General features: G+C 40.5%; 2 protein-coding genes across 8 annotated transcripts in view; both read left to right on the forward strand.

The window, feature by feature from the left end:
- LOC101010337 (cytochrome b5 reductase 4) overlaps nt 1-22,734 on the forward strand; it is a 130,037-nt gene extending 107,303 nt beyond the window's left edge. Inside the window, exons 17-18 of one of the 4 annotated variants that reach the window (XR_001901950.3) lie at nt 20,012-20,147; nt 20,786-22,734. Coding sequence is in view for 3 of the 4 variants with exons in the window: in XM_017958078.3 (XP_017813567.2) it covers nt 20,012-20,027 (16 nt within the window). In the remaining variant the exon portion in view is untranslated. Of the gene's footprint in view, nt 1-13,813; nt 15,047-20,011; nt 20,764-20,785 lie in introns of those variants that run through there. The other 3 variants (XM_017958080.3, XM_017958078.3, XM_017958079.3) reach the window with 3 other exon arrangements.
- Nucleotides 22,735-56,678: 33,944 nt separating this feature from the next.
- Nucleotides 56,679-121,485, forward strand: MRAP2 (melanocortin 2 receptor accessory protein 2). 4 transcript variants are annotated; one of them, XM_017958085.3, is made up of 5 exons: nt 56,679-56,775; nt 70,089-70,283; nt 91,960-92,093; nt 98,969-99,068; nt 119,671-121,485. In XM_017958085.3, exons 3-5 carry the CDS (start codon nt 91,967-91,969, stop codon nt 120,059-120,061), a joined length of 618 nt encoding a protein of 205 aa, XP_017813574.1. In that variant the 5' UTR covers nt 56,679-56,775; nt 70,089-70,283; nt 91,960-91,966; the 3' UTR covers nt 120,062-121,485. The 4 variants fall into 4 exon arrangements, with proteins under 4 accessions (XP_017813574.1, XP_009203863.1, XP_003897906.1 ...); XM_009205599.4 differs by lacking the exon at nt 56,679-56,775 and having other exon boundaries at nt 69,935-70,283; XM_003897857.3 differs by lacking the exons at nt 56,679-56,775; nt 70,089-70,283 and adding an exon at nt 70,560-70,772.
- The last annotated feature ends 2,332 nt before the right edge of the window (nt 121,486-123,817 follow it).

Genomic DNA, 123,817 nt, shown 5'->3' on the forward strand with positions numbered 1-123,817 from the left:
GTAGGACTGAGTTCCCCATTTCCTTGCTGGCTGTTAGCTGTGGGCTAGTCTTTGTTTCTAGAATCTGCTCACATTCCTTCTCATACTTTCTGTGTGGCCCTCTTCAGCATTAGTAGATGAATCTCATGCTTTCAATCTCTCTGAATTCCCCTGTGGGCCTCTTCAGCATTGGTAGATGAATCTCATGCTTTCAATCTCTCTGAATTCCCCTTCTGCCATATCTTTCTTGCCCTAGCGAGAGTTCACTGCTTTTAAGATCTCATGTGGTTAGATCGGACCCACCCAGATATCCAGGGTAATCTTCCTATTTTAAAAATCTATAATCTTAATTATAGCTGTAAAGTCCCTTTTCCTATATAATATATTCAAAGGTTGCAGGTATTTGGGTGTTGACATCTTTGATGGGCACATTTTGTCTACCACAAGCTATAGAAAGAACAGAGAAATTTGTCCAAGATAAGATGATCAGGTTTTGTCTAGATAGGGGCCCTTGCTATGGTCTCTCAGTTTTTACCTTAATGTGACAGAACATGAGAGGAGCCTTGATACCCCCAAAGAGTCAACTTCTTTATGCTGGCAAAGGCATGGGTGCAACCTGCTCTGTGATCTACTTCTGAACGATGCAAGCTTGTCCTGAACGAGGTTGGGACTGAGTCTGTTAACAGACCCCCATTTTTGGGCAGAAAAAACATTCTGTATGGTCTACAGTATTTAAAATTGTGGCAAATAAATTATAAAGGAAAAATGAAATTTCAACTAGTTACAGTCTCTTGGTGTCTTTCAACATTGGTTTTATTGTGAAGTCATCTTCACCCAGCATTGCAAATTTAGCAGACCTCAAAACAGAATGCCAGAGTGATCTTAAAATTCAAAAATGAGTTTGCTTTCTTTGTTAAAGTTCTCTTGATGCATAGCCCCCATTCATGGAATGGAGGAGTTATCTTGGGTGCAGCATTATACATAGAGTTAAAATGTGGAAACCCAAACAACCTGATATGGTTTGGCTCTGTGTCCCCACCCAAATCTCATCTTGAATTGTACTCTCATAATTCCCACATGTTGTGGGAGGGACCCAGTGGGAGATAATCTGAATCATGGGGGCAGTTTCCCTCATACTGTTCTCATGGTAGTGAATAACTCTCACGAGACCTGGTGGTTTTATCAGAGGTTTCTGCTTTTGCGTCTTACTCATTTTCTCTTGCGGCCAGCATGTAAGATGTGCCTTTCACCTCCTGCCATGTTTCTGAGGCCTCCCCAGCCATGTGGAACTGTAAGTCCAATTAAACCTCTTTTTCTTCCCAGTCTCAGGTAAGTCTTTATCAGCAGCGTGAAAATGAACTAATACAGTAAATTGGTACCAGTAGAGTAGGGTGTTGCTGAAAAGATACTGGGAAATGTGGAAGCAACTTTGGAACTTGGTAACAGGCAGAGATTGAAACAGTTTGGAGGGCTCAGAAGAAGACAGGAAAATAGGAAAGTTTGCAACTTCCTCAAGACTTGTTGAATGGCTTTGACAAAAATACTGATAATTATATGGACAATGAAATCTAGGCTGAGGTGGTCTCAGGTGGAGATGAGGAACCTATTGAGAACTGGAGCAAAGGTGACTCTTGTTATGTTTTAGCAAAGAGACTGGTGGCATTTTGCCCCTGCCCTGGAGATTTGTGGAACTTTGAACTTGAGAGAGATGATTTAGGGTATCTGGTGGAAGAAATTTCTAAGCAGCAAAGCATTCAAGAGGTGACTCAAGTGTTATTAAAGGCTTTAAGTTTTAAAAGAGAAGCAGAGCATTAAAGTTCAGAAAATTAGCAGCTTGACAATGCGATAAAAAAGAAAATCCCATTTTCTGAGGAGAAATTCAAGCTGGCTATAGATATTTGTGTAAGTCACAAGAAGCTGAATGTTAATTTCCAAAACAATGGGAAAAATGTGTCCAGGGCATGTCAGAGATGTTTGTGGCAGCCTCTCCTATGGCAGACCTGGAGATCTAGGAGGAAAAAATGATTTCGTGTGCAGGGCCCAGGGTCCTTGTGCTGTGTGCAGTCTAAGGACTTGGTGCCCTGTTTCCTAGCCACTCCAGCCATGACTGAAAGAGGCCAACATAAAGCTCGGGCCATGGCTTCAGAGGGTGAAAGCCTTAAGCCTTGGCAACTTCCATGTGATGCTGAGCGTCCAGGTGCACAAAAGTCAAGAATTGGGGTTTGGGAACCTCTGCCTAGATTTCAGAAGACACATGGAAATGTCCGGATGTCCAGGCAGAAGTTTGCTGCAGGGGCAGGGCTGTCATGGAGAACCTCTTCTAGGGCAGTGCAGAAGGGAAATGTGGGGTTGGAGCCCCCACACAGAGTCCCTACTGGGACACCGCCTAGTGGAGCTGTGAGAAGAGGACCACCATCCTCCAGATCCCAGAATGGCAGATCAACTTACAGCTTGTACCAGGTGACTGGAAAAGCTGCAGACACTCAACACTAGCCCATGAAAGCAGCCAGGACGGAGGCTGTACCCTGAAAGCCACAGGGCCAGAGCTGCCCAAGACCATGGGAACCCACCTCTTGCATCAGTGTGACCTGAATGTGAGACCTGGAGTCAAAGGAGATCATTTTGGAGCTTTAAAATGTTACTGCCCTGCTGGATTTTGGACTTGCATGGGCCCTGTAACCCCTTTGTTTTGGCCAATTTCTCCCATTTGGAATGGCTGTATTTACCCGATACCTGTACCCTCATTGTATGTAGGAAGTAACTAGCTTGCCTTTGATTTCACAGGCTCATAGGTGGAAGGGACTTGCCTTGTCTCAGATGATACTTTTGAACTATGGACTTTTGGATTAAAGGTGAAATGAGTTAAGACTTTGGAGTACTGTTGGGAATGCATGATTGATTTTGAAATGTGAGGACATAAGATTTGGAGGGGCCAGGAGTAGGATGATATGGTTTGGCTCTGAGTACCCACCCAAATTTCATTTTGTATTGTATTCCCATAATTCCCATGTGTTATAGGAGGGACCTGGTGGGAAATAATTTGAATCATGGGAGTGGTTTCCCCTCTACTGTTCTCATGGTAGAGAATAAGCCTCATGAGATCTGATGGTTTTATCAGGGGGTTCCGATTTTGCATCTTACTCATTTTCTCTTGCTGCCACCCTGTAAGAAGTATCTTTAACCTACCGCCATGATTCTGAGGCCTCCCCAGCCATGTGGAACTGTAAGTCCAATTAAACCTCTTTTTCTTCCCAGTCTTGGGTATGTCTTTATCAGTAGTGATTCTGTTCCTATGAAATATCTAGAACAGGCAAATCTATGAGACATAAAGTAATTAAGTGGTTGCTCAGGGGATACAGCAGTAGGGGATGATAACTAAAGGGTTGGGAGGGTGTTTTTGAAATGCTAAAATATTCTAAAGTTGATTGTGGTTATGGTTGCACATACTTATGAATATATCTAAAAACATTGAATTGTACATTTTAAGTAGGGGAATTGTATCTAATTTGAACCATATCTCAGTAATGATATAAAAATGTTTTTGGATACTAAGACCAAACTAGAAAGAACACAAGAGCAAATACATATTAGATAAGAAGAAAAGAGTAAGAAGAATGTAAATATTTTAAAAAATAAAAAGGAGGCCTGTGTGCTGTGGCTCATGCCTGTAATCCCAGCACTTTCGGAGGCTGAGGCGGGTGGATCACCTGAGGTCGGGAGTTTGAGACCAGCGTGACCAACATGGAGAAACCCCATCTCTACTAAAAATACAAAATTATCCAGGCGTGGTGGCATATGCCTGTAATCCCTGCTACTTGGGAGGCTGAGGCAAGATAATTGCCTGAACCTGGGAGGCAGAGGTTGCAGTGAGCCGAGATTGCACCGTTGCACTCCCGCCTGGGCAACAAGAGCAAAACTACATCTTAAAAAATAAAACAAATAAAAAGGATTCTAGACGAAGTGGTAAATAGTGAAGATAAGAATATCCAACATATGAATAATAGTAGTCCTTGAAGACAAAAATCAAAGGAAAAGAATACTAAAAACTCTACTTAATGAAAAATCCTGAAATTAACAAAAAAAAATTGAAATTAATGTTGAAAGAGCACCAGAGAGTATTCATCCAAAAAGACCAACGTTAATACAAATTTTAGTAAAATTACTGAACCATAAAAAGCAAATGCCTTTAGTTATCTAAACAAAAACTACTCAAAAAGGGAAAGAAAATTAGATAATCACCAGACTTTTCAACAGCATTCCCTTATGCCTTAAGAAAGTGTTATACCACATTTGATATCCTGATGGAAAAAAAATGTGAGCCAAGGATTTTACACCCAACAAAACTTAATTGTGAATATAAAGGCATAAACCAGTATAGAATGTGAAAACTTGGGAAATAATTGTTTTCCAAAGCCTTTCCTAAGGAGTCTACAAAAGAACAAGCTTTAAACAACCAGAAAGACTAGAGAGTCATCAATAAAAGGATTGGTGGAGAACATTTAAACTTGTAGAACTAAAACAAAATAAGGGTTAAAAAAGAAAGTATAGATATATGCTAAACTATTTCAGTAGTTTTAGCAGTGGTTGTATTAGTATTGTTATACTGAAGATGTGAAATAATGCGAACACATAATAAAAAATGTCATCTAGTCTTCAATCTCTCTGTATTTTCCATTTAAATATTTCTGGGGTGAAGTGGATTAAAATTAGCTCTGCTGATCAAACTATTATTAAGCTTTGAGAAGAATTTTCACTAAGTTCCTAGAGAACTGGGCTGTGAGATGGAATCAAAGGTTCACAATACTACCTCCCTCATGGTTTAGTCAGACCACACAAGATCTTTCCTATTTTTTTGTTTTTCTTAGAGTTTCACCCTTTCTGCCCAGGCTGGAGTGCAATGGCATAATCTCGGTTCACTGCAACCTCTGCCTCCTGGGTTCAAGTGATTCTCCTGCCTCAGTTTCCTGAGTAGCTGGGATTACAGGCATGCACCATGATGCCCAGCTAATTTTATATTTTCGTAGAGACAGGATTTCACCATGTTGGCCAGGCTGATCTCGAACTCCTGACCTCAGGTGATCCATCCACCTCAGCTTCCCAAAGTGCTGGGATTATGGGCATGAGCCACCACGCCAGGCCACAAGATCTTTCCAAAGGAGAAAATGGCAATTTCACTCTTCTTTGTAAGACTGATTTTTAAGGCAATCACAGTTTCTGTCCTATCCACTAGTACGTCACTCTACACCTAAAGATTGTTAACTCCCCAAAATAATTATATATGAACCAGGTGGTAGACTATCAGAAGCAACATGAGTCCTGGAAGGTGTCGTTTCCTTAAGTAAAGTTCTATGAGGGGAAACCGGAACAAGAGGGTTATTAGCAGTTTATGCTAAGGGTTTATAACATTCATGCTTTCAGGGTTTTTTTAGAATGTGAGAAAACCAGGCTTGAGAAAATCATATCTTAGATAATCCATGCTAGGAAAAAAACAAGTAAACACTGGGAATTTAATTACGAGTTGTACACATGACCCATCTAGGTATACATCTGAAAAGGAATTAGAACAGCACCCAAACAGGCAAAGAATAGGGCCAAAGACAGTTTATATACCTGTCTGTTGAGAAGATCAGGGCGAGGTTACTCCTCATTCAAAACAGCAAATTTTAAAAATCCAAAATAAGATTTATTCTAGCATAATACAAACATATAAGGAAAGGAGGAATATCATTCCAAGGATCCTAGAGGAAGAGCAAAGCTGTTCTCATTGGTTTTAATTTGACTTGTCTGATGTCTAACCAAGTTGAACATGTTAACACTTGTTCATTGGCTATTGGTATATTGTCTTCTGTAGGATAGCTGTTTGATATTTTGCCCATTTTTAATTGGGTTGTTTTTATATTGAGTTGTAAGCTTTATGTATTCTGGATACAAGACCTTGGTCAGATATGTTTTGTGAACATTTTATTCGAATTTGTGATAAATCTTACATGCATTTTTGCAGTTGTTATTGCTTAGTTCAAGAATAAGCTTAGAGAAATATGTCAATTTAAGTTTGACCAAAATAAAAATGTAAAATAAGTAATAGTACATGCAACAACTGTGAAGTTGATGTGTGAATAACTGAAACAAGGAAGAACTCCAATGGCAGAATGGGGAGAACTTTTGGAGCAGGTAGACCTGAAAGGTAAGCAATTAATGACAAACAGGGCCATAATGAGACACCTTCAAGTTTCGTCCAATAATATACACATTAAATCATGCAAGTCATAATTCTAGCCATGAAGGCAAAGAACATACAGACATTGCATAAGCTTGGCTAGGTTAGGAGAAACAAACCACTTACATGTTGTAGTACATTTTGTTCATTGCTTTATAAACCAAAAAGTATCTGAGACAGGTCTCAATCAATTTATAAGTTTATTTTGCCAAGGTTAAGGACATGCCCAGAAGAAAAAAAACACAAAGTCACAGAAACAGTCTGTGGTCTGTGCCTTTCTCCAAAGATAAATTTAAAAGCTTAAATATTTAAAGGGGGAAAGTGGGCTGCAGGGGAAAAAGGGAAGGGATAGTAATCCCCTTGTTGCAAGAGAAAAGGAACAGGTAGGGGAATAGTCAATTATGTATTCATCTCATGCTCAGTAAATCAGCACTTTACCTAAGATAAGGTGAACACAGAGTAGCTATTTGGAGATATTTATCCTTTTATATGTAGCTATTTGCTTAGGAACAAAAGGAAAGGTAGCATCTTGCATGACACAGCTTTCAGCTTAATTTTTTCCTTTTGGCATAGTGAATTGGGGTCCAAGTTTTTCTTTTCCTTTCACATTTATCCCCCTTTTCATTTTAAAATCTTTCAGAGAAGGCATTTTAAAAGAACTGATTCAGCCGGGCGCGGTGGCTCACGCCTGTAATCCCAGCACTTTGGGAGGCCGAGGCGGGCGGATCACAAGGTCAGGAAATCGAGACCACAGTGAAACCCCGTCTCTACTAAAAATACAAAAAATTAGCCGGGCGCGGTGGTGGGCGCCTGTAGTCCCAGCTACTCAGGAGGCTGAGGCAGGAGAATGGCGTGAACCCGGGAGGCGGAGCTTGCAGTGAGCCGAGATCGCGCCACTGCACTCCAGCCTGGGCCACAGCGCGAGACTCCGTCTCAAAAAAAAAAAAAAAAAAAAAAAAAAAAAAAAGAACTGATTCTCTGGTCTTGGCTTTTGCCTGATCTTTTATGACGATGACAGTTTATTCCTAGATGGATAGGTCCCATGTTGTTAGGCAAGCTCATTTTTAGTAGGTTGTGAAATCCCACATCCCATGAAGTAGAATTAGGGGGAGTAAGGGAGAAAGAGAACAGAGAAAAAAGGAGGAAATGAGAAACAAAAAAGGGAGAACAATCCTAGAAAACTGATATAGGCATATTACCCTGAAGTCCATATATCAGTAGGCAGGTATGAAAATGGTTTATGTATATAAATACGTTGCTGTTATTTTCCATTGAAGTTTAAGTTGTCTAGCTTCAGTTCACAGGGCTTTAAGAAAAGTGCAGCTTAATTTTTTTTTATCTGTGCCCACAGATACCTGAATGAATTTGGTTAATTCCTCCCTTTTTGAGGTCCCAAGAAAACTTGGGGTTCCTGGACCTGCCAGAAAGTGACATTCCTTACTTATCAGAAGTTAGAACCCCATAAAGGACAAGATATGAGGCCAGCTTTTCCAAGGGGCTTTTATCAGTTCCATAAGTCAGCCTCATTTTCTCAAGGCCATCTGAAACTATGTCATTCCAGTCAAAATCTCCATAAAATAACCATGTGTCCCATTGTGTCTGGTTATGAAATAAATTCTTATTGAACTTATGCAAATAACTATATTGCCATAAGTTAAGAATACTCACAAATAGTTTCCAAATGTTTGAGGAATTAGGTAGAAATTATGTTTTAAATCTTGCTTATTAGAGTATACTTTACTCAATTTTTGAAAGCTATAAATAGCTTAAAAGAAGAGAAAGTTTTCTTGACTCTGACAAAACAAAAAGAATCTGCAAATGTTTTAAACAAGTTATAAAATAGTATTTCAGTATCTATTCAGTTCTGTTCTGCTTGATATTGGATCAGTAAACTTCTTGAATACATTCAGCTCTCCATAAAAGTTCTGGAAGTTTTTCACTCTATTCCAATGGCACAATTTCTTTTTTTATCTTTTTTTTTAAGACAGAATTTCACTTGTTGCCCAGATGGGAGTGCAATGGCATGATCTCAACTCACTGCAACCTCCACCTCCTGGGTTCAAGTGATTCTCCTGCCTCAGCCTCCTTAGTAGCTGGGATTACAGGGGCCCACCACCATGCATGGCTAATTTTTTGTATATTTAGTAGAGACAAGATTTCACCATGTTGGCCAGGCTGGTCTTGAACTCCTAACCTCAGGTGATCCACCCGCCTTGGCCTCCCAAAGTGCTGGGATTACAGGCATGACCCACCATTCCTGGCCCAATGGCACAATTTCTAAATTTATCAGAAACCTATATTTAAGAATACTCCTTAAATACACCATTTCATATCTGGCAATACTTCCTGTATGATTTTATTATACCAAGTAAGCCAAATATGTCTCTTTTGGACTTCAGGGGACCTAATATCAAAAAAGTAATGAGGTCAAAAAGATTGAATTTAGAATTTGATTTTGGAATGTTTTTCAAAAAACAAAAGTTTAAAACACTTGATATCACAAAATAGGATCACAGGTCATTGTAAAATAAGTCATTCATTTAGCCAAAGTGATAATTGAAAGATTTGGAAAAAAAAAAAGAAGCAAAAACTTTTAGAGAGAGGAGACTTACTTTCCCAAATTATAAGCCATAAGAAAGACAGCATGAGGCCAATTAAATCTGTCTGTCAAATCTTATAAAAAAATCTATGAAGCTTTAATCATCTTGACCATAATATATAATTTCTATAAACATTTTTTAACCTTTGTTTTTTATTAAAAAGTCAGTTGTCAGTTAATGCTCCAAGAAAACCCTGTTAATCTGACACAGGTGCCCAGATGCTGATCTTTCATCAGTGTGCCTTTGATATTAATGTTTAATTCATAGAGAAACTCTGAACTAATGTTATCTCTCAAAATTGGCCCTTACAATCTCACACACCCACCACTTCTGTGATAGTCCCTGGGCCTAGAGGGGTTGAATAGTTTTCATTTATGGCGCTGTATATCACGAATGTACTTTATTTGATTGCCATCTTCTCTCAAGTCTGAAGATGATAATTTAACAGCTGTCACTGTTTAAGATTTAGCAGGACTTGGTGTCCTTTTTAGATCTGGGAGTCAAAGCCCTATAACTTAACAGCATGAGGACTTTAAAAGCAATACAGAAAGTTATATGGATGTAATAAACTTATTTTTTAATCTCAATTTTCTAGGCAAATAAAAAATTTACTAACAATGACATAGGAATTATTTCAATAAAACATGAAATCTGTTAGGTTGGTTACCAAAAGGAAAAAAAAAAAAAAAAAGAACTTCTGCAGTGTGATTGCTTCTCATTATGGGGAGTCCATTTGGATAATCTGCAAGTCAAAATGAATGAAGATGGTACTTGAATTAGTTAGACATAGGAAGAGTGTATCCTGGGTCATAAGTGAAAGTTTTTGATTTCATAAAGTCAAGAGCCCAGAATGTTATGTTGGAAGAAAACATTTCCTTTAGAACTTTAAGATAAAATGTTTTTAGCATCAGGCCACAACATCAGTTAGAACCTAAGGAAAAAAGGTTACAGGAGCTGATGAAAGAGTTGAAAAAGAAAGTTATTATCTCAGGCCTTCTCAAAGGGTAAACAAAGCTAAACACTGTGAGATGCAATAAAAGTTTAACTTTGGGGTTTAAAAAATTAAAATCTCTTGTAATTTTATTAAAAATAAATCAGTACTTTTTAATATCTTTTATTAAGAGTAAATCAATTTCCTTTTAATTATAGCCAACTTGATCACATAGGTTTTTTTCATAAATTCTGTTTTTACAAACCCTATTACAATTTACACAAACCATTTATGACATGCTTGGACTGCCTATATTATCCTAAGCATTTTTTTTTTCTTAAATAACCAGGCATTTTATTTTAGGGCAAAAAATTTATAATACGAAATTGTTTCTCATGTAAAATTATATTCCTTTTAATATTCCTTACCAAAAATACCTCTTTATATTTACAACTTTCTTGACATCTCTCTTAATGATTTCTTTTACGTTGTTTTATAAATAATCTTTAAATAACCTTTGAAGTAGACAAAAATTATTTTTTAATAAGAACACGTTATTTTTTAGAAAAATGTTTTCCTATAATTTTTAAAAAATATTGGAAATGACCCATTTAATATTTATTGTTAATTTAACTTCAAATTCTAAACTATATGTTTTTTGTAAGCATTTATTCCATTATACTTACCTAATCAATTAATTTTTTAATAGTTTACCTGGGTTCGTTATGAACACTATGATAATCATCATTTAAAGTTATTTCCCTTATCCATTTTTGTAGCCTATGGATTTCAGGTGTTTACCTAAGTAAGAACCTTAAGGTTAAATAAATGGGTGGTGCAGGAGTTGCCAATAATTCAAGATTTAACTGTTTTAGTTAAACCAATTGAAACCAGCCTTGTTGTCTGGGGTGTCACCCAAAGTTCTTGGTCTCATGTCTGAGGAAATCAAAGACCCGGACACTCCAAAGGTGAAGTTAGAGCAGAATTTTAATAAGCAAAAGGAAGAAAGCTCTCTGGTACCAAGAGGGGTCCTAGAAAAATGGGTTGCCATTTTACGGTGAAATGCAAAGGTTTGTATAGACAAACTGGTGGGGAGGTGTGTTTCATTTATATAGTGCACAAAAAAAAAACAGTCAGGAGTAGGTGTATCATTTGCATAAGGCACACATTTCTGACAGTCTTCACCCCAACCTTTCTAGTGCACATGTGGGCTCCTTAGCCTGAGTTACTCCATGTCGTTTATCTCTTCCTACTGTGTATGTTTGAAAAAAAAAAAAAAAAAGAGAGAGGGTCATAACCCTCCATGGTGGATGTGCCTGGTCCAGGGTTGCTCTTCTTATCAGTGCTGCTGCAGGCACTCCCCCTGTGCAAGCCGCCTTGTCTAGAGTATTTCAAAGAAGGGAGAGGAATGTGCTCTACTGGGGCTCAATATGTATCAGCAAAACTTGCAGATCACACACAAGGTCCCATTCTGTGTTAGAACTTGCCTGCCTTATCTGTATTTGCAGCCTGATCTTTCAGGCTGCTCTTTGCTAAAAGAGAAATGACTTATTGGGCTGCTTTTTGTTAGAAGAGAAGCTGCTTTTTGTTAGAAGGGAATTCTACTGAGGACTCTTGTCCTAACTATCTGCCTAGTTGATTTCTTTCTCTCTTCTCTCACAGTAATATTAAATTTCTTATTTATCATAAAATTACACAAGATAAAATTCTCTTTTGGGCTGCATTTACAGCTTTATAACTCATGCCAAATCTTGACACCTCATAATATTTAGCAGAGATAAATAGAACACTTCCTAGCCAATAAATCTAAACAATAATGTAGGCTGACAATTCTGAAGACATTTCTAATTTGATTTTACCAATAACTTTAAAGCCAGCTTCTTTATTAACAATTTACTTATGTCACGTGAACTTGCAAAGCATTTTGGCTCATTCACTTAATTCCTGAGTAGTCCTTTATTTCTAATCCAATTTACTACCTTGTGGCCATAACACGTAACAAAACACATGTATGTACACCTTAACTCACCTAAGCACACATACACATATGTACAGATAAACACATCCAAGCACATATACGTACTCATACAAATAAACATCCTATAGCTTTTACTTCAGAACTCTACCCATGAGATATTAATACAGACTTACCAGTTTACCACAAAATGGCTGGATGCAAATAGTGGTTTTTGTCTCAACACCAGTAGAAAGGTCCTTTAAACTGGAAAAAAAAAAAAAAAGTACCGTTTCTTAAGCAAAAATCACATCCTTGTTGTTTTTTTACAAACTTCACCAAAACCACATCTTATTCTCCTACTGTTCTAACTCTCAGTAACCCTAATTCCCAGGGAAAACATAGGATTACTTAATTTGACATAACATGACCTTAAGATTTTAAATTGCTGGAGAAAATTTTGAGACTAAATTAACCAAATTAATCTTACCAAAGATTACTAAAGTCATGTGAACTGAAAAGCCTCTGAGCTAGCTTCTATTAGTACAACAAATGTTTACTTTTCTTTAAACCAACTAATTAAATGTCTTTCATATAATTGGTACTGAAATATTATTTTCACATGACACATATGAACATATAGACATAACAGACTCAGAGGCAGATCTTATAGATTTAAAATTTTTCATTTGCCTGTATTCAAAAATTTTCTCTTCCCTACTTTAGACTATTAACCTCTTCATTATCTGTTCCATGTCCTAAATAATTGTTAACTAGGTAACTCTAAATTTACATCTCCAAAGATGTGAATTAGGTGAAACAAGGTAGAAAATGTACATCTCAAAGACACAGAATTAGATCTAAACAAAGACCAGTTTCGTTATGGAAAGTTTAAGCTATTGTCTTACCCCTAGTTAAAGTTCCTAATGGCTTAGGTGCAGAGACAGAGATGCCCTTACAAAATGGAAATTTCCTTTAAAGATACAAATTTCCATTACAAAGAATTTTATTAAAGTGATTTGGTTTGATAGGTAGTATTTCCAACTTAGCTGCTTAATTAGATTACTGGCTTTAGGGTGGAGGCCTTTAAGAAATGGGGTGAAGAAAGTATACAGGATTTTCTTATCTAAACATTAAAAACAGAAAGAGTAGTCGTCCCCTGTAGTAATGACCATTTCCTGTAAACTGCCCTCAGCCACCCCTAACATTGTAGCTCTCATGCGGCATTATACACACCAAAGGCAAATACTCTCACAGTACAAGGCAATCTCTGGTACTCCCAAAAGACAAAGAAACCAGGTTATGCAATACAAGAAAGAAGAGCTTTAGACCTGAGAAGAATCAGCACATGACTCTTGAAACTCCACAGTGAAAGCAAACAGCTCAAAAAGGGGTGATTGGTACCTTAATTCTGAGTTCTTTAAGGGGTCTGAGTCATTAGAAGTCTTCTCTTTTTTTTTTCACTTGGCACTGAAGATGGCAAAAGGAGGAGATGTTAGATATGAGTTCTAAATTTCTTTTCAAATAATCAATATGTCAGTATGTTCAATTATTTGCCTTCAACTTTTAAACTTCCTCCTAAAGCAATCTTTTTCGATTACCTGCTCTACCCTGACTCATTTCAATCACCTGCTCCATCCTGACTCATTACGTTTACCTGCTCCACCCTGACTCATTCTGATTACCTGCTACCTGTTCCATCCTGACTCATTGTCCACCCTGCAGAACCACTTTTCCCGCCAAACCACTCCCCCCCCCCCCCACCCACCCCGCCCCGTCAAGCTCTTTAAATTAGCCAATTGGAATTAGTTTATCCTGTGCAGTCTAACCCTAGCCAATAGGGGAACGACAGAGCAGCAGGGGCTACGTGCATCAGGGATAAGAACCCCTTCCTCTCCCTTGTCCAACTGTGCCTCACCATTGCTCCATCCGTAAGGGCACACTCTTCTATAGGAGTACCTTGTCTTGCTGAGAATTAAAAAGAAAATGTTATATTCGAGTGCTATTTCTTTTGTGGCACCAAAACTTTATTTATAACAACAAATAGAGTAGAAGATAAGTAAATGAGAGGACAATTTTTAAAGAAAGGAAGTTAACAGAGAAACCGCGTGCCTCTTTTTTCTTTTTTGCAGCTGCATGGAATTTTAGTGAATCCAGAGGCCTTGTTCCCCATAATTTGGAATTCTCATTCAAATGTGACCAAGTCAGGTAGAGTTAATCAAATCTGATGGAAGAAGACCAAAATAATAAAACAAATATGATTACTGAGGACTTTTAATGGTAAGGAGAAATTAAGACCAGTTACTTGTTAATCTTAACTTTCAGTCACTAAAGAGAATTTTCAAGACAAAAATCCAATTGAGCTACTTACCTAGGAATAAGCGCAGGTTGAACACGGCTCTCCACCATCTACGAAGCAGGAAAAAACTCGTTCTCTGTTGGAATGGAGCAGAAACTCCAGAAAGGAGGTGCTGGCCCTCCATCATCATGGAAACAGGAAAACTAGCCTTCCTTGTTGGAAGTGAGTAAAACTCCAGGAAAGGAATTATAAAGCAAAATGAACCTTAGACCTCAGCCAAATTTGGGGAGAGGAATGATTCTCTGAAGGGATCTCCCAGACCTCAGCAAATTGTATTATGGTTTGAGCAATAAAGATAGACCAAGCTGGTACTAAGCAAGGATAGATTTGGCAACGATCAGGCCACCTCGTCTCTTCCACTGGCCACCAGTTTATAAACCAAAGAATATCCTGACAGGTCTCAATCAATTCAGAAGTTTATTTTGCCAAGGTTAAAGACATGCCTGGAAGAAAATAACATGGACCCACAGGAACAGTCTGTGGTCTGAGTCTTTCTCCAAAGATAAATTTGAGGGCTTCAATATTTAAAGGGAAAATGTAGGCTGGAGGGGAGAGAGGTAGGGCATAGTAATCCCCAAGTTATAAGAGAAAAGGAGCAGGTACAGGAATAGTCAATTATGTATTCATCTCTTGCTCAATAAATTGGCACTTTATGTAAGATAAGCAACCTCTGGAGATATTTAACTTTTTCTCTCTAGCTATCTGCTTAGGAACAAAAGGAAAGGCAGCTTCTTGCATGACTCAGCTTTCAGCTTCATTTGTTCCTTTTGGCATAATGAATTGGGGTCCCAAGTTATTTTTCTTTCACATCTTTATATCAACTGGGAACTTGGAAGTAAAGCTAAAAATGTGTTGGCAACTTTTTCAAATTCAGAGTTTATGTTCTGACACAGGATTTTCTGATTAGCCCTCTTAAGCCATGGTGATTGGAACAGCAAGGGGACTGTTTTTATTGTAGTGTCTACATCTACACAGTCAGCCTGTGTAGATGTCCTTAAAATAAGCAAGAAAAGCAGACGGAGATGAAATTGGAGAGAGAGAGAGAGAGGGACGGGGCGGGGAGAGAGAGAGAGAGAGAGAGAGAATGCTGCATTACAATTCTATTTCCTCATTTAAAACATGCTGAGAAAAGCAGTTATTTGTGCTCTGCAGTTGCTCTTTAAACATGTGTAAAGGAAAATCCTGAAATTTTTAGTAAAATACATCCAAGTGTTTGTTATGCTGAGGGTTTCCACATTCTGAGCAAGTTATTTTATTTATACAAGAATTGTCACAGGCAATTCTCAGAATAGCCACCTACTTGAGGAAAAAAATCACAGAAAATCATTACACAACATCTAGGTTTTGTTACATTTCATATATTTTGTGGTATTTTTAAATATACATACTTGTCATATTTTAAAATATTGAATTTATTATTCTAAACTGAGGTGGAAATTCTGCACAATAAACCATTAGAAGAAAGTACGCTCTCCCTCAACTAGTTAGGAAATGGCAAAGGAAACCAAAGACAGGGTTTCCTGCACTCAAGGTAGTTTCAGGAAGAGTACAGATTCAAAAGTACTACGAGAAAGTGCCACCTGTGCACTCAGTAATGTAACCCTGGAGCTCTGTCCTATTGTGCCAGAATGACTCTCTCAGATAACTACCAGTTCCCTCAAGCCCCAACATACAAGCTTGGGCTGCAGAGGAAGGCCTTACATTTGCGCAAGAGGTGTTCTGTGAGATGTAGAGCAACATTCTTGGAGGTGTGGTCACACCTAAATATTCTATTTTTTGTTCTCTTGGCCAATAATAATGGCTCATGTTTCTATAGTGCTTTTCTTTTTCTAATTTTTAATTTTTATGGGTACATAGTAGGTATACATATTTATGGGATATATGGAATATTTTGATACAGGCATACAATATGTAACCATCCCCTCAGGGTAAATGGAATACCTGTCACTTCCAGCATTTATCCTTTGTGTTACAAACAATTTCATTACACTCTTATTTTTAAATGTACAATTATTATTGACTGTAGTAACCCTGTTGTGCTATAAAACACTAGGTCTTATTCATTTTTTTCTACTTTTTTGTATCCATCAACCATCCTCACTTCCTTCCAATCTTCTCACTACCCTTCCCAACCTGTGGTAACCATCCTTCTCTCTATCTCCAGGAGTCAATTGTTTTAATTTTTAGCTCTCACAAATAAGTGAGAACGTGCAAAGTTGGTCTTTCTGTGTCTAGCTTATTTCACTTAACGTAATAACCTCCAGTTCCATCTATGTTGTTGCAAATGACAGGGTCTTCTTTTCTTATGGCTGAATATACTCCATCATGTACATGTACCACATTTTCTTTGTCCATTTGTCTGCTGATGGACACTTAAGTTGGTTCCAAATCTTAGCTATTGAAAATAGTGCTTTAATAAACATGGGAGTGCAGATATCTCTTTAATATCCTGATTTCATTTTTGGGGGGTATTACCCAACAGTGGGATTGTTGGATCATATGGTAGCTCTATTTTTAGTTGTGTGAGGAACCTTTAAACTATTTTCTAGTGGTTGTAGTAATTTACATTCCCACCAATTACCAATGTAGTAATTTACATTCCCAATGTACAAGGGTTCCCTTTTCTCCATGTCTTCAACAGCATTCGTTATCATCTATCTTTTGGATAAAAGCCATTTTAACTGAGGTGAGATGATATCTCACTGCAGCTTTGATTTGCATTTCTCTGATGACCAGTGATGTTGAGCACCATTTCATATAACTGTTTGCTATTAGCATGTTGTCTTTTGAAAAACGTCTATTCTAGTATTTTGCCTATTATTAGATTCTTTTTCTATTGAGTTGTTTCTGCTTGTTATATATTCTGGTTTTTACTCCCTTGTCAAATGGGCAATTTGCGAATATTTTCTCCCATTGTGTGGGTTGTCTCTTTATTGTTTCCGTCACTCTGCAGAAGCTTTTTAAGTTGATGTGATTCCATTTATCCATTTTTGCTTTTGTTGTCTGTGCTTGTGGGCATTACTTAAGAAAATTTTTCCCCAGATCAATGTCCTGGAGATTTTCCCCAGTGTTTTCTTGTAGGAATTTCTTTGTGTAAGGTTTTATATTTAAATCTTTAATCCATTTTATTTTTGTATATGGCAAGAGATAAGTGTTTACTTTCATTCTTCCACATATGGATATCTAGTTTCCCCAGCACCATTTATTGAGACTGTCCTGTCCCCAATGTATGTTTTTGGAGCCTTTGTCAAAAATGAGTTCACTGAAGATGTATAGATTTGTTTTAGCATTATCTATTCTGTTTCATTGGTTTATGTGTCTGTTTTTATGCCAGTACCATGCTGTTTTGGTTAATGTAGCTCTGTAATATGATTTGAAGCGGTAATGTGATTCCTATAGTTTTGTTCTTTTTGCTCAGAATAGCTTTGATATCCTGGATCTTTTGTGGTTCCTTAAAAATGTTCAGATTGTTTATTTTCTTCTTTTTTTTTCTGTCCTATATTTATTAATACAATTTCATCAGCATCATCATCATCATCATCATCATATTTTCTTTTTTTTTGTAGTTTTGTATTACATTTTATTTCTTAAAATTTAAAAACTGTATGTTTACTTTTAAAAGTAAAAAATAACAGCTAGCAATACTAATATCACTTTCTGTTTGTCTCTTTGAAAATATGCTGAATCATCATATCGATGAATGCAGAATGCATATCCCATACAGAGATTATTTTGTTCGCAAATTTTCTTTTTTTTCTTTTTTTATTTTTATTTTTTATTTTTATTATTATTATTATACTTTAAGTTCTAGGGTACACGTGCATAACATGCAGGTTTGTTACATATGTATACTTGTGCCATGTTGGTGTGCTGCACCCATCAACTCGTCAGCACCCATCAACTCGTCATTTACATCAAGTATAACTCCCTACAGAATGGGAGAAAATTTTTGCAATCTACTCATCTGACAAAGGGCTAATATCCAGAACCTACAAAGAACTCAAACAAATTTACAAGAAAAAAACAAACAATCCCATCAAAAAATGGGCAAGGGATATGAACAGACATTTCTCAAAAGAAGACATTCATATAGCCAGCAAACACATGAAAAAATGCTCGTCATCACTGGCCGTCCGAGAAATGCAAATCAAAACCACAATGAGATACCATCTCACACCAGTTAGAATGGCGATCATTAAAAAGTCAGGAAACAACAGGTGCTGGAGAGGATGTGGAGAAATAGGAACACTTTTACACTGTTGGTGGGATTGTAAGCTAGTTCAACCATTATGGAAAACAGTATGGTGATTCCTCAAGGATCTAGAACTAGAAGTACCATATGACCCAGCCATCCCATTACTGGGTATATACCCAAAGGATTATAAATCATGCTGCTATAAAGACACATGCACACGTATGTTTATTGCGGCACTATTCACAATAGCAAAGACTTGGAATCAACCCAAATGTCCATCAGTGACAGACTGGATTAAGAAAATGTGGCACATATACACCATGGAATACTATGCAGCCATAAAAAAAGGATGAGTTTGTGTCCTTTGTAGGGACATGGATGCAGCTGGAAACCATCATTCTCAGCAAACTATTGCAAGAACAGAAAACCAAACACCGCATTGTTTATTTTCTTTTGTGAGGAATGTCATTGATATTTTGATAAGGATTGCATTGAATCTCTAGACCGGTTTGGGTAGTATGGACACTTAAATATAATTGGTTCTTTCAATCTATTAATGTGGAATCTCTCCATTTTTGTGTGTGTCCTCTTCAATTTCTTTCACCTGTGTTTTATAATTTTTATTGTGGAAATATTTCACTTGTTTGGTTAAATTAGTTCCTAGGTATTTAATTTTCTTTGTAGCTGTTGTAAAAAAAAAAACAAAAACTGATTAAGATTGGATAGATTTGTCTGTAAAGTTTTATTGAAGATTGGGGTTGACATTAATAGTACACTAATGCAAGGGTGAAATTTGGCTTTCTCTCTTGAACAAGATTTTCATCTAATATTAAAGGATAATGAAAGATTTTTGCCTACCTTTTAAATAAACTACAGGAAAAAGAAGGGAAAGACAAGAGACAGATTGGAAAGCAATGTTCCTCTATCAATAAATAAAGGTTATTGCCTTTTTCAAATTTTTGAGTCATTATTTTGGCAAAATAGATGACTTATGGTGACCTGGAATTCTATTTTATAATATCAAGTGTTTGAAATCTTTAACATATTTGACAGGTTTCCCAAAATCAAATTTCAGCTTCAAAATTGTCTTTTCTAACCTCTAACTTTGGGATGCTATAGAGGGTCCCTGAAGCGTCCAAAAGAGAGGTAAACAGGATTATTTGACATGTTAAGTTACGTGGGAAGTATTGTCAAAATAAAAAGTAATGCTTAATTTTCTTCAGGTTATATTTTAGTGAATGTTAATATATGTTCCAAAATTGTATGGGATTCCTAAAATTCTAATGTGACTAAATATATACTATCAATCATAATTACAGTTATTGTATTAGTCCATTTTCATGCTGCTGATAAAGACATACCTGAGACTGAGCAATTTACAAAAGAAAGAGGTTTCACTGGACTTACAGCTCCACATGGCTTGGGGACGCCTCACAATCATAGTGGAAGGCAAGAAGGAGCAAGTCCTGTCTTACATGGATGGCAGCAGGCAAACAGAGAATGAGGAAGATGCAAAAGCAGAAACCCCAGATAAAACCATCAGATCTTGGGAGACGTATTCACTACCATGACAATAGTATAGGGGAAACCACCCCCATGACTCAATTATCTCCCACTGGTACCCTCCCACAACACATGGGAATTATCGGAGTACAATTCAAGATGAGATTACGGTGGGGACACAGAGCCAAACCATATCAGGTATTATGTCAGTTATTGTAGATCACAGAAATAACCAAATTCCCATGTCAATTGTGTCTTTATGACTGTTTAAAGTCATTTCCACAGTTAATTGCTTAATTCTGATGCAACTTCTGAAAACTTCGCAAGCACTCAAAATCCTAGAATATAATATCTTTTAGGAAGTTTATGAAAGGATGGAAAGGACCCTGAAAAGCACTCTTGAATACAGGTAAGAATTCCTAGAACTTTAATGAAAAGACTGACTGGTTTATAAAACTACTAACCCAAGTAGAACAAAAATTAATTGAATACCAAGAAAATACTTTGCCAGATTGTCATGCTCAATCAACCAATACTGAAATTGTTTAGATATACAATTTGAATGAACTCCATGGTCTAAATCAAGTTACCTATGATAACCCATTAGTTCTCAGTGCTATGCACCTAAATTGGATAAACAACTGGTATTCAAGAGAACATAAGTCCAACATTAAGCATGGACTCATGGAGAACCAGAAGGGCTGCCTTGTCCTTTCCGAGTCCTCAAAACTTTTGTTACTAAAAGTTCTGCATGTTGTGACTCATCATGGAAAAGATAAAATGATCCAAATTAAATATATATTGGTGTGGTGATTTCTAAATTGCTAAAATAGTTTATGGCCAATGTTTGGATTGTTAAACCCATATTCCCTGGAAGACAAAGCTTTAGGTACATTTGGCAACTTGATGGGCCATTCAGACATTTATAGAGGGATTTTATTCAGTTGTCATTTTCAATGCATGTTTTCTGGTTGTATAAAAGCTTTCCCATGCAAGAGGTATGACATTATAACAGTAGATTATTATACCACCATGTATTTTCACCAGGTAAAGAAAGCATTTCATGGTTCACTTACTGAGGACCACCAACCCCTTCATAATTTAGAACCTGAAGATCGGATCTTCCGAGAACATCAGAGAAAGGCTGCCGTTGGCATCCACACTGCAGCAAAACTTCAGGACCTTGAATCTTGGGCTCATAATTTCACAACTGAGAAGGGTTCATCCACACTCTTGGAACTATATCCATTGGAACCCTTAAGGTAAAGCTAACCAGGGAAGTTTCTCCCCAGAAGAAGATTGCAGCCTTGATATGAACAGCTTTTTCCCAAGATCATGGATCAAGACTTCTCTACTATCATGAGACTCTTATCTTTGAATATTTTTCCCTTGCTTATGCCTCTGTGAACAATAGAAGTGAAAAGGGGGTCTGTTGTGTGCACTCATTGTGTATACTTTATTTGTGAAGGATTTTGAAGCCAGCTTTTATACATGGATGAGCTTATACCTTGATAGATGGAAGATGAGGCCCAATGAAGGTGAGAAATTTTAAAGACACATATGTGGCCTCATAATCAGTCAGAAACAACACATTGGTTCACTCTTCTTGACCCACATCATGGGTTAAAGAGAACATTGCCAGGAGACCTTCACTCTTCTAGAAGGGCATTATTTATCTGGTCCTTTTCCCTCATTGTTTGAAGCAAAAGAGACAATGATTAGAAATGTATCCCTCATGATAAGCTCTATGGCAGATTCTACTGTAAAGGCTATGGTTGCAAAGCAGACTTTAAATTATCTTATGAGAGTTATGCTAAATAATAGAATTGCTCTAGAGTACTTACTGGCTAAACAGAGAAGTATCTGTGCAGCTGCTGGCACTTGGGGCCTATGGAGAAATACATCACACCAGGTATTAAAGAGATGCAGTTGTAGGGGATTAATGAAGAGACGGCTTAGTTAAGCAGGCAGAATGTTTATCTAGCTTATTCTTTTATCATTTAATTTTAGGTGGTTTGGTTTATGGGGATCTTGGATAACTCTTGGTGTTATGTTCCTAATATTCATAATAGTAGTCTCCCTGGTATGCTGTATTCTCTCAAAAGATTTAAATGTTTGCATTTAGCCATCTCTAGAATGTCAAATAGTCTCTCCAACTGGAATGACAAGAGCTGAAAGAAATGTGTGACCATGAGGGCACTGTAACCTATGGATGACATGCTGAGACCAGAAACCCAAAATGATGGTAACTAAGAGTGACACAAAAGCCTTAAGTTTTGGTCACACTCTCACCTAAGTGAGAACCTGACCAAAAAGGAGGAATTTTTTAACAAAATTATGGGAGGCTATTGTTTTCGACTGAACTCATGCACAAGGCCCCAACAGAGTCGACCAAACCAAAATGGAGTCACTCATACTACCTGTGACATAATCAAACTAAGACTTTAAGGAAACACATGGATCTTAGAACAGACCAGGGTTTGGGGTTTTTTCCTCCTGTTTCTCCTTTTTTGTTTGTTTGTTAGTTTTTTAACAGAGGGAAAAAAAAACTCAAACCTGGTCTCTTCTAGGATCTAGGTGTTCCACCATAGGGTATAAGGTCCTTCCTTGTCCTAGAGAAGATCTAGAACACATTTCTAGGAAAGAATGTATAAGCCAGCCTTATACATGGATAAACTTATACCTTGATAGATGGAAGATGAGGCCCAGTGAAGGTGAGAAACACATATCTATGACATTCCAGCATAACAATCTAAGGTATAATTCCTACATGACAGGAATCTGCTCCATTAACAGTTGGTAGATCTCACTTGTAAAATTGTTTCAGCACTCTTCCCCGAACCCATGGGCAGAGTTTTTAAAATTCCTTATAGATTATCTTTAATATTTTTAAGTCTATTTTGTTCTGTGATTTTTTTCTTTGAATCATTTTTGCTAGCATGTTACCTAGAAAATGGTTTATTTCATCTAACTTTTCTAATTTACTGGCAAAAAATTTGTTCAAATTATTTTCTTATTTTTACTATTCTTTCTATATCTGCAGTTAAAGCCATTTTTTATTTCTACTATTTACCTGCTCTCTCTCTCTCTCCTCTCATTCATCAGTGTTTTCAAAGTTTTAGTTATTAGCATTTTTTAAATAATGAGTCTCTGGTTTTGTCAGTTCTCTCTAATGTACTTTTGTCTTCAATATCATTACTTTTGCTGTTACCTTTATTATCTATGAAATGCAGCTGCTTTGCTGTGACTCCTTTTATTGCTGGGATTAGGGAGGAAGAACAGAGTGTACTATTTTTGAAATGAAATTGAGCCAAGAAAAATTGAGGCTGGCATTTCCTCTGAGAAGTGCTAGACTCAAGTTATTCTTTAAAGGAAACATTTTGAAACCCTTCTTTGGAGCTTTTGGAGAGCCCTAGAAGGTATGTTCCAAGGGAATATTTTCAGAGAACATTAATGTTGTTTTTATTGCATAACAAATTTCTGTGTAACCTTAGAGTAAAGAGGAAAAGGATCTTCTATTTTCTTAAAAATACTGTGATTCACTGCAGAGCTCATAAATGCTAAATCACAGCATGGCAGGCAAGTGAAAAGAAAATAAGAAAGCAATGACTATCTACATAATTTATTTCCAAGTCATAGTCCATGGGCTGACTTTTAGCATTTGGCTCTTTGCCAAGCTGATGAACCCCTACCCACATGTAGTCAAAACCCACAGATAATATGGATTTCCCTTTCTCCAGCATTGGCAAGCACCTAAGTGATATGGAAGTATTTGGAAGAGCTTGTTTATATATATCTGTATTGTCACCCATCAATTTATTCTCTTTGGTGTCTTAGAATTTCTGATGTCCTCTGAGTCTACTCTGGGGTGATAGTTCCATCCTTCAGTGTAATTTAATTTTTTACATTAATGAAAAAGTTCTTAGTTAATTAGGCATGCAAATAAATACATATTTATTATTTATTATTTATTTTATTGCAGCAATTATGGTGCATCATAATAAATGCTACATCAGAAATATGCAAAAAGTGATACGAGAGGTAGAGACAGAATCCCTCACTCCATATTAAGAAATCATAACAGGATTCCTGGAGGAGGAACTGAAGCTTAAGTTATAAAGTTTAGCTTTACCTTGAGGCAAGGTTATCTGAAAGCTCTTTCAGACTGGTAAATGGGTGTATTAATCTGTTCTCATGCTGCTATAAGGGCATACCTGAGACTGGGTAATTTATAAGGGAAAGAGGTTTAATTGACTCACAATTCCACATGGCTGAGGAGGCCTCAGGAAACTCACAACCATGGCAGAGGCACATCCTCACAGGGTGGCAGGAGAGAGAATGAGTGTCGAGCAAAGGGGGAAGCCCCTTATAAAACCATTGTATCTTGTGAGAACTCACTATCACAAGAATAGCACAGGATTCATGACTCAATTATCTCCACCTGGTCCTGCCTTTGACATGGGGATTATTACAATTCAAGGTGAAATTTAGGTGGAGACACAGAGCCAAACCATATCAAAGGGTAAGAGGAGTTAAGGCCGTAGGAGTGAAGGGATTGGTGGAGCTCTATAAAGGCAGTAAGGCCAGGTACATGGAGGATCCAGTGTTCTCATCTGCTAAAATGCTCCAGTCGTGAGAAAGGAGGCAGGAGAGGAAAGGAAGGGTAAGTAGCACAGCATAACTTTTCTGAATTGGAATAGCTGGTCGTGCCTTCTGGCACAGAAGATGCATATCAAACTCTCAGATCTCACCTAGAGAAAACAGTTCTACCTCACTCAACCAGAGTCACTCCAAGTATGAGCCATCTGCTCTCATTTCACCTGACTGGCTTGCCCTGTCTCAAATGACTGATGTCAAGGTAAGAACTCTTCCCATCTATAAGAACTCTCTTCCCATCTAAACCTTGCCATTTGCTGATCTTTTCTCCTACCTCATCATTTCTAGAACAAGTGAGTCAGATCACGGTGGTCAGGGATGGGGGCTTCAGCTGATCTAGTCAGGAGAAAGCCAGGCCTCAGGTCATGAAAGCCAGAGTGGGGCCATGCTGGCTCACCACTAGGCTGATCCCACAATGTGCTCGGGGCAGCAAAGCTGGGACCATGAGCATCCTATTGAAAGAACGTTCTATTTCAAAAATAGCTTCAAAGCTATTGTCCTAGGAAATACAAGAATGTTGTGTTATAATTCCTTACACTTACATTAGTTTATATAAAGATCTTAATCTGGCCCTAGTTGAAAGGCTGGTGTATTGGGACCAGGCCCCTCATTTAAAGTGTTTTTGGGGCAGAAGGGCTGGAGTGAGAAGTCCATGGGGGACCTGATCTCAAGAATAACTGAGATCTGTAGCAATGTTGTAAAGCGCTTTCACAAGCTGCATCTCATGTCTTCCTCACTAAACCTTACGAGCTGCATTGTATTAATAATTCTTACTTTGCAGATGGGGAAATAGATGCTAGGGGAAGTTGCATAATTAACTAAGTTCCTTAGCTGGTGGGAGAAACATTTAGAACTCACATCCAGATCTTTTGACTCCTGAGCCCACAGCTTCATTCACAAGAGTCTTGTGAAACTCTCATAAGCTCATAATTGTTTCACCTTGGCTATGAGGGCATGGGCTGAAGGGCAGAAAATCTAGCCCTTCAAGGTCTGAACTTACAAGTCCAAGGCAAGAGCAAAGTTAGCTGAACTCAGGCTGAGCTAATACATTGATTTTGCACCCCTTATATTCATTCAGCTAAGGCCGGAATCAGGGCAGCCTAGATGTACAGGTGGGGATGAGGTGATCTCAGATGGCAGAGTGCAGGAGTAGGTGGGGGGCAGATAATTACAACAAGACTTTGCCTTATCTCTAAGTATTCTTGTCCTGTGGGGTCACCTTGAGAAATTGTTCTAATTCCCTATTTCTTTAGCTCTGCAATGAATTGAATATGTGAGTGCCTGTGCTGTGAGGATGTAGGGACGGTCCCGGTCCTCAGGATGCTTACATCCAGAAGAATGCATTTTAAAAGGTCTATGTATAAGGGAGAATGTTTTTCGTTTTTGTTTTTTAGAATCATTAAGAAACCTATTCTTCTGGGAAACACAGAGGAATAACATGTGATTTTAGATTTCAAAATTTGTAGAAGATTTTGAATGGATTTGGTATTTGAACTGCTTTGTCAGGAAGTAGAATTTTGATGGTCAGGGCTGAGGACAGACTGGGGAGCAAATACAAGAACGTGAAAAAGCCAGGTGTGCAGTCTCTCTCGCTCTCTCCTCTTCTCTCCACCCCCCTAGTAGTTCTGTTTCTCTGAAGAATCCTAATGTGTACCCCAACTGTTTCCAAAACGATTTTGAGATTGCTAAGCAGCCACATTCAGTTCAGTCTGGCTTTACATTTTGTAGGTTTAAGCAATTTTGGGGGCAATGAATGTACCTTCAATAGACTTTTGAGTGTCAACCTTTATTTTCTCCCATCTATTGCCTACAGTCCCCAGGCTACTGCTGCTCCATCTAATGATCCTTACAGTAAATACACTAAAAGAATAGACAATGGATTCAACAGAGACTGATCCCTGTAGTCTGCACATAAGATTTAGTCTGCGGTTGATACTAATACGCATGAACACAGCGTACATTGCTGTTCCCTCTGCCTTAAGGTTTAGGTAACATGTGTGAGAATGAAGTGGCCCCTCTGAAGGAAACAGGAAACTTACATAGTAAAATGTAATGAAACAAGGATAAGCAGCTATCTTGGAAACTATGACAAGAAGCTTACAGAAAATTTTGGAGATGTCGATAAGGGAGACATGGAGAGTAAGGGGTGGGTCACTGTTTCTCCAGGGCTGATAAATTCATGGCTCCAATGTGGACTTGGTGCCAGGTCTCCCAAATGATGCTGCTCCTCAACACACGCGCGCACACACACACACACACAGAGTTTTAAATTTCCATGTGACCTGGAAGACATACTTTTTCCTGGGGCCCAGTTTTCTCGTCTGTAATATGACAGGAGTAAGCCAGACGATCTCTAAGTTCCTCTCCAATTCTGGTATTCTATAACTCTAAAATTTCTTTTCTCTAATCAGTTCTGTGATTTGGAAGAGAATGAGTTGATAATCCAGTGGGCTATGACAGTTATAGTTCTCTTAATAAATTAAATTAGAATATTCATGTTTTGGCATTCACATCCACATTTGCAGACTCTGATTAGCATGGACAATTCTCTCTCCCAAATCACTTCCACACAAACTTATCAAATCATCTGACTAGTCCCACTCATCCTGACCACATCACATCACAAGGCGGCATGCATTAGGGCAGTTATAACATTCCCTAGGGTATTTGCACAATGACTGCTTACCATAGGGAACAGGCTTCCCTCCCTGCAACAAACAAAGAAAATGTCTTTTAAAATACTCTAAATAATACATGTGAAAACTTAGGCAATACTCAAGGTATAAAGGAAAAAAGCAAAAATGGCTAAATTCCCACCACACAGAGATTATCACCATGAACATGTCAGTGAACATTCTAACATATATTTTCTATGTTTATATATACACACACAAATAATTTTGCATAAATGGGATCATATTATGCATGCAATTTTATAATAATTTTTAAATCTTATTAAAACTTTTATATTTTAAATTGTATCTAAAACTTACTTTAGAGTCCAATAATAGTTTAATACAGAATTTTAAAATTATAGTATATTTTTCTTGTATTTAAGGAAAGATTATCGGTCTACAAAGGGGAGATTAGAAGACTTGCTTTCTCACCACAGTTGTACCATCTATGCCTAAAGATACTGAAAAATGTGAAAAGTGACGTAACAGAAAATTCTGACTTTCTAAAGAAATCATGCAAAACTTTAAATGAAACAAACAAATGATGAAACCCATGTTTCCCTCACTTTTTAGATGTTAATAATTTGCCATAGTGGGTCTTATGAGAAAGAAGAATTTCAGATGATACAGCGTGTCAATTAAGTTGTGGTCCATTTTGAGGGCAATGACTCATAGTTTAAAGAAGAAAAATTGAGGCCATGAGCGGTGGCTCACGCCTGTAATCCCAGCACTTTGGGAGGCCGAGGCGGGCGGATCACGAAGTCAGGAGATGGAGACCATTCTGGCTAACATGGTGAAACCCTGTCTCTACTAAAAACACAAAAAAATTAGCCGGGCATGGTGGTGGGCACCCGTAGTCCCAGCTACTCGGGGCTGAGGCAGGAGAATGGCATGAACTCGGGAGGCAGCTTGCAGCGAGCCGAGATTGTGCCACTGCACTCCAGCGTGGGCGGCAGAGCGAGACTCTGTCTAAAAAAAGAAAAGAAAAGAAAAATAAAAATTGAGTATTTTAATTGTAGACTTGATGAGCTCTTTAAGTGCCAAAAATGATTTGTTACACATTTTTAAACTAGAAACGAAAACTCTCTGAAGCATCTTGTAGGAATAAGTAGTCATATTGCATTAACCATAAGAGCATAACCAATAACTGAGAGACCTTTTACAATTTTAATGTCAAATATTGCTGAATGCCTGCTGGATGAAAAGTAAATAAAAGACATTACAGCAGGAACACTTTCCAATATTACAGCAACTCAGTGAAAATCACTTCTGCTGCATCCTGAAGGAAGATGGTTGTCTCAGGAAAATCAATTGGAGTTGCAAGCTGAGCTAGCTGCTTTATTTACAGAACACCATTTTTACTTGAATGAACAAGGAAAATACAAACTATGTTTATTCAGTCGTGTATTTTGGCAGATATTTTCTGGAAAATTAACAAAGTAGACTGTCACTGCCAGAACTAACATTTTTTGCTAATTTTGCTGATTTTGTGTTTTGTGCTAATGATAAAGTTTCAACTTTTTAGAGATTAGAATTTTTGGAAAAACTGTCGGGCCAAAAGCTTGTTTGTATCCTTAGACCTGAGGAGGCCGAGACGGGCGAATTAGCAGGCTCAGAGGTCGAGACCTGAGCACACGGGGAAACCCCGCCTCTTCGTAATAAAAATTACAGGCCAGGCGTAGGGTGGCGGACGCCAGTCCCAGTTGCTGGAAGCTGAGGCAGAGAATGAATGGGAGGGTGAGCTTGCAGTAGTTGAGATCCGGCCACTGCCTCCAGTTTGGCGAGCAGAGCGAGACTCATCTCAAAAAGAGAATTTTGGAAAACTTTGATCCTCCACTGTGAATTGCCAGCTTCACAACGCTTAAAGACATTTTTTATAGATTTTATAGGTATTCATAAATGTGATTTTTTTTTTTTTTTTTAGAGGAGTCTCACTCTGTCACCCAGGCTGGATGCAGTGGCTGCATTCTTCTGCCCACCGCAAGCCCCTCCCGGTTCGCCAAGCCATTCTCCTGCCTCAGCCTCCTGGTAGCTGGGATATAGGCCACACAATGGGCTAATTTTTGTATTTTTAGTAGAGACAGGGAGTTTCACCATGTTAGTCAGATGGTCTCAGCTTCTCCTGACTCTGGGTGATCTGCCTCCTCGGCCTCCCAAAGTGCTGGGACACGCTACCAGGCTGAATTTTTTTTTTTTTTTTTTGATACAGAGTCTCGCTCTGGCTCTGTCACCCAGACTGGAGTGCAGTGGAGTGATCTCAGCTCACTGCAACCTCCGTCTCCCAGGTTCAAGCAATTCCTCCTGCCTCAGCCTCCCCAGTAGCTGGGATTACAGGTTTCCCCACCACCACACCCTGCCAATTTTATATTTTTAGTAGAGACGGGTTTCTCGCATGTTGGCCTGGCTGGTCTGAACTCAAATGATTCAGATGGCCTGCCTCGGCCTCCAAAGTGCTGGGATTACAGGTGTGAGCCACTGTGCACTGCTGTACCGATTTGTTTCCATATCATTTACTTTTGATATCAATATTTGAACTGATATTTTACCAATATGTAATCTTGTAAAATATGCATAGGTAAAGATCCATTCATTCAAAAGTGTAAGATAGACCAGTGGATTTTAATGTTACAGAGTACAAAAAGTTCATTGTTACTTTCACATCCCACAATGAAGCTTACCTTCAGAAACTACTGCTTGTTGAAATTGATGTTACACAAAGAAGACTATCCACAGTTATAAAAGGCTACCTTAAATGCTTCTCCTTTCTCAACTATATATCTCTGTGTTTGAATTTTTTTCAACCAAATAGCATATTGCAACAGATTGAATGCAAGTAAACAATGAGAATCCAGCAGACAGTAGCGACATGTGCAAAGATGAACAATGCCACTTTGTCACTAAATGCTTTTGTTGTAGAAACTCATTTGTCATAAACATGTTTAATCATGTCAACATGCAATTGGCTTATTGTTATTTAAATCCAATCAAATATTTTTATTAGTTTTATATCTGATATGATAACTGATAAACAAGAAATAAAAAACTCTTTAGGGTCCTCAATGATTTTTAAGAGTTGTAAAATGGTGTTGTGACCGTAAAATATTTGAGAACCACGGATCTAAAGTAAATCCTAATTCTACCCAATTTGTTTAATGGATGCCTTGATTTAAATTGCCTATTGATTTGCCTTGTCTATTAAAAATCATACCCTACTAATGAAATAAAAATCAATGTATCCTTTTTCATAAAGAACAATTGCTTAAGCAATAATGTTGATTTGAGTTCTGAATGTATGGTTCAAATAGTACCTACAGTTTTTTTTTTTTTAATTTTCTTTTTAAGGAATTTGAAGTCAAAATTTATAATTTTGCTTCCTGTTTTTATTTTTAATATCAGTTTAGCAATAGGAAAACATTGACTTATTCATGTTCAAGCAGATCCGCCGCGTGTAGGTCAAGCCTGTAATCCCAGCACTTTGGAGGCCGAGACTCATGGATCATGAGGTCAGAGATCGAGACCATCCTGGCTAACACGGTGAAACCTCGCCTCTACTAAGAAATACAAAAAAACCCAGTCGGGCGGTGGCGGCTCGTAGTCCCAGCTACTCGGGAGGCTGAGGCCGGAGAATGGCGTGAACTCCGGGAGGCGGAGCTTGCAGTGAGCTGAGATCCGCCACTGCACTCCAGCCTGCTACAGAGCGACCAGCCTCAAAAAAATAATAAATAAAAATAAAAAATAAAATAAAATGGTTAAGATCCACACTGAATGTGCATTACTACTAGATCATGGACAAACTTATTCTTTTCTAACTTACAATTTAGCATTCATTCACTTTTAAACAAGTTTGAATGTAAATTATTCACTGGGCTTCTCAGAACGAACTTTGTACTTTCAGTTAGGGATATTAATAAATCTTAAACTAGTAGTATATCATCTGTGGTTTATTATTTTCTCCCCTGGCATTCAGCAAAATGCATATGACATTCTCAGTAAATGTTTCTTGGATGACTGACTGATAAATGATGCGTACGTGAGAAATGAGTAAATGGGTGAATGAATGGATTTTTTTAATCAAAAGAGTATGTTGAGCCGCATGCATATTTTATGACAAATTAGAAACAAGAATGATCCTTTGAATATGTGGTTCTGGCAGCAGCCACCCTGGTTCAGACTGTGAACCCCAGGCTATTCTGACCCTGGTTATTCTAATCTTCCTGATCCTTTTCTTTTCTTCTCTCTTTTCTTTCTCTTTTCTTTTCTTTTCTTTCTTCTTCTTCTTTCTTTCTTTCTTTCTTCTATCTCTTTCTCTGTCTGTCTTTTCTTTTTCTGTCTGTCTTTTCTTTTTTTTAAGATCTGAGTTTCAGTCTTGTTGTCTATGCTGGAGTAGTGATGATTTATTCACTGCAACCTCTGCCTTACTGTCTGTTGGCTTTCTCCTGTCTTGTTTCCCAAGTAGCAGGGATTACAGGCACCCGCCACCATGCCCAGCTAATTTTTGTATTTTTTGGTAGAGACAGGGTTTCACCATGTTAGCCAGGCTGGTCTCAAACTCCTGACCTCGGGTGATCTGCCCGCCTCGGCCTCCCAATGTGCTGGGATTACAGGCATGAGCCACCAAGCCCGGCCACCTTTCCTTAGACGTTCTTTATGCCCCATTTAGCCTGGACTGCTGAGTGCCACTTGCTCCTATCTGACTCTTCACTGATGTGACATAACCCATTATCTCATGTTGGACTTTTCTTGGAAGCAGCACAATATAAGGATAAAGAAGAGAGTGGACTCCAGAACCTACCTCCTAACCTGACTCTACCACTTCCTGGAGGGCTGATTTTGGGCAAATGCCTTTGTTCCCCTCCTCTGTATGGTGGGGATCATAAGAGCATTACCCTCATGGGATTGTCATGAGAATTCCATAAGTGAGTCTTTGTGAAGTGATTAGAATGGTGCCTTGCACACAGTAAGCTCTTTATAGATGTTTATTAAATAAATGTAAAAGTATATAAGGACAGCATGGCTTGGCTGGCCTTTAGAAGCCTGTTAGACTCCAGTTTGAGTGGAAGTGGGGAAGCCTCTTTCCCCAGACCTGCCTGCCGCATTGTACAGCTCTTTGGACCCAAGTCCTGGCTCTTCACAGATGGGCTTCATTCTCCACATTGGGTCACATCTGGCTGTATCTTGAGACAGACCATCCTACCTGGGGAACAGAAATTTCCACATCTAGGACAAGTAGAACAACTGCCATTCAAATGTAACTTTCATGAGGTATCCTTCCACCCATATAGAAATATCAAAGGTTATCAGAAAAAAGATGAGAAGAGCAGTCTCTAAGAGCAGAAATTACTCACAAGAGCAAAACAGAGGAAGGTAAGAAAAATAAATTCAGACTGGGAATAAACATTAGGTTATTATGATTATGTTACAAATCTTAAGAATCTACAGTTAAGAATAGTCACCTGCCTAAAAGGATTAATCAATCTTCCTTTCTGGTTAGTGTATATTCTGTTCAGACACTACAAGGGTTATTTGAGAGGGCTTGTCCCCCGAATGCCCATAACCTTTGGCTGCAGCTTGTTCAATAGACATGTGTAATTATTATACATTTGAGTTAGTCACATCATGTCATGTTGGCTGAGACATGAAATAATTTCTAATTGGATCAGTTACAAACCTTTCTTTTTCCTGCTTAAACCATAATACCTGCAGTTTATATATGTTTTATTTCCTATGAGCTGTTAATGAGGATGGTGTTCTTCTTCAGAGTTGAAATAAAGGAAAAGTTGTCTTAAATAAGCATCTGGAGTCCTAAGCAATCTCATGGAACTGTTAGGGCCTAGAGATAGGGCCTAATCACTGTAGAAGAAGTATCTTAAAATAGTTAAGTTTCACACACCCTAACCACCATGTTTTGTGTAAGTAGGAAAATGCCAGTAACTAAACTAAAATGTAACATTGAGAAGATCCTAGGATTGCTGCATTTGTCAATGGATAAGGTAAGTAGCAGTTCATCAACCTGCAAACACTGTACCACACTCACTGATACACAGTTACAACCTAGAAACCATTAGCAATCTAGTGTGCAGACCAAGAGACTGTCCTTTCTTTCAGTCATTACTCCCCTCTCTGATTTCTAACAGCATAGGTTAGTTTTGCCTGCTTTTGTTTTTAAGTAAATGGAACCATTTTCTATGTACTCTTTTGACTCTGACTTCATTATTGGTTGTGAGATTCACCCATTACACAGTTTGATTTTAAATCTTGCTCCTTTCAGGCTCTGTGACTTAGGGAAGTTGCTGTGGAATCAAGGTAACAATGGCTAATTCTTAGGAGTGAGTGCAAGAATGAAATAAGATAACAGGAGAAGGCCTCTCAGCCACTGCCCATTTCTAACAGATGCCCTTGCCATCTCTCCTCCGACAGCCTCTTCTGTCCCATCCTACTCCTTGACCTTGATACCACGCTGCAGCTTCCTCTGGCTCTTCTCACATGGGGCTGGGCATCTGCAGCAGTGGGCAGGCAACACCCAGGCTCCTGGCAGATCTGCTTTCCCTAGTTAATAGGCTTCATAAAGAACTCTGAGGATAAAAATAAAAGCCATAGTCTGAAAGAAACTACTTGCTGCAAATCACATAATTGGCGAAGAACTTGTATCCAGAATGTAAAAAGAGACCTCTCAAAACTCAAAAAGAAGAGAATAAATACACAACTCAAAACTTGGGCAAAGAATTTGAACAAACATTTCACCAAAGGAGGTATGTGGATGACAAACACATGAAAATATGCTCAACATCGTAAGTCATTAAGCAAATGCAAATTAAAACTACAGTGAGATGCCACTGCACATCTATTAGAAGGGCTAAAATTACAAAAAAACAAAAAACAAAAAAAAAACTGACCATACGAGGTGTTGGTTAGGATGTGGAGGAACCAGAACTCTTATGCATGGCTTGTAGGGATGTAAACTGATACCAACACTTTAGAGAACAGTTGGAAGTTTTTAAAAAATAACAATATACACCATAGGACCCACCATTACTCTTCTAGATATTTACCTAAGAGAAATGAAAGCATGTCTACACAATGACATGTAAACAAATAGGAACTTTATTCATAAACTGAAAACAACCAAAATATCTATCAACAGATGAATGGATAAACAGTTTTGATATATCCTTACAATGGAATACTACTCAACAATAAAAAGGAATTAACTATGAATAAACACAAATGGATTGAATTGCAAACTTGAGAGAAAGAATCTAGGCAAAGAGTACATACTCTATGATTCCATTTATGTATGTTAGTAAATGCAAAATAATCTGTAGTGACAGAGAGTAGCAAATCAGTGGTTGCCAAGGAGTGAAGGGGATGGGCTGGGAGGTACCACAAGGGATCATGAGGAAACTTTTGCTAGTGATGCATAGTTTACTATCTTGATGTTAGTCATAGTTTCATGATTGTATACATATGTCAAAACTTATGAACTTCTGTACGTTAAATATGTGCTCTTTACTCTATGTCAGTTATGCCTCAATAAAGCTATTACAATTTTTTTTTTAAGGAAAAAAGAGGACTGTGAAGCTTTCAGGTCTGAGTGGTACATTAAGTATTTTCAATGCTTAAACAGAACACTGTTTCATTTGATTACCAAAATGCAATTACTTTTTAAGAACAATTACTAACGTCTTTCCTGCCCATTTGGACTGTTCATGATCCATTGCTTGGTTGCTTAGGGACTGCCAACCAATAAATAACCCTTCAGGAAGATGACCACTCTCCAAATCAGGCTTAGCATGCCCATTAATTTTAGCCACCATCAAGTTCCTCTTCCTACCTTTGAATATGAATATGGAAAAAAAAGTCTCATCATGTCCATTAATTTGGTATAAAACTAACTTTTGCCCTGTCCCCACTCCCTTCCTCTCCCACCGAGACCTCACTATGTCCCTCTCTAACCCTGACACAACCCATTCATTGAAGTACCACAGTCCCGGGCAATGTGTGTACACAGAAAGTTGATTTCTGAGAATTGTCTTTTTAAAAACATCAACAGATTTGAAAATTAGTTCATGGCTCAAGAGCTCAGTCTGACTCAGAATTTATGTGCAAACAATAGACATAGTTAAAAAAAAAAATCATCAGGAACACCTAAGATCAAAGCTTTTTTGTTCCAGCTGCTAAGAGGGAGATTTTGGGACATCCATTTTAGTCCCTTGGCAGTAATAATCCTGAGTTCTATGCTGTGACATAGAAGCAGAGTGAACAAGGTCACCGAAGGAGAAGCTAATAGTACAGAAACTTCCAGTGTTCCCACAAAGAAGTGAATTTGGTATTATATTGTAAACAGAAAGACATTTTTAATAAAAATTGAACAGTAAGGCTTTGGTTAGAAAAACACTTCATAAAACAAAGAGGAATAGGCTTTATGACCCAGATTATTAAGCCTTGTTTTAAAAAAATTGCAAAAACCAAGAAAATGAAAATTGACAGGTATAAATACAGTAGAAAAACTAAGGTAGAGTGACTCAGTTCTAGGATTGTCTGATACATAAAGAGACACAGGATACTCCCACGGGAATGAACAGGAATCCAAGATTCCTTGAGTTCAAATTCTGTCTTCACTACTTACTAGATATGTGACCTTGAGTTACTTTTGCCAAGTTTTATCTTCCTACTCTAAAAACTAAGGATCATAAAACTACCTACCTCATAAGATTGGTTTGAGGTGAGCTAACACAGTAAAACATTCAAGAGTGTTTAGTGGTAAGGACTCAATAAATGTCAGCTTTATTTTTATGAAGTATAACTGAGATATGCTCTAAGCAATCATCTTGTATCAGAATTACCCAAACTTGCCCATCATAACAATCACCTGGGGCTTTTATGGAATATACAGATTCTAGGGCCCTGACTCAGACCTACTGAAACTGCATCTCCAGAGGAGGGGCCCAGGGCTCTAGACACATTTGGGAAATGGAGATGATGTTAGTAAAATTTCATTTCCCTATATCTGTAGGTCTCAAATTTGAGGACACATAACAATCATCTGGGGTCTGGTTAAAATACACACTCCTAGCATTCCTATCCCCCAGAGAATCTGATTAAGGTCTAGGATGGTGTCAGAACAATTGGGTTTTAAATAAGCACTTCCCTGGTGATTCTGGGCAAAGGGCTGTCATCCTACGTTTTGGAAAACACTGCCCAACATTGTGTTACCCTTATTTAGACTAAAAAGAGAACTCTAGGAATAGTCCCTAATCTAGTAGAAAATGTTCAATAGCTTTGTTTCTGCTACCAATTCATGCAATGTATCAATTAGAGGGAATAATTTAATCTCTCTACCAAGTATTTTTTTTCTTATCCATTAAAATTGGTCCTTTCTATGCCAATTTCTTTGGCTTGAGGTTAAAAAGTAACTCCCCAGTCCATTATACATTTGATGCATCTGTTCAGGGTTTCATGATTGTGCTATGTCAGCCTTTTTGCCACCTCTGATCACGTAGTCCGATTTAGGGCCCTGTAGGCTCCCTGAAGCTAAGGACTTTGCTTGCTTAAGTTGTGTTTCATGCTGGGTATTTCTGAGTCATTTCTGATGAGCAGAGGCCTTGAGGGAAGCGTGAACAAAAGAAGTGAGAGCTGGTTGGGCACAGAGGCACTTGGTTCCTATGGAGGCTTTGTGGCACCTGACTTGCCAGCTGCTTCGGTGCCTGCCCTCACAGTTCACGATTCACTGAATGTGCTGAGATAAAGCAGCAAACAGATCCTAAGAGTAGAGACAGGCTACACAGGCATTATATGCATGGGTTTTTGCATGACTTTTGATGGGTCAAAGATAAATGCTCAAGCTTGTGAGCAGCCCAGAGAGGTCTGGAAAGATATGCCAGTGTGTCAGAGCTGGAAAGTGTGATCTGGAAGAGAAGCACAACTCCAGCAGAGAACGGCAGGAAGCTTTTCTGTTAGTCCTGTGGAATTCAACCATGAACTGAGAAATCATCTCGCTGGGACACATATGCAGTCGTCCACTTAAAGTTAAGAGCCATAACAGAATAGAATTTAGGGTATAAGTAAATAAAAAATGTGACACCAATTTGGGGAAATATCTTGCTAAATAATTGCCATCTTCCCTATGTATATTAGTGCCCGTGATCAATAGACCTGGGCGTGGATCATTTTATCCATCTCTTTTGGAACAGATTCACCTTATTCTTCAAAGCCAACTCAGACACTCAGTCTCATTTTTCATAGTGTTCCAATTCAAAACTTGACAGTTCTTAAAACTCCTCCAAAATAGTAATTCAGGAAATTATTTCTGTAGCTTTTTAAATATATGAGGTGGACAATATAAAAATTTGAAATTTACCTTGGATAAGCAGCATCACTTAGACAGTGAGGGTGAAGAATAAAAATTTGGGAAATACTAAAGTCTACTCTTTTCTCCACTTCACATTTATTGGGAATATTCTGGAAAGTGACTTTTGCCCGTGGTTCCTAAATGTCTTTCTCCTGTGAGCTATACCAGTCACCAGGTGTGTCATGTCCATACAGCTTTCCTAAGAAATGGAAATTAAAGTGTCTTTCCAACTCCACAGGCATCATACCTGCTGAATAATAAAGAGGATAAATGGCTCATATTTAGGAACTACTTACTATAGGTACGATTGGGAATTGTCAGGACGCAGGTCTTTTTACAAAAGTTCTAGCAGCTGCATTTTGCCAAATGAAGGTTGTTTTGTTGTTGTTATTGTTATTGGCCACACTGGCATATACCAATAAACAGAAAATCTCATTAGCATCCTTTCTTTTTCCCCACACACCTGCTCTATATGGCTTAGAGGCAAAGTGGGGATTAATTTGTTTTGTATCATGGAAAGGGAGGTATTCAGAAAATTAAATCATGAATAAACTTGAAACAGACACAGTCAGAAGTAACCTTATCATTAAGTGATGTTTATTATGTTTCCATATTCACACAATTCTAGTACTTTACAGAGTTCATGCCAGCTTATAAATTTTATGCATTTATTTCCTCCCAATCTTTCATATATTTCTATTTTCCTACATATTAGTTAGGAATGTTTTTAGCTTTAAGTAACAAAGCCCAACTAAGAGTAGCTTAACTCATAAGGATATTTATTATTTATTTAATGAGCAGTCTAGAATGATATAGATGGCATCATGGTTGTTTGGTACCTCCAAGATGCCAATCATAGATCTTTATTTCTTTGCTTCACCATTCTCAGTGTTGGCCTATTGTCCCCTTGGTTGTTATTGTATGTTCACAAGATAGCACAATTCCTACATTACATCCTTGCATCATTTTCAATGCCAGGAAGCAGAAATATAAGGGGCAGGTGCCAAAAAAAAAAAAAAAACAACAACACCACAGTGATTTGGCACTGACTAGTTACAAGAAGAGCACTAACTCTTCAGGGTAGTATAACTTGGCAAATGTTAAAACAATGAACAGCAATAATATTGTGCACTTTGTGTCAAGCATTGTGCTTTACAATTGTCATCTTCTTAATCTTCACAACAGTGCTATGAGAGTAATACTATGAAAATCCTCTTTTTTTTTTTTTTTTTTTTTTTTTTTTTTGAGACGGAATCTTGCTCTGTTGTCAGGCTGGAGTGCAGAAGCACCATCTCAACTCACTGCAACCTCCGCCTCCCGGGTTCAAGCAATTCACCTGCCTCAGTCAAAAATCCTCATTTTATAGCTATAAAAAGATGACATAGCAATATTAAAAATGATTTTTACAAAAAAAATATATTTTGAATGACATTTTAGCCTACCAGTCTATACAAAATGTTTTTATTTTGTCCTGAATATGGACGTGTGTGGCTCAGTTCGACCTTCAGGGAAGGACCTGTTGCCTTAGCTCCTAAGAGTGTTGTTATCAGACACCCTTCAGCTGGCAGCCCCTGGAGGGACAGAACTGACTCTCCCAAGCTCACCTTCTCCCTCGGTGATCAACATCCAATGACTAATTGGGAGTATACAGACCAGGTATTCTGGCCCAATGTGGGACAACTCTAATGGGCCAGTTCATCTAGACTTCTCCCTCTGCCCATTCCTGATTCCTCTTCCTTCTTTCTACAGGTCTTGATCCTAAGGGTATTTCCTGATAAACATCCCAAATCCAACTGTCTTAGAATCTGTCTCCTAGAAAAAAATCAAACTGTGACAACTTTTAAGATCTCTTCCACCTCCCATCTATATGTAATTTTATTTTACATTATTGCAGACATACTGAAGTACTTTTGTTCTAATTTTTAATCTTAACATTCTGTCATGAACAACTCCTCATTTTGTTAAATAGCCTTCATAGTTACCTTTTTAAAATTTAAAACCAAAGTAATTTAACCATATTACAGAATGTTTGAAAAAAAAGTTACTCATAACCCCACTACCAAACATAGTTGATTATTTTGACATATTTCCTTTTAAGTTATTTTTCCCCAAAGAATAGTTTTGATAACGTTATAATCGCAACTTATAAGCAGCACCCTTTTCCACATCATTTTAGAATTCTTTATTTGCTTACTTTTAGGACCTCACTTGGGCCAGAAAGGATTAAAAGCAGCCTATAAAATTACATGAATTCAGTAAAAAGGGAAGCTAGACATCAGCAGGGGTCTTCTATTCCTCAGGGATTTATGTAAACCTACATAAACTACTTGAACACATGGCAGATGAGAATCCAGAGCCCTTCTAAGATTTTGAGAATATCTGACTTCTTCACATATTTTTCTTAACTCCTTTGTCTGCCTGACAGTGAGAACTGGCTGCCCAAGTCTTGCCCATATCAATCCAGGTGATAAGCACGGCACTTTTACTAGTTGCCACACATTCACACACTCAAAACCTACAAAATACACTAAAGAAAAAAAATAAAACCCACTTTAACCAGACATTTTGTGACTCTGCTCACTTCACTAAAGGTTTGGAGTTCCCATCTTTCTGTCTCCCACTTCCTTCCTCATTTGCTGTTGTAACAGACAAATTCTTCCCCTCTCCTACTGCAGCATCAGTTCCTCCTAAATTCTTCCCCTCCCCTACTGCAGCATCAGTTCAACCTAATTTCAGGCCCTTCAAACCGAACTTTTGCCCCAAAGCAGCTTACATGACCATTCATTTCCTCAATACGGGCAGGTTTTGTCCTACAAGGAATGCTCTCTTTTTAAACATTGAGAAAAGAAAAATATTTTTGGATCTCAACATTAAAATAAGAGAGTGAAGGAAAATGAGAGAGTATGATGCAAACAAAGAGGTTGGTCACAAAGTATAGGTCAAGCAGTTTCTGAATTTGAAAAGCTGCTAGGGAGGGCAGAGGAAGAATTGAAATCAAGCAACATGACAGAAGTATCTGAATAACTTAGCAGCTGGTGGGACCTGTGGAACAGAAGAGATGGGGAAGTAAAAAGTTACACCAGGATTATGAATCAAGGATATTTAGGAAAGTAGCCCCATCATGCGATGAAATAAGAAACTTAGAAAGGAGAGTCAGTTTGGAGGAGATGATGGCACATTTACCTTCTCAGGTAAAGATCCTGTAGAAAGTGTTTGTAATTGGAGTGTGGATGAATGGGACCCTGGGAGGGATATTGAGACTGATCTGACTCCTGACTGCCTGTGAACATCTGTGGAGGACTACAGAATGACACTGTCACTATAAAAACCAGTCCAAAGGGAAGGGAGATTTGTAGTAGGGTGCAGGGCAGGATGAATTAAAACAATTTTCTGGGTAAGCATCAAGTGATAGGGTGATGTGGGGAGATGGATTAGTGGAGCAAGTAAGAGGTTGTGACTTCTACAGTGTCCACAATTAGGGTTTTTCTTTTCTGTTATTTTGCCTGTCTGAGTGTCGGCATTATTTTGTGAAAGGGAGAGGCATCATGCTGGGGATGAAAAATGATTTTCTGGTACTTGCTGCGGCTAACTCTGTTACCATAGCAACCGACTTAGGAGGGAGGATTTTACTAGAGATAGTCTATACTGGACTGTTGTGATATCAAAGGGAAATATTTACAACTCTGTCAGTATAGCTGTTCCAGTTTAGATTGTGACAGCATGGCAGGTTAAACTCTATTTCAAAGATTTCTAAAGAGTTTAATCATTATTAACTCAAATTAACCCTCTTTTTGACCAGTTGCCAAAAGCAAAACCTTGCAGTATGTACAGCCCATGGTGGTTGGGGTTAGTTTGTCTGTTTTTTGTTTGTTTGTTTGTTTTTTAGCTCTGTTGAATAGTGAAGTTTGTCTACATTGGGGTTTAAACTAAACCAAAATATTAAAATTATTGTGTGAGACCGATGCGGGGCGCTATGGACAGTTTTTGTCTTATCTCATTCAGAACTCAGAGGGGCTCCTTATTCCTCTCACAAAAAGCCTCTCCATCAAGCATTACAAGAAATGGATATTTCACTGGAGGCTTGGTGGGAGGAGTTGGTTTATTTCACAGAGCTCAGAGCCTTTTACCTCCTCCCCATGTGAAGACAATATATTCTCTTGTCTTTCATTACAGCAGGGGGCTGCTCTGCTTCACTTCCACCTCCTTTCTCCAGCCTCTCCTCCTTCTATATCTCCATTTTTAGATAGAACTATAGGATGTGGTACAGACTCCTCCAGCTGGGGCTCCCCACATTCATTTCTTAAAACCTTCTGTAAAAGACAGCCAGTTAGTGACTTCATTTGTTCACGGCAAATCAAGTCTTTCATTCGCTAGAATCTTCCTTCCTTAGATAATAGAGAGTAATTATAAATAAAAATGTTTTCTCTGTGTACTTGCTGTTAAAAAATATGTATATATATATATAATGTTCTTTTAGGCTTCTGTATGCCTTTGGCTTGAAAGCCAGATTTTCCTGACTTTTGAAGTGAAGCACCTCTCCAGATTCTGGCAATTACAAAATCTGGAGATAGCATTTTGCACCAAAAGTGTAAAGAGTGAGTGTACCGGTCTGAGTCTTTCAGTCTCAGATTTTCTCCCCTCTATTCTAGTGTAAGATTGACTCTGACCTTAGCTAAGTGTGACAATTACTACAGGTTTTAAATTATTGTTTTACTTCTCCCTTCATCCCCCAGTGGTATTTCCCATTTTGAAAGATGATTTTGTTAATTAATCTTAAATGGTGATACATTTGCGCGTGAAGAGAGATTTGAAAGGGGTGATATTGAGAATTCTTGCATATTCCCAGCCCCATTTCCGGAATCAGTACTACTCCACTCTCAAACATAGTTCATCAGAGAATTACACAGAATCAGCTTAGAAACACTCATCACTGAACTTTTCAAAACTTTCTCCCAAATTTTCACCTAAAACTAAAGATCTCTTTATCTATTCATTTGTAATATCTATTCCTTTGTAATAAATAAAGATCCATTATTTATTCATTCGTGTATTTGTTGAGACATTGTTATGGACTTTGGACATCATGGATACACGTTATGGGCATTGTTCGTGTTATACTTGAATTTGCTTCTGGCAGAGTTGCCATTTTATTTTACTTACATGACAGTCAAGGAAAACACTACACCCAGAATCTGAGGTTCTTGGGATTAACAAAAAAGCATGACCCTTTTCTTTTTTGAGAAAGGTTATGACTAACTCAGGACTTTAAAAATATAAAATATTTGGAATGTTAGAAATTTTTTCTCTGTTTTTTTGAGTTACTATTGACATACAAAAAGCTATACACATTTAATATATACAACTTGATGAGTTTGGAGATAAGCCTATACCCATGACTACAATCTATGCCATAAATCTATACCCAAAAGTGTCCTCCCATTATTTTTATTTATAATTATTTGTGATGAGTGACATGAACACTTAACATAGATCTAGTCTTTTAGCAAATTTTTAAGCATAAAACACAGTATTGTTAACTATTGGCACTGTGCTGTATAGTAGATCTCTAGGATTTCTTCATGTTATGTAAACAAAACTGTACCCTCTAACCAATACCTCCCTGTTTCCCCTCCCCTCTCAGCGACAAACAACCACCATTCTTGGATCCAGTGCCTTGATCTTGGACTTCCCATCGTCCCAAACTGTGAAAAATAAATTTCTATTGTTTACAAATTGCCCAGGCCATGATATTTTATTATAGGAGCACAAATGGACTAAGACAACACAAAAGCAACCTAATGTCCATTGACAGATGAATGAATAAAGAGCTCAACTTCTATGAGTTTTACTATTTTAGATTCATTAGCTAGTGATATGATGTAGTATTTGACCTTCTGTATCTGCCTTATTTCACTTAGCATAATGTCCTTCAGGTTCATTCATGTTTTCACAAATGGTAGGATTTTCTTATTTTTTAAGCCTGAATAATATTTCATTTATCACATTTTCTTTACCCATTTATCTATCAATGGACATTTAGGTTACTTCCATGTTTTCTTAGTCCATTTTTGCTGCTATAATAAAATGCCAAAAGTCCAAGATCAAGACGCTTGTGATGGCTGCTCTCTGCTTCCAAGATGGTGCGTTGTTGCTGCATCCTCCAGAGGGGATGAATGCTGAAAAGGACATGAGGGCAAAAGAGAGGAAGGCAGCTCTGTAGCACCTCTTTTATGAAGTCATTAATCCCATTCGTGAGAGCTCTGCCGTCTTGACTTCTTAATCACTTCTTAAAGGCCTCACCTCTTAATACTATCACATTGGAGATTATATTTCAACATACAGATTTTAAACATTGAAACTATAGCATGTGTCTTGGCTATTGTGAATAATGTTATAATGAACATGGGTCTGCAGGTATCTCTTTAACACCTATAGTGTCTTTTAATTTTAATTGTCTGGATTAAAGTATTTTAGGAGCCCTTATATTTATTTCCCTTTTAAATGCAGTATGGTGCTAGAAATAAAGCTACAAAAATAACACAGATCAAGACACAAGCTCTCTTTACAAGAAACTTACACCAAAGTAGGGGAGACAGATAAGTAAATAATCAACTTGATGCAGTGTAAGAGGCGCAATGACAGCAGTAACCCCAGAATGTTAAGTGAAACATGCAAGGGTGACTACCTGGCCTGAAGAGGTAGGAGGGAATCAGGAAGTTTTCTCAGGGGAGTTAACACTAGTTTATAAGTACCCAGATGAGTTTGCCTGGTCAGGTTAGGGTAGGGATGTGTAAGGGTGATCCAGACTGAAGAAATAGCAATAGGGCAAAGAAAATATTAATTGGCAGATGGAACCATGATATAAATAAATAAAACTTACTGAGAACCTATTATGTGCCAGGTACTGTATGCTACCAATTTCTATGTTATTCGTAATTCAAAACTCTGTAGGGCACATCATTGTTATTCCTCTTTTATAGGTGAGAAAACAAAGGTTTAGCAAGGATGAGTACTTACTGCAGGTCCAACAGTTATGATGAACTGGAACTTCATCCCATCTTGGCCTAACTTCAGAGGAGTTTCATTCAACTTATATAGATTCGATATGAAATGGGAATGCAAGAAGGCATTTCTGGTTGATTCGATTTCCTGATAATTCCCAATTACAATAAAAGAAATGATTGCATAAAGACTCAGATGTTTGAACAAGTCTTTGGATATAAAATATAAACCTGAGATTAAATTTGATAATAGAAAATTTTTGATGAAGCATAAATATAAAAATATTTTTCTGGCATTTTTTTTTCTAAAAAAAAAAAAATCCTGTTCCAAAACCAGGACTTCATAAAGAGGTCCTATTCCTATGTATTTTATGATTGAAGATGTAGACGTCACGGTTGATGTGGTCAAAGTAGAAACATTTGTGGGTTTTTTCTTCTTTAAGAAATAAACCAAAATGCTAAAATAAATGAGTAGTGAATTAAGTTTGGAAGTTTTAAATATATGTGTAATCAGGAATACACACCCAAATTATCATCTTTAAGTATGATAGAGAATTGATGGTGCTTCACTTTCAAAGCATGCTTTTTCATATTAATATTCCCCACTCTACAGTTATTATACAATTGTTAGCAGGGTCACTATGCATCTTTTGAAATTGAATATATTCTTATGTACTTAGTATCTATTCAGTACACTCCAGAGATTGCCTTGGATCCTGTCTCTGAAGATATAAACATAGGAGAACAGACTAGTAATCATTTTATTTTCTGAATGTGTTTGAAATACATAAGCACAAAGTAAGAGTCTGGATTTTCTCATTCCCAATTATGTTGCTTACACCTCATTCTTCACGCAGTCACCATAACTTGAGGCCTGGTACTATGTTAGCTGTGGGCCACCATATTGATTTCTAAAGATAAGAAAATAATTAACACCTGGCATCTGTGAAAATTTAATGGAGTACCAAGCCTCTATTCCAACAGTACAGAGATATGGGCAGATGGCATGAGAAAATATACGAGGGCACAACAAACTATGCGGCAATTAGGAAGGGTTCCAAAAATGTTTCACAGAGATGTTCCTTGCTGGGTCTCGAGAGCGAGGGGGACTCTCTAGGAAGGTAAGTAGAAGGATATTCTAGGGAGTGAGACCAGCACCAGCGAAGGCACAGAGACATGAAAATGCACAGTAGGTTTTGAAAACGGGAAGTTATGCCAGCCCAAAGTGAGTCTGCATTGTGTGAAAAGAAGAAAGCAAAAAGAGCCTATCAATATCCCTGAGTTAAAAGACAGGCAGGTGCAGATTTTAAAGGACTTTGTACTCTGTGCTAAAACAACTGGACTCTGTCAAAAGTCAGTGCAGGATATTAAAGCAAGGGAACTTGGAGTTCTATAATTCATGGCAATAGGTGTTGTCAAATATCCCACAGAGTAAGGAGAAATGGCTGGATTCAGAGAAGGCAAGTCCTATACATTCTTTTGCTAACCTAGTTCCACATTTACAATATTAAATAAATATTCAAGCTCAACCGTTCTTATTTTATCTCTTCTGCCTTCTGTTTTCAGGGAAGATGGCACATGGCTAGCACTTATCTTGTATATCGAAGTTCTATTCTATCAGCTCTCAACTTTCCCTTTTCTGACCTGAATAACACAGACTCCTCACTCCTCATAAGGTTGATTCTCAAGCCTTTGATCTGCCTTTGTAGGATTTCACCAAACTTCTGTCAAGTTCTCTTCCTCCTCCAGTCTTCTTCTTAGATAAAATTATTTATTTTTGACTAGGCAATATATTCATATAATTCAACCATAAAATATCCTTTCTACCAATAATAATAATATATAATATTCTTTCAACCCTGTCCTCCATCTGCCCCTTTCTTTAAAGAGGCATTAAAAAGGCATCCTTTTCTATAAATCATACCTGTGCCTATTTTTCTGTGAACTATTTATATCCGTTGCCCATTTTTCTATATCTTTTTGGCATCTTATGAGCTTTTTGTATATTTTACATTCATGCTGAACACTTTTTTTTGGGGCGAGGGGAGGGACATAGTCTCGCTATGTCGCCCAGGCTGGAGTGCGATGGTACAGTCTCAGCTCACTGCAACCTCTGCCTCCTGGGTTCAAGCGATTCTCTTGCCTCAGCCTCCTGAGTAGCTGGGATTACAGGCGCCCGCCATCGTGCCCAGCTAATTTTTGTATTTTTAGTAGGGACGGGGTTTCACCATGTTGGCCAGGCTGGTCTAGAATTCCTGACCTCATGATTCACCCACCTTGGCCTCCCAAAGTGCTGGGATTACAGGTGTGAGCCACCGCGCCCAGCAGAACACTTTTTTTGTTTTTGAAACCAGCATTCATCCCTGCTCCCTAATTAAGTCCTCTTTTACATTATGAAAGTTGGAAGCTGGAAATTACGATTTAATAGACTTCCTTTCTTCCCTCTGGATGCAATTTACATTGTATGAGTAAAAGGCATGCCTGCAAGATTTTGGAAGGTGTTGAATTTCCTTTGCCTGTTTCTTTATTATTTTCTCCTGAATTCTTTTCAACTTTTAACAGAAATGAATTTCTCTTTCATTGTAATATTTCACTGTAATCTTTTGATCACAGTGTCTATTCTATTTCATTTATGCTCCTTCCAGTATGCCTTATTTCTTTCTCTTTTTTGTTTTGTTTTGTTTTGTTTTATTTTGTTTTGTTTTTGAGACTTTGAGACAGAGTCTCACTCTGTCACCCAAGCTGGAGTGCAGTGGTGCAATCTTGGCTCACGGCAACCTCCGCCTCCCAGGTTCAAGCGATTCTCTCCTGCCTTAGCCTCCCGAGTAGCTGGGATTACAGGCATACGCCACCATGCCTGTGTAACTTTTTGTATTTTTAGTAGAGACGGGGCTTCTCCATGTTGGTTAGGCTGGTCTTGAACTCCCGACCTCAGGTGATCCTCCCGCTTCAGCTTCCCAAAGTGCTGGGATTACAGGCGTGAGCCACTGCGCCCGGCCAATTATGCCTCATTTTTACAATTTTTTTTTTCTTCTAATACTCTGCTGGTTTCGGCAGCTCACCAGTTTTTATCTCTTTCTGTTGCTTTGCCATCTCGTCCGTGAGTTCTTGCATTTTTGTTTCCTGGCCGTCATTTTGAGTGACAATTACTTATGAATTTTTTTAAGTCCATGAATAGCTTCCTCTCCTTGTTATTTCTCTTCATGTAATCAATGAAATGTCATGTTTCACTTATGTATTTTTCTGTAACAACAGAGCTTTATTATGCAGGGAATCCCTGCAACACACAGCAGTACATGAAAATAGATGGGACAACGGGCTAGGCATGGTGGCTCACGCCTGTAATCCCACCACTTTGGGAGGCCAATGCGGGCGGATCAAGAGGTCAGGAGATCGAGACCATCCTGACTAACACGGTGACACCCGTCTCTACTAAAAATACAAAAAATTAGCCGGGTGTGGTGGCGGGCGCCTGTAGTCCCAGCTACTCGGGAGTCTGAGGCAGGAGAATGGTGTGAACCTGGGAGGCGGAGGTTGCAGTGAGCGGAGATCCTGCCACTGTGCTCCAGCCTGGGTGACAGAGCAAGACTCCTCCGTCTCGGGAAAAAAAAAAAAAAAGAAAGAAAAAATGATGGGACAAGAAGGATTATTTTTCTTTCTTTGTTTTTTCTTTTCTTTTCTTTTTTTTTTTTTTAAACAGGAACTTGCTCCACTGCCCAGGTTTGGAGTACAGTGATGTGATTTCGGCTCACCACAGCTTCCCTCCTGGGCTCAAGCGATCTTCCCATCTCAGCCTCCTGAGTTGCTGATACTATGGGCATGTGACACCACACTTAGCTAATTTAAAAAAAATTATTGGTAGAGACAGACTCTCTATGTTGCTCAGGCTGGTCTTGAACTCCTGAGCTCAAATCATCCTTCCGCCTTGGCCTCCCAAAAGTGCTGGGATTACAGGCGTGAACAACCGCACCTGGCCAAGAAGTCGTCCTTGTTAATGGAAAGATAGGATTTGACAAATATTAATAAAAAATAAGCTTATGCTTTATGGGATTTTTATTATTGAGAACTTGTATATGAAAGAGGATTGTAATATATGAAAGCAATGTGAAAGATGTCCTTGTAGTGAGGTAAGATTGTAGCCTTTGCAGAGAACTTGCATCAACACATTCAGTGTGGTTATAGGATAGCTGGGGACATGTGAGGCCTGAATTCTGAGGTCATATCAACCCAAGTTCCTGTATATATGCCCAGGGAAAGATGCAGTGACATTTATAGATAAAATGACTCAATGAATTCTTGATAGCCTTTTTAAAAACAAATCTTAACATAAACTTTATAAGCATACTTAGCTCATATTTTAGTTATTCACTGAAATGCTTGGGAAAGGAATATGTTACCTCGACACCTACCATGAAAGGAAGTGTCCTCATGGAGGTGCCAGGTATTCCTCCACAGATATCTCATAGTTTATGTGATCTGCTCAACAGCTTAAAAAGCTGTGGACATCTCCAGTTAATGATACCCATGTATTTTGGGGGATGTGTACTCATGTCTGTAATTTACTTTGAAGTACGTAAAAATAAGATGGGTTGATAGGTGAATAGATGGTTGAATCAATGGATAGATATAAGAGAGAGCAAGTATACTGAAATGTTAATGGCAGAACCTAGGTGATAGTCACTCTAAAATTCTTCCAACTTTGCTGTATGCTTAAAACATTTCATTATCAAGTATTGAGGAAAATTATAGAAGTGAAAGCAATTGCTATGTAGTTGTTGATTTCATGGCATTTACAATACTCCCAGATTAAGGGCTTAGTATATTTAATTCCAGAAGGTAAAAATGGAGGGGTCAGTCACAACAGCTGGATGATTTCTCTCTTCCCTGTCTTTTTCTCAAACCTGCCTGATTGACTTGCTTAGTTAAAAGGTTGGAGTCTTCTAACATGAATGTCTAAGGTAAGGTGCTCCTAGCCAGGACCCCTTTCAGGATGATGGGAACAATACCAAAGAGAGCCATTCTCAGCAGAAATGCTGTTAAGACCATTCTCCTATTACTATATTGAAATCCAAAAAACTATCTTCCAAGCAATCTTCTTGTGAAATTCCCCAGGGAGTGGTCCAAGTTTGAGTCATATACAAAACCTCCAAAGTGGGTATGCAGCATTGGATCCCCTGCTTGGGCATCCAATACTTGAGTTGCATAAACTCCAACACCCTAAATTTTGGTCTCTTATCATACATAGTAAGTCTGGATGCTAGAAGTTGACTTCAAATAGGAGATTTCTAGAGACTGTTCAAGTGTAGCAACTCAAATGCAATGCTTTAATGAGGCCAAGTGGCACTGTCCTGATGGGTCTCTTTTAAAAGCCACTTGCTCCATTTTGGTTTCTTGTGTAACACAATCTTGAGTTCATCTACCCTGAGGTAGGGTAGACTGCTTATCCAATACGAGTAACATCCTTATAAGGATAGAGAACAGAGACACAGACACACAGCGAAGAACACCATGTAACAAGGGAGGTAGATACTAGAATGATGCATCTACAAACCAGAGGATGCCAAGGGTTCCTGGCAACCACTGAACGTTTGGAGACAGGCATGGAACAGACTCTCCCTCAGAGAGACAATTTAATTTTGGACTTCTAGCTTCCAGAAATGTAACAGAATACATTTCTGTTGTTTTAAGCCACCAAGTTTGCCGGACTTTGTTATGGCAGCCGTAGGAAATCAATGCACTGATCACAATTATGAAGTCTCATAGACAGGACTTCAAAAGTCAGAATTATAAGTAATCTCTTCCTCTTCTCTGTATCAGCACCACTCATTTCTTCATGCTCTTAGAGCCATACCATGCCGTCAATCATGCTTTCAACTTCAGTTAGAAAAGACTGTAAAATGAATATACAAGTGAAGATTCACCAGTAAAAGCAGAAAGTAATACATTTAGGTGGCAACTCCAGCAAGACATTCTGGGTTGGATTTTGGTTTTGCTCAGAGACGGGAGCTTGTAACTCCTTTGGTAAAAGTCATGCTTTCCTTGTTAACAGGCTTTCTCTAGCTGTTTAAGTCAGCTTCTGGCTTATTTGAAATGAGGTGAGTTTTTTTCTACTGTTGTCCTAAATTTTCTCACTAAACTCATATTTCCCAAGTCTTAGGCTTAGAGAGGGAGCACAAATACACAAAACTTTGATATCATGTTCTCTTCAGAAACAAAAAAACGAGTTTTTTTTTTAATCACTTATAACCGTGGACAGAATTTCCTTCAATCTGTTGTGATTTTTGTGGCAAAGTCTTTAAAATTTGATCTGGCAAAAGAATGAAAATAAGAATAAAAAACAAAACAAAATGAAACAAGCAAAAAACACTTCTATTGTTATTCCCTTTTCCTTTGTTCATTTGGAGAGCCACAGAGCTGGGAACTTGTATTTCTGGGCATCGGGAAATAAGGCAGTGAACTTTGAATTTTCCCAGACTTCAGAATCACTTGCTACTTATCAGGTTAAATACAATTGCCAATTGGCTTAGAAGGAAATAATTTATATTACCTCGGCATGGCAAGTTGTGCGGTTTAGAACAAACAAGGTTATCCTCTGCAATGATAGGAGTCAAAAATTACATGACAAAGAGCTTTACAACAATGTTTTTTCAAGTTTTTATCATTTATATAACGTGTTCCCTTGTGAATCCCTACTCCCTTATATCCTTGTAGCTCTTTTCGAAAGACATACTACTACTTTGAATAACAGCATCAAAAATCATTATTGAAATTTTTTTCATTTTGTTGTTGTTGTTGTTGTTCTAAGGGCCTCACATTCAGATTTAAAGAGACATATGGAGCTCTGGGTGTAATGCACTGGCTGCTTAGGAATAGGCAGGTTAGTAAAAACAAGTATGAGCTCAGAAATGCACTTTTCTGCTAGGATATAAAAGTGTCATGTTACAGATAAAGTGTAATCTAATGCAACTATCACATTGTGAGATGCTGGGAGAGCCGTGGACATTGTTTAGTTGGAGTCCAAGTAAACTATCTGATCTTCCAAATCCCAAGACCTAAATTATTCAAAGCCTATGTCATCAATTGCATGATTTTAGATTTTTCCTTCCCAAATCCTTATCTGTGTGTCCACTGGGGTTGGAAAGGAAATATTGATTGAGTGTTAAATTAAAGTCCTTATACATCTGTGAGAATGGATTTTAAAAATACTTCCTCTGGCTGGGAGCGGTGGTTCACGCCTGTAATCCCGGCACTTTGGGAGGCTGAGGAGGATGGATCACTTGAGCTCAGGAGTTTGGGACCAGTCTGGGCAACATGATGAAACCCTGTCTCTACAAAAAATACAAAACTTAGCAGGGCACAGTGTCATGTGCCTGTAGTCCCAGTTACTTAAGTGGCTGGGGTGGGTCACTTGAACCTAAATATATATATTTAGAATTGTGGGCAGAATTTGCTTCAGTTTGTTATGATTTTTCTGATAAAAATCTTTAAAATTTGACTTGGCAAAAGGATGAAAGTAAGAATAAAAAACAAAATGAACAAAAAACCCTTCTATTGTTACTTCCTTTTCTTTTGGAAATATTCTTTAAGTCTTGCTTCTTAAATGGGAATGACATAAAATAATTTCTTTTTCTTTTTCTTTTTTTTTTTTTGAGATGGAGTTTCACTCTTGTTGCCCAGGCTGCAGTGCAGTGGCCCGATCTTGACTCACTGCAACCTCCACCTCCCAGGTTCAAGTGATTCTCCTGCCTCAGCCTCCCAAATAGCTGGGATTACAGACTCCTGCCACCATGCCCGATTAATTCTTGTGTTTTTAGTAGAGATGAGGTTTCACCATGTTAGCCAGGCTGGTCTCAACCTCCTGACCTCAGGTGATCTGCCCACCTAGGCCTCTTAAAGTGCTGGGATTACAGACGTGAGCCACCGCGCCCGACTGACATAAAACAATTTCTGAGCCCACAAATGCTTTTTCTTTCAAGGTCTTTTTGTCTCTTAACACATCCCATTTACCAACACATTTTACCTATGTGTAATTCTAAATCCCCATACTGCTCACAAAACACTGATAATTTAATCAGATTTTGTTATGGACAACTGATTTTTCTAGGGGCGGAAAACCTTGGCCTATTTAGAAAGTAAATTGGTCAGCTCTATCAGCATGAAGCCTGGGGCTTTCTTCACATACTTCATTGCCCTTTAGTACTGGTTTTGACCAGCCTTACTTTGCTTTCCTGAAGGCAGCATCTCAGAATGTTGTCTTGGCACATAACTCTGGCTGCTGCTTTATGATGACCCCAGAACACTGTTCACATCTCCCTTCCGACCTCCCTTTCTAATCTCCTGCTATTACCCCAGAGTAGCAAACCCTAATGGCTCACACTGCCCTGCGACTTGTTTAATTGAATCCTGAAAGTGTGCCAGGGTCACTGAACACAGAGGCCCCTACAGCTTTTCCTTAAACAGACTTTTTCGTTAAACAGGCCTTTGTAGTCATCCATCGGTAGCAGTGCCAAGAGCTTCCTTTGACACATTTTGGGACACCAAGATCTTCCATGGGGATAGATCCTTTGGATAAGAGGGCCTTAGCACACTGGTTGGCACATTCTTCATTTGCTGTACATACTGGATATATTTCAGTAAATGTTATTAAATAGATTGTCTTATAAAAAATATTGGGGCTCTGCTTGGAGAATATGAAAAGGAAATGATAACCATAAGCAATACTCAGGGCTGTAGCATTGACCCTTTTGGTTGGAGCTCAGGTGTTCTTCTGAGAGGCAATAACAGAGCTTACAGTCAACAGAAAGATGTTTGGTGAAATGTTCACTCTCCAAAACACTCACCCCTTGTGGCTGAATGAAGGTAAGTGCAGAGAGCAGAGCCCTGGTAAAGAAGGTGTGAGCATCTCTTCAGGGGTCTGCTTACCTAGCTGGCTCATTCCGATCAGGAAGTTCCCACCTTCTCCAGATGTGTACCTAGAAATGTATGAAGATGACAGAAAGAAATGATAGTCCATTCTTCCTGAGAAGAATGTGTAAGTCCTTTAGAAATACAGACTTCAAAGACTGCAAGCTGGGTCCTGGTACCAATTGCCACTTCGTCTTCACTAAATGGATGATTACAAAGGAAGTTGTCTTGGTTACAGACCAGCCTGGATTCACATATGTGTCTCTGTGGCTCTTGTCCTCACAATCTGTACTGAATTAATTTCTGCCTTTTGCTCAAGGCCTTTGTCACTGAGACACTGTCCTTTTTAAAAAAAATCTTCTCCAATTATAGAGTTTATGTACTAAATCTTTGTCAGTTGATTTTCAAGGGAGGGTTCCCCTCCAGGGTGCTATGAATGTTGCCAACTTTGTCTCTTTAGGATCTTTGGAGGAAAGAATTCTTCCCCAGTGAGAATCCTCCAGTGCACCCCACCATGACATACTACCTATGTAACTGCTGAATCTCTCTCTGCCACCCAGCAATAGCAATGCTGATTGAATTACAATTCAATTACTTAGTGGCCAATATATGTGTATTACAAAAGTTCTAAAAGGAGGAATTGGCAGACTGGATAAGAAGCTCCTGAGAATATAACTGCTGCATCAGGGAATCTCAGTATTTCACAAAGTCAAATCTAGAAATATAATTTATAATTTTGAATAATTTATTGTTGCACTTGTAATTACTTTTTAAATGGTAGCCTTTTGCAAAGTGTGTATGCTCTGTGAAGCAGGGGCTGAGTTTATCTTATTTACTGATATAGCCCCAGAACTTAGTACAGAACCAGAACCATAAAGACACTTAATACTGTTTGTTTTAATTCATTCTATCGTATAGTCTAGCACTGGTGCTCACTAAAACAGGGATGAATCACTCACTGTTCTTTGATCTGTCTGAGATATTCTGTATTAACATCAATGTCAGGGTTTTCTAGTCTGATTTTTATTATATTTGCAATCATCTAGAAGATATTCTCCATGCCAAGGACAGACTTGGCACATGGAAGGAGTCTATGGAGTGAATGAATACATGATCTTGAGAGGGTTATTTGGCAACCAATGGGCAACAATAATTTAGGAGCCTGGGAATATAACAGGGAATGGAGAAACAGGTGGAACCCTCCATTCAGACCCAATTGATGAGAGCAAAACTGGGACAGGAAGGAACTTTCCAGGCCTTAGCAAGATGGTTGAATCAAAGCAGCAGGTGCCTACTTTGTCCACCATCTTGAATTAAATACTTTAAAATTTTGTGATTAAAATATTTAATAAGGCAGCATAACCAGGTGGATAAGAGCATGGATTCTGGAGCAGACTCTAGGTTTTAATCAGGCAGGCTGGGTGACCTTGAGCAAGTTATTAGAGCTCTCTAAACCTGTTTTCTCATCAGCAAAATGGAGATAAAGATATTAATAGTACCTACCTAATCATATGGTTGTTATGGGGATGAAATGAGTTAATCTTTACAAGATACTCCTACCATGCATGGCAAATAATAAATGCCATATAAATGTATGTTAAATATAAACAAATAATTGTCTTTTGGGGAAGGAAGATAAGAATGTTACTGTGTATATTAGCATCTCTTATCCTGTAGCAAATATTCTATATTTTATGTCTTTAGAGTATGCAGAAATCCACAACCTCTACCTGAGATTTAAGGAAGCATGAGTTATTGATTTAAACCTTGCATCTGGTGTAGAATTAAACCTCTCCTGCCCGATGAGACATCTGAAATGTAGCCCACAGTCGATAGCTCTTTGATAACTTGTTTTTATTCTGCTTCCAAAATCTGGTGGAACATCCATTAGAGTTTGGCAGAAACTCTGTTCTCTAATCAGCACTATGAGTTGAGTTTGCCTCAGAAACTGGAAGGAAGAACTGGTTTTCAAACAATTTAATTGCCATCCAAAGACATGAATGGCTTGATTTGTCTGATTTATGAGTTAAATGACTTCACCTGGTCCTGCGAGGGAACTGACGGTGCATTCAGTTTCTCATCCCCACTCCACAAATAACTGTTACTGGTGACTACAGCAACCACATGCACTTTCATCTTCTGAATTTAATCAGGCAACATGCTGTTTACTGATTCATTTGAGTTGTACAGCAGAATACTCAAAAGAGGAAAAAATAAAGCTGATTCTTCCTCCATCATGAGGAAGTGTCTTGCGAACTGTTTTTTCTGATCAAGCAGGGATCTTACCAAGGTTGAGCCCAAAGGGAATTAAAATAAAATAAGAGGAAATGGGTAGAAAAATCAAAATGATAAGTCTGAGGACAAAGGTAGACTTTATAGACCAAACGGTGAGATTATTAAGAGGCAGAGCTGGATATAGAATGGAAAAATGTGTGTATGCCCAGAAACCCACTGATCCACATCCCATCTGGAAAAAAATCAGCATTCCTGCTTTGCGTGGCTGCCTTGCTTGATTAACTACTTTTACATTCCATCTATCTGGCAAGATTTGACAATGTTTGGTATAGCCATTCCTGCTCTAAAGACATAGGCTTAGCTATGTTCTTAGAGGAAATTCAAAGATCAATATTTAATGAAACCGCTTTATTTTGAATTTGAGAGAAATCTGTCCAATTAGAATGACATCACCACTTGAGGTTCTGAATTCTATCTCTTTATCCTTATTAAGTATTCCTTAATACTCATCTAGACTAATTTTTCTTTGAGGACCAAGTCCCAAGTCCTTACATATGGCAGGCAAACCTCAAAGGAGATTTAAAAGGGGCACCTGTCTTCAAGAAGGCAGGAAGTTTGGCTCCCAACTTGGTGCCTGCTGCTTGACTTGAACACACCTCTCCCTCTTCCTCCACCAGACTTCTGACTGGTCACCAGGTGGGAATGCCAAATCTGACTCACATGAATCAGAAGTCTTCCCTAACGACAAGCTTTACTACTAATTTCCAGGAGACAAGGAAATCAAGAAGCATAGGCTGAGCAGGGACCAGAGTGGGACTTTCAGTGCAGGTGTCCAGGCCCTTTCTTGAAGTTTTGGTTCCACTGTGGCTCAGGAGAACACATGAGGTATCAAAGGGATGTATACAGGTCAAATTACTTATACAAAGGAGAGCCATTTCAGTCTTGAAACCTCTCCATTTTATACTCAGCTAGTTATATAGCTTACTTAATTGTGACAAGGAGCCACGCCCCAGAAATTTACAGATGCCAGATTTGTTTGCCAGAAGCAATCCTAGGCGATCTGGTATACATGACTAAATCTCTCCTTACAGGATTCTTCCCCTAGCAATTTCATCACTTTACTTGGCAGGAGAATCATCATTACAAGGAGATTAGAGAAGGTCACTGACTTTTTTTATTTCTTTCCGGCCGGCACGGGGATTCTCTGCCTTCTTAAAGGTGAGCATGTGCTGTAGACCTCCTGCTTAATCGTGTCGTTCCCGAAGATAAAGCAGCTGCTCACCTGAAAAGCTTTGCGGGGCGAGGCGGTGGGGAGGGGGGCGAGGCGGTGGGGAGTGGGGCGAGGCGGTGGGGAGGGGGACGAGGCGGTGGGGTGGGGGACGAGGCGGTGGGGTGGGGGACGAGGCGGTGGGGTGGGGGGCCGGAGCACTGCTCTAGGGAATGCATGTTTAAAGCAAATATTGCCGAGTCCATTCTCATCAAAGGAAAGCAGAGCCATGTTGTAAGATCTACCAAAACCGCAGACAGTGAACAACTTCTTTTCTAAGTTGGGAATGCTTCTGCCCAGAGATTTATTGTCCTCATTAGGTTTTGCTTGAATTTCTTTAAAAAAAAAAAAAAAAAAAAAGGAGCTCGAGTTACCCACGCAGCCACAGTTTCTTGTGAAAAGGAAGCAGCCCAGCTCCAGAAAATGCTCTCAGGCCCAGAGAAAAACAACCCTGGCGACACATGAACCACAGACAGCAGCTGCAGCGTCTCTTGGGAGATATTTTAGTTTCATGTAAAGCCTAATTGAGGCCAAACTCATTCACATCCCATTTGAGGTGGGCCATTCTTGATACCACTTAAAAAAAAAAAAATTATGGCCGGGCACCGTGGCTCACGCCTGTAATCTCAACACTTTGGGAGGCCCAGGCGGGTGGATCACCTGAGGTCAGGAGATCAAGACCAGCCTGGCCAACATGGTGAAACCCCATCTCTACTAAAAATACAAAAAAATTAGCTGGCCATGGTGGCGGGCGCCTGTAATCCCAGCTACTTCGGGAGGCTGAGGCAGGAGAATCACTTGAACCTGGGAGGCAGACGTTGCAGTGAGCCGAGATGGTGCCATTGCACTCCGGCCTGGGTGACAAGATTGAAACTCTGTCTTAAAAAAATATATATATATGATTTTATTTTATTATGTTCCTGGGTACATGTGCAGGATGTGCAGGTTTCCTACATAGGAAAACATTTGCCATGGGATACCACTTTTTATGTGACCCTGGAATTGAAGCAAAATTACTTGTGAGGATTGGATAACTGATGCTTTGTCACAAAAAAAGAGCATAAACAGATTCACTGACTTGCCCAGAGTACCAAAATTATTTACTTTTGGACTCAAACTCAAAAGTCCAGATTGGAACATTTTTTTCACCACAAGATGGAAACTGTGGCCATGCGATTGTTGTTCACATCATGCATAACCAAGAATAACAGCTGCTGCCCTGTGGTGAGTATTTACTCCAGGACAGACACCGTCCCAAGCTCTCCATGTATGTGATTTCATTTCATCATTGCAAAAAACCTGGAGGCCATGTTTATCTCTACTTTACAGATGAAAAAACTGAGGCACAGAACAAGTTAATGGCAGAACAGAGATTCCAATGAAGACCTCTTTGACTCTTATCCTGTGCTCTCACTACCTCTTGTACTGCCTCTCCATAAGTACATTGATCTTGCCAAAGAGCTTCATTCCATTAATTGGTTTTTTAAATTTATTTTTCAGAAGTGAACAATGGTGAGCAATTGTTTTTCCAGAGCACAGACGCCCATGAGTTTATACCTATCTTCAGTAATTAGCTTTTCCAAATATTACCATCTACTTAGGTAGATGCGTGTTTTAAATCATTTTCACCTGATGCTCTTTCTCTTCCACTGAATATCCTTCCTTCATAAATTACATATATTAACGTATCACGTATATTTGTAAATACATTTATGTTATATATGTGCTATGGTCCGAATGTTTATGTCCTCCCAACATTCATATGTTGAGATCCTAACCCCTTCGGTGATGGTGTTAAGAGGAGAAGCCTTTTGGGGGTGAATAGGTTCTAAAGGTAGAGCCCTCAAGAATGAAATCAATGAGCCCAAGGGAGTTCATTCATCCCTTCCACCGTGTGAGGACACAGCGAGAAGCTGCCATCTTACGAACCAGGAAGCAGGCCCTCATCAGACACTGATTCTCCCCGCACCTTGGTCTTAGACTTCACAGCCTATAGAACCATGAGAAACAGATTTTTATTGTTTATAAGCCATCCAGTTTATCGTATTTTCTTACAGCCGCAAATGGACTAAAACAATACATATGTATGTATATGTATAGATATATCCCCCTTCTACTTTAGGTTTAACATGGCTTTGTCCTCAATTAATGAGACCATGAGAAGGGATTATGTGGCCATTTTTTCATTAACTTTTCCCTTTAAATAGAGGGAAACCTGCTAGAAACCTGCCATGGAAAGATATGTTTATCTTTCTCAATTTCCAACTGCAGAGGACATCTATGATGTCACACGATTACTTTACTTCTGGGTAAATACAATCCAGTGATTGTAATGGAGAACTTGGTAAAGTAAAGGCCAGAATTTAATTAAGCGGAACATACTGAAGTGCACTCAAATAATCATGCAGCTCTCAGAATAAGTGATGCTTTAAAATATAGATTAAACCAGATTCTTATTTCCCTAAGACATCAGTCCTACACATTTTTATTATTTTTATTTTAAAGATGAGGTGTCACTCTGTCACCTAGGCTGAAGTGTAGTGGCACAATCATGGCTCACTGCAGCCTTGAACTCCTGGGCTCAAACAATCCTCCCACCTCAGCCTCTTAAGTAGCTGGGACTAGAGGTCTGTGCCCCCAGGTTCGGCTAATTAAAAAATTTTTTTTTGTTTGTTTGTTTGGTAGAGACAGGGTCTTGCTGTGTTATTCAGGCTGGGCTCGAACTCCTGGCCTCCAGCGATTCTCCCACCTCAGCCTCCCAAAGTTCTGGGATTATAGGTGTGAGTCACCACGCTCTGCCAGTCCTACACATTTTGCCAAGCATTTCTGTTATCAATACACAGATCTGTACCTTACTCTTTCAGTTTCTTGGACATTGTATGAAACACCAGAACTTCCCATTTCTAAGGTACTGTAACTTCACAAGAACAACATACTTTAAAAACACAATCTAAGAATAGTGTTTGTTTTTTGTGAGTTGTGGTTATCCATTAATAAACACTGATAAAGCATGTGTTATGTGCCCCAGACATGAGGTTTTCAAAAATGAGTAAGAGGTAATGTCAGCCTTTGGAGAACTTCATGGCTTAAAAATTAAAATATATTAGGCTTGTAAAGAATACTGCTTCCTTCTGCGGCTTCGTCTCTTTGTAACATAAAATATGTGGTAATTTTTAGGAAACTCAGGATATGTTGTCCACTCCAGAAGTCTGAGGTGGGACTGCAGGAATATGAGCTCCTCTCCATATGCAGGGACCCCAGGTGAGGTAACGTGGCAGGTGCAGAGCACCAGAACAGCAGTGACCAGGGCTGAGTTTTCATATTTATTTATTTATTTGTTTTTGAGACAGAGTCTTGCTCTGTTGCCCAGGCTGGAGTACGTGGAGCAATCACAGCTCACTGCAGCCTCGAATTCCTGGGCTCAAACAGTCCTCCTACCTCATCCTCTGGAGTAGCTGGGACTACAGGTGTGTGCCACCATGCCCTGCTAATTTTTAAATTTTTTGGAGTCAAGATCTTACTATGTTGTCCAGGCTGATCTTGAACTCTTGAGCCCAAGTGATCCTCCAGCCTCAGCCCAGATGGGATGAGTTTTCATTCTTCCTCCACAATTCTCTGTGTGCTCCTGGGGAGGTCACTGAACCTTTCTAAGCCTTAGTTTCTTCATTCATAGCAGGGAAAATAGCTGCTCTACAAACCTCAGGCAATCATCATGGGGTCAAATAAGAAAACACGTGGAACATTTTGAAAACTGTGGTAGGCATTTGTAAGCTCTAAAGAGGCATAGAATTTTGTCTGTTTGTTCACTGTTGGAGCCCTAGCATCTAAAACAATGCCTGAATCACAATGAATTCACAATACAAATTTACTGAATGAATGCACATCATAATAAAGGAACTCACCTTTTCACTTTAAACTATTCAAGATTATGGTAATCAATTATATTCTATTTTACAAAAGGAGAACACTAATTTTTTTTTCTGAGATGGAGTTTTGCTCTTGTTGCCCAGGCTGGAGTGCAATGGCGCGATCTTGGCTCACCGCAACCTCTGCCTCCTGGGTTCAAGTGATTCTCCTGCCTCGGCCTCCCGAGTAGTTGGGATTACAGCCATGCACCACCAAGCCTGGCTAATTGTATTTTTCGTAGAGATGGGGTTTCTCCATGTTGGTCAGGCTGGTCCCGAACTCAAGTGATCCACCTGCCTCAGCCTCCCAAAGTGCTCGCATTACAGGCATGAGCCACCATGCCCGGCCAGAGAATATTCATTTTATATAATTTCTAGAGTCACTGTTTTTCTCAGGGCTGGAAGGGATCTTAATGAGTACATAATCCAGCCTTGCAGGTTGATGAACGCCTTGACTCTGTCCTTGTCAGGTGCTTATCCAGCGTGTTCCAGATCATAGCCACCAAGGGGGAACTCTCTGGGCCAGCTGGCAGAAGTTCCCCTCACTCAGCTGAAACCTGCCTCCACCTGAGGCCACAGAGCAAGTCTCCCTCAGCTTCTGGGCCTTCAGACATTTGGAGACAGTTATCACCTCTCCCTGCCCTCAGGTTTATCATATCCAGGCTAAATGGATGATTTCTCACTTATAAACGTAAGACATTTAATAATTACATTTCTTGATAATAAGATAAGGAGAAATTTAGGGTTTTTAAACAAAAACTTTTATTGGTATATGTCTGCTGTTACCCACAGGGGGCCCTTGTTTGCAAAGCTAGATATTGCTGGACCCACCTGTGGTAGACATCTGAAAAATTTCTGCAAATGTGAAATGAATATTAAGGTACAGAGAGAATAACTGTATTTTGTAATATCTGTCATATAGCTGTGTGTTTTATCATATCTGCCTTTATATAAGATAAATATAAATATCATTGCAGCAATAGTTGTAGTAGAAAATAATCTGGAGTCCACCTAAATGTCTACTAATAATGAGATAGTTACATAAATTATGGTGTCTACTCAGCCATTAACAGTTGATGTTTGGATTTAGGTGCAGTGGTGCCTGCCTGTAGTACTGGCTACTCAGGAGGCTGAGGTGGGAGGATCACTTGCACCCAGGAATTTAAGGTCAACTTAGGTCATATAGCAAGACCCCCCCTCTCAAAAAAGAGTCGATGCTTATAATATAATTATATAACATAGAAAATGCCTACAATATAATGGAATTATGTGGGAAAATCAATATACTCATTTAAAGGTACCATATGATATGATTTGGCTCTGTGTCCCCACCCAAATTTCATGTTAAACTGTAATTACCAGTGGGAGGTGGGAGGCAATTGAATCATAGGGGTGAATTTCCCCCTTGACTTTCTTGTGATAGAGTTCTCACAAGATCTGGTTGTTTGAAAGTATGTAGTACCCCGCCCCTTCTCTCTCTCTCTCCTGATGGCCATATGAAGATGTGGTTGCTTCCTTTTCACCTTCCACCATGATTGTAAATTTCCTGAGGCTTCCCTAGAAGCAGAAGCCTGTACAGAACCATGAGCCAATTAAAACTCTTTTCTTTACAGATTACCCAGCCTCAGGTATGTCTTTATAGCAGTTTAAGAATGGACTAATTCACCATACGGTTACTATGTAAACAGCTATGTTTTACAACAGTCCAAAAGTAAATGCAATATGTTAAGTAAAATAAGCCTGACACAGAAAGACAAATATCTCATTCTCTCACTCATATATAGGAGCTAAAAAAAATTGAACTCATGGAGATAGAAAGCAAAATGATGGTTACCAGACACTGGGAAGGGTAGTGGGGAGAGAGGATGAAGAGGAATTGGTTAATGGGCACAAAAATACAGTTAGATTTAAAAAAAAAAAAATAAGATCTAGTGCTCAGTAACCCAACAGGGCAGCTATAGTTTACAATAGCTTATTGTATATTTCAAAATAACTAAAGAGTAGAACTAGAATATTCCTAACACAAAGAAATGTTAAATGTTTTAGGTGATGGATATTCCAATTACCCTGCTTTGATTATTACATTTTGACACACTGGTACCAAATATCACATGTACCCCATAAATATTTACAACCTTATGTATCCATAAAAATTAAAAATAAAAAAATTTAAAAATAAATAAAAGTACAAAAAGCTATCATTTGTGGTTTTACGGTAGTGAAGTTATAGATGATTTCATCTTCTATTTCATTTTCCAAAAAGTGCTGATATTACCTTTAAAATAATAAAAAATTTAAATATTTCATATTTATTTCAACATTTCTTTCTGAGATTTTGTACACAGACACACATACCCAGATACACACACACACGCACATGCACATGTGTGCATGCGTGCACACACACACACCCCTCCTTCTTTTTATTATTCATCTTCTTCACATTGGGTCAGTTTCTACAAAATGGGCATGAATTTTGGTGGGACCAGAAATGTTAAGAATAGTATTAAAGATAATTTGAGCAGAGGCAGAAGAATGCTGAATGCTTTCAGCACATAGTGATCACAGAATATCTTTGAGGTAAAAGAACCAAGAAGAGAAAAGTGACCCTCACAGGCAGACGAAACCACCCAGGGCTGCAAGACCTCATCTTCCCCTCACTGCATAGACAGGTGTGCATGAGTATGTGTGGACTCCACCCACACCGCTGTAACAGTCAATGTCTAGGCTCAATGTGTTTCTCTATTTCGGAATAATTCTGTCGTGCCTTATACTGGCTGTGACACAATTGAAGGAATAACAAGGAGCGAGGCACCAGAACAAGCTAGTCTCTCTTTTCCATTTGCTCTGTGAGAGTGGCTGAGCTCCGCGCCAATAAACCAAATCTTCCTCATTATTGTGTGATAGTAAACAAGAAGCCATCAGGCTTTCACTTCAAAATGCACCAATTCAATTTTGAGGGGAAGAAATTTGCTAGTGTTAGAGCCTAGGGTTACACGTGATTGCCACGAGGCTACAGTTTCTCCTCGGTGCGCCATCTCTCTCTCTCTCTCTCTCTGGTAGTGCAAAATGAATTTTAGCTGGCATTTCAGCATGGCTCACAGCTTTGTCTTCTTGATTGAATGCCAAGCATGAACTAAAATATATCAGATGTTTTGTCTGCCTAGTGCCACGTTATGTGGGTGGAAGTCTGTGCAGTTCTACTGGAGGAACAAAACAATAGGATTAGCAGCAAGAGGGAAGCTTTGAGTAAATGATTAAACATTGGAAGGGAAAGAAAAAATGAATATTACCAGGAGGTAGGGGCTGAGGTCCTGTATGTATGCGCCTGCAGGGGTGTGCGGTGCCCTGGCATGTGTTTCCTGGAATAAAAAGGAATGATTGGCAAGTAAAAGCAGTGCACATATATTCATGAATAATTGTGCTAATTTGAAAAGAACAACTGTATAAAAGCAAGACAAAGCAAATGAAATCCAATTTATGCCAAAGAGTAAGAAAGTTTATAATATACAATAAACCCTCAAATCACCTAAGAAAGAAATGGGCAGATAATTATTGCCATTAATGAGATGGGAGCAATTCATAATGAGAACATGACCATCTGCAGCATGCCCTCCTCACATCTTGGAAGCCTCTAGGTTTCTGAACACTCATTCTTTTTTATTTTCTGAAACTTCATTGAGGAAAAGGAGGAAACTGTATCCTTGATATGAGTTGTACTTGCTGCTCCCTGGGATGGCTTTAGCTAGTAGAATTCCTGGGTTCCAGTGTGTGTGTGTGGTTTTGCCTTTGATTTGACTGGATGATAGATTATCCTAGTCTCTAAAGGAAACAATCAAGTTAGAGAGGTAACTGTGTCATAGTATGTACTTTAACATCTGAAAACAATGTCAATTTTTCTTTCTCATCAGTTTCTTCAGTTGGTCCTGCCTCGTTGTTGGACTCATTATAAAAAAAGCCAGGTTTTCCATGCCCAGACACATTAACTATCAGGGATGTGTCCTTCTCTAAGACAAATCCTGATTTTACTGCTTCCTGCTGAGCCTGACTGCTGGCATTGGTCCTAATCAATTGGAAAATACATGAAGTTTCCCAGGTCTTGAGTCAACACTGAGCCCCTGTTTTCCTGATGCTGAGAGCTGCCAGACGGCCAATTGCCAAGAGACCATGCCAGAGCTCATGTTCCCTTATTTTCTCTCTATTTCCTTTTCCCTATCTCCTCTCCACCTCTGCTGTAATGCCTCCGGGCATTTTCTCAGTTCACTCTGTTTTCAAATCTTTCTTTATTACTCAGACTTCTGGGAATATTCTTGTTGTGTTTCATTGCTGTGTATTTTTTCCATAAAATACTTCTTAACTAGATGGTGTCACCTGGAACAAATGGAAGGGAATATATCTTACGTTTTCTTTTGTATCCACCCTGACCCTCCAACCCTTCAGTACCCCGACCCCAGAAGGGCTCAGGACAATGCAAGATACTCATCATTGAGTGACTAAATGATTAAATTTCCTGAAGGATAATTCAGGTTATTTTCCCCCTCCAGAAATTCTCTTGATTTATTCTCTTACTCTTTATTATCTTATTTCATCAATTATTTCCTTTCTCAACTCTTATCTTCAACTTCTCTCTTCCTTTAGGGTCCTTGTTCTCAATCTAGAAACATGTTTATGTCTCTCATCTGAAACAAATGAATAAAGACAAAACAAAGCAAGCACAACCTTTCCCTTGACTCTGCATCCCATTGGTTTATTCAACGTTTGTTTCCTGTGTCTACTACGTGTCACTGTTCTGGGGGCTGCATGGAGGCAGAACAGTTGCTTCTCTCCTGGAACTAGGGAGATGATTCAGATAAATACACACACACACACACACACACACACACACACACACACACACACACAAGAAAAGCTACAGCTACACATTTGTTATTCAAGCCTAGGCCATTTGGAGTCTTGGTTAGAAGGCCTTCCACTGGCCCTTCCAGCAGGCTGATTTAGCTTTGGCGACTGGGCATGGGCTCGATATTAGGCCTCCTGACCTCCTGCCTCCCATAAATCTGCACGAGGGCCCTCAGCAGCCCCCTTCTCCTCCTTCCTCCCAAGCCTGCTTAGAAGAGTAGCCTGTGATTGCACTATCTACTCTTTAACCAGCAGCAACCCGGCCCCAATGCCTACCACATGACCTCCATGCTAGGGTCCATGGGGTTTGGTTCTTAATTACATGTCCTTGGGCCTTAGACATTATTACCCATTTCTCCACTGGGTTCCACCTTCTCTTCTTCACCTCTATGTCCCTAGTTGCTCTTTCTGACATCAGCCATCTTCTCTTCTCACTTTATGTTTCCAAGAAGCAATCTCACCCATCTCCCATCTTTAATCACACCACCTCACTGATGAACCCCAAGTTGTCTTCAGATCTCCATTTCCCAATTCCCAAGGCCTACCTTCATGGGTATGTGACTGCTGCAGTGGCACAGGACACCATGCTCAGAAGGGCCCCTCCCTGGGGATTTAATGCTCTGTGGTCACCATCTTGGAATTCTTAAAAACGTTATCTTTGAAATTCGAATTGGTATCCTATAAGTCTATCAGTCTGCTCAGGCTGCCATAACCATGTACCACAGACTGGGTGGCTTAACCAATAGAAATTTATTTTCTCACAATTCTGGAAATGAAGGCCAAAAGCAAGGTGCCAGCAGGGTAGGCTTCCTCTGAGGGCCATCAGGAAGGGCTCTGTTCTAGGCCTCTCTCCCTGCCTTGCAGATAGCCACCCCTATGCTGCCTCTTCACATTGGTGTCCTTCTGTCGCCATATGCCCCTTGATGTCTCTCTGTGTGTTCTAGGCCCTTCTTATAACATCAGTCAGATTAGATTAGGGCCCACCCATATGATCTCACTGAACCTAATCACCTTTTTAAAGGCCCGATTGCCAAATACAGTCACATTCTGAAGTACCAAGGCTTAGGATACAGGAATTTTGGGGGACACCATTCAGCCCATCGCAGCAATTGAAGTCAGATGAGGCAATGAAGCATGCACTTAGGGCTTAGAGTCGTGGCTCTCTGTGGTCCTGCTTTCTGCCACCTTCCCAGGACACACTCTTAGGTGCCTCCCTGCCTCTTGGCCTTCTGGCCACCTAGCAATCCCTTCCTTCCACACTTAGAAGGGCACAGGGGTGCAGGTGCTGGGAGGACCAGGGCCCAGCCATCCTTGCCCAGGGATGTCAGTGCCGCTGCATGTTTGGAGGTGATTTGGCAGGGGCAAGTCTTGCACCCACCCCAATCCAGGTATCCAGCATATCCTGGTTGATGTTGCAATTCCCTGGGATTTCCTGTAGTCCATGGACCTACGGAAGGCTGTGGGAAAGGAAAGTGACTTCCCTACTTCCTAGCCCTGGGTCATTCAGCCTCTTTGAGAATCTGACTAAAGTTAGATAACCTCTAGCCTGGAAAGTTGACATACATAGACAGCCATGATTTTTATACATATTAAGGGAGTGATGAACTTCATAAAGCTACTCTGTGCACCTCTTGTGATTTGGCCCTGCTTACCTTTCCAGCTCATGTCAACTCTGCTCTCACCATGCTGCAGCCCTCTTGGATCGGCATACCCATTCTCAGAATGCATTGTATCCTTCCATGCTTGTGTTTTTGCAGGTGCTCTTTCCTCTGTCTACCATATGCTTTTCTTCATTATCATTGTAACAAACTTCAAAATTAAAATTACATGCTATCTTCTTAGAGAATCCTTATTGTCATCTCCTACTTCCCACAACCTAAGTTAAACCAAGTGCTCCCCAAGGACCTCCATCAGTCTAAAAGATTTATAATACTAAGTTTTTATTATTTCCTTACCATTGTCCTTTCTACACGATTGTGAGCATTTTGAGGACAAGGACTGTGTTTTAATCATTGCTATTTTCCTGGTATCTAGGACAGAGCTGAGCACAGTCAATGTTTGCAAATATCTGTTGAAAGATCAAATGAATGCATTCCTGAATGAACAACTGAAAGAAGAGAAGTATGAGCTTGTGGTGAGCTCATTTTGGAGCCAAACAGTGCTGGGTTTAAATCCTGGCTCTCTTGAAGACTAGTATTGTGACCTAAGGAAAATTACTCTAAAGCCTCCATTTTCTAATCTCAAAATAGGGCAAATGGAATTTATCTCAAGACAAACCATTGTCAACTTATATTGATGAACAACAGCTATAGCTACATATAACTCAGTCCTGTCACTAAATTTCTGTGAGTTATCTTGGAATGAAAAGACAAAAAAGACAATGAAGCTGTATTCTTGCAGATTAATTTATTAACAACAGTAAAAATATACTCACTGAATGTCTACTGGGTAGAAGACATTATGCTAGGACCTGTGGAGAAATGAAATGTAAATTAATATTTGGCCTATGGAGAAGTTAAGGAATACAGTATAGGCTAAATTTTAAAATAAAGTAGAAAGTGTCAGGTGCCATAAGAGAGGTATCAGATTTTAGATTAAGAGTTCGTTTGTAGCTGAGACAATGAGGAAGGCTTTCTGGGAGAAGTGGTGTTTGAAATGAACCCTGAAGGAAAGGTCAAAAGATTTTTGCTGACAGTGGAGGAAGGAAGATGGGAATGAATGCAACCGTGAGGAGGTGGAAATACCTAGGAGAGAAATGTGGGCTCCGCCATCCTATTATTGTCGTTGTTTCACCAGATGCTGCAGTTTCATCTTCTGAAACTAAGGGTTAGTGACCTGCCTTTTTCACAAAGTACAATGTGCCCTGGTTTTCTGTCTGGAGGCATTGACACTCTGCCCAGAACAAGGCCACCTGATGCCAACAGCTAAGGCAGAAACTGGCCTGTTCACGCCGTAGCCCCTTAGAAGCAGCAGTTCTATCACTCTGTCTCGCGATGCCCTGAAGACACTTGGCAGAGGCTCTACAGCAGGGGTGAGGAATCACATCCCTGTGAACAGGAATGTGCAACTGAAACTGGTGTGGACACTTGGGGAATGACTAACAAATCTTATCACAGATTGTCAAATTATGTTATTGAGAATCAAACTGCTTGTGAATGAGGCAGAAGATATACACACATGCTGTAAAGATGATTTTCTCTAATGAGCAGTGGTGATGAGCTTTTTTCCATAAGTTTGTTGGCTACATAAATGTCTTCTTTTGAGAAGTATCTGTTCATATCCTCCACCTACTTTTTGATGGGGTTGTTTCCTTCTTGTAAATTTGTTTAAGTTCCTTATAGATTCTGGATATTAGATCTTTGTCAGATGGATAGATTGCAAACATTTTCTCCCATTCTGCAGGTTGCCTTTTCACTCCAAATGCCCATCAACGATAGACTGGATAAAGAAAATGTGGCACATATACACCATAGAATACTATGCAGCCATAAAAAAGAATGAGTTCATGTCCTTTGCAGAGACATGGATGAAGCTGGAAACCATCATTCTCAGCAAACTAACACAGGAACAGAAAACCAAATGAGCATGTTCTCACTCATAAGTGGGATTTGAACAATGAGAACATGTGGACACAGGGAGGGGAATATCACACACCCAGGCCTGCTGGGGGGTGGGAGTCAAGGGGAGGAAGAGCATTAGGACAAATACCTAATGCAAGCAGGGCTTAAAACCTAGATGACGAGTTGATAAAAGCAGCAAACCACCTTGGCACATGTATACCTATGTAACAAATCTGCACGTTCTGCACACGTATCCCAGAGCTTAAAGAAAAAAAAAAAAAAGATGTGTTCAAAATATTTCGTTTTACACGTGGTAATGAAACTGAGTTTTTTTTTTTTAAAAAAAAAAACCAATCAGTGATGAGATGTCATTTCCAGGAATCGTTTTCTGGCACCACCAGGTTGAGTTTATCACACTGCCACCAGCCTGCATGGGTGCTGCGTTTCCCCTGCTACTGTATAATGGTGGTTAAACTATGGTTCTGGGGCACCAGGCTTCCTGACCTTGAAGGCAAGCTCCTCTATTGACTAGCATATGACCTTGGGCAGTTCTTTTAGCCTTCCTAAGTTACAGTTTCTCATCAGTAAAATGGAAATGGTGGTAATACCTGCCTAATATGGCATATGGAGAGTAGTAAAAGAAATGACTAGTGCAGTAAAGAACATCTCAGTGCCTGCCACACAGCAAGTGCTTTCTCTCCAGATATTTCTTTCTGTCTCATCTCTTTTAGATCTTTACTCCGCTGTGAGGCCATCTTTGACCATTCCATTTAAAATGCACCCCCTACCTCCAAACATTATCCCAGTTCCTCTTTTCTTTTTTGTCCACCGCACTTCATCACTATCTCACATACTATGTATTTTAGTTATTTGTTATGTTTATGCCTGTCTCTTTCGTAGAACGCAAGCGCCAAGCATCCGTATTCCCAGATCAATGCCTGGCATACGATATGGACTCAAGGGAGAAAGAGATGAGCCAGCCGTGCTATGCTGAAACTACTCCAGGCCCAGTGCTAGCCCTTTGGGACCCCGTTTGAACGTTTGACTGCCCTTTGACACCTGGACCAGTGGGCAGGAAGAGAAACTAAAATCGAGGTAGTAATTTAAGTAGCACATTATGGGGGGCTGTGACCTTATTGAACTTGAACTTAATGCTGCCGATTTTTCATAAATCTCGATTCATGCTACCCCACTCCCTCTCGCTCAGCTAATGAGCTCCTCCTGTTACCCAAAGTTTACCCGAGAGACCCACTGTAGTGCCCGGGATAGCAAAGAATTCTCTGACTCAGGCTCTGACCCGGACTCGGAGAGGCAAAGCGAGCAGGAAAGGGATCTGCAAAGCTCACCTCCTCTTGGCCAAGGCGGCCTCACGCGGGTGAGGCGGCCCCCGCGCTGCAGCCCCGGCTCCAGCGCCCCGCGCAGCCGCCGCGGCGGGTCGGGAGCGCGCGTCTCCGCCGCACCTCGGAGACAGGAGCTACTCGCCCGGTCCTGGGCGTGGGAGACGGCGGCGGCTGCGCTCGCGCACCTTGGAGGAGCCAGGAGCCGGAACCAGGGCCAAGCCTGCGGGCCGGGGCGAGCCAGGCGGTAACCACGGGCGGGACAGGGCGCCCAGGGCCGAGCAAAGCCCGGGCGCTGGGTGCGGGGCGCGTGCAGCCTTGGTCAAGGCAGTAGGGCTTGCTTGGGCTTGGGGGCAGTCTTTAGTTTGGAGGGGCTGGAGAATGGGGTGCGAGGAGGAGAACTGTGATGTGAGGACGCCCAGGGGAAAGTGTGGAGCCCGCGGAGAGCACCAAGTTTAAAACCTTCCCGGCAGCCCGCTGATGTGCGTGTGGACGCCGCTGGGCGTCCGAAAAGCCTGGAAGCGGCGGCGCTCGGGGGCTTGGGTGGGCTTCCTCCTCTCCACTGGGCCCCAGCGGCAGAGGCACACCCTTTCCCGCCGTGAGAAAACTTTCCTTGCCGCGGCCCTCCTCCTGCCTTGGTGCCCTGCAACTGAGAGAGCTCCCCTAGACTGGGGAAATGTGCTGGCTCCGGGCCCCGGGCGCGCACCCCATGCATTGGGCAGGGTTCTCAGATGATCCTTGGCTTGACAGTTGTATTCATTTTATTTGAACTGGGGAACCTGCTCTGCTCGCAGGTCATTTTACTGATTAGAGGGAAATAGGGGTTTCATCCTTTCCCCGCTGCCCCACCCCGCAATCCCCCCACCCTCCCGAGCCCCGTGCCTTCCCATCCTTTGTGTATTTGAGGAAGGCAAAGAGTAGTCTCTGCCGAAACCTGTTTGGAGGCGTTGTGGTTTCCACAGCATGTTAGATGGCACAGAATCTCAGCCACTACTCTGCATTTAGTTTGACAACAATGAAACACTCTGGTGTTTTGAAAGCAAAGGAAGCTTGAATGAATGTGTCCAGGCAGACGAGAGAAGGGAACTCTCATGCATAAATTAATTCTTACGAAAACCCCAAAAGTAAGTAGTGTTTTCAGTTTGCAGGTGGAGAAAATTAGATTGCGATATTAAATATGTTTTCCAAGGTGACTCCCCCAGTTACCTTGGAAAACAGTAGGGGTCTGGAAGCTAGGACTGTGAGTCTAGTGTCCTTTAGGTACATTGCATGGGATACATAGTCAAGAACAGGTGCCAGAGAGTGACATGGGCCTGCAAGGATAAGGTCAGGAAAGCCAGAGGCCACTGTGAGCTGGCGTACCCACAAGGAGTTTTGTTCTTATGAGGAAGACCATCCAGTGTTTATGGAAGAATAGATGATATTAACAGGTGATAGGAAAAGGAAGAGTTTCTTCCAGTCTGTATCTTTCTTTTCAAAATGGGAAGGCCAGCCTAAACCCTTTAAAGAGGGTCTCGAAGCCCGAAACTGGACCGGATGTTCAAAGCCCGAATGGCAGACGTCCTAGAGTAGTGAAAGCAATTATAGTCATCTTTGTGCAGGTATGAGAGATGAGAACGGACCCAGGAGAATTTTCAAGAGGGAAACATTGAATCCTCAAAAGAGGGAAACATTGAATCCTGGCAAGGTTCTAGAACAAATTCTTTAAGATAGCTCAAAACTACCTAGGGAAGCATTTACAAAGACTTATGCCAAAGCAACTCCCTTCCCTTTTCTAGCAATCTCCTGGGCTATAGATCAGGGTATGCTGTATCCATTGTCTTCAAATGGATCAGTTTAGTGAATTGCAAACAGCAGTTTTTAAAACATGAAAACCAAAAGAAAGAAAGATATCAGAGTGCATTGCATGAGCAAGGGGAAGTACTGTTTTTGGAAGCACCGCTGGTGATGCACGTGTCCTGTTCTGCGTTGCTGATCCTGCTGCCTCTGTATGAGTGTTCATACCCATTGCTGGCTGCCCCCTTTCAGCCTTCTGAGCTAGGCCCACTCTGGTCACAGTGGGGATCATCTTCTTTTACCTTGCAAATTATATGTCATCAACATATTCTGGAAAGGTGTTCGCTTCCTCCTCCCCATTTCTGTCGGTCCCCAGACGCTGAAGTATTTTGTCAGTCAGAATACATCTCTGAATTATTTATCTGTGAACTTTTTCTGATAGCCACAGTTCATAGATAACTTTTATCAAACATATTAAATTAGTCCAAATTGTATAAAGAGAATATCACATCTGTCCTTTTTAGCTTTCAAGTGAAATGTTTTTGTTATTTGGAGTACAAAAAAACAATATGCTTATGATGTTTGTGTAATATATTTAAGGAACTGTTATTATACCAAGCTATGATATTTGGAAGATTACCAGATAATGCCTCATTGTGTCATTGATGAGTCAAAAAAAGACTCATCTAGTCTTTTTTTTTTTTTTAATTTTTCTTATTTTGGCTTTTTTTCCCCTAAATGAAATATCAAGGTAGATATATGAGAACCTCTCCATAACTCTTCAACCCACTGGTTACTTCAAAAGTATGAGGGTTCATCATGCAAAGGAATATGAAGAAATGTTTAAACAAACAAAACGAAAAATAATATGAGGGTTGAGCAAGGAGGCTTTGTTGAACAGATTTACTTCCTTCATCCCAAAGATAGTGATGGGGCCATCTGAGGGTGAGTTGAGCTGTCCATGTGCCTCTTGCATTTGGGGCTCACACAGCGGCCTAGGTGGTTGGATCACTCACTTTCCCAGAGTTTGTTGGGCAAAGGATGTCTGACGATGATCTGGGAGCCAGGTTGGGGCCACATGGGAGGAAGGGCTGGCCTAAGGGCGAGGACATCTGGCAGCAGAAGTAGGAATGAGCAGCCAGCTGAAGGAAGGTGAATATTACTAACGCACCCATATGAGGTATGAAGATAGTTAATTCAGTCCTGTCCTCCTGCTTTGATCTTGGAGTGATTTGAAACTGGCCAGCAGTTGAGTGGATGTGAAGAAATAGCAAAGAAGTTTACCTTCCCCCAACCCCAGCAGGAGACCAGCATGCAGCAGGACATTGCTGAAATAGGGCAGATTCATGTTATAATGGGTCAGAGTTTCTTTTGTTTCCAAAGATTAGATATTTTAATTCTTTTAGGTTTTTATATTTCTTATTTATTTATTCATTTGAGACAAAGTCTCATTCTGTCTGTTGCCCAGGCTGGAGTGCAGTGGCATGATCACAGCTCACTACAGCCTCAACCTCCTGGGCTTAAGTGATCCTCCCATCTCAGTCTCTCAGAGAGCTGGGACTACAGACACACACCACTATGCCCAGCTAATTTAAAAAGGTTTTTTTTTTTTTTTTTTTTTTTTTTTTTTTTGTAGAGATATGGTTTTGCTATGTTGCCCAGGCTGTTCTTGCATTCCTGGGCTCATATCCTTGCCTCCACATCCCAAAGTGCTGGGATTACAAGTGTGAGCTGCTGTGACTGGCCTCTTTTGGGACTTTGAAGTTGTTGCATGAGCAGAAACATCATGGGATCCACTCAAGTATTTGTTTGAGGGCAGAGAAGATGAATCCTTGAATATCTTTTAAGGAGCAATAGAAAACCAAAATACAATTGACATTTGAGCAGGCCCCACAAGTTGTGCTAGCTTAGAGTAGGTAATATATGCTTGGGTTAAAATTAAGTAGAATAGCAATCTGTGTTTATTGTTACATTTACTTTTGACGAAGGAAGACTTAGAGGCAGAAGCAGTTAGAAAAGGAAAGAAAATGTTTACTTCACCAGAGTGCAAGGAAGTCAGACTTTATAAGACTGGCCCATCAAATAAAATCACAGTAAATACTTGAAAGAAAATATTCCCCCAAATTCTCCATGTACATTAGTCTGTTGTTCATGACGGAAAACAATTTTCTCGCACAGTTACCATATTCCTAAAACTTGTGACTTGTTTTCAGACACCAGCATAGCAAAGAATCAAGGGAAAAATGGTTTCTTTAAGGGAGTGACATGTGTTTGAAATTTTATTTTGGAGACCAACTTTCAGGCAGGGTGATCATGTTATTTTTGCTTCATGTCAGGGTACAAAGTGATTTTTTTCTTCATTGCAGTGTGAGAAATACTTAGTACTATTGGAGAAGAGGAAAGTATGCATTTTCCTTGCAAACATGATTCTGCAGTCCCTTATAGTATTGTTGAGATGTGAGGTAAAAAAGCAGAAGTTGAGAATATCTCTATGAGATGCTAAAATTATGTATGTTAAAATCTGAGTTTAATTGTTGCTCATGTTTCTGTTATCAAGACCTGTGTAATTTTTGCCTCACTAGAGAACATTAGTAAAATTTCATAACCCTTCAAGTGAAAATAGTTTGTAAGCTTCAAATAATTCTCCTGCATGGTGCATTTTGTTTTCTTCTTGCATGTCCTTGGTAATAGCAAAACCAACAATCACTGGAAGGCAGAGCAGGCTGAGGGAGGCGCTTCTTAAGGATTAGTTTTGAAGTTGCCTGGTTGAACAAGAGAGAAAAATTAGGAGCTGAGTGAGGGAATGTGGTTATAAACGTTTTCTATCTTTGTACAAACCTTTGTATAGATTATTTCAGGAAATATAATTCTATCTTGTGTGGCGAAAAAAAGAAAGAAGAGAGAGAAAGAAACAAAATTAAGATCAACTATATCATATAAAACCTACATCATATTCCTACCAGTGTGATATAGTTTGGCTGTGTCCCCACCTAAATCTCATCTTGAACTGAATTCCCATAATCCCCATGTGTTGTAGGAGGAACCCACTGGGAGGTAATTGAATCAGGGGGCGGGTTACCTCCATGCTGTTCTCATGGTACTGAGCTTTCAAGAGATCTGATGGTTTCAGAAGAGGCTTTCCCTGTCTCCACTCTGACTTCTCCTTGCTACCGCCATATAAAGAAGGAAGTGTTTGCTTCCCCTTTTGCCATGATTGTAAGTTTCCTGAGGCCTCCTTAGCCCTGCGGAACTGTGAATCAATTAAACCTCTTTACTTTGTAAATTACTCAGTCTCATGTATATCTTTATTAGCAGCATGAGAATGGACTAACACAGTAAATTGGTACTGAGGTAGTGGGGAACTGCTATTAAAGATACCAGAAAATGTGGAAGCGACTTTGGAACTGGGTAATGGGCAGAGGTTGGAACAGTTTGGAAGGCTCAGAAGACAGGAAAATGTTGGCAAGTTTGGACTTTCCTGGAGATGTAGAGGGCTCGGAAGAAGACAGGAAAATGTGGGAAAGTTTGGAACTTCCTAGAGACTTGCTGAATGGCTTTGACCAAAATACTGATAGTGATATGGACAATGAAGTCCAGGCTGAGGTATAGAGATGAGTAATTTGTTGGGAACTGGAGCAAAGGTGACTCTTGCTATGGTTTAGCAAAGAGACTGGTGACATTTTACCCATGCCCTAGTGATCTGTGGATCATCAGAGAGATGATTTAGGGTATCTGGTAGAAGAAATTCCTAAGCAGCAAAGTGTTCAAGAGGTGACAGAGCATAGAAGTTTTGGAAAATGTGCAACCTGACAATGTGGTAGAAAAGAAAAACCTATTTTCTGAGGAGAAATTCAAGCCAGCCGGTTGCAGAAATTTGCATAAGTAACAAGGAGTCAAATGTTAATTGCCAAGACAATGGGCAAAATGTCTCCAGGGCATGTCAGAGACCTTTGCAAGCAGCTCCTCCCGTCACAGACCTGGAGGCCTAGGAAGAAAAAATGGCTTTGTGGGCTGGTTCAGGGCCCCCCTGCTGTGTGCAGTCTAGAGACTTGGTGCCCTGCATCCTAGCCATTCCAGCCATGGCTAAAAGGGGCCAAGGTATAGCTCAGGCTGCAGCTTCAAAGGGTTTAAGTCCCAAGCCTTGGCAGCTTCCATTTGGTGTTGAGCCTATGGGTACACAGAGGTCAAGAATTGAGTTCTGGGAACCTCCACCTAGATTTCAGAGTATGTATAGAAATGCCTGGATGTCCAGCTAGAAGTATGCTGCAGGGGCAGAGCCCTCATGGAGAACCTCTGTTAGGGCAACATAGAAGGGTAATGTGGAGTCAGAGCCCTCACACGAGTCTCCAATGGGGCACTGCCTAGTGGAGGTCTGAGAAGAGGGCCACTGTCCTCCAGTCACCAGAATGGTGGATCCACTGACAGCTTGCCCCATGCACCTGGAAAAGCCACAGACACTCAATGCTAGCTGTGAAGGCAACCAGGAGGGGGGCTGTACCGTACAAAGCCACAAGGGTGAAGCTGCCCAAGGCTGTGGGAGCCCACCTCTTGCATCAGCATGACCTGAATGTGAGATATGGAGTCAAAGGAGAATATTTCAGAGGATTAACATTTAATTACTGCTTTATTGGATTTCAGACTTGCATGGGGCCTGCAGATGTGAGACATAGAGTCAAAGGAGATTATTTCAGAGCTTTAAGATTTAATTACTGCTTTACTGGATTTCAGACTTGCATGGGGCCTGTAGCCCCTTTGTTTTGGCCAATTTCTCCCATTTGGAACAGGTGTGTTTACCCAATGCCTGTACCCCCATGGTATCTAGGAATTAACTAACTTGTTTTGTATTTTATAGGCTGATAGGCAGAGGGACTTGCCTTGTCTCAGGTGAGACTTTGGACTTGAACTTTTGAGTTAATGCTGGAATGAGTTAAGACTTTGGGGAACTGTTGAGAAGGCATGATTGTGTTTTGAAATGTGAGGACATGAGATTTGGGAGGGGCCAAGAGTGTAATGATATGGTTATGCTTTGTGTCTCCACCCATCTCATCTTGAACTATAGTGCTCATAATCCCCATGTGTCATGGGAGGGACCTGGTGGGAGGTAATTGAATCATGGGGGCAGTTATCCCCATGCTGTTCTCCTGATAGTGAGTTCTCATGAGAGCTGATGGTTTTATAAGGGGCTTTCCCCTTTTTGCTCACACTTCTCCTTGCTGCTGCCATGTGAAGAAGGATGTGTTTGCTTCCCTTTCCACCATGACTGTAAGTTTCCTGAGGCCTCCTTAGCCATATTGAACTAATGTGAATCAATTTAACCTCTTTTGTTTATAAATTACCCAGTCTCAGGTATGTCTTTATTAGCAGTATGAAAATGGACTAAATCTTCCACTTTATTATCCCAATAGGAGAGGAGAGTTAATCCTTATTTCTAGGATTCTGAAGCAGAGGCCAAAGGTGGCAGGAGCAAACATTTATTTGGTTCTTACAGTTTACTCTGTAACATACCTGCACTTATTTAATATAAAACATAATCCTCCAGGTCCTGTATTATTGATGCTCCAGGAAGATGAACCAGGTATGCCTTGAGACTCTGGGGACTATTTGGGATCCTTAGACCTAGGCAAGCTGAGGGACACTACATTCTTGCCCTCACTTTATAAAGCCCCTCTTTTCTGGCCAGGCCCCTCCCTGAAAGATGAGGAGGCTATGGTGTGCCTTGAGCCTGCACTGCCCTTGCACCCCAAGCTCTGGTTTGCTTGTAATTGATTGTACTGAGGTGGCAGTGGGTGCAGTAGGTGGAGAAACTACAAGAGCTACACATCCTAGTTTAAGACCCCAGGCCTCAGAAGATAAGATGTCATTAGAAAGTTCAGGTTTTCTACTGCTCTGTCCTAAGCTCTTAAATAAACCACTGCTCTAGCTCACATTTCCATTTCTGCGGAACAGAGCTGGAAATACCTGGTACCGAGAGGTGACAACATGCTACCAGCCCTTGCTCTCCGCGCCTCCTTGGCCTTGGAGTCCACTCTGGCGGCACTTGAGGAGCCCTTCAGCCCCCCCCCCACGGCACTGTGGGAACCCCTCTCTGGGCTGGCTGAGGCCAGAGCCGGCTCCCTCTGCTTTTGGGGAGGTGTGGAGGGAGAGATGTGGGCGGGAACCGGGGCTGCTCCCGCAGCGCCCACAACACCCGCAACGCTGGCCTGCCAGCGTGAGTTCCGGGTGGGCGTGGGCTCAGCAGGCCCAGCGCTTGGAGCAGCCGGCGGTCGGCGCCAGCCCCCCGGCAGTGAGGAGCTTGGCACCTGGGCCAGCAGTTGCAGAGGGTGTGCCGGGTCCCCCAGCAGTGCTGGTGTGCTGGCACTGCGCTTGAATTCTCGCTGAGCCTCAGCTGCCTCCCCGCGGGGCAGTGCTTGGGACCTGCAGCAGGCAATGCCCCAGCTTCCTCCCCTCGGAGGTGGGCTCCTGCGCCTCCCGAGCCTCCCTGACAAGCGCGGCCCCCTGCGTCTCCGCGTAGGTCCCATGGACCGCCCAAGGGCTGAGGAGTGTGGGCACACAGCTGGGGACTGGCGGGCAACTCCGCGTGCAGCCCAGGTGCCAGATCCACTAGGTGAAGCCAGCTGGGCTCCTAGGTCTAGTAGGGACTTGGAGAACCTTTATGTCTAGCTAAGGGATTGTAAATACACCAATCAGTACTCTGTATCCAGCTAAGGTAGTGGGGACTTGGAGAACTTTTCTAGCACTGTGTCTAGCTAAAGGATTGTAAACGCACCAATCAGCACTCTCTGTCTAGCTCAGGGATTGTAAACGCACCAATCAGCACTCTGTCAAAATGGACCAATCAGCTTTCCATAAAATGGACCAATCAGCAGGATGTGGGTGGGATCGGCTAAGGGAATGAAAGCAGACTGCGGGAGCCAGCAGTGGCAACTCCCTTGGGTCCCCTTCCACACTTTGGAAGCTTTGTTCTTTTGCTCTTTGCGATATATCTTGCTGCTGCTCACTCTTTGGGTCTACACCGCCTTTATGAGCTGTAACACTCACCACGAAGGTCTGCAGCTTCACTCCTGAAGCCAGCAAGACCACGAACCCACCAGAAGGAAGAAACTCCGAACACCTCTGAACATCAGAAGGAACAAACTCCCAGACACACCCTCTTTAAGAACGGTAACACTCACCACAAGGGTCCAGGGCTTCATTCTTGAAGTCAGTGAGACCAAAAACCCACCAATTCCGGACACAGTACCTCTCCTTTTCACTCACTTGCTAAAAGAATGGTTCAGCTCAGGACCATAACAAATAGTGTGTGATATGGTGTGTGCTGCTTGGAGACAGATACTATGAGCCAAAAATACAAAGTAGTCTTGTTTGGCAAGTCATCCTCACAGTGATTTAAGACACAGCCAGTCTCTCTTATTCTTATTGTGCCAAGTGTTTCAAAAGCTCCACTAATTAGAATTTAAAGAGTGGTTGATTCCCTGGTATTCTTAAAATGATCTAATTTGAAAGTTTAAGATATTTAAAGTTTTAATCCACTTAGCCAGGCTGTTTTAGAATAGCAGCTATGTAAAACAGTATGACTCAGTGAGAGGCCAAGTCTAGTCTTTGGGGAGTCTGATGTATACTTTCTTGCTGCTAAAATGAGAGATTCAGATAATCCATGTAATGGGATTTGAGAGAAGAGAGAGATCCTCATGTGGTGAAATAGTTGGAGAGATCTCTTTGGAGGAGGTAATATCTGATCCCTACCCACAAAGGTAGACAGGAATCTGGAGAGGAGGAAGAGGAAGTCCAGCTTGCAGGTGGAACTGAATGGGCAAAAGCTCAGAGGACCATCTTTGAGAGTTTCCCCACCCCAGGTTCCTGTACCATCATGAGCCCTCCCTTTTTTAATGACCCTGTTGTTTCTACTATCTATGTCTTCAGGCTTTTTTGTTGCCCCTTAACCCGTGTGTGTGTGTGTGTGTGTGTGTGTGTGTGTGTGTGTCGGGGTGGGTGTGAGGGGGTGGGTGGGTGTATTTGAAAAAGTGAAGTTCATTGTGTGGGAGAGGATAGTTTGAAATAACAAGCCTGAATGAATTCTTTAAGAGCACAGTCTGCAGTCCTTGACTTTTTGACCTCTACTAAATCTTCCATAGTTAAACAACAGTGTTTAGAATATCCTTGTTGATCTGAATGGACTCATAATAATTTTAGCATGTTCAAAACTAGTGCTCTTTCTCGAGGAAGGGCATATTTATGAGAACTTAGTGGACGTGTTTGCTGAAGATGGCATGAACTGGAATAGATTAATGACATTTTGTAAATATTTTCTTTTCAAAAATGTATTTATTTTTTAGTTATAGTAAGAGTGATTGGTATAAAGTAAGTCATTTTTAATGGACTTCCTAGGACAGTTTAATTAGTTCACCAAAGAGAACATTGTTTTCCCCAAATTAGTTTCAGCACTGATATTAATTTGCTTGGGCTGCCATAACAAAATACTGCAGACTGGGTAGCTTAACCCACAGGAGTTTATTTTCTGTTTTCGTTTTTTGAGACGGAGTTTCGCTCTTGTTGCCCAGGCTGGAGTGCAATGGCAGGATCTCGGCTCACCACAACCTCCACCTCCCAGGTTCAAGTGATTCTCCTGCCTCAGCCTCCCAAGTAACTGGGATTAGAGGCATGCGCCACCACGCCCGGCTGATTTTTGTATTTTTAGTAGAGATGGGGCTTCTCCATGTTGGTCAGGGTGGCCTTGAACTCCCGGCCTGAGGTGATCCACCTGCCTTGGCCTCCCAAAGGAATTCATTTTCTCACAGTTCTGGGGACTGGAAGTCCAAGATCAGGGTGCTGGTTACGTAGGTTTCCTCCAATGGCCAGAAGGGAAGCTCTGCTCCAGGCCTCCCTCCTTGGCTTGCAGCCGCTGCCCTCTTGCTGCCTCTTCACATGGTTGTCCCTCTGTGCATGGGCTCCCTTGATGCCTTTCTCTGTGTGTCCTAATCTCCTCTTCTTATGAAGATATTCTTCAGAATGGATGAGGGCCTCATTTTAACTTAATTACCCCTTTAACGGCCCTATGTCCAAATACAGTCACATTCTGAGATACTGGGTGCTAGGGCTTCAACATATGGATGTTGGGGGTGGGGACACAATTCAGTCCATACAGCACCGTATTCACATTGTAGTACAGTAGGGGCTCCACACCCGTGGGTTCCACATCCGTGGATTTAGCCAATTGTGGATGGAAAATATTTAAACAAGAAAAGGATAGTTAACTAGATTTGAACAAAAAAAAAAGGATACTGAACATGCACAGACTCTTTTTTTCCTTGTAATTTATTCCCTAAATAATACAGGATAGCAAATATTTACATAGCATTTATATTGTATTAGGGATTATAAGTAATCTAGAAATTATTTAAAGTATACTGGAGGCTGTGCATAGGTTCTATGCAAATACTACACCGTTTTATACTGGGGACTTGAGAATCTCTGGATTTTGGTGTTTGAGAGGTCCTGGAACCAAGCCTGCACAGATGCTAAGGAATGACTGAATATATGTATACACAGTGAATGATGGTAGTGACGCTGGACATGCTGGACATGGGCAGCCAAGATGAACTTGAATAAGGTGTTGGTGGAGCTGTCAGGTGCAGCTGATGAGGCTGCGAGGGCAGAGATCCAAATCTGCATTGAAGCCAGTAAGGCCCTGATGAAGGTCCTGGAGTTGGCAAGCCTGTCCCCGAGACCTATGTGCTCTGCAGCCACCTCCACAAATGACCTGCCCCCACCCCTCACCCTTCCTTAAAGATGAAGAAGCCTGAAAAAAAAAAAAAAAAGGGTATACACACAGGCTGGGCACAGTGGCTTACACCTGTAATTCTAGCACTTCGGGAGGCCGGGGGTGGGTGGATGACTTAAGGCCAGGAGTTTGAGACCAGCCTGGCCGACATGGTGAAACCCTGTCTCTCCTAAAAATACAAAAATTAGGTGTGATGGTGCATGTCTGTAATCCCAGCTGCTCAGGAGGCTGAAGCATGAGAATGGCTTGAACACAGGAGGCAGAGGTTGCATTGCGCCGAGATCGTGCCACTGCACTCCAGCCTGTGTGAGGAGCGAAACTCTGTCTCAAAAAAAAAAAGTATATATAGACACACACACACAATGTCACAATGTGTATGTTCACATGTGTGTGCTTTCACATGCATGTGAACACATATACACACCCATAATACAAATAGATACAGACCACTGAGTTTGTGATACAAGTGAAAAGCAACTTGATAATTTTGTTAAGTGACAGAATCATAGATCTGGAAGGACTTTCACTATATCCCTTTCAGTTCTTTTCCTTTGTTTATAGGGGGTGAATATTTCAGCCATAATAGGTAGCTCTCATGTGAATGCAGTAGACAGAGGCAGTGTCATGCGAACCCCCATGGAAGTGTCTGCTTGCTGTGAAAATATTGATGTCAAACTGCTAGTCCTCCTGTCTTGCAGAGGACTGCCTTTATTGTGAAATTATATCTTCTCTACTTGGAGGGTGTTTAAGATAACTGTCTACAAAATGATAATTATTAATAATAGTTGTTTTTAAAATTTTTCCTTACTTTGCAAAATAAAAATGCTGGCAAGTCTGTATTTCAGGTCCATGAAAACTGGCTGGTCTCTAGAAAACATTCCCCAGAGACTGGATGGAACCAGTTTAATGAAATTAAGGTGCTTCCTTTTTGTTGTTGGGAAGCTGCTAATTTTAAATGTAATCCATGAGAAGGGCCTGAAAGCTTTGGAATGATAATTTGTGGTGGACTTCTCCTGAAATGAATTGGGGTAATGACAGGTACAACAGAAGGTAAAGCTTATAGAAAGGAGAATTCGACCGGGTGCGGTGGCTTATGCCTGTAATCCCAGAACTTTGGGAGGCCAAGGCAGGTGGATCATGAGATCAGGAGATGGAGACCATCCTGGCTAACATGGTGAAACCTCGTCTCTACTAAAAGTAGAAAAAATTAGTCGGGTGTGGTGACACACGCCTGTAGTCCCAGCTACTCAGGAGGCTGAGGCAGGAGAGTCACTTGAATCCAGGAGGCGGAGGTTGCAGGGAGCTGAGATCACACCACTGCATTCCAGCCTGGGCCACAGAGCGAGACTCCATCTCAAAAAAAAAAAGGAGAATTTGGGAAGTGGCTAGTGTGTTTCCAGGACTGGTCAGGGTGAGAGGACCATGAACTGGCAAAGCACACATATTCTGCCACCTGTCTAAGACTCTCCCAGGGGTTGAAAGGGGTGATTCCTCACAGCTTAGAGGGAGTGTTCCTTTTACTTGAAAGGGAATCCCCACAGGGCTGCTGAAAAGAGCAAAGCTGGATCCTTGAAGGTGGACCAGGGAGGAAGGATCCACACAGGGAGGGGTGCTCAGATGTCTCAGCACCCTCTGTCATCCTCTGGGGTTCTCTTTTGCTTTAGAGAGTTCTCATTACCCTCCCCTCAAGTGCTATGATTGGGAAGCACTGCTTCTTGTTATTGTTTTAAAAATTATTTGTATTATTTAATTAATTTATTTATTTTTGAGACAGCATTTTGCTCTGTCACCCAAGCTGGAGTGCAGTGGAGTGATCTCAGCTCACTGCAATCTCTGCCTCTTAGGTTCAAGCAATTCTTGCTCCTCAGCCTCTCAAGTAGCTAGGATTACAGGCGTGCACCACTATGCCTGGCTAATTTTTGTATTTTTAGTAGAGATGGAGTTTTGCCATGTTGGCCAGGCTGGTCTTGAACTCCTGGGCTCAAAGCAATCCACCTGCCTTGACCTCCCAAGGTGCTGGGATTACAGGCATGATCCACCAAGCCTGGCCTAAAAAAAAAATTATAAACAATATTTAGAACTTTTTTGTATTTTGGTTAAATATGGATAATATAAAAGGTACCATTTTTGAATATACAGTTCAGTGGCATTAAATATATTTACATTGTTGTACAACCATGACAACTATCCATTTTCAGAACTTTTTCATTATCTCAAACTGAAACCCTTTACTGGTAAATAACAATTTCCCATTTCCCCACCCTTAGCTCCTGATAACCACCATTCTGCTAGGTTGGTGCAAAAGTAATTGTGAATTTTGCCATTAAAAGTATTTGCAAAAACCACGATTACGTTTGCACCAACCCAATACTTGCTGTCTTTAAGAATCTGGCTATTCTAGGTACCTTATATATGTAGAATCATGCAATATTTGTCCATTTGTAACTGGCTTATTTCATTTAGCATAATGTTTTCAAGGTTCATCAAAGTTGTGGCATGTTTCAGAACTTCATTGCTTTTTAAGGCTTAATATTGCATTGTACATACAACATTTGGTTTATGATTCATCTGTGATTGGACACTTGGGTTGTTTTGACCTTTTGGCTATTGTAAATAATACTGTTATGAACTTAGGTGTGCATAAATATCTGTTCAAGTCTCTGCTTTCAGTTCTTTTGTTTTTAGAATTAGAATTGCTGTATCATATGGTTATTCCATGTTTAAATTTTTGAGAAACTGCTATACTGTCTTCCACAGTGACTGTACCTTTTTACCTTCCTACCAGCAGTGCACAAGGGTTCCAGTTTCTCTATACCCTCACCAATACTTATTTTCTGATTTTTGATAATTCCCATGTTAATAGGGTATGAAGTGGTATCTCATTATGAAGATTTCTTTTTGATACTTGGTTCTTTGACTTGACACTTGTAATTTAAAGCGTGCTTTCCCTAAGAGTTTAGAGATAGAGCAAAAATAAAGTAGTCATGGGAACTCAGAAAACCTAACTGTAATAAAAGTGACTGACTTGGTATTCTACTGGTGCTCTCAACTAGCCTAGAATTTTTTGAAGGACAGACCAAGAAAAGCAAGGTCTAGAAAAGGCTAGAGTTAAGCCTATGCCTTTCCTGTGATTGGGGAAGCCAGCTCCACCATGATAACATGTTGTGGTGGCAACAAGACATTGACATTGAAATACAGGACGGCAGTCTAACACGTAGATACACATGTAGTGGGATGGAGCATTACGGTTCTGTTTTGTCATATTATTACAACTCCCTTGTCCTGATTCTACTTTCACTAGCTAATCTTCTGATCTTAAATTTTGTTTCCCAGACCATGTAAAACATGTGCTGTGGTCAGCGTGAAAATTGTTTTCCTTATTCAACAAATGGATATGCTCGTTATAAATCATTCTGCTATGCTTGGTTAGCATGACTGAGTCCATAAGGGCTTTCTCGTCTCTGGAAAACTGAAAATTCAGTTCCCTGACTCTGTAGAGCCAGGGGCAGAGGTGCAGTCATATCTCAGGGCCATGCCTCTTCTCTTCTCCGGAATTTTCTCCAGATGGAGACTTTACAGCTTCTTTACTGGGTGTGTAAACATGAAATTCTTCTTGATGTCCAGCTGAAGTCTATTAGAATGGGACTAACCTGTGGAGTACTACAGAGCCAGGAAACACTCACTTTAAAAATTACTTCTGGCTGGGTACAGTGGCTCATGCCTGTAATCCCAGCACTTTGGGAGGCAGAGGCAGGCGGATCACCTCAGGTCAGGCGTTTGAGACCAGCCTTGGCAACATGGTGAACCCTTTCTTTACTAAAAGCACAAAATCTAGCCAGGCATGGTGGTGCATACTTGTAATCCCAGCTACTAGGGAGGCTGAGGCAGGAGAATCGCTTGAACCCAGGAGGCGGAGGTTGCAGTGAGCTGAGATTACACCACTGCACTTAAGCCTGGGCAACAGAGGGAGACTCCATCTCAAAAAACAAAAAAACAAAAAAACAAAAAACAAAAAACTTCCTAGCCTGTTTGCTACCATATAGGTGGCCAGGCATAACAGAAAGAGGTAGATTTATGAATACAAACTGCTTGTCCCCTTTGAGACACCAGCTGGTGAAAGAAGGGTGCCCACTTCTTAATTAAGCAATTCTTTATTTCAGGTGGTGACTACATATCTATCAGTGTAAAATATTAAGTCCCATTTCTGTTTTTGGAAGTTGTTCTTCTATTGGCATTGATTTTTCTGTTAAGATGGAAGAAGTCTTCAGGCCTGGGAACACTTTTTGTCCGCTGCCTTGCTGCTGGAAACAAGTTGCTGACTGCACAGGAGAAGCAGGGATAGGCAGGAAATAGATACATCCTGAATTCTCTGTCAGCTGTCAGTCACCATTTTTTGAGGACTGCTGGGTAATTGAGTACTTTCTAGGAAACACTAGAGAATGGCATAAAACTTGGCAGTGTAGAGAAATTTGGGAAGTATGTCCATTTGAAAAGGAAGAGCCCAGCATGCGTACGTGTGTGTGTGTGTGTGTGTGTGTGTACGGGCGTGTAACATCTCTAGACTGAATTGAGTGGCCAGAGCATCAGACTTCAAAAGAGTCATACTCGAGTCAAAATAGTAGTAAGGAGGAGAAGACTACAAAGTCCTGGAAGCATGATCTTTTTTATTTAATTGGAGGAAAGAAAAATCCATGCCCCATGAAAGACACCACTGACAAAATGGATTCACAGAAAAAGAATCAGCAGACCTGGAAATTAAGTGGGAAGTGCCAGTAGAAGGTGGTGGTTTATGCAGACTCTATAAAAAGGAGAAGTAAACTGGAGAATAACACCATGTTACTGTTTTTAAAGCACTGCCCTGGGAGGACAATGTGGCAGCTTTGATTGAGAGGGTCAAGCATGATCCCTTGCTGGGAGGTGCTGCCTTATAGAGATGCTTTAAGAAGATCCAGCTGGCTCGGAGTGTGATTCATAATGTTGAAGTCTCTCATTTTCTATGTGACCCTACCCACTTAGACGTGGGTACGCTGGGGTGCACCATTGTTCTGTGCAAGGAGGAAATTAAGCTTCTAAAGTTGCAATTCTGAAGTTCCCACCTTGGGCTCATCAGCCGCCAAAGTGCAGCGTGGCTGAGCTTTATCTTTGGTTTCTCAAGTCTCTTTGCTGGAAGAGAGGGTTATGAGTCACAAGGGTGACTTCTCTATGTTGTGTGGGACAGTCATTCCTGGAAGTAAGACGAAGAAGGATAAGAGGTAACTAACAAGACCTTCCTGGCATGGGCCAGAACAGAGGTTGGTGGTCCTGGGTGGCATGCCTACTTTTGGAGTTTGAGGATTGAAGAGGAAGGTGAGAGAGTCATTGCAGTTGGGAATTTTGATCATCTGACTGGCCATTAGGTCTTCCCCTGTACAAACTGGTCAGCATAGGTCTTTGGATTTGTGGCATTGGCTGGCAGTTTCTTGGAATGCCTTAGTAGCTGTGCTGTCAGTTGTGTGCATGTTTGTGTGGGGGCATGCTCATTTTTCAGGGTTTCTGGCACCTTTTGGATTCTTCTTAATGTCCTGTGCCTGGGTTAGTGGTCACTTGAAAAACTCATCTGCTGATGTTGACCCCTTAACATGGAAAAAAAGTGTCTAACTCCAAAGAAGCAGCCCCCTTGCTGTGCATACCATCGTAATCCACTAAGGATATTGACACAAAGCCATTTATTCATAAATAATGGCTTTATGATTAGAATAGAATTTATTCATAGAACTACTTTGGGAAGTTCTATGTCTGAGTACATCTCCTCAAATTCAGGGAGGTGGAGAGAATTGCTTGATCCATTTTTAAGAAGGTAGAGAGGGCTGGGCACGGTGACTCACGCCTATAATTCCAGCACTTTGGGAGGCCCAGACAGGCAGATCACCTGAGGTCAGGAGTTTGTAGACCAGCCTGGCCAACATGGCGAAACCCTGTCTCTACCAAAAACATAAAAATTAGCTGGATCTGGTGATATGTGCCTGTAGTCCCAATTTCTTGGGAGGCTAAGGCAGGAGAATCACTTGAACTCAGGAGGCAGAGGTTGCAGTGAGCCGAGATCTCACCACTGCACTCCAGCCTGGGTGACAGAGGGAGACTCTCCTCAAAATAAAAGAAGGAAAAGAGGCCAGGTGTGGTGGCTCATGCATGTAATCCCAGCACTTTGGGAGGCCAAAGCAGGAGGATCGTTTCAGCCAGGGAGGTCAATGCTGCAGTGAACTGTGATTGTACCATTGCACTCCCACCTGGGCAACAGAGTAAGACCTTGTCTCAAAAAAAGAGGGACGGGGAGGAAAAGAGAGTGCCCAGGAGTGGTATAGGAACCTGGGTTGGAGCGGGAAAGATTGGATAGTCCGAAGAAGGGATGAAAGTGATGGGAATGTGGGTTGGAGAAGAGGTGATGGTTTAGTGAGAGGTGTCTGGGCCTGCTCACCACGCTTTCTCTGTTTGGGTTTGTGATCTTCCCTCTTCCCCGACAATGGGCTGGCATGGGCTACACTACCCTGTGCACACCTGGAAAAGGTAAGCTTCCTTTCAGGGCTAGCTTTGGGATGCAGTCCTAATCTTCATTTTTGCTTTTGTTGGCAATGATGCTTTCAGCTGCCCAAAAGAGCAATTTAGTCTCTCTGATGTGGAAGCTTGTTTAGGATATGTTTCTGTCAAAGAAGTTATTTTTCATGACTCTAATATCATAAAGAAATCTGACATTAAGAAAATCTCAGGGTGGGGAGGGTGGTTCTCAGGAGTGGTAGCCACACAGACAGCAGCTGCCCGTGGAGCTGCCGCTTCCTGCTGTTGTGTTCAAGACAGAGCAGCTGCCGGCCTGTCAGCACCCCAGGGAGTGAGGCTCAGTGCCAGGTTGCCTCCCTTACTGCGTGGATGGCCCAGATCATGCACACTGTGGTGGAATAGCAGACTCAGGGGGCTGCTGCTTGGACATGCTGGCAGTTCCCAGCTTATGTTTCAGCAAAGCTTGGAGAGTCACTGCGGGCTTGGTAATGGGGATGACGCAGAACACTTCCCTAGCACTGCCTTATGTTTGTTGTTGGTCCTTGTGCATCTGATGGCCTAAGCTGGTTAATTTGAGACTTGCATGAAAAAATAATGCCTCGTGGACTTTTTCAAGGGCACTAGGTGACTGCTTTAAAGAAGAGGTCAGAGGTTCTGTCCTCCAAAGCTATCTTTGGGATTCAAGAAGTGAGAGGAAAGAGCCAGTGGAGACAAATGTCTCTCCTTTTGTTTGAAGGCTACTCAGACAACTGGTGGCTGCTTGGGGAGAGCTGGTGTCACATTTCATTCTGCAGAATGAGAACCTCCTGTAGGGTGGCTCTGTTATTCAGTCATTCTTGTCTGTCAGTGTTGGTCAGAACTTCACTTCTCTCTTCCCACCTTCAGGACTTTTGCACATATAACTTATATTACCCTTTGGTAATGCTCTTTAGTAATCAATCCCTAAATAGTTCATTTAGATGAAAGGGGATAGTGTAAGGGGGAGAAAAAGAAGGCATGTCTCTGTTGTAGGGTGGGTGGTTGAGATTCCTTACAGTTCACTCTTACACAGACACATTTTATTGACTAGTTCCTGACCGGCCCTATGAGGGTGATGTTACTGCTGCTTTCTGACTGGTCCTGTGGACCCTGGCAGCCACAGATGAGGGTCCCCACTGTGTGCTGACTTTGAGAACTATGTGGCTGTGGGAGAACAGCTCTCAGTTCTGTGGTGCTCTGAATACACACCCTCCATCTTTATTTTCTTCATTCCTTTAAGTACTTCTCACTATTTTTCTGTTCCAGATGAAGTTGAGTGCCTCCCTCCACTCTGCTGTTACAGTAGTGGTAATGTTGATTTCTACTAAAAATGATATGATCAAACCACACTTCATCTTATTTTCCTTAATAAAGAAAAAAAGGAGAGAAATCCTATTTTATTTTTGAGTTGGCAGAACAGCATGAATCCCAGGATGTAAATGTTGATCATTTTAACTTTCAAATGATCTAAACACCTTTAAGTAATTTTTGGTCATAGTTTTAATTATTTGTCTGGGCACTGTGGCTCACAGCTGTAATCCCCACACTCTGGAGGGTGAGGCAGGTAGATTGCTTGAATCAATCAGTTAACACTTGGTGCATTTGGTAAGAATTGGCTGGCCAGGGAGTTGGGTGTGTCTGAAGAGCAAAGCGAGGCTTTTCGATTCAAGATCAGCATTTCTAATTAATAGTTGTGCGGCCTGCTAATATTTTTCTTAATTTTTCATGCAACATCACATTTAATTTTTATAGCAACTCCATGAAGTGGGTACCATAATCATCTTCATGTTACTAGTGGGAAAACTGAAGCTCAGATTTTTTTTTCATGGCTCTATAGCAGGGATTGGCAAAGTTTTTCTATAACATAAGACCAGAAAGTAAATATTTTAGGCTTTTTGGGCCCATCCTTTGAACAGTATGATGACATGGGGTTAGAGTCCTTTTCTGTGGAGTCATGTCTGGGATGGGAAAGAAGGGGTGAGGGAAAGGGGAGAGTGATGCAGAAGTGTGGCGGAAGGGTGGTGGTGGTGATTTTGCCCCAGCTTCCCTGAGGATTGTGCCCTGGAGGCAGTGGGGAGGGGTGCAGGCTAAAGAAACCTCAGAAAGCTCTTGAAGCGGGCGCAGTGGTAGTGACTGCTCAGTGAATCTTCGTTTCCGCTGGTATTTCATTCAAATTTTCCCTTATGTTACTGCTATCTGTCGCTTTGTCTCCCTTTCTCCATTGTAAGGGAAGGCCTGTGGAGTACTGATCTGTCTCAGGCATCTCTGCCCACCCCACAGTGTGCAGTGTCTTGCACACTGTAGGTGCTCAAGCACAGTTATTGAACACAGGCTGCATTGACTTATCACCTTCAGCATCCATGCTGCGCAGTGCAATCATCTTCTCCCAAAGAAGTCAGGATTTTTTGGTCTAAAATAGTCACAGTTAACAAAGATACTCGGGAAATCCTGAAAATATGATAAATTTCAGGAGTAAGCAGTTGGACAAGTTGTGGACTTCTGTTGAGGATCTTCTGCAAGGTCCACTATGCAACTTTTGTTGCCTGTTTTTCTTTATTCACTCCTTTTTATTAAACTTAGTTTCCTCTAACCCCACTGGAAGCAAGAAAAGCAAACAAACAAACAAAACCTTAGGTTGCTTATCTCCATTGTTGCATAGTAGGTGTTCAATGGATACATACTGAGCTAGTTCATTTCTGATACTAATTTGATTACTTCTCCTAAACATTCTTTCTTCTTACAAAATTCTCTGTCCTCTACCTCCCAAATCCCACAAAACTTCTCACCTCCACACATAGGCTGATTACTCGGGAATGGTACAGGAGGCCCTTGGTGACTCTAATTGATGAAAGACTAAAAAATTCCCTTATAGGAGAACTGAAATCAATGTCAATCTGAGATTGAGTAATACATCAAGTTAGTATCAGAAATGAACTAGCTTCAGCAGACTCTTTACATACTCTTGCAGGTATAGGTGCTGAGGCTGAAGCTGTAAGCTCAGAGATTTTGACGTACTCTTTCCCTCCTTTCCTTCTTTCCTTCATCAATTACTGAACATTGGTTATGTGCCAGGCATTGGGTTAAGTTCACAAAAAAATACAGTGTCTGGTTTCAAATACATTTATTCCAGTCTAGTGGCGAGATAAAAGGAAGTAGTGGCCATATGACATGAGGTGTGGGCAGCTGGTAAGAACCTCTCCTGGCCTAGGGGGTAAGACCTCCTCAAGGGGTTTGCTGCCAAACTCCTGAATGTGATCAAGAGTAATTAAGGTAACTGTGCAGCTCTGGATGAATTAACAGGTTCTGCGCTTGACTTTCTCTATTTGTACAGGTTGAAGATGTCTGCCCAGAGGTTAATTTCTAACAGAACTTCCCAGCAATCGGCATCTAATTCTGATTACACCTGGGAATATGAATATTATGAGATTGGACCAGTTTCCTTTGAAGGACTAAAGGCTCATAAATGTAAGTTTTATACAATTCCTCATTGTAAGCACAAATTGTATTTCTCTTAACCTGTGAAATCCCCAAGGATTATTTCTCCTGAACATTCTGTCTTCTTACAGAACTCTCTGTCCTCTGCCTCCCAAGTCCCACAAAACATCTTGCCTCCATACATAGGCTGATTGCTCGGAAATGGTACAGGAGGGCCTTGGTGATTCTAACTGATGAAAGACTAAAAAATTCCTGTAGTAGGAGAACATGAATCAATGTCAAGCTGAGATTGAGAATTTTAAAAAAGCATTTGCTATTTTAGCTCCTCCAAACTGTGAATGTTTGAACTATCAAAAATATGTATAAAAATAGGATCTGGAACTGTTGTTTGAAGAACTTTCTTTTGTAACACAGCAGCATCTTTTCATCCCAGTTGGTTTTCTGGAGCTGTAGAGAGCAGTGTATCCATGTGTGTTCATAATGATGGGCCAGAATAGCCTGCAATCATTTCTAACCCTGTGTTCTAGGCATGAATTGTGTTTCATGCTATTGGAGTAATTAAGGGTCTAGCACAGAGCAAGGAAATGTAATTCTGTGAGACGTTGCTATTCGACTCCAGTCATAAGTGAATGCTGACTGGCCAGCATGAGACATCCTTGTTTCACTAAGTAGAGTTAACAGTTAACATGGTAGGCAGGAACTGCTGCCCAGTCTCAGGTCCTGTCTTGGTAACCCCGTAAATATCCCTGAAATGTTCGCTTTTGTCAGAGTGAATTATCCACAGCACTGTAAAATTTTTATGTTCTTAACTGGTCCAGGTTAGTGGGACACATTAGGAAATATAAGAGGACTTGGAGACACAAATGTAGCAAAGAAAGCATTTTCATTCCTTTAATTATTTCCTGGCTGCTTCTATCCTGACCTGTCTTGGCATTCATGATCTCTTGCACCAGCTTGGTGCTCTTTTGCAAGAACGGCTTTCTATTTTTGTTCCTTTAGCAAAAATCATTAACTAAACCATATGTCCTTTACCCCTTAAGTGAGTAGTAATAATTAAATACTTTCACTCATTCCTTTATTGACATCTACTCAGTATTTCTTTGTGGAAAAAAAGCACATGGCATTCATTAAGGTATGCTGTCATTGATTATCTGATAGAAGGCTGTTGGGTGTGAAATCACCCTCCTTAATTTACTTAAATTCTTTAATATGTTGTTTTTCTAGGATAACTTTTATGTAAGGACAATTGCTTGTTCTGAATTATAGTGGAAATCAAAATGACTGGGAAAATTGCCACATATTTTCTTGAAATGTGGGCTTTTACAGCTTGGTGACATCAACTTTATTTTTGTGTCAGCTTGCTCCTGTCTCTTTTCCTTAGTATGAGAGGCACAGAAGACAGGCCTACTGCTATAATTTTGGTTGGTACATTTCCAGAGACAATTGAATAAAATCTTTTGTGAGGATATTTCATTCTAGAAATAATTATAGCTGGAAAACTTCCCGAGAAACATAGGCAGAGGTGTGACTCATTCTTTCCTTACTTACACTACCTACTATACCATCAATAACAACTGCTTTTGTTAATTTTAATATTCACATCAAGATAAAACAAAAATTCCTGAATACTTACTGTTCTGATATAAGAGAGCTGATAAGTAGAAGCCCTTAGCTTCAGGAACCTGACAATATGTGAGACACATTGATAACAAAAAACAAACAAACACAAAACCCCAGATATACAGGAAAGTGAAAAGATCAAGTCAACTGTTGAAATATGTGCTTTGGTACAGTCTCTTTCATTTAAAAATGCTGTGATTCTGACCTTCAAGTATGACTCCTTGTTTTGCTGGGCAAAATACAAAGCCAATTAGATGCAGATTCAAAAGAACAGAAGCAGGACATTTCAAGGGGAAGCCCTCATTGAGGACAGGAATGACCATAACAGTTATCTTTATTTGCCTTACCTGTAATGGATCATACTTGGCAACAATAGCTCCATCTTTAGACTAAGTTCCTCTGCTGAAATTAAGATTCCTACCTTCAAAGCGTGTTTCATCTGAGAAACAACCTCAGATGGTCATTGATAATTCTTATGCCATTGGTTTTGAATCCCGTATTAAACCTTATCATGTATCAGAAGTGGACATGTATCTTACACAAATTTGGCACCAACAGAGTAGAAATTTATTTATTCATTCATTCAATATCTATTTATTGAGCACCTGTATGTGCAGTACTATTTTAAGCACTGGAGAGACAACAGTGAACTGAAAAGACAAAAATGTTTCCTCCTATAAAGCTTGCATTCTGGTGGGAGAGACAGACAATAAATAGTTAAATAGATAATGTCAGATGGCAATATAAAAGGATAAATAGAGTGGGGGGAAAGGAATGTGGAGTGTGGAGGTGACAGTATAGATAGAGTGGCCATGGAAAGCCTTACTGAGAAGGAGAGATTTGATAAAAGACCTGAAGGAAGTGAGAGATTGAGCTATAATATATCTCGGGGAAAAACATTCCAGCAAAGGATCCTTGGCGGGAGTGAACTGGATCATGCAAGGAACAAGGAGGCCAGCTTGATACCAAGGGAGTGATAAGAGGCAGAACAGCAGGAAATGAAGTCAGAGAGGCTCTGGGGACATGGACATGGTGGGGGCGCTCAGAGGTCATGCTAAGGACTTTGCTTGGCCTTTTACTCTGAGCAGTTACTTGAGGGTCTAGAACAGAGGAGTGCCATCTGGCTTAGGTTTCAACGCATCACTTTGCAACTGGGGAGTGAAAGGCATGAAATTAGAAGCAGAGACCATTCACGTGGCCTTTGCCATAGTCCAGGCAGCTGATGATGGTGGCTTGGAGCCAGGTAGGGAGAGTGAAGTGGTGAGAAAGGCATACATTCTGGATGTTTTTAAAAGACGGATCTGGCAAGATTTGTCAATGGATTGGTGGGGTGTGTAAGAGAAAGAAGAGTCAAGAATGATTTGAAGATTTGTGACCTGAGTAACTGGCAGGATGGAATTACCTTTAACAAATTGAGAAGAGTATGGGAGAAGGAGGTTTCAGAGAGGAATGCCAGGAGCTCCGTTTTGGACTTGTTAAATTGAGACACCTATCACATATCCAGGAGGACAAGGGAGGAGAGGGTGGGGGGAAGCTGTAGACTTGAGGGTCATCAGCATGTAAATAGTATGCGTTCAAAGCCAAGAGGCTGGATAAGTGAGTGTAGATAGAAAACGGAAGAGTCCAAAGCTGAGCCCTGGACACGCTTGTGTTTCGAAGTTGGAGGGTTGCATAGCAGTATAGGTGCCTGAGAGGAATGTACAGAAAGTAGGAAGAAAACTGGGCAATTTTTGTTTTCTGGATGCCAACTGAAAAAAGGGTTGCAAAGACAGTCTGTGTCAAATGCTGCTATTAGGTCAAGTTAATTGAAGACTGAGATTTGACCCTTGGATTTATAATGTAGAAGTTACTGGCAATGGTTTGAAAAGCAGTTTTAGTGGGGTGCTGGGGGTAAAAGGTTGATGGAATTGGTTCAAGAAAAAATGAGAGGAGAGAAATTGGGGACAGCATGTAGAGACAAATCTCTCAAGTGTCTTGCTATAAAGGGAAGGAGAGGAATGGGTCATCTATGAAGGGCGTGGCTGGGTAAGACAAGGTGTTCTTAAAGCAGCAGAAGCAAAAGCTGATGAGTCAATGAGTGGACAATCACATTTTAGCAGGACCACTCTGACCACTGTGTTGAGAAAAAACTGAAGGAATATCCTCTTAATATGAGGTATCAGTGGTGGCCAAATCCATGCTTTTTTATGTGCTGCCTGGCGGATATCAGACCTATGCATGGATGACTCAGCAAGAAGCCAGGTCATTAGGATGAGAAACAGAGCTAGAACTTGTAAAGCTTGGAGTAAGACAGTAGAGACAAGTGTGGGAACATCACTGTTGGCTCTTTGCCAGGAATTCATATCACAGAATTGACCCTAGTGCCTTAGGAACCAAAAGTGGTGTGAGGACAGTGTCATGAACCCTCTCTTTCAAGTGAAGTATTAACGCTTGTTTTTCATATAACCACGAAATGGGAAGTTCACCATTTATTCTCAAGAGGTGGAGAGGAGGGCGAGTTGGATGGAGTAGTTAACCTAGTCCTACCCTAGAGTGGGAAGGAAAAAAATCATGTCAGCTTTCAGCTCTCTTGTTCCATTCCATTCACTAAAGGTTAGGTTAAGGGGAGTTACTTGATTATGACACATTCCATTTGCAATTCCCCTGGGCAATTGTTCTACCCCCTTACAATAGTAGTCTCCAAGTAGCTCAGTGTCTAGACAGGACAGACTGTGGTAGCTTGGCTGTGGTGGAAACTCCTTTGGAAGGCTTCTTTTGACTTTCTTAACCATCTAGCCACATTGGAGCTTTGCTCTGTATAAAACTTTATTCTGACTTCTTCCCAGAAAAGGATGCTTTTGGGAAGACAAGGGGCTCCACTTTTCCCATCTTACTGTAGTGCCTATGCCCATGAAACTTAACATGTGAATAAAACTTCAGGAGAGTTTGGATATTTCTGGGCTGAGATGGGGATCTCTGACGTTTCTTGTAAGAGGCTTAGGGTGAGAAAGTCCCCTGGGGATGGGTCATAGGGCAGAAGATGAGATTGGGGGAAATTAGTGGAAATAACTTGAGGAAGCTACATTTTGTTCAAAGTGGAATGTGAATAAGCAGAGCTACTTAAAGCATATTGCCATGGAAAACATAGATGCCGCATTATTAAAGAAATGTTTGGAAATGCTGTTGGATCACGAGGATTCTCAGATTCTACCCACAGCCTTCCTCTCCCCAACATTGTCGCCACCTGACTTCTCTGAAGGCTGTAGCCCTCCCATGCTTCACATTATTGCTGCTTTTTGATTAGCTCCCTGGGGCACTTAGAAGGGCAGAGGGAAGGGGGACTGGGCTGGGTTGAGGGCACACTTTCCTCTGCCTCCAGGAGTCAGTCCACCATTTGCAGTGTGAAAGCTGTCCTTAGGAGAACACCTTCCTAGTACACAGATTTGAAAAATGTCAATCAACATGATTCAATTCTAAACCGAAGATTTAAATATAGCATTGGTGTATAATTTTAGAATTTGCTTTTGCTATGCAGGCAGTTGATAAAGTACAGTGCAGGGAACTGTTATTTAACTGTACAATGTTTCTTCATAGTCCACACCTAGATAGTTGAGATTTTGTTGTTTCATGTTAGTTGTACCTCAGTACATGTGGTGTTTGGTATTTGTCCTTGTCTTTTTTTATGCCTCATTTCTACTATATTAAAACGCAAAGTATACAATTTCTATTTCTTTGGCACTTAAGGTTAGACACATTAGTTTTTCAGAGTGCTGAATACACATTGTTAACCTCCAGGCAATAGTATGTGGAGGATGAAAGTATGGATTATGCAGAGTAAATTCTTAATCTGATTTCTTCACTTTGGAAAAACTGCTACACATACATAATTTAATTAGAATAAAGCTTTGCGTTTAAACACATTTGATATTTAAACTCCAATCACTTATTTTTAGAAAACTGCTAAGCATCCTTAGTGTATTTCCACATAGATAAGCTTCTTAGTATAGGATGGATACACTTTCATTAGCTCCAGGCTGGGAAAAGTTGTTCCAGGCAGGTAGTGGTCAGAGCCCTGGTAAGGTGTGGCTGTGAGGAAGCCATGGCTAAGGTTACGGTAAATACAGGGACACAATGTCCCCTAGTATGATTGGAAACACATGGTTTTTAAAGTGAGGTAAATTGGGAGAAAATGACAATTCTAATGACAGTAGCCAGCACCTGTGGTGTACCGTTTTCTCAGCTGTCAGACATTGTATAAAGTGCTTTACATATGGAATCTCTTTTAATCTGGAAAAGTGGGTCAGTTCTGTTTTTGTTGGAGAGCTTTTCACGAAAGAGCAATATCATCAGGGCTGTGATTAAAGCAGATTTGTACAGAAATAAAGCACAGGGAAAGGCAGACGGCAGAGAGAGCACTCAAGAGGCCATCTGTATGTTCTCTGCAAGAAGTAATGACAGCCTGAATTATTCCATGGTGAACACAAGTGAGAATGCAAAGTTGCTACCTAATTGAGCTGCTAACCAATAGAGTTTCTGAACTAAAATTTGGCCCAAGAAGGCCTCCATATTTGCATACTTGCATTCTTAGGTATGAGCTGTGACCTAGCTTACTAGGTAAGCAAACTGAAAACCCAGCGAATGCTTCCATAACAATAGCTGAGTCTCAGCTAATCACACAGCTACACTTCAGGCACTCACAGGCAGACAGCTGTTCAAATGGTGTTCAAATCCAGCTGTTTACATACCTCGTTTCTTTTTCCTGTACATCATTTTCCTTTTTCTGTCCCTAAATCTTAACCAACCATGAGGCAGCCCAGAGTCTCTCTGAATCTGTTCTGATTCTGGGAGCTTCCCGGTTCAAGAATTTTGTTTTCCTTGCACAGTTAATATCTGTTAAATTTAATTTGTCCAAAGTTTTTCTTTTAACAGTAGGAATCCAAATGCACTTAAAACTTGAGTTGGTAGTCTGCTAAACATTTTATCTTCTAACTCAACACACATGAGTGGAATCTTGAGGCCCAAGATAACCTATGCTCTGGCCTAGGTTCCTTCCTTGAGATACGGAAACCATGAGTCAATGAGGCCTAAATCCCTTCGTGCTATCTGAGACAGAAACCTGGAGGCGGAGCAGACTCTTCCCTCCCCGTCATCCTTTCCATCTGATCAATCTCCAGCCAACTGCGGATCAGACTGTTGATTTCCTTTCATGTTTCATGTACCAAAGCCTCTCCAAGAAGCTCTGATTCTTGAATGTTCAAGTTTTAAACTACTGTGAAATACTAATTGCAGTATTAACTGTCTTGCAGATTCCATTGTGATTGGATTTTGGGTTGGTCTTGCAGTCTTCGTGATTTTTATGTTTTTTGTGCTGACCTTGCTGACCAAGACAGGAGCCCCACACCAAGAGTAAGTTTGGGCGGTTCCTAAATGTCTCTTAAGCCTCACAGGAGACTGAGGAAATGGAAACTACTACCCAGGGCTGGAGGTGCTTCCAGTGGATGAAGAGAAGGGGGTGGTTATGGATTTGCTGTCTGAACCCAGATGCCTGTGGATTGGATCCAACTATTCTCCTGGCTTTTTGTTTCTTGCGTCTTGGGCTTATTTTCAAGTGGACTTTTATGAAATTGGGTTTCTTGGTCCTTTCCTACAGTCTTAATGATGATGTGGGGCCTGATTTTTACATTGAAATGTTTATTAATTACAATGTATTTTATCCATATTCCCAAAAGGATTTAGATGATTCACCATATTAAAAACAGTGGAAAAGACAATCGCAAAATAGGATGAAAACTAGTTTTAAAAATTATTTCAAGAAGCAGAGTAATAGTTGTTCCTGGATACTCAACTCAATTAACTATTGACAATGATTAATAAATTTAACAGAGTTTTCTTGAAACTAGGATACAAAGGCCAACACTGTGGTTTACATAATTCTCATAACATGGTAGGACTTGTGATGATGCTGCACTTTAGATTGAAGTATTACATGAGTGCTTAAAGAACACTGAGAAACATCAAAAAGCATTTGTTCACTAATGGCTTGTAAAAAATTCAGAAATATCTTAAAGGATTTATGTATTTTATACCAAATTTTTAATAAAAGGGAAAACAGAGAACATTCAATACCTTATTAGTCAGCACCAGGAGGCAACAGTAATTAAAAGAGTTTTTGGCTGGTACGGTGGCTCCAGCCTGTAATCCCAGCACTTTGGGAGACCAAGGCAGGCAGATCAGTTGAGTCCAGGAGTTCAAGACCAGCCTGGCTATGGTGAAACCCCGTCTCTATTAAAAATACAAAAAATTAGCCTGGTTTGGTGGAGGGTACCTGTAATCCTAGCTACCTGGGAGGCTGAGGCACAAGAATCACTTGAACCCGGGAGGTTGCAGTGAGCCAAGGTCGTGCCACCGCACTACAGCCTGGGCAACAGAGCCAGACTCTTGTCTAAAAAAAAAAAAAAAAAGTTTTTGATAAAGGGGCTGTTCAGAAGTTATGGACAGGGAAGAGGGCAACTACACAGGCTCATGCAGGACAGCAAGGCTGGCAACACTGAGGAGCAGCCATCCTAGATCCCAGGAAGCAAGGGGTGGGGCCACAACTGGAACCCGCGAGTCTGCTGAGAGTAGCTGTGACTTTGGGCTAAGGGACACAGCTAGTCCAGTGTGACCTCTCAGGGAAGGAGCCTCAAAGTAAAGACCAGTACCTCAGTCTTCTCCCTTCTTCCCATTTCTCATCATTGCTCCCTACTGGCTGAACACAGCCAGCAGCCAGAGGCTGTGTCAAAGGCCATTTTCCCATGCACAGAGGAGGACAGGGGAGGGTGGGAGAGACCTGGGAGAGTGAATAGAAGAAGTTTCACAGGAATCCTTGCATTTTTATATTCAGTATCTTATTTTTGCTTCACAGCCTGGGAGCAGCTCTCTTTCATGGTTGTGTCTCATCACAGCCTCCAGTATCTGTTGTTCACTCTTCAGCCTGCACTTCAACTATGACAAATGCCTGTGCAAAGGGAACAGTTCTTGCCATCACTCAGCTATTTGTAGATATCAGGGGCTAGAAAGAAAAATGTAAACACAGCCAGGTGTGGTGGCTCATGCCTGTAATCCCAACACTTTGGGAGGTGAAATTGAGAGGATTGCTTGAGCTCAGGAGCTTGAGACCAGCCTGGGCAACATGGCAAAACCCTGTCTCTACAAAAAATACAAAAATCAGCCGGGCATGGTGGTGCACACCTGTAGTCCCAGCTACTCGGGAGGCTAAGGTGGGAGGATCACTTGAACCCAGGAAGTTAAGGCTGCAGTGAGCTGTGATTGTGCTGCTGCACTACAGCCTGGATGACAGAGTAAGATCCTGTCTCAAAAAACAAAAACAAAAAAACAAAAAAAACACAAAGATTTTAAATGAAAGGAAAACATTTTTATTGAAGCATTTGGAGACATATGGCTGAGAATCTATTTAACAGCCACTAAAAAGACACGCGCTTTCCTTTTTCTCTCTTCATGTCATTGTAAATATTCGCACATGCTTCACTTCTATTATATTGGCCCGGGGAATTTGAAAATGTGGTGTGGGTTACAAGAGGGGTAAGAAAAGCCTAGAATAAACTCAGATTAAGGCACAACTCATAGAGTGGTCAGGGATTAATAATACCCTGTTATCTTCCTTTTCCTCAGAGGAACCAATGGATTTTTGTGGGTTATTGAGATAGATGTGTGTGATGTAGAAGGCAGGAGATTTTAGGACTAGGAACACTAGCACAAAATAGAATATGACTTTCTGTGATGGTTAATTTTATGTGTTAACAATTCTAGATGTTTCTGTGAAGGTATTTCTTAGTTGAGGGTACCATTTATCAGTACTATTTGGGTTAAGCAGATTACCCTCCATGCTGTGAGTGGGCCTTATCCAGTCAGCTGAAGGCCTTAGGAGAACAAAGACTGACCTCCTCAAGCCAAAAGGGATTCTACCAGGACACTGCCTTTGGACTGTCCCCACCCTGTCAGCCTACTCTGCGGATTTTGGACTTGCTGGCCCCCCAAGTTGCATGAGGCAATTCCTTAAAATAAAACTCTATCTTTATACACACACACACACACACACACACACACACACACACACACACATTGTGTTGGTTCTGTTTTCTCTGGAGATCCCTGACTAATCATCACTTCCGTGTGGTGTCATGGCAACCCTGGGTAGTTGAGACTTGCCTTGTAGCCTTCCAGTTGGCAGTTCACTTTTGCCGCTAGACGGTCTCTCTTTGATGGTTGTTCTGAACAATGCTCAATCACAGAACAGAGGTCATTGTAACCCTGAATGCTTCTAACAAAGTAAAGGAAAAATAACTTTTTTTAACATTTAAGAAAATAATGGATCTTCCATCAGGACCACATTTTGAATGCTTCTGTACACAGTCTGACACAGCATAAGATATGGCATTTGGTTGCAGTATTTAATAATAGAAAAGTGAAAGAATCAGACATGTGGAAAAACATTGAAATAAATCTGTTATAAAGGCTTTTAGGTCTTAACAAACTTGTTATTTGCTTGGCAGGAATTTTTTTCTTAAGTGGACGTTGTTTTTTTCCATATAGCCAATATTAGTAGAAAACAACTAATTTTAAGTTTGCTTGTGATAATTAGGGTGTGGGGGGAAGGACAAGACAACATTGAAAATAATAAGAGCCATTTTTTTTTGATGCCAGGGTCAACGAATTACTTTATATCTCACGAAGTCCTCACAGGAAGACGAAGTAAATTCCATGTTACCACATTACAGATAAGAAACATGAGGCCGAGACACTTGTCTAAGGCTTCATAGGTTAAAGAAAAAATGTGGAGTCAAACCTCAAACTAAAGTCTCTTCGGTGCTGAAGTTCCTGTCATTAACCACTACACTATCTCAGATTGGCAATTTTTAATCTCTTCCTTCTATTGAACTGAAGATGTTAGCAAGCAACCAGATTTGTTATTTTTTCCGTAAGTTGCTGGGGTACAGGTGGTATTTGGTTACATAAGGAAGTTCCTTAGTGGTGATTTGTGAAATATTGGTGCACCCATCACCCGAGCAGTATATACTATACCATATTGGTAGTCTTTTATCCTTCACCCCTTCCCACTCTTCCCCCCAAGTCCCCACAGTCCATTGTTTCATTCTTATGCCTTTGTATCCTCATAGCTCCCACATATCAGTGAGAACGTACAATGTTTGCTTTTCAATTCCTGAGTTACTTCACTTAGAATAACAGTCTCCAATCTCATCCAGGTTGCTGCAAATACTGTTAATTCATTCCTTTTTATGGTTGAGTAGTGTCCCACCATATATACATATATATGCAATATATATACAAAATATGTATACAAAATATATACATATACCAATAATATGTGTATTTTTTTGTTCCATATGAATTTTAGAATTATTTTTGCTAATTCTGTGAAGAATGATGGTGGTATTTTGATGGAGATTGCATTGAATTTGTAGATTGCATTTGGCAGTATAGTCATTTTCACAATATTGATTCTATCCATCCATGAGCATGGGATGTGTTTTCATGTGTTTGTTTTGTCTGTGATTTCTTTTGATGTATATATCACAGTTTCTTTATCCACTTGTCGATTAATGGGCATTTGGGTTGGTTTCACGATTTTGCAGTTGTGAATTGTGCTGCTATAAACATGTGTCTGCAAGTATCTTTTTCATACAATGACTTCTTTTCCTCTGGGTAGATACCTGGTAGTGGGATTGCTGTATCAATGGTAGATCTACTTTTAGTTCTTTCAGGAATCTCCATACTATTTCCCATAGTGGCTGTACTAGTTTACATTCCCATCAGCAGTGTAGAAGTGTTCCCTGATCACTGCATCCATGCCAACATCTACTGATTTTTGATTTTTTGATTATGGCCATTCTTGCAGGAGTAAAGTGATAATGCACTGTGGCTTTGATTTGCATTTTCTCTGATCACTAGTGATGTTAAGCATTTTTTCATATATCTGTTGGCCATTTGTGTATCTTCTTTTGAGAATTGTGTATTCATGTTTTTAGCCCACTTTTTAGCCCGCACCACCATGCCTGGCTAATTTTTTGTGTTTTAGTAGAGACGGAGTTTCACTGTGTTGCCCAGGCTGGTCTCAAACTCCTGAGCTCAGGCAATTCACCTGCCTTAACCTCCCAAAGTGCTAGGATTACAGGCATGAGCCACTGTGCCTGGCCTGCTGAATTCTTTTATCAGTTCTAGAAGCTTTCTGGAGGAGTCTTTAGGGTTTGCTGATGATCATATCGTCAGCAAACAGTGACAGTGTGACTTTCTCTTTACCGATTTGGATGCCCTTTCTTTCTTTCTCTTGTCTGATTGCTCTGTCTAGGACTTCCAATACTATGTTGAAGAGGAGTGGTGAGAGTAGGCATCCTTGTCTTGTTCCAGTTCTCGGAGGGAACTTTTCAACTTTCCCCCACTCAGTATTATGTTGGCTGTGGGTTTGTCATAGATGGCTTTTGTTACATTGTATGTCCCTTTTATGCCGATCTTGCTGAGTTTTAATCATAAAGAGATGCTGGATTTTATCAAATGCGCTTTCTGCATCTATTGAGATGATCATGTGTTTTTGTATTTTAGTCTGTTAATGTGGTGTATCACATTTGTTGACTTGCATATGTTAAACCATCCCTGCATCCCTGGTATGAAACCGACTTGATCATGGTGGATTATCTTTTTGATATGTTGTTGGACTAAGTTAGCTAGTATTTTGTTAAGGATTTTAGCATCTCTGTTCTTCAAGGATATCAGTCTGTAGTTTTTTTTTTTTTTTGGTTATGTCCTTTCCTGGTTTTAGTATTGGGATAATGCTGGCTTCATAGAATAAATTAAGGAGGGTTCCTTCTTTTTCTATCTTGTGGAATAATGTCAAAAGGATTGGTATCAATTCTTCTTTGAATGTCTGGTAGAATTCTGCTATGAATCTGTCTGGTCCTGGACCTTTTTTGTTGGTAATTTTTAAATTACCATTTTAATCTCGCTGCTTGTTATTGGTCTGCTCAGGATATCTAATTCTTCCTGATTTAAGCTAGGAGGGTTGTATTTTTCCAGGAATTTATCCATCTCTTCTAGGTTTTCTAGTTTATGTGCGTAAAATTGTCTTTCATAGTAGCCTTGAATGATCTTTTGTATTTCAGTAGTGTCAGTTGTAATAACTTCTGTTTCATTTTTTAATGAGGTTATTTGGATTTTCTCTCTTCTTTTCTTGGTTAATCTTGCTAATAGTTTATCAATTTTATTTATCTTTTCAAAGAGCCAGGTTTATATTTCATTTATCTTTTCTATTTTTTTTGTTTTGTCAATTTCATTTAGTTCTGCTCTGATGATCTTGGTTATTACCTTTCTTCTGCTGCATTTGGGTTTGGTTTGTCCTTTTTTCTTTAGTTCCTTAAGATGTGACCTTAGAATGTCAGTTTGTGCTCTTTCAGTCTTTTCGATGTAGGTGTTTAGGGTTATGAACTTTTCTCTTAGCACTGCCTTTGCTGTATCCCAGAAGTTTTGATAGGTTGTGTCATTATTGTTTTTAGTTGGAAGAATTTTTAAATTTCCATCTTTATTTCATTTTTGACCCAATGCTCATTCAAGAGCAGGTTATTTAATTTCCGTGTATTTGCATGGTTTTGAAGGTTGCTTTTTGAGTTGATTTCTAGTTCTATTCTACTGTGATTTGAGAGAGTGCCTGATGTAATTTCAGTTTTCTTAAATTTATTGAGGCCTGTTTTATGGTCTATCATAAGGTCTATCTTGGAGAAGGTTACATCCGCTGTTGAATAGAATGTGTATTCTGTGGTTGTTGGATGAAATGTTCTGAATATATCTGTAAAGTTCATTTGTTTAAATCCATTGTTTCTTTGTTGGCTTTCTGTCTGATGACCTGCCTAGTGCTCCCCATGGAGGATTGAAGTCCCCCACTTAGGTCTATAAGTAATTGTTTTATAAATTTGGGATCTCCAGTGTTAGGTGCATATATGTTTAGGATTGTGATATTTTCCTGTTGGACAAAGCCTTTACCATTGCATAATATCCCTCTTTGTCTCTTTTAACGGCTGTTGCTTTAAAGTTTGTTTTGTCTGATTCAAGAATAGCTACCCCTGCTTACTTTTGGTGTCCATTTGCATGAAATGCCTTTTTCCACCCCTTTACTTTAAGTTTATGTGAGTCCTTACATGTTAGGTGAGTCTCCTAAAGACAGCAGGTAGTTGGTTGGTGGGTTCTTTTCCATTCTTTGGTTCTGTATCTTTCAAGTGGAGCATTTAGGCCATTTACATTCAATGTTAGTATTGAGATGAGAGGTACCATTGCATTCACCGTGCTCTTTGTTGCCTGTATACTTTGGTTTTTTTGTTTTGGCTTTTTAACTTGTATTTTTGTTGCATAGGTCATGTGTGATTTATGCTTTAAGGTTCTGTTTTGATGTGTTTCCAGGATTTGTTTCAAGACTTAGAGCTCCTTTTAGCAGTTCTTGTAGTGGTGGCTTAGTAGTGGTGAATTCTCTCAGCATTTGTTTGTCTGAAAAAGACTGTATCTTTCCTTCATATATGATGTTTAGTTTCACTGGATATATAATTCTTGGCTGATAATTGTTTGGTTTGAGGCGGCTGAAGATAGGGCCCCAATCCCTTCTAGCTTGTAGGTTTTCTGCTGAGGAATCTGCTGTTAATCTGATAGATTTTCCCTTATAGGTTACCTGATGCTTCTGTCTCACAGCTCTTAAGATTCTTTCCTTTGTCTTAACTTTGGATAACCTGATGACAGTGTGTCTAGACAATGATCTTTTTGCGATAAATTTCCTAGGTGTTCTTTGTGCTTCTTGTATTTGGATGTCTAGGTCTCTAGCAAGGCCGGGGAAGTTTTCCTTGATTATTTCCCCAAATATGTTTTCCAAGCTTTTAGAATTCTCTTCTTCCCAGGAACACCAATTATCCTTAGGTTTGGTTGTTTAACATAATCCCAGACTTCTTGGAGGCTTCTTTCATATTTTCTTATTGTTTTTCTATGTCTTTGTTGGATTGGGTTAATTTGAAGACCTTGTTTTCGAGCTCTGAATTTCTTTCTTCTACTTGTTCAATTCTATTGCTGAGACGTTCAGAGCATTTTGCATTTCTATAAGTGTGTCCAGTGTTTCCTGAAGTTTTCATTGTTCTTTCTTTAAGCTATCTATTTCCTTGAATATTTCTTTCTTTACTTCTTGTATCGATTTTTAGATTTCTAGTATTGGGCTTTGCCTTTCTTTGGTGTCTTCCTGATGAGCTTAATAACTAACCTCCTGAATTATTTTTCAGGTAAATCAGGAATTTCTTCTTGGTTTGCATCCATTGCTGGTGAACTAGTATGATTCTTAGGAGGTGTTAAAGAGCCTTCTTTTGTCATATTACCAGAGTTAGTTTTCTGGTTTCTTCTCATTTGGGTAGGCTCTGTCAGAGGGAAGGTCTAGCACTGAAGGCTGTAGTACTCTCCCCCTTTCCCTATGGATGTGGCTTCCTGTGAGCTGAACTGCAGTGATTGTTGTCTCTGTTCTGGGTCTAGCCACCCAGCAAGTCTACTTGGCTCTGGGCTGGTACTGAGGGTTGTCTGCACAGAGTCCTGTGATGTGAATCGTGTTTGGGTCTCTCGGCTGTGGATACCAGTGCCTGTTCCAGTGGAGGTGGTAGCAGGGGTGCAAATGAATTCCGTGAAGGTTTTTAGCTTTGGTGGCTTAATGTTCTATTTTTGTGCTGGTTGGCCTCCTGCCAGGACATGGTGCTTTCCAGAGAGCATCAACTGTGGTTGTTTGGGAAGGAACAGGCGGTGGACAGGGCCCTAGAACTCCCAGGAGTGTATGTCCTTTGTCTTTAGCTACCAGGGTGGATAGGGAAGCACCATTGGGTTGGGGCAAGGCTAGGCATGTCTGAGCTCAGACTCTCCTTGGGTGGGTCTTGCTACAGCTGCTGTGGGGGATGGGGGTGAGGCTCCCAGATCAATGGAATTATGTACCTAGGAGGATTATAGCTGCCTGCTGAGTCATGCAGATTGTCAGGAAAGTGGAGAAAAGCCAGCAGTCACAGGCCTCACCCAGCTCCCATACAAATCGAGGGGCCAGTCTCATTCCCACCATGTCCCCACTAACGGCCCCTAATCTGTTTCCTGGTAATGGGCAGCCAGACCTGAGAACTTGCCCCAGGTTACCCTCCTCCCAGCTGCAAAATAAAAGGGCTTGTTTCATCCCCCACCTGTGGAGTCTGCACACTAGATTGTGTCCTTCCCCGAGTTCTGGCCAGGAGGCTTCTTGTCCCATTCAAATTGTTACAAAGTTCAGCTGGAGATTTCCTTCTCCCTGTGGTGTTTCTCCCCACCAGCCCCCGGCTTCTCTGGCCGCCCTGCCGATAGATTCCTATGGTGCCAGGCAGGAATGGCTTGCTTGTGGACCCAGCGAGCTCCCAGGACCTTTCTGCTGCTTCCTCTGCCCCTGTATTTCACTCGGCCCTCTAAATTGACTCAGCTCCAGGTATGGTCAGAAACTTCTCCCAAAAATAGACCTTCAGTTTCTCTAGTGGGGACGTGTGTTCAGGAGAGGAGGCTCTCCCTTTCCCACTTCTGCAGTTGGGGCACCCACAGTATTTGGGGTATTTCCTGGGTCCTGCAGGAGCAGTCTGCTTCCTTCAGAGGGTCTGTGGCTCCTCTTGGAATTGCTAGTTTGTTCTTGCAGTCGATCTGGAGCTAAAATTCACAATGCGAGCCTCTGCACACTGCTCTGTCCATCCAAGTTGGAGTTGCAGTCTAATCCTGCCTCCCATCCGCCATGATGATTACTTTTGTTTTTTTGTTTTTGTCACATACCGTGCCAAGCACGGGGCTCTGAAATCAAGCATTTCCAGGTTTACTTATTGAGACTTTGGCCTGGATTCTTAACTTCTCTGTGCTTGAGACTCCTTGTATATAAATAAGGAAGTGTCTGCCTCCTGAGTTTATTGTAAACCAAGCTTGTCCAACCTGTGGCCCAGGATAACTTTGAATGCAGCCCAACACAAATTCATAAACTCGCTTAAAACATTATGAGATTTTTTTTTTTTTTTTTTTTTTGCTCATCAGCTATCATTAGTGTTAGTGTGTTTTATGTGTGGCCCAAGACAATTATTCTTCTTCCACTGTGGTCCAGGGAAGCCAAAATATTGGACATCCCTGTTGTAAACAGTGAGCAGACTGTGGAGCCTCTTGTAAAAGCTGGGCTCGGTGCATCCCTTAGTAAAGATGAGTCACTGTGTGAGCTGAAGGGTCTAGGTAAAGAGTAGGAGGGAGAAGAAAAAGGAACTAATTCTTCCATGGGATAGCCAGACCCTAAGCATTATATCTGCACTGTTCGAAATGTTGCCTCATGTATCCCAGCTTAACCTTGGCTGTGTCTCCAAGTGAAACAGTAAGATGAATCTAGAATAGCAGCTAGGTAGGGAATCCTGGTGATGAGTCAGAAGGATCAACACCTTTGAATTCTGATTGCTTTACATATCTGGCTCTCTGGGTGGTTTGTCACTAAGACAGTTACTTCCTAAAGTAGGACATCAACAGCATCCTTTTGGAACATGATTCCAACAGCATGGTTAAGATATCTGAGTAAGTCTGGAAGCTCAGAATGGACTGGTGCTAGATCTACCACTGAATTTAATATTTTTCTCCATGGAGGCATCTTAGGCCAGGGCCAAATGGCTCCCTAGGATCTCATCATTGCTGACACATGGAAGTGTGTGAGCTTCCCTTTGATAGTAGTAAGACACAGGATGACAGATAACACCACCTGTGCCCTGACTCCCTGTGCGCATGCCCTCAACAGACATCAGCAATGGACTGCATCATCTTCCCCGTGTAGCCAAGACTTTTGCCTGAGAATCATTTTCAAAACAGATCTCCAAGCAGCCACCAGGAACCAATCACAGTTTACCTGAGAGAGAATGTTTATCTGCCATCCCTGGCTGGACTTTCCTTTAACGTACTGGATGGCAGGAGTTGAGATCCATTTAACTGCACAGGGCCAATCACACCGCAATAAAATGGATATTTTTTTCCCCTGAATTTTTTGACCTGGGATCATGCTAGAATGAGAACTTCTGGAATCACTAACTACTTATGGCTTCTGTTAAGGGGGGGAAATATGTGCTAGGCTAGGCTGTCAGACAGTAAGAAGCTAATCCTCAAATCTTGATATAACACAACAAAGATTTATTTCTTGCTTAAACTCCATGTCTGCTAAGGTTGGCAACGGGCAAACAGAAACATCTCTACTTGCAGCTGCCCTTTCTCCACCACGCGGCCTCCTAGGTTCCTGTGACAGGGTAAGAAAACACTTGGAGATCTCAAGGCTGCCCCTCCATTCTTCAGCCAGAAGCAGCGCACATCCCTTCCTCCCACAACTCGTTAGTCAGAACTAGCCACACCCACCTGACTGCCCGGGGCTGGGAAGGGTAGTCTTCTGTGTATCCAGAAGGTAAGAGGCAGGTATTGGTGAGCACTGAGAAGGTAGACTGCAGAGGAAGAAAGACTGTTATAAAGCTGACATCACCCTTCTTAAAAGCTTTTAGGCCTAAGAAGTAGCTTTGATGGGGATTATTTTTTCCATGGAATACTTGCTTTTTTATGGTGGGGCAGGCAGGGGATCTCTTATCTGGATTTTTTAAGGACAGTGAAGATAAAAGAAGCATTTCCTCCTGCTTTCTGAGCTAAGGAGTCATTTACTCTGCATGCTGTCTTGTTTAAAGCATTATGGCCCCATTATCATAAATCTGCCAGATAGAGAGCAATGGGAAAAGCTTGGGTCACATTTTTATGTAGAATACTTTGGACTTCTTGAAAAATTGTCAAACTCCAGACATTACGTGCCTCGCATACCCTCCTTCTGTAGCCTTTGTTAAGTACACCTCATCTGGGTGGGCCTGTTCTTCACTTAGGGGCCAGTGCAAGATTGCTCAGGACCTTGTAAAAATGGGAATTATATTCTACCTTGAATAGCAATTTACCTGAATATGGCACTCATTAAAGAATGGGTACATGAAACTAAAAACTAACAGCAGGGAAATGTCATTGTTCTAAATTTTTGATATTGACCATGGCCATAGGAACTAGATGGCAAAGTGCAGATGTAGTGAGTGATTCCTGAGGAATCCCTGTCATTCTGAGGTATCTACCGCTATGAATGGGTAGAAAATCTATTTTATGTGTCTGGTTCAGTCTGTAACTTTTGTTCAGGAGTTATTATTTTTTTTCTTTTGAGATGGGGTCTCACTCTGTCACCCAGGTGGGAGTGCAGTGGCACGATCTCAGCTCACAGCAAGCCTCGACTCCCCAGGCTCAGGTGATCCTCCCACTTCAGCCTCCTGAGTAACTGGGACTGCAGGTGTGTGCCACCACACCCAGCTAATTTTTTTTTTTGTTTTTTTGTTTTTTTGAGACAGAGTCTCACTCATCTCAAATTGTAATCTCCATGTGTCATGGGAGGAACCTGGCAGGAGGTGACTGGATCATGGGGGCAGTTTTCCCTATGCTATTCTTGTGATAGTGAGTTTTCACAAGATCTGATGGCTTAAAAGTATGTGGTGATTCCTTGGCCGGGCACAGTGGCTCACGCCTGTAATCCCAGCACTTTGGGAGGCTGAGGTGGGTGGATCACTTGAGGTCAGGAGTTCAAGGCCAGCATGGCCAACATGGTGAAATCCTGTCTCTACTAAAAATACAAAAATTAGCCGAGGGTGGTGGTGCATGCTTGTAGTCCTAGTTACTTGGGAGGCTGAGGCAGGAGGATCACTTAAACCTGGGAGGCAGAGTTTCCAGTGAGCCAAGATCAAGCCACTGTACTGCAGCTTGGTTGACGTAACAAGACTCCATCTCAAAAATAAATAAATGAATGAATAAATAAGTAAATAAAAGCATGTGGTGGATTCCCCTCTCTTGCCGCCATGTAAGATGTGCCTTGCTTTCACTCTGCTTTCCACTATAATTGTAATTTTCCTGAGACCTCCCTAGCCATGCAGAACTATGTGTCAATTAAACCTCTTTTCTTTAATAATTACCCAGACTCAGGCAGTTCTTTATAGCAGTGTGAAAACAGATTAATACAGGTGCTTTGGTGAACATTAGACTTGTCCGTTAAAATTCACCAAGTTTAAGGTTATAGGGCTTCAGAAAGAGAACAGTTTGCATTTTTAGTAATTCCATGGTAGAGAGTTGGATTGAAAGAATCTAGAATAATTCAGGATCCAGTCTATTCTATAGCCAGATACCAAGAACTTGAAAATAATGCACAAGGCTAAAAACCTAATAACAAGAGTGTTGTAGTTTTTCTCTAGAAATATGACTTTTTCTCTCTTGTATTAGTGTACTTTTAATATTAAAGCTCACTCTTTAGCAAGGCTTATAGATAATTTCCTTCTAATTATAGCCTTCTTGAACCTTTCATGACCTGCTCAAATCTTCAGTAATATGCTTAAGCCTTTAGTTTTGTCCCATTCTTCCTCTTTCGTAAATAACCATTTTACTTTAGCACAAAAATTTACTAGACAGATTCTTTCTTATACAAAATTGTTCTGTTTTCTTTTTAACCTTCCTTACCGAAAGTTCATCTTCTTTCTTATAACTTTCTCCATGTGTCTCTCTCCTGCTTACCAGTAGAGATGGACTTTTGCCATGTTGCCCAGGCTGATCTTGAACTTCGAAGCTCAAACAATCCTCCTGCCTTGGCCTTCCACAGTGCTGAGATAACAGATGTGAGCCACTGTGAGATATGACGAGATTTCTCTTCACATAGCCTGATCAATCCTTTATTCTTTAATTCATAGTACCCACCCCCTCACCCCTTTTTCCTTTTTCTCTTTTTTTCCTTTCTGCCTTTGTTACATGCCCGAACACGCCACAGTACCAGGCTTATCAGTACGAGCTCACATTCCTTTCCTTATTTAAAAAAAAGACTAGCCCTCTAGCTCATTACAGACACCTCTTCCCCTTTTCCCCTCTCTCCCTTACATGCCCACCTTATCTAAAAAAAGTTCAAATGTCTAACCAACTGAGATTAGTTCAGATTGTGCAACCCAACCCCGGCCAATAGAAACAGAGTACAGGGACAGGACTTGCATCAGAAATACAGGCTTTCATGCCCCTTTGTTCAAGTGTGCTCTCGTGGCAACTGGCCAAAAAACAAACAAACAAAATCCCTCAACACAAAAGTAAAATTGCTTTACTAAAAATCCTTTGTTTGAGTGTTCAAGCTCTTTAAGATTTTGAGGGTTATTCCCAACAGCCACCATACCTGGCCTGTTTACTTTTAACAATTACACCTGGATTCTCATAGAAACTGAGATATTAGACAAAGCTAGTCATCATTTTCAGTTATTTCCCGTTAATCATTTTTATAGCCTGTGAATATCAGGTGTTCACCTAAGTAAGAACCTTAAAGTTAAATATATGGGTATTTTGTCAATAACTCAGAAGATACAGCTGCTTTTATTAAGCCAACAATATGAAATTAGTCTTACATACCAAAGAGTTTCAGAAACAAATTTATTCTGTTTTTAGAGTGAGTTTGTAATTTCATCACCTTAAAACATCTAGTACAATCTTGATGAACAGTTACCCCGGCAAAAATGTATGCTGACAATTTTGAAGACCTCTCTATTTTTATTTTATCAACAAACTTAAAACCAGCTTATTTATCAAAAATTTACTTAAGTAATGTGAACTAAAAACACTTGAGTTAGTTACTATATTTTTGTTACAGTACTCAATTTAAGTGCTTTTGTTCCTTTTAAATTTATTAATCAGATCTCTTTAATATATTTTAGTAGAAAAATATTATATACACACAACATTAAAACATACAGACAACACAAATACATAGAAACAGATTATCTAGCTTTCATTTGGATATTTTAGTCATAAGACAATGTAACATAGTAATACAAACTCAGTTTATAGAAGGACAGTTGAACTCAAATTATATTTCTGACAAAATGGGACCTGTTCATATGGCTAATGTTTATTTGCCCCAATATATAATCTTATTAAGGCTGTGAACTAAAATTTTGGATAAGGAAATTTTCATAGCAGTTTGATAATCATAATAAACCTTTATTATTATCCTTCATTTCAGTTTCAAATGAGTTTAGGGTATATTTTTAATATTTATGTTTTAGCCAGGACTGGCTAAATTGTATAAGAAAAATAAAATCTTCAAGTGGTCTTGAATTTTTAGTAACAAATTTATCTTTTGTTTGCTAGTCTGGTTTGCTTGACTAGTCAATGTGGGTGAGGAAGCATTTTAACAGGTTTTTTTTTTTTTCCGGCTTTTTCTAGTCCCTCCGTAGTACATAAAGCAATTTTTATGCCAGACAAAGATATAATATTCCTCTGAGCTCAAGATTTTGACTTGTTTGATGTGAGAGACTAACTTTGATAAACATTTATGTAGTTATTTGCTTTTAGAATACCAATCCTTTAAGTGTTCCATTACACAAAGTACTTTTTAGTCAGACAAACCTAGATTTACATTTCCAAAGGTGTCTAAATTGTTGGTTTTCATGAACCTGTTGTAATCTCTAAAGCTGTTAAGTTTTTTGCATTTTGACTGGAATGCTATAAGCAGTGAGTTTGTCTTAACACCAGCAGAAAAGTCAGCAGATTCAAAATAGGCAGAAAAAAAAATAGAGAGATAGAGAGCCTAAAAGCCTTTGTGTATTAACTCTGTAGTTGCAGTTTCTATTTCAGCTCTAAGAAAAACAGGCTTGGGGAGTTTGAATGATCTCCATGATGCCCATTGAGTTTGTGTGCACCAGGAAAAGCCACGTAGCCAGCTGGAGTCCCAGAAGACCTGGCATGCCTTCGTGTTTGAGAATCTCATTTCATTTCTTATTAATGTCTTAAAAGCAAAGAAAATCCCATAAATCGTGTCAGGGGAATGTCAGGAGTTTGTACTGGTGTGCAAAGAAAATTCATTAAATCTTGTCAGGAAAATGTCAGGAGTTTAGACTGGTGTCTTACACAGTGGCATCCGACATAGTGGTTTTTAATTAGCCATCCTGCATCCACCATTTAGGATGTTTATTTTTGCTCTTGGAAGATTTTCAGAAACAAGCAAGGGGGAAGGGCCAAATCATTTACACACATGCATAACCAAACCCAAATCAGAGTGTTCACAGAAATTTTAACCCAGGCATGCAGATCAAACAAAATATTAAACTAGGCATGCAGAAAGAACCCAAAATGAACTCACCAGAAAAGACATGCCTCTAAGACAGATTGTAAATTCTGTAGAAACTGGAGTACTCTCCACAAGGACGCTTCTCAGGAAGGGCTTGCCAAAAAAAGAATTTTATAGTTCCAAGAGAGATGCAGCATTCTTCATTGAAGGTAGGCTTATAACCAAACCAAATCTCAGATAAAGTCAAAAAGCCTCTCTCAGGAAGAAGGAGCTTAGCCTGAATGAAAGCTTGCCAGGGCAGAACAGGTGAGCCATGGAAGCAGAGAGCTCAAAGGACTCAAGGTGAGCACAGCCCACAGGTTCCAAGAATCACTGATTCCTTCCGAAAGTGATCTTGCTTCAGGTTCCACTTCTGGAAACCATTTATGTCAACCTAAAAAACAAACACTGAGAGGTTCTCTGAAAGAAAATGATGTTTACGTGGTAATGGGTCATTGCAGTGGGAATACTCATGCCATATGACCTATGTGCATATTCTGGGAAGTAAAAGAAGACAAAGGTTTTTAGAGGAAAAGTGAGGAGGATTACATGGTTGTTTGGAGAGAGTGATCCTTAGCTACAAGGAACAATATGGGTGGTGCCAGTTCCAGGTTGGACAGGCAGTTGCTGGGCAGATGTCCTTATAGTATTTTTTTGCACAAGGTTATGGTTTTTGCAGTCTTTCATGATGTTTTTTGTTATCAGACATTTGTGAGTGAGAATTCCTACTTCACAGCCTTCCCCAGCTCTATTCATCACGATTTTTTTTCTTTATATAACATTAAGTGACTCCAGATTTATTCTGACAACTTCCACAACTTACAGGTCTTTTTGTTTATCAGTCAAGGAAAGAAAAGACAAATAAAAGTCCAGTGTATTGAGTGTTTAATATTTACTGGACTCTAAGAGTACAAAGATGAACTTTTTGCTCTTCTCAGGAAGGGAAAATCAGACACATTGTACTGTTGCCATACCAAGGGATCATCAGGAGGAAGCTAGAGGGGAGGGGGTAGCCATGGGAGCACAGGGTAGCCTCAGGGGGCAGGAAAGGCACCTCAGAGGGGCTTTAATGTATGCTACCTTAGCACTGTCCTGGGAAGGGACAAAATTCTCTTGGTCTCTTGTGCCTTAGTTCTCCAACAAAGGTAATTAATGGACTTTAATTCCAGGAAACATAGCTGTGTTATGGAAGAGCAGCCACACACAGTTGGGCTTCTGGGTCTGCTGTCACACTCAGCTGGTGCCACAGGTAGGCAGAAAAGCTATTTCTCAGAGCTTCTTAGCCTTGGAATTGAGGAATAGTGTGGGCCCCAGCAATCTTAATTATGCTTTCTCCAAATGCTTTGTGAACCCCCAAAATCTGAGACAGGTCTCAGTTAATTTAGAAAGTTTATTTTGCCAAGGTTGAGGACACACACCCATGATTCAGCCTCAGGAGGTCCTGAAGACATGCACCCAAGTTGGTTAGAGCAGTGTGGTTTTATCCATTTTAGGGAGACATTGGTTCATGTTGGGGGAACCAGCCCCCACTATTTCAACATAGGTTCTTTTCTATTTTCCCTAAGTGTTGGCCAGTCTGAGAAATAAAGAGAAAGAGTACAAAAGAGAGAAATTTTACAGCTGGGCCTCCGGGAGTGTCATCACATGTCAGCAGGTTCTGTGATGCCCACTGAACCTCAGAACCAGCAAGTTTTTATTGGGATTTCAAAAGGGGAGGGGGGTACAAACAGGGAGTGTCATCACATGTCAGCAGGTTCTGTGATGCCCACTGAACCTCAGAACCAGCAAGTTTTTATTAGGGATTTCAAAAGGGGAGGGGGGTACAAGCAGGGAGTAAATCACAAAGATCACAAGCTTCAAGGAGCAATAAAATATCACAAGGTAACTGACAGAGCAAGATCACAAGGCCAGGGTGAAATTAGAATTACTGATGAGGTTCCATCCCGCTGGGCACACATTGTCATTGATAAGTATCTTAACAGGAAACAGGGTTCCAGAGCAAAGAACCAGTCTGACTAGAATTTGCTAGGCTGGAATTTCCTAATCCTAGCAAGCCTGAGAGCTCTGCAGGAGACTAGGGTGTATTTCATCCCTTATCTTCAACTGCATAAGACAGACACTTCCAGAGCGGCCATTTTAGAGACCACCCCCTGGGAATGCATCCTTTTCCCAGGGCTATTCCTTGCTGAGAAAATAATTCAGTGATATTTCTCCTATTTGCTCTCTGCAAGAAGAGAAATATGACTCTATTCTGCCCAGCCCCTCAGGCAGTCAGACCTTATGGTTATCTCCCTTGTTCCCTGAACATCGCTGTTATCCTGTTCTTTTTCAGGGTGGCCAGATTTCATATTGTTCAAACACACATGCTTTACAGACAATTTGTGCAGATAATGCAATCATCACAGGGTCCTGAGATGACATACATCCTCAGCTTATGAAGATGACAGGATTAATGTAACATAACAAGATTAAAGACTGGCACAGGAAATTATAAGAGTATTGATTAGGGCAGTGATAAATGTCCATGAAATCTTCACAATTTATGTTCTTCTGCCATGGCTTCAGCCGGTCCCTCCATTTGGGGTCCCTGACTTCCTGCAACAGGTTCAGTCTGGAAAGGCGGGACAACTTGAAGCAGGGAGGGGGCTTCCAGGTCGTAAGTAGAGATAAGAGACAAATGGTTGCATTCTTTTGAGCTTCTCATTGGCCTCTCCAAAGGAGGCAATCAGATATACATTTATCTCAGTCAGCAGAGGGGTGACTGAACAGAATAGGAGGCAGGTTTGCCCTAAGCAACTCCCAGCTTGACTTTTCCCTTTAGCTTAGTGATTTGGGGGGGTCCAAGATACTTTCCTTTCACAGCTTTAAGCCAGTCTTTTTCCTAGGTGACATTTTAGTTTATCAGGTTGCAGGTTGCTGGCACACTCATCCCTTTTCTCAAATATCTTTTATACCTGAGTGAAATGACAATTGAGGGAAACTCATTTACAGAAAAAGAAAGAAGACCATGTAAATTTGCACTAAAGCATAAATCTTCAGTCTCTCTAAAATGATTTTCTCTGAATTCTGAATACCTGACATAGTAGAATATTGGATTCTTGCATAAAGCCTTGACCTTCACAACATGTTTGTGTAGTGGGCAATTAAAATTGTTAACCAGGCTTATTACTAAAAGGAAAAATGCAGGTTTCTGAGAGGATTTCTTGCCTGATGTCACCCAGGTAACCATGCTAGGAGATAGATCTGATATTAAAATTCCTTCAGCTAGCTGGATTACAAACCTTCTAGGGTTGCTGACCTCTGAAATCCAGGTGATTTTGATAATTTGGAGTTTAGTGATATATGAGCAGGTTTTCCAGACTTGTGGTTTTTTTTTTTTTTTCTCCTCTGCCCAGATTCTTACAGAATTTGGTCATAAGTGCTTTTTCCCTGAGTGATAGGATGGGAAGGAAGAGATTTAAGAACTGGAAACACTGAGAGGATTACAAATCTGTTGAGCACAGACTCCAGAGCCTGATTTTTGGCAGGTTCTGTTCTGGACTTGAAAACACGTTCAGTAATGATTTGTGCCCTTAAGGAGTCACTACCTGTGCATGGGCAATTCTTATTTAAGAATTGCCTGGAAAGGATGGTGATGAAAGTAGATGGAGTATCAGGTTCTCAGCTTACCTGGGCTCTTTCATGCACTTGTGGGACTAATTGAGAATTGTTTTATTCACTCATTGACTCATTTATTCCCCTTGAACTGCTTATTTGTTCCACATTAAAGGAAACAAGGAATTAGGAATCTTAGATTTATTCCCACTCATATCACAAACTGATTGTGTGACTAAGTGGGCAATTTGACTGTTCCTTACCTTAGTTCATACGTTTGTAAAATGCATATCATAATTCTTGCCCTAAGTGACTGTTTTGGTTACTTTAGAGAATAAAGTGAGAAAAATTGTTATTATAGCATTTTGACAAATATTTAATGTACCCCTATGAGATAGTATTATTATTTTTAGGCCAGTGGTTCTAAACTTCGGTATGAGTAATGATCCTTAGAGAATATATGAAAATGCGGCTGGGTGTGGTGGCTCAAGCCTGTAATCCCAGCACTTTGGGAGGCCGAGATGGGTGGATCACGAGGTCAGGAGATCGAGACTATCCTGGCTAACACGGTGAAACCCCGTCTCTACTAAAAAATACAAAAAACTAGCCGGGAGATGTGGCGGATGCCTGTAGTCCCAGCTACTGGGGAGGCTGAGGCAGGAGAATGGCGTAAACCCGGGAGGCGGAGCTTGCAGTGAGCTGAGATCCGGCCACTGCACTCCAGCCTGGGCGACAGAGCAAGACTCCGTCTCAAAAAAAAAAAAAAAAAAAAGAGAATATATGAAAATGCATATTACTGAACCTACATTCACAGATTCTGAGGGTCTGTGACCAAGGAATCTGCATTTTAAGAAGCACTTCAAGTAAGTATGATGCAAATGGTCCAGGAATTCCACTGAAAAATACTAGTGTGTCTGCAGAATACTGGGGAATTCCTCAGCAAGGTGTCTGTTTTCAGGATGATCTGGGGGCCCTCATCTTGAACCCTTTTCCTTGGGTTTATTTGTACATGTTCAGAAGGGATTTCTCTTATTTCTTATGTTTGTCTGCATGCCATGCAAGGGGCTTACAATCAATAGGTGCTTAGTGGAAATGTGCTGGCCTGCCCTACATGCAGAAAACCATGATTCTGCAGGTGAATGGACTGGAGTGTAAGCAATCTTTTGTTTTCTTTTTTTAAAATAGCAATGCAGAGTCCTCAGAGAAGAGATTCAGAATGAACAGCTTTGTGTCAGACTTTGGAAGACCTCTGGAGCCAGATAAGGTATTTTCTCGCCAAGGCAACGAGGAGTCCAGGTCTCTCTTTCACTGCTACATCAATGAGGTGGAACGCTTGGACAGAGCCAAAACTTGTCACCAGACCACAGCCCTTGACAGTGATGTTCAACTCCAGGAAGCCATCAGAAGCAATGGGCAGCCAGAGGAGGAGCTGAACAGGCTCATGAAGTTTGACATCCCCAACTTTGTGAACACAGACCAGAACTCCTTTGGGGAGGATGATCTTCTGATTTCTGAACCACCTATTGTTCTGGAAACTAAGCCACTTTCCCAGACCTCACATAAAGACCTAGATTGAGAAACATGCTCTGTAAAGGGTCTTCCTGAAGATATGGATTCTATCTTTATGTGGCAAGAAATCTACACCCACCAAAATTGTGTGTGTTTGGGGGAGAGAGAGGCACAGAGATAGAGACAGAGAGACAGAGAAGAGACCCCTTTAGAAGAGAGCTGAGCTGATTAAGCTGAATGGTTTTTTGTTTTGCTTTGTTTTTGCTTTTTAATACATTCGGAGCTTTGGTGGTATTAAAGTATTTACAACAAGCTTGTCCAACCCATGGCATGTGTCCCAAGACAGCTTTGAATGTGGCCCAACACAAATTTTAAACTTTCTTAAAACATTATGAGATTTAAATTTTTTTTTTTTTTTTTTTTTTTTTGCTATTTTTTTAAAGCTCATCAGCTATCGTTAGTGTTAGTGTATTTTATGTGTGGTCCAAGACAACTTTTCTTCCAATGTGGCCCAGGGAAGCCAAAAGACTGGACACCTCTGATTTATACTAGTTCATCTTCCTTGTTCAAAAATTTGGCCAAATAGTTATTGTCAGCATTCTTGGGTGAGGATTAGCCTACCACGTTCTAATCTGGCCCTGCCACTACCATGCTCTACCTTTAGCAAGTTGGTTTACCTCTCTGGGCTGCCCCATTTTTAACTGTAGGTTGACGTGTCTGGAGTGATCCATCCCACCTCTAATATTTTGTGAATTTATGACTTTGCCTTCAGATGAGGCTAAGCTATACACAAAACAGTATAAACTAGGGTACTGCCTCATACCTCTCGTAGGCTCTCCCAAATCTCTGTACCTTCCACTCAACCCTTAATTGAACCAAGCTTTAGTCAAGGGGTCTGAGTATCTACCAGAATGTCAGGAGACTCATCTTGCACAGTCACGGTGGCCAGTGTTTCTGGTGGGTTGTGCTGAAACAGCTCTTCTGAGAACTTCCAACCACCCATGCTCTAACCTGGGGACAGCCATCCCGTGCCTCAGAATAAGTACCAATTCATAGGTCATGCATGGTACTCTTGTCCCCAAGAAAAGTTAGGAAGGTTGTCAGCTGAGTGAGGGGAGGTGCCTTCTGGGTATCTCTGTGTTGGTGTATCTGTGCCATTGACTACAGAACAAGAAAAATACTATTTGCCATGCTATTACCTTGGCAGATGTGTGGGTGATAGTCATCTGTATTTGAGTTGAGATGGTCAGTGGGTTGTAAATTCCCCACTAGCAGATATTCAGGGTGGCCTGAGTTATGTAAACTTGTGAGCAACACAGAGTTAATTTATGGAGGAATCAAAGCTGCAGACTGGTGTTAAAACAACTTGGTTTTGTGCACACAGTTGCATGCATGGCAAGCTGTTAATCTCTGGGTGGCATTTTCATTATGAATTTGTTCACCACCTGTCTTGCTTAAGCTATAAAATAAACGCATTTGACTGCACAGAAATTTTCTCTGGTTCTTTATTTTCACACATCCAATTTTTTATTTCCCAAAAAGTTGTACCATGTTTATAATGTCTCTTGGAGTAGGCAGTGCTGACTCTTCCTTAATCTCTGGGATTCTGGTGATCTGAGTCATGCATGAGATTTCATTTAGGGATTATTTCACTAAAATCCTTTTTCTATGACGTATTTTAAAGAAAATATCATTCTTTAAGACTATAACACTAAACAGTAAAACAAAGCATGGAATTTTTTTTTTTTTTGTAATTAAAGTGACTAACATATTTTTACAAATAGATGCTATTTTCATGAATTTTTTATGCAAGAGAGCAAGAGTATTAAAGAATGCTGAGTTTGTTAACTTTTTTTTTTTTTTTTGAGAGATGGAGTCTTGCTCTGTCACTCAGGCTGGATGGCTCACTGCAACCTCCACCTCCTGGGTTCAAGTGATTCTCCTGCCTCAGCTTCCCAAGTAGCTGGGACTACAGGCACGTGCCACTGCACCTAGCTAATTTTTGTATATTTTAGTAGAGACAAGGTTTCACTATATGTTGGCCATGCTGGTCTCGAACTCCTGACCTCAAGTGGTCTACCTGCCTTGCCTCCCAAAGTGCTGGGATTACAGGTGTGAGCCACCGCGCCTGGCCAGAGTTTAACTTCTGAGTATGAATATTCGTAATTTATTTAATGAGATATAAATCATGGGCTATTATTAAAGTTCACAGCTACTTAGTGGTATCTTATTTAGAAGTAGATTTATTGATCAGAAGATTGAAAGATATTTAAAAGTTAGACAAATACCCATGACTATATTATCATTTTTATGAACAAAATATTAAGAACTGTGAATAGTCTAAGATTTTGCCCCTCCTGCAAGTTAGCTTGCCATAGTCTCGTGGATGCTGCCAGAAGACACAAGAGTCTTGGGTCAGAGACAAAAACTTCATTACAGCACAGCAGACCACATATGCTTCATACTCATCTTGGTTCCTGAGTTTGTTTCCTATTGCTGTTGTAAAGAATTACCACAAATTTAGTGACTTAGAGCAACACAAATTTATTCTCTTACAGTTGTAGAGTAGAGAAGTCTAAAATCAGTTTCAGTGGGCTAAAATCAAGTTGTCAGCACAGCAGCATTCCATCTGGAGGCTCTCAGGATTAATCAGTTTTCTTGCCTTTTCTGTCTTCCAGCGGTTGCTCCCACTCTCTGGCTCCTCTTCTTCCACTTTACATCTCTGTCTTTAACCATCCTGCTTCTCTCTTATAAGGACCTTTGTGATGACACTGGGTTACCTAAGATATATTCTCATCTTGAGATCCTTCACTTAATCACATCTGTAAAGTCCCTTTTGCCACATAAGGCAACATATTGACAGGTTTCAGGGATTAGGATGTAGACATGTTTCGGGAGCCATTAGCCTACTAGTCTTCCCTTTGTCCCCAAAGGTTTATATCCATTCTATATGCACAATACATACACCCCATCCCAATATACTCCACAGTCTCAATTCACTATAGAATCAATTCAAAGTCAGATATATTACCTAAATCTTATCAGCTTAAAAGTCCCAAATCTTATCTTAACCATCTGAGTTCGGTGTTAGTGACATCCTGGGTATGATTCATGCTGGGGAAAAACTCTCCATCTGTGGACCCATAAAACTAGAAAATAAGTTATTTTCTCCCAAAATACAATGATGTGACCAACATAAGATACTAGTTACAAATACAGTTGTCTTTCAGTATATGCAAGGGACTGGTTCCAGGCCCCCTGTGTACACCAAAATCCTAGCATACTTAAGTCCCGCAGTAGGTCCTGCAGAACCTGTGTATATGAAAAGTTAGCCCTCCATATATGTGGGTTTTACATCCCAAGAATACTGGATTTTCAATCCCCATTTGGTGAAAAACATCTGCATACAAGTGGACACGTGCAGTTCAACCCTATAAAAGGAGAGAATGGAAGGAAAAATGAATCATCAGTCCAGAGGAAGGGGTAACTATGAGTTGAAGTTTAAATCTAAGTATGCATATAGGGCCTCAGGGAAGCCCCTAATCCCCTAAAGCAGGAACTTGTGGTTAACAACTTCTTGGATCTTTTATTGCTGATTGGCTGGAAGTTAGGTAAGCTACAACTTGAGTAAGGAGCTTTTGGTTTTTTCCTCTAAACCACTCCAAAACAGGAAACCAACCAGCCTGCCTGTCTCAAAGTTGGCAGTGTTTCTGCTGGTATAACATTTTCAAGAACTAGGGTGTCTCCTGGATATATCACAGAAACTTACTACATTAGGCAAGAGGTTCCTGTGTGGATCAGTCCTGAATAACCCTATCTCTAT

The sequence above is a fragment of the Papio anubis genome, chromosome 6 (assembly GCF_008728515.1).
Source record: "Papio anubis isolate 15944 chromosome 6, Panubis1.0, whole genome shotgun sequence".
Lineage (NCBI taxonomy): Eukaryota > Metazoa > Chordata > Mammalia > Primates > Cercopithecidae > Papio > Papio anubis.

Coding starts and splice junctions, on each gene's coding strand:
- MRAP2 (XM_017958085.3), top strand. CDS start 91,967: ATGTCTGCCCAGAGGTTAATTTCTAACAGAACTTCCCAGCAATCGGCA. Junction 92,094..98,968: donor AGGACTAAAGGCTCATAAAT/GTAAGTTTTATA, acceptor ACTGTCTTGCAG/ATTCCATTGTGATTGGATTT. Junction 99,069..119,670: donor ACAGGAGCCCCACACCAAGA/GTAAGTTTGGGC, acceptor TTTTTAAAATAG/CAATGCAGAGTCCTCAGAGA.